At 40.7% G+C, this 140,360-nt stretch overlaps 12 protein-coding genes across 18 annotated transcripts; 3 read left to right on the top strand and 9 right to left on the bottom strand.

Moving 5' to 3' along the window:
- Positions 1–3,268: 3,268 nt before the first annotated feature.
- Positions 3,269–4,654, bottom strand: LOC115045277 (mucosal pentraxin-like). Its single transcript, XM_029504883.1, has 4 exons — positions 4,600–4,654; positions 4,393–4,495; positions 3,960–4,254; positions 3,269–3,490 (listed from the first exon to the last, which is right to left on the bottom strand). Exons 1-4 carry the CDS (start codon positions 4,652–4,654, stop codon positions 3,269–3,271), a joined length of 675 nt encoding a protein of 224 aa, XP_029360743.1.
- Positions 4,655–9,083: 4,429 nt separating this feature from the next.
- LOC115045154 (serum amyloid P-component-like) lies at positions 9,084–11,277 on the bottom strand. Of its 2 annotated transcripts, none has more exons than XM_029504689.1 (5): positions 10,827–11,277; positions 10,622–10,676; positions 9,965–10,067; positions 9,580–9,874; positions 9,084–9,437 (listed from the first exon to the last, which is right to left on the bottom strand). In XM_029504689.1, the coding sequence occupies exons 2-5, from the start codon at positions 10,674–10,676 to the stop codon at positions 9,219–9,221; spliced, it is 672 nt and encodes a 223-aa protein (XP_029360549.1). In that variant the 5' UTR covers positions 10,827–11,277; the 3' UTR covers positions 9,084–9,218. The 2 variants fall into 2 exon arrangements, with proteins under 2 accessions (XP_029360549.1, XP_029360548.1); XM_029504688.1 differs by having other exon boundaries at positions 10,882–11,277.
- A 963-nt stretch (positions 11,278–12,240) lies between these two features.
- LOC115045152 (metalloreductase STEAP4-like) lies at positions 12,241–19,723 on the bottom strand. 2 transcript variants are annotated; one of them, XM_029504687.1, is made up of 11 exons: positions 19,606–19,723; positions 19,226–19,476; positions 18,723–18,830; positions 18,557–18,627; positions 18,375–18,462; positions 17,082–17,360; positions 16,829–16,923; positions 16,632–16,742; positions 15,372–15,414; positions 15,031–15,195; positions 12,241–13,046 (listed from the first exon to the last, which is right to left on the bottom strand). In XM_029504687.1, the coding sequence occupies exons 2-11, from the start codon at positions 19,424–19,426 to the stop codon at positions 12,789–12,791; spliced, it is 1,419 nt and encodes a 472-aa protein (XP_029360547.1). In that variant the 5' UTR covers positions 19,427–19,476; positions 19,606–19,723; the 3' UTR covers positions 12,241–12,788. The 2 variants fall into 2 exon arrangements, with proteins under 2 accessions (XP_029360547.1, XP_029360546.1); XM_029504686.1 differs by having other exon boundaries at positions 19,226–19,683.
- A 3,781-nt stretch (positions 19,724–23,504) lies between these two features.
- Positions 23,505–25,638, top strand: LOC115044643 (uncharacterized). Its single transcript, XM_029503777.1, has 3 exons — positions 23,505–23,532; positions 23,739–24,278; positions 24,443–25,638. Exons 1-3 carry the CDS (start codon positions 23,505–23,507, stop codon positions 25,636–25,638), a joined length of 1,764 nt encoding a protein of 587 aa, XP_029359637.1.
- An 11,919-nt stretch (positions 25,639–37,557) lies between these two features.
- glipr2l (GLI pathogenesis-related 2, like) lies at positions 37,558–42,921 on the top strand. 2 transcript variants are annotated; one of them, XM_029504717.1, is made up of 5 exons: positions 37,558–37,929; positions 38,512–38,620; positions 40,004–40,107; positions 40,500–40,577; positions 42,107–42,921. In XM_029504717.1, exons 1-5 carry the CDS (start codon positions 37,917–37,919, stop codon positions 42,271–42,273), a joined length of 471 nt encoding a protein of 156 aa, XP_029360577.1. In that variant the 5' UTR covers positions 37,558–37,916; the 3' UTR covers positions 42,274–42,921. The 2 variants fall into 2 exon arrangements, with proteins under 2 accessions (XP_029360577.1, XP_029360578.1); XM_029504718.1 differs by lacking the exon at positions 40,500–40,577.
- An 878-nt stretch (positions 42,922–43,799) lies between these two features.
- Positions 43,800–55,989, bottom strand: nacad (NAC alpha domain containing). The gene is made up of 10 exons (XM_029503876.1): positions 55,771–55,989; positions 52,048–52,328; positions 46,458–51,948; positions 45,917–46,165; positions 45,539–45,630; positions 45,152–45,220; positions 44,854–45,000; positions 44,627–44,761; positions 44,400–44,522; positions 43,800–43,935 (listed from the first exon to the last, which is right to left on the bottom strand). Exons 1-10 carry the CDS (start codon positions 55,853–55,855, stop codon positions 43,921–43,923), a joined length of 6,687 nt encoding a protein of 2,228 aa, XP_029359736.1. The 5' UTR covers positions 55,856–55,989; the 3' UTR covers positions 43,800–43,920.
- A 2,116-nt stretch (positions 55,990–58,105) lies between these two features.
- Positions 58,106–63,308, bottom strand: tbrg4 (transforming growth factor beta regulator 4). Its single transcript, XM_029504576.1, has 13 exons — positions 63,251–63,308; positions 63,093–63,158; positions 62,867–62,945; positions 62,248–62,750; positions 61,809–62,129; positions 61,229–61,403; positions 60,685–60,842; positions 60,469–60,579; positions 60,232–60,376; positions 59,642–59,881; positions 59,374–59,485; positions 59,144–59,258; positions 58,106–58,664 (listed from the first exon to the last, which is right to left on the bottom strand). Exons 4-13 carry the CDS (start codon positions 62,650–62,652, stop codon positions 58,563–58,565), a joined length of 1,884 nt encoding a protein of 627 aa, XP_029360436.1. The 5' UTR covers positions 62,653–62,750; positions 62,867–62,945; positions 63,093–63,158; positions 63,251–63,308; the 3' UTR covers positions 58,106–58,562.
- Positions 63,309–66,736: 3,428 nt separating this feature from the next.
- Positions 66,737–73,425, top strand: LOC115045084 (potassium-transporting ATPase alpha chain 1). Its single transcript, XM_029504575.1, has 23 exons — positions 66,737–66,772; positions 67,014–67,073; positions 67,197–67,400; positions 67,593–67,706; positions 67,896–68,030; positions 68,270–68,387; positions 68,509–68,822; positions 68,906–68,984; positions 69,104–69,223; positions 69,361–69,470; positions 69,688–69,822; positions 69,919–70,111; positions 70,320–70,495; positions 70,653–70,789; positions 70,893–71,043; positions 71,299–71,467; positions 71,582–71,736; positions 71,844–71,967; positions 72,202–72,347; positions 72,449–72,582; positions 72,725–72,826; positions 72,953–73,044; positions 73,154–73,425. Exons 1-23 carry the CDS (start codon positions 66,752–66,754, stop codon positions 73,180–73,182), a joined length of 3,018 nt encoding a protein of 1,005 aa, XP_029360435.1. The 5' UTR covers positions 66,737–66,751; the 3' UTR covers positions 73,183–73,425.
- Positions 73,426–73,577: 152 nt separating this feature from the next.
- Positions 73,578–86,834, bottom strand: LOC115044722 (DENN domain-containing protein 3-like). Of its 2 annotated transcripts, XM_029503899.1 has the most exons (29): positions 86,607–86,834; positions 84,876–84,906; positions 84,647–84,771; positions 84,021–84,210; positions 83,751–83,840; positions 83,433–83,572; positions 83,190–83,314; positions 82,892–83,003; positions 82,580–82,699; positions 82,376–82,474; positions 81,969–82,088; positions 81,772–81,887; positions 81,528–81,683; positions 81,296–81,392; positions 81,108–81,211; positions 80,671–80,858; positions 80,398–80,557; positions 80,047–80,242; positions 79,791–79,959; positions 78,491–78,750; positions 78,219–78,389; positions 77,868–77,997; positions 77,639–77,746; positions 77,081–77,220; positions 76,359–76,519; positions 76,097–76,233; positions 75,621–75,739; positions 74,971–75,108; positions 73,578–74,519 (listed from the first exon to the last, which is right to left on the bottom strand). In XM_029503899.1, exons 3-29 carry the CDS (start codon positions 84,728–84,730, stop codon positions 74,301–74,303), a joined length of 3,849 nt encoding a protein of 1,282 aa, XP_029359759.1. In that variant the 5' UTR covers positions 84,731–84,771; positions 84,876–84,906; positions 86,607–86,834; the 3' UTR covers positions 73,578–74,300. The 2 variants fall into 2 exon arrangements, with proteins under 2 accessions (XP_029359759.1, XP_029359761.1); XM_029503901.1 differs by lacking the exons at positions 82,892–83,003; positions 83,190–83,314; positions 83,433–83,572; ... (3 more) ...; positions 84,876–84,906; positions 86,607–86,834 and adding an exon at positions 82,813–82,831.
- An 866-nt stretch (positions 86,835–87,700) lies between these two features.
- LOC115044723 (solute carrier family 45 member 4-like) lies at positions 87,701–99,131 on the bottom strand. 3 transcript variants are annotated; one of them, XM_029503904.1, is made up of 15 exons: positions 99,000–99,131; positions 97,399–97,786; positions 97,261–97,317; positions 96,880–97,143; positions 93,835–94,023; positions 93,555–93,734; positions 92,548–93,218; positions 92,273–92,413; positions 91,902–92,150; positions 91,657–91,776; positions 91,358–91,457; positions 91,182–91,262; positions 90,901–91,031; positions 90,628–90,696; positions 87,701–90,428 (listed from the first exon to the last, which is right to left on the bottom strand). In XM_029503904.1, the coding sequence occupies exons 4-15, from the start codon at positions 97,121–97,123 to the stop codon at positions 90,135–90,137; spliced, it is 2,469 nt and encodes an 822-aa protein (XP_029359764.1). In that variant the 5' UTR covers positions 97,124–97,143; positions 97,261–97,317; positions 97,399–97,786; positions 99,000–99,131; the 3' UTR covers positions 87,701–90,134. The 3 variants fall into 3 exon arrangements, with proteins under 3 accessions (XP_029359764.1, XP_029359763.1, XP_029359762.1); XM_029503903.1 differs by having other exon boundaries at positions 97,261–97,786; XM_029503902.1 differs by having other exon boundaries at positions 96,880–97,786.
- An 886-nt stretch (positions 99,132–100,017) lies between these two features.
- Positions 100,018–101,733, bottom strand: gpr20 (G protein-coupled receptor 20). The gene is made up of 6 exons (XM_029503775.1): positions 101,629–101,733; positions 101,230–101,496; positions 100,876–101,120; positions 100,569–100,653; positions 100,313–100,438; positions 100,018–100,167 (listed from the first exon to the last, which is right to left on the bottom strand). Exons 1-6 carry the CDS (start codon positions 101,731–101,733, stop codon positions 100,018–100,020), a joined length of 978 nt encoding a protein of 325 aa, XP_029359635.1.
- A 5,595-nt stretch (positions 101,734–107,328) lies between these two features.
- On the bottom strand, positions 107,329–121,907 carry dgat1b (diacylglycerol O-acyltransferase 1b). The gene is made up of 17 exons (XM_029505274.1): positions 121,510–121,907; positions 120,490–120,577; positions 119,258–119,298; positions 118,755–118,840; positions 116,197–116,249; positions 115,595–115,700; positions 113,181–113,309; positions 112,219–112,287; positions 112,000–112,103; positions 111,534–111,572; positions 111,365–111,406; positions 111,190–111,234; positions 110,563–110,675; positions 110,028–110,093; positions 109,474–109,561; positions 109,249–109,311; positions 107,329–108,762 (listed from the first exon to the last, which is right to left on the bottom strand). The coding sequence occupies exons 1-17, from the start codon at positions 121,752–121,754 to the stop codon at positions 108,613–108,615; spliced, it is 1,527 nt and encodes a 508-aa protein (XP_029361134.1). The 5' UTR covers positions 121,755–121,907; the 3' UTR covers positions 107,329–108,612.
- Positions 121,908–140,360: the final 18,453 nt, after the last annotated feature.

Raw genomic sequence — 140,360 nt, 5'->3', positions numbered from 1 at the left:
GAGAACATGTAAACTCCACACAGAAAGGCCCCAGTCCAGGAGCCGAACTCATGACCTTCTTACTGTGAAGCAATAGCTCCAAACACTATGCCAGCATGTAGCATTTTAAAGATAGACAGTTTTTTGTACACAGGGTAACCATGACCAAGTCTAGTGTGAAATCCACTTAAACACCCCTTGAACTGATACTTCACTCTAAAATGTGTTAGATAATATATGTCTATTACCTGCTCATGAACAATATTTTTAATAACATTTTAGTGGAATAAACAATCCTGCACATAAACCTCCATAATATTATGTTTTCACATTGCTTTTTTTTTCTTTTTTTCTTTTTTTGCATTCATTAAAAAATGGATTGATTTGATAGGCTAACTGAGTGCAGCTGGGCCTGTTTTTAACGAGAAAAACATTAGAGGAATAGACATCTCCTGGCGAGAATACATTATATAACAGGGGTCATCTTTCACTGAAGCTGACTTCACAGGAAAGCTTCTGCTTTCTGCAGCAATAAGTTCAGCAATTCAGCTCCACTCAATCAAACCATCAGATCATGATTATGGAGATTATGTAGCCTGGTTTGACCCTTTTTGTTGATGTAACAGTTTTATATATTGTACATTTCGCAGCTATTGTATTTTGTTGGATTGTCCAAATTGCAAAAAGGACAATAATTACTACTACAACTCAGCGGAACATTAGGTTAGCGGTAGTTTTCTAGGTATTAAGTTGATTCACATACACCATGTGGGCCTCCTACACATTACATCTACTGGAGCTTTTATGGCATCCTAAATCTCTGGGCATTCATTTGGAGCTGGTCCCCCTACTTGTACAGGACTTTCCTCGCCCTGTGGGATCTTTTTACGCCAATTTGTCCATTTGTGAATTCAGATTCTGATGTTGGACAAGAGAGCCTGGGTCACACTTTCTGACCTAGTTCATCCCAGAGATATTGGATGTGGTTGAGGTCAGCCCTCTCTGTGGGCAAGTCAAGTTCTTCTACACCACGCTCCCCCAGGCATGCCTTTCTGGACTTTGTTTTGTGGGCCCAGTCGTGCTAGAACAGAGAGGACCGTCCCCAAATTGTTCCCACAAGCATGGAAGCATAGAATTGTCCGAAGTGTTTCAGTAAACTGAAGCAGTAAGATTTTCCTAGTGGCCTCAGCTAACTCCAGAAAAACAACCCCTATCAATACAACTCCTCAACCAAATGTTACAGTTGGCACAATTAAGTCAAGCAGGTGACGTTTTCCTGCCATTTTCCATTTTCCGTCCATCTGACTGTCAGACAGAGAAACGGGATTTGTCACTCAACTGATGTTTCCAGTGCTTGACACCACTCAGTTGGTCTTGTGCTTGGTGAGAGTTTTGGTGTTATTGTGAACTCCAGAGGAGTTTTGGAGCTCTGCAGGTCTTTAGTCAGCAGAAAACTGGTGACTTTTACACAGGAAGCGCCTCGACACTTGGCGACCCCTCTCTGTAAGTTTATATTGATGTGGTTCCTAAATGCTTCCACTTTGCAGCAATACCACTTAGAGCTGAACTTACACGAGAACTTTTTTATTTGTTTTACAAATTGACTTCCTATCCTGTTACAGTAACATGCTTGAGTTAAGTGAGCTCCTCAGAACGATCCATTCACATAAGATTGTCAAGGCAGACTGTGTGTCTAAGTGCTTGATTTTATGGGCACGTGGCTACGGGACTGAATAAAACACCTGAAGCACCTTGTGCGGCTCAATATGTTTATCTATATAGTGTACTTCTGGATCTGACTGGGGACGAGAATGAATCCACATGAGGTCACCAGACATCATGCTGATGTAAGAATGGTTACCATCAAATCTGCAGCATGCAAATCCTGGTCTTGAAAATTTGGTAACATTAATGATTTTTTTTTTTTTCTGATATTTTGTACATCCTTTGAGCATACGTTCAATAAAATAGTAATTTCCAGAAATTATGAACAATTTGATTTTTCTTTTCCAGAAAAAATACAATATATGCTGAAGTTATACTTGAGAAGATATTTTATGTGTTTCCAGTCTGCCTGCTGAGCTCATGTCTTACATTATGGAAATGTGTTTTCCATAATGTCAAACCATTCCATCAAATGTAATGTTTAAACATGATAGCCGGCCTAAAACTGTCATGGGTGCATCGATTTTGGATCGAGTGCTAATGAATATCCTACTCAAGGGCTTGCCATCCAACATCAGCTGTCCTAGTCCAGATGCTACAGGGTCCCATGTGGAATAAATAGAGTGACACACATTCATCTTGCAGTCCTGCCCTAAAAAAACACTCTGCTCATTATGTCACAGCGCATTTACAGAGTTGGATAGCAGTATTTATAAGAGAGGGTGTGGCCAAAGAGAGAGGAATATGGCCTATTTTGAGGTCTTGAACAGACCTGTTAGTGTAAAAACATTGTCTCATTGTAAGAGAAGTAATGTTTTTCAGACAGACAGTTATAGCATTGAAAACCTGCCTTGATATAGTTAGCCTTACATTAGCTGTGCGGGTCGCTTGTGTAAAGGTGAAAACTTCCCTTAACAATGTCTTAAAAAAAGGAAAGAAATTGAAAATTGGATGACGAAATGTGAACTTTATAATAAACAGTTAATCATATATTTCAACTCAATAAATCAAAAAATTAGTTTGGAATCAAAAACACATTTTTAAGGTTTGTTTATAATGTTGTTCTATGACTAATAAATTAATAAATATAATATGATGAATTAATTAATTGTATGTGACACTTAACGATCAAAATTAATATTATGAACATTTGGTGTGTCAAGTTTTATCACTTACCATGTCAACAGTTTCACACTTCAAGTATAATACAAGCAGTAATATATAAAATTAGGACGAGTAAAATATAATGAATAAAAGGCAATTATCAACAAAATGGTAATTTAGTAATTTATTCAACAGGTCTGGACCAGTTCATGCAATTAATGTAAGACTGAAAATGATGTGTTGATTTACTGAAGTTGATCTGTCAGCTCAATCAAAAAAATCTAAAATGATTTATCAGTAAGACACACAAGGCTGGAGACGGACAAAGTCGTTTGGTCGATAGATAGCTTTAAATGGATTAATGGCTAATAACACTGAGAATACGAGGGAACCCTACACAGTTCATTTTAGGCAGCATGTGGTGATACAGTCAGAGCAACAGTCATTGGTTAAGTATGAAGGAAAAGGATTTTTTCTTCGATCAAATCTCAGATTGTTTTATTTTGACGTTGCATGACATTCAGTTGTAACAGATCCTTTGTCTTTCCTCTATCAGAACTCTGCCTTTAATCTCAAAATCCAGAGCACTCCAACTGAGCACATTTCCTGGAGTGTAGTTTAATTCATCTGTGTACCGATGGATGGCACAAGGGGAAAGGACGTGGTCCCACATGTGCACATCAGTCAACATGCCAACCAAAGACTGCTCACTGTCGAAACCCCCGCCAAAGGCATCCTGGTCCTGAGAATTGGAAAAAAAAAATAATAATAATAATAATAAAAAAAATATAATATATAATATTCATTACAAAAACAAATAAATTGAATTACAGTTACATTTGACAGCTAGATTGTTCTGGTATATATCATATATCAACCTTCACTAAAATAATGGTCTTTTACAGAACTTTTTTCGACTATTAAAGGAATAGATTGACTTTTGAGGAAACATGCGTCAGAGTTACGTCAGAGAACATGGCCACCCACCCGAGGTTTCTGGCTCTTTCAAGCAAGTTTATCCTTGCCACTCTCACCAAGCGCTCGCTCAACATGGGACATGCTGGGTCTGGAAATAATTATACCTCCAGTTTGGTGTAGACCTGCTCTATATGTCAAGTACCTTGAAGTAACTTTGCTTGACTGATGATATATCTCAGTAATAAATAAAGAAAGTGTAGCTTCTGCAGTGTCCAGCTGCGTAAAATCCATACCTGTCCTAGGACAATTTTCACAGGTCCATTGATATCGACTCCAGAGCTGATGAATTTCCTATTTGAGGGATTTCCATTCAGCCACAGCTGACCAATTCCAGATGTGGAGTTCCAAGTGGAACAAATAGAGTGCCACATATTTATCTTGTAGTCCAGTACGTTAAACTTTTTAAAATTCCCTTTGACATGTAAATTAAGCTCTTCATTTAATGATTTGAAAACCAGAAATTCATTAAAAGAGGATGCTGTGGACAAAGAAAATAGGGAATGCTCTCTGTGGAGGTCTGTGAAGGACCTAAGGACATGAGAAAAACATTATTATAGATGTTGATAGTTAAGCTAACAATATTTAACATATTAACATATAACATATTGTTAACAACAATAGTTAACAATATGTTTTTTTCTCACATCCTTGCACAATTAACACTACCTGAAACAGACAGTTACAGCCTTAAATTCCTGTCTCGATGGAAGCAGGATCACGTGAGCTGTGTCGGTTTCTTCTGGAAAGGTGAACACCTTACCAGACAGATCTTTTGAAAACAAGATGTTGGATAATTACGCTTAACATTGAAGGCTGTGGTGACAATTTTATTTTTATTATTTCCAGTGTTGAATTAAGAAAGGCTTCGTTTACCTTGAGGAATGGCAGCACATGCTGTCAACATTAGTCCGAGAAGCAACAGTGCCATCTAATATGAAGACAATTGAACACCATTCACAATGAAAAATTAAATACAGGAAGAAAAGGTAAAATAATAATAATAATAATAATAATAATAATAATAATAATAATAATAATAATAAAGCTTTTTAATATCGTCATCAAATTCTAAAAACCATGAGGAATAGCTTATTTTACCTTGATCTTACCCAGCTCCTGTATCAACATGTGGCGTGTAAGTATATAAAGGGGGGTTTTGTTTTTTCTTTTTTGAGCTTTGTACCTTGTCCTGGTCTTGGCCTGGTCTTGGCCATGTTTGTTCCCTTCCTATAAATATTTGGTTAGGCCCACAACAAATCACTCATGTTAGGAAACTGTTTACACATACTAACATAAACCTTCACCTGCTTATAATTAGTTTGGTGTATCACTGCTTATTGGGCTCCAGGTTGCAGAATAATTGGAGATTAAAATATAAAAATAAGCAGAAACCTCTTCTGTATAACAATTCCTCACTTTTGCATTTTGAAACGGGAGTGATGTGCAGCTTTATGTTGCTGTGTCTGTCTCAAACTGTTGTGTGAGTTCAACTATCAAAGGACTGGATTCCACAGGACTCCACATTTACTGAGCATACAGGCAAATGGAAAAAGACTCTTCGAAGCTTGGATGAAGTTCTTAAGCACATTTCTCTCTCTTTGGGCACAGTCACAATGGTGATGATGGTGTCGGGACCAGTTAGCTTTGTTGTCTGTTTGTTAGGGGGTTTTAGTTTAGTTTTGGAAATGTCAACATAGTGGTTAGTGCTGTTGTCCCACAACAAGAAGGTCACTGGTTGTTGCAAACGTGGAGTTTGCATGTTCTCCCCGTGCCTGTGTGGGTTAACTGGTCACTCTAAATTGTCCGTAGGTCTGAGTGTGACTGTGAGGGGTTGTTGGTCTCTGTGTTTAGGCCCTGTGATGGACCAGCGACCTGCCCACGGGGAAACCCGCCCCTGGCCCCATGTGAGCTGGCATAAATGGTAGAAGAAGAGTGAATAGTTTACTTTTTCTATGTTTTATTTTGAAGTCCCACGTCTGAACCCTGTCTTCCTGTCATGTCCTTTCCTGCCTGTGTGATTGTGATCCCATCCTGATGTGTGTCACTTCTGTCTCATTTTCCTCTTGTGTGTGTGTGTGTGTGTGTGTGTTAAAGCAGCGCTCCCCATTCCTCCAGTGCCAGATCACCTTATTATTATCGGCGTTTCAGTGTTATCGTTCCAAGCGTCTGCCTTGTGATTGACCTGTTTCTGTCCAACAGTTGTGCCTGTCTGGATTTTGACCCTCTGACTAAACAAATGGGCTGTGAGTTGAACTCACAGTCAGGCGACATGGTACCACACGGGCTGCAGAAGGAATATATTTAAAGCACAACACAACCATTATACAACCATTCATGACAAATGCAGTACTGTTGTCGCCAAAACATGTTCACCAATGTTTAAAATCACACCGTAATGTCTCTTTTCCCGTTTCTGGCTATTCAGGTTCATGAGTGATCAGAAGAAAGCTTGTTTCATTGGCCTCCTACTTCACCAATAACACAAACACACTAGGAATAACACTCTTCACATCAACTCAACTGCAAATTAGCAATAATAAAACAAAACAAATCAAAACAAAAAAAAAAAAAAACAGATTGTGAAAAACGTGTTGGAACAACTTGTCTGACCTGACGCAGAATTTGTTTATGGCTGCAAAGTCATATTGCTGCTTCTAGCCTTAATAACATAAATCATTTAATTAATAATATAAAGATTCAGAACAACTGCCATAATTACAAAAGAACGTTTGAAACATTTTTTTTTTTGCTAAGATAACACTGACATTAGAACTACAAGTTTAATGTTTAACAAAAATGCAATATAAAAGTGTGACTCAGTTGCTTCAAATTCTCAGTTACTTCTTATTTTGTCATTATGCTTCATCAATTCGTCCCTCACCTTGACTCTGCTGGTTCTCCCAGGGGTTTCCAGCATTAGCACTTTGTCTTGTTGAAGTTGGAATATTCATTCCAACATGCTAACAGTAAAACCGCTGACAGCAGTAGCCACCTTGCTGAGGCATAGCAAATTATGATTTTCCTTTGCCTCTTTGGTGAACATGTTTCTATTTTCCCTCTTATTTCAAAAAACATTTCAATACCTACCTACTTCAATAACCAGAGGGGAAAGCAAAACAATTTAGTTTTCATGACAGCAGTGGCACCATTAATACCACTTAGAAATTCTGTTTTGTAAATGAAATAAAAAAAAAAAAAAGAAAATAAATCTCACATCATGTCTATGTCTATGAGCAAAATGGCAATTTAGTAAATTAGTGTTATTCACATGATATTCAGGTTTACCTTTGGCCCACCATTTCATCTTAAAAAAAGAGAGAGAAGAACAGGTATGTTCCAAATATATAAATTTGTTACAAAACAGAATTCTTTTACATTTTCTCCTCAACCTGAGGCACCTTCCTCTCAGCCAAATCCTTCCCTTTTATGCTGATAATACTCAGCTCTGTGTGCCCACAAAAGCAAATGGTGACAAGGTTGAAGGCCTGTCTATCTACTCTGATGCTCCTAAACGCTGATAAGCGTTAGAAGCTGGCCGTTGGACTGACCCAACTCTGAAACCAGTTTGATTATGTTAAAGTAACTCTTCTCAACTGTGCCATTTCTCATAGTTTGGGAGTCAAAAACTCTAGGAATACTTAGGAGCACTAAATCCAGTTAAATGAAGATATTGTTTATTCCAATATATAAAAGAATCATAGAGAAGGTCAGAAGGTCACATAAATATGAAAACTAAGTTTAAGCTGCTGCTTTGCATTTTTGTCAGTGTGGGGCAGTGTAGCAATAAGCTGTAAGAGCCACAGCCCAGCTAATATTCCTGTAAAGCAAATAAATTAATTAGGCTATCCGTTTAAATAATAGGCTGCATTACAGTTTAGTTTTAATAAAAAGTATTCCTAAAAATATCAGGCTGTACTACATAGATGAAAAATCACTGCAGCAAAGTGGGAACTTGTGGTAAGTGGTTAGCCAAACTTATCATCAACCAACCCTTCAGTGTTACAAAACATTAATAGTGCTTTAAATGTTACTCAGAAAAAGGAACCATTTCCTTTTTGATGATGAGATGAATGCAGAAGTAAAGGGACCTGCACAATTTTCACGCCTTCGTCCACAGGTGTATATTTCTGGCTGTGTGTGTGTGTGTGTGTGTGTGAGTGTTTTGAGTGCATCCATGTGTTTGATGACATACTACACGCATGTGTGCCTCCTCGTGTTTGTTCATTAATGCCTGACAATGTGCTGCTCACTGACTGACAACGCATGGTGGGATTCAGCCGTCACACTGACGACGAGGCATCTTGAAAATTCATGTTGCCCTCTGTTACACCAGGAATCTGCTCACTTGATGCAAGAGACTCTTTAATTTTCAACGGGAATATCAGATGTGTCTTGCTGCTGCTCAGACTGCTATCAGGCAGTCTAATTTACTGCGGAAGTATCCTGCAGCATCGGGGCCACATCCAGAGCAAACATTTTAGGTCTTTAACGGAAGGGTGACACAAGTGTTTGCTGTTTCCCCCGATAGCGCACGTCTTCAGAGCTATTCACACAAACTTAGAATCACAGGAAGTTAATGTCATGTCATGAAGTTCATGACCCAGGGTTTTTACTGTTGGACAAGTGTTTTCACAGACAACATGTAAGATGATTTAATGATAGTCTGGTTACATCTTTGAGCAAAATCAAGCAATTCATAGTCCATGCATGTTTGACTGGTTGGCCTCTGCAGCTCGGGCTTGCTTCCTTTTCCCAGCCGTTGTTTAACACAAGGCTGTAAATAGTAAATAGTAATAGTAAATAGTCATTTTCTTAATTGATACATTTTGATAAATAGATCTTTTTCTGCATTAAAATTTTCCAAAATTGCGAAACAAGCTTCCTATGGACAAATTGGTCATTCATAAATTTTATATTATTATAAAATTATTATTATTGTATTTGATTCCTGACATCAAATCAGGGGAATAATGTCCACATACATGGCTTCGCTAATCACCAGCCATAAAGACTGTCCATCTCATTATGAAGAAAAGGTTTGAGGACCAGTCATCTTACTGATTGAGAGATTGGCAGCATCTGTCAGCACAGGATGACTTGGATGAATAATCAAAAGTTAATGTGCCGGTGTATGTGATTTATTATCAACGAAGTGAGTGAAGTGATGAAACATGGAGCAACTTAAGCCCTCTGCCAAGTATAAGGCCATTCCCATAGAGGGGAGTAATGTACTGCTGTCCAAGGTATTGTTTATTTCAGTGTCTAGAAAGATGCAAGACCTAGATCTGATCAGTTAATGTCAACAAAAGTAAGTGAAAGAAAGACGCAGTTTTAACCTTGATGATATATATGCTGGAATTAATTTATTGAAAACCAGAGCTTGAACTTTAACGTGATTACCATATTGAGATTGTCTCCCTTCCTCAACCAACAATGATTTAACATAAGAAACTAACATTCTAACTTTCTTCTTTATTGAGAGTTTTAAAAATTCAGTGACATGTCTGCATTTTTTCGTCGATCAGCACCTTGCCTACAATGTTGAAGTCCAGTGCACTCCAGCTGAGCACATTCCCTGGACTGAAGTTTAATTCATCCACATATTTGTGGATCTCACAAGGAGAGAGGATGTAGTCCCACATATGGACATCGGACATCACACCGACGAAAGACTGCTTGGCGTTAAACCCCCCACCGTGGGAATCCTGCTCCTGCAGAGATCACAAAGGTTTGAAATACAGTAAGTCAAAAAATGATTGTTTACTCATTGCTCTGAACTAATCACCTGAGAGTCGCACAATACATCATATGTTAGCAGGTTATTAACTATGAGGCTGATGGAAGAAGCAGTACCTGGCCTAAAACAATTATATTATCTCCTGTGATGGGCGCAGTAGTGACAAATTTCTTAAGTGACAGTTGTCCATCCAACCACAGCTGCACCAATCCGGAGTCAGAGTCCCAAGTGGTGCAAACAGCGTGCCATGTGTTTAGCTTGTAGTCAAGCCCTCCATATTCTGCCTTCCTGTCCCTGATATGGGCCTCCAATTCCTTATTTGTTGCATCCCAAAAAATCAGAAAGTCGTTGGAAAAAGAGGGCGTGGCCAAAGAGAAAAGGGCATAGTCTCTCTTGAGGTCTGAGAAGGATCTGTAGGCATTATAAATAAATTAGCATGCATGATACTTCACACAATCAGAGATACACACTTTGTTTATGTATTTTCATATTCAGCTCTACCTGTGACAGATGGTTATAGTCTTGAAAAGCTGTTTTGTTGTTATCAGCTTCACATAATGTGAATTGCTTTCTTGTGGGAAGATGAACATTTTACCTGACAAGTCTGAAAAAAGATAAAAATCCACTGTTATTATGTATTTGTTACTTTTTTTGTTATTTTAACATAGACCAAATTGAAGGTCTATTTCTGTATGCAATGCATAATTTATGAAAAATTATTACTTAATACCTTTGTGAGTCTCCACTTTTTAGCTTGTTTTGCTAATTTTTGCATTAGCACATGATGTAAGTCACTTTCAAATAGCGGAAATAATCCTTGGATGAAAGTGAGCAAAATCTGTTTTGTCAGGTCTGAATAGTTCCTTTAAATAATTCAAGAGTCAGTCACTTAGTTGCAACGAACTGGTGATTGCATTGTATTCGGTGACGTGGTCATTTAAATATAGACTCCAGATTTCATTTTCCAAATGAAACGTCTGTGAAACGTGAAAACCTCAATAGATTTTTTTTTTTTTTTTCTTAAGAGTATTGAGTCATCTTAAAAATAAATACCAAATGGAACAATTTTTCTTTAAAATGTATTGTAAGTGATATTACATGTGCCTTTTCTTTATGGTGTTCTCTCCGTGAGATGAAGAATTGCTTTTCTTCTTTTACCTTGTGGACTAGCAGCACACCCTCCCAGCATCACCAACACAATCAGAAGCAACATCTGAGATAAAGACAAAAGTCGCCATGGAAGACGTTGAAATGTGATTCAGTTAATCCAGTGTGTTTGAGCTGCTATTCATTACTTTTTCTGATTTGCCTTGGACTTCTACAGGACAGGTGGAAAAGGTTTAAAAATAGAAAGTTCACTTACAATATAAGTCCTTCAAATTCCTTTATTTGCAGTTGTGCATGTGCACAGATCTTACCTTGAAATCTGTGCCAGGATTATGCATGCAGTGAATATCAACTGAGTTTGGAGCACTCACGGCTTCTTTATTTCTGCGTTTCCTTCCTTTTTCTACTTTTTCCTGACTTGAGATTTTTGTCACAGAAAAGTGTTATACCACCCATTGCTTTCTGCTGATTCAGTCCGATTTCCCTCATGTCGAAATACTTAATGCCCCATGTTGCAAAACCAGCAACAGTTTTAACTGCAATTTTAGTTTTCAATTTTGACTAAAATTTCTGATTGTAAGCTATCATGATTGCTGTATGTGGCAATGCCAAGGTTGGCTGAACCCATCCCATAAGCCATAATCCGTGAATGAATAACAGAAAAATGTAATAATCAGTCAAAATGTATCAAAGATATGTGTATAACAAATTTCTTTTGGGAAAACACATTTCACATCACTCGGTCTGTAAGCGGAAAATAAAAAAGCTGTTTCGTAGGAACATACAGATAATATTGATTCTGGATGAAGAACAGCATACACAGAAGCTGTGCTTCACATGTGTCCATCCCATCATTCATGATTTATGACAAAAGACTTTGAAGATGTGAGGAAGCTTAGGAAATAATTCTTCCATCTGTTTTAGTTACATCACAACAAGTAAATGTATGTCCTGAAAAGAAGCAAAAAATACAAGACGTATGACAAATTTACTTTCAGTTACTCTCAGTTAATCATCATATGCATTAAATGACATTGTAATAAAAGTAATTATTTATCCTATTCTCATCTTTCCCCCCAAGTTTTGACAAAGACTATATGAATCCTCATATGAACATCAGTGTTTCACGTCAAACTGTTGTCATTGGTAGCCTCTTGTCATGAGAACCAAAGTCATCTCTAGCATACAGCACTCCCCTATATACCATAAAGACTGGTCAAAAACCGTTGAGCTCCTGGTTCCCTTTTCCCTGTGATCAGATGTTGCGCAATCATTCTTAATGTGTTATTTATTAATATTTCACATTCATATTTCTTCTTCCTTGTTGACAAGTGTGTGTATTTGTGTCTATGCTGTGAATGCATGCGAGTGTGTGTCTTGTCATTGTTAATAGGTTAAAGCTCGATCTTTTTTCGCTAACAAGAAACAGTTACCATGCTTTCACTGATGTGATGAGACCCAGTAGAGACTGGAGGAGAAACAGCTCAGAGCAAATGTTTCCTTGAGAACAGTGTCAGATCAAGCAGCAGGATGAACCCTGGAGGGGGATCAGACCGAGACGACAAGACTGAGCACACTCAACTCAGCAGGGAGAAACTCTTGAGTTTGACTGAGTTTCCAGACAGGATGAGGTATATACGGCATGAAGAAAGAGAGACAAGACAATTCTGTTTTCTTGCAATGTAGTTTACTCAACATTGTAGTGAGAATACAAAAATGTAAAAAAAAAAAAGATATTAGGTTATTGATAAGGTATATGGAGTATATGAACAAATCTGAGATTGTCAGAAGTCTCTGTTGATGTTGAAAAAACAGAAACCAAAGTCCATCTGAGTTAGAGGCTGCACTAATGTTGAATATATATGCATATAGCATTGCAGCGGAGAAATGAAACGGAGCTGTTTTTACTTTTCTGTGATTCTTTATATTGGTTTATAAAAGTATTTGGAAAACCTACACAGTGCTGTTGTATCATATAGTATGTTTACAGAGTAGAACTTGATAGATGCTAACATGATGAGCCCACGTGAGACTGGTTGACTTTCTTCGGTTGAATTGGTAAATAAAAGAAAGCAGAACAATGGCAGCCTTGAGTATTGGATCAGTGCAGGCTACAGAGATGGGATTACCTGATGATAGTGCTTATAGATCACTCTGGTGTTTTTCAGCCTCCAATCTCTGCGCGTTCCGACGTTTTGTGTCTGGAACTGCGACAGCCCTATGTCAACAGAGGCTTCTTGCTGGGGCACTGTGGATCCGTCCTCTCCCAGCCCTGTCGAAGGCGGGTTAGTGTACGGTCCACGCAGGGCAGGAGGAGCAGCAGCTTGAGCACAAGAACTATGGAAGGCACCACCAGACTGAGCATGTAGGCCGAAGGAGTGCACCATTTGTAGTAAGAAGGAAAGAGGAACTTGTCCCAGCCGTACAGGTAGACGTGAAAGGTACAGAGAAACAATGTGATGTAGCCCAGCTTGGACTGGTAGAGAGAAAAAGATTTATATCATAAATAAATAATAAAACTTTACCATCAGTGTGTGCTCTTTCACAGATTGGCATGGTTTCACTGACAACAAAGGTCAAATCATTGTGTAAAAGCACTTAATAAGATGAATTGTATGCACTCATACTCCAACCATTTATAATTCAGATAGCAAAGACACAGAATTTACATGCACATTCACACATGCACATTTACTGGCCCATAAACCCGCTCCATACAACACACAAATTAGACCTAAAGACTGTGGCCAAGGATAATGTATGCCCCTCAAACTACATTTGATGAATAACTTAACATTTAAAGCACTGCTCTAATTTGGGCGAGAGTAAAGGGGAGGGGTATGGAATGAGAAAATGAGCTTGACACGACCCAGTTACATTTATGAATGCATTTGCTCCCTGTGGTGAGTCTGATTTCGTTTTTGATTGGTCAAAATGTGAAGAAAAAGAAAACATTTGTGTCAAATGAGGGGAAAACAATCAGTGAAGGATTTAGCAAGGGAATGAAATATTGTAGACATACTTTGAAATAGTCAGATGGGAGTCTCTCCAACTCTTCCTGTTGGAGAGACTCCCATCTGACTGTTCTCCTTCCAGGCTGAACACACAATCGTCTCCATCTATAGCGTTAATCTTGGCTTAATGGACATGATGTGAAAATTGTAGCAAACAGTTTTTTTTACACCAAGCACCCCCATCCCTACAAGGTTCCTTCGCCTCTCTGTAACTGTCCATACTAACCCAACCTCAGCAGCCTAGAGCATAATCATGTGCAGTGAAGGACGTGAACTATTTCAAATTTCATGATGCACTGTAAAATATTTCCAGTGGGCACAATGTAAACGGATACCTCGTGGACATATTTAATAGTGCGAGAATGTGTTTCTATTAGCTGCATGATCAATCAATGCTTTTTAAAGCCACACTATAGAGGTTAGATAATCAACTGTGTCAAGTGGAATTTTCCGATGAGTTAGTTTGTCTTAATTTTACCCAGAAATATCAGGACTTGCTGTAAAACTGACAATGTGCTTGTCTGAAATCCAGTTTTCTATTTTAGGTAAAAAGAGCCAAACTGTTGGCTACAAAGGGTGTGATAGCTTTTGCAATAGCTCTTGCATTAAAGATGTTTGTAGTTAGGAAATATAAATACGAATGTCTCCGACAAAAAGCACAGTCTGCAGTAAAGCTTAGTAATACGATAGCACCAGTGGTTGCTTGTACACTGCAGTGTATTGTATTCAATACAAGAAGAAGGTGGCTGTGGGACAACAAGCTGCACTTGGAGCAGATGACAGCATAAAGAAACCCATGGCCAGCTGATGTCGGCTTGTTGTGTTATTTGAAACTTTGGCCAAATATAATATGTATGGCAGGAAATTAGGAAAAGCATGCTAGGTTGCCTTTGCATTTTTAAGCCTCTTAGCATCCTGCAAACGGACTGTTTGTGCTGTCCTCATCGAACAATAGATATTCCATACTCCATATTACTTGATATTAGGAGACTTGGTACTAATCCATCCTATTTGATACTCTGTCAAACTTAAGACAGCCAGCATGTGCAACAGTTTGTTTTGCACAAGCCATACGACTCATAAACAGCCCAGCACCATGCAGATTAATCTACCTTCTTGCCCTGTTACACAATGTGCGATCAAATAATACTTGGAAAAACTGACAAGCACAGACGCGGAAATGTGGAAAGGACAAATATTTTGGAGAGACTGAAAAGACAGAAATAAAATTTCCACAGTTTCATTCTTCCAGTTGTGACTGCCAATGATTCACCATGTAACCAGGATAAAGAGATTTGGACAAATGCTAATTTGCAGCAAAGGTTTGTTCTGTATCCATAAAGTGTTATTGTAAATATTGTGTTATGTGTTAATGTGTTAATCACACATTACATTAAAGCTCACACAGTCAGACGCCAGCATATACACCCGCGTGTCTGTACCCACCTGAATAAAGTTGAACTCTCTCCAGCTGAGAGCATTGCTGACAGAGGGCAGAGAAGTTATTCCCAACAGGACGAACCCAGCAAATCCCAGAATCCCCATGGCATAGTAAGAGTCCGTATACCAGGCAATGGTGGTGTCTAAATCTGCTGTTTTGTTCTCTTTGAACTTAAAATGACATTGACACAAAACATTTCTCAAACATTCAGTGTACTGATGGAAAAAGATAACTATTATTCGAAATAATCCGACCTAATGAATAAACAAGTATGTTTATGCATAACAAAAAATCTTTGAGTGTATGAAAGGTTTGGTTTTTTTTTCTGGCTGTGCAGGTGCCTCACCTTTGAGATGGTACTGGCAGAGATTTTGTATCTCACATAATATCTGGGGATGAAAATGACAAGACAGAAAAATCATCATTAGAAATCGCCCTAGATATGTTTTTGAACAATGAAAAACTCACCAACCCTGCAACAGTTTTCCAGTTATCACAGTTAATCGTCATGGAAACCGCCTCAATCTGTACCAATCATCTGCAGCATAGTAACCACCAGTTCATGTAAAAAGGAATGACGTTCAGTTGAGAGCTGAATAAAAGTGAGTAAAATGACCTTGTGTAAAAATACTTAATTTGACTTCTTTCCAAAGTCAAAATTAAACTCCAATATTCAATCTTACCACCTGCAGCTAAAATCCCATAACAAACATTGGACCTCAGCAAATGCCTAGGTGCCAGATTTCTTTAATTTGATCAGTACATCTTATTTTTAAGCTCATCTTCATTATTCTTCTGTTTTTTATTATGCTTTATAATTACAATTAATATATTATATTATATATTATATTATATATCTTATAATTACAAAAACCTGCTCGTCACCCCCATTCATACCAGTCAGGCACTTTCTTTGAATTCAGATTTCAACCCAGGATAATGCTGTCAGGCAGCATCCACTTCCTCCCCCTGTTTTAATTTTGGATCAACATCCCCGAGTTGGTGGGTCAGCAGGGATGGCTTGTCATGGCGCATCTTCTCCTGGCTTTTGGGACATCTCCTAGCTGTTCAGGAGCCAAGAAAGGCCTCTTTGAATTCCCCAGCTTGTAAGAGGCAGTCAGCCTTTCCCTTCCTGCTAATCCCAGATTTAAGAGCATCTACACACACTGTGTCAGGAAGCCCCCTTGGGCCATTTCCAACTCAAAATAGGCAGACTTTCCACTCTTTGTCACAACATTGTCAGACCAGGTCCTGTTCAAGGACCCTTCACATCCGTCTTCCCATGGTATCGTGAATTCAATTCAAGGATAAACCTCTTCAACTCAGACTATACAACAATATCAGGTCTCTTGGTCTTCCTGGAAGAAGGTTGCTGTCGCTCTACCTGACAGACAGGATGCCTGGTCTTGTCCTACGTGGGTGTGGTGCATTTTCTGCCTCTGCTCCGTCACCAAATGGTAAGAGGAAATTGTTCTGGCCCTATCTGATCGCACTCTGCCAGTATATGCACCAATCGGGAATGTATGTAAGAATTAAATCAACAAGAAAACCTTAATATGACAAATCAGATGAGGGCAAAATGATGATGTGTACAGCTATCACAAACCTTATGGGGATGATGAGGGTATAGATCACGTGCAGGAAAGCAAAGCCAAGTGCGACAAGTCCGATCTGTTTCCTGCACAGCATCCAGCGATCCAGCCAGTTAGGAAAACGCCTGCAAAAATAAATAAATAAATATTTTGAGTTTTTCGAAAGCAAAATTGAATTGCATTGCTAAATTCACAACTGTGTGTGTCTGACTTGTATTTAGTTCCTCTGTAGAGTTGAACGATGGCAGCTATGATTCCAGGCAAGTAGCATAGAGACAACATGATCAGCGACACAGTGGGAAATACCTGAAACATTAACCGTATGCACAAGAGAGTTTATTGGCTATTGTGAGTATCACATGCACCAGTTTTGAATTAAATGGTTGTTAGGAAAATATTTTCATGTTTGTCTTTCAAGAATAGCAAATATTTGTTTGCTAGACACCTAAAAGCCTTGATTGTACCTTGTTCGGCAGGGACACCATCATTCTGAAGGAGACATCTTTCCCCTGGTCAACATACTTATAGATGACATCTCTAATGACCACATAGATGAAGAAGCAGGTGGTAAGACCAAAGGCCAGGCGTAGTGGCAGCCTCCACTCTGGGAACAGCTGCAGGGGGAAGTCCTCCAGTTCTTTGGCGACAGACAAAGACCCCCTGTCCAGAACAGTGAAGCCCAGTTGGACGGCTATCTTTCCCACTGCCTGCTTTGCCTCAGCACTGTTTCCACACAGGTACACCTGGAGCAGGAAAGCATCCATAGCTTTTCAAGCACTCAAAATGCCAGAGTATGTGTCTTCATTATTTTATATTTGTGCATTTGTACACACAAAGATGAAAGGAGGGTTTTGACTCAAGAGAATTGAACATAAAAGTATTGGAGATACAGTGGCTTCCTGTAAGAAACGCTAAATTTAGGCCAATAAAGCAGGTAAAAACTAACAGCAACCTCAAGTAAACACATGTAATGCTGGTTCTCCAAATACACCAATACAAGCCAGTGCATAAGCATCAACCCTCCACAACACACATGCACACCATCCTGTGTGGTTTGAGAGTCCTTTGGGACTGTACAACTAAATCAAAATGAAAAACCCACATATGCTACAGCTTTGCAGTACAGACTGTGAAAAGCAAAGCATGCAACAAGAAGCTTAGATCTGAGACACAGTGTGGAGTTAATTGATTCAAGGATACATGAGAGATGGCATCAGAGCAAAGACATAAGGCTTCCTTTTACTTGGACTGGGTCTGATCAAAACTTCAAATGAGTTTATTATATGATTTGGACCGAAATTTTTCTCCAGAGACCATTACATTTTAAACTTGGTGGTCAACCCCCTACTGAAGAATCAGACAAGCACAGGTGACTAGTTAAGTTTCAAAATGCCCACAAGAAAACAGGAGGTATTCATTAACAGCAAAAGAGGATTACATTTTCTGCAATTATAAACTAACTGTAAATGGACTGCTGTGATTCTGGTGCGTTTCTATCAGCCACTCTCAGTGCTTTACGTTAGAAACCACACTCACCCATTCTCCCTCTCGCGCTCTTTCTCTCTCACACACACACAAACACCAATTGATGGAACAACTATCATAGGCAATTTGTGGTTCCTTTGCTTACACAAACTTGAGTCTGTGGTGATTGAACAACCGAATTTTTAAGATAATTGCACAACCCACTCTACAGCTGGACCACAAAATAATTTTTTTGCTATTTGGAAGCAGTTTTACACAGACAGATGCAGTACCTGTCTATTGGCATCTGAAGGTCCATTCTGCAGGGTCCAAGCAGATAAAGTGTTAAGACCTTTCACCACATGAGCTTCAGGGATCAACCTGGACATCAGACAACAAACATCAAACTTTTGCCACGTTTCACCACTTGATTTTAATTGGAACCACATTGAATCTGAATGCAGCTTTCTCTCACCTCTGCAGATACTCAGCATTGGCCTCTGAATAGAGATTCTTCTTCAGGTTGTTGCTGACATCCACTAGCACCTTTCAATCAATGAAATCATCAGAGTAGATGGAAGATTAGAAATGAACCAACTACAATGTTACAAAACACAGCCTCTCACTGTGCAACAACATACCTTCCCCTTGAGTTGTGGTGCAAGTGTTTCGAGGAAGCCGTAGTTTTCTCTGTGAACACAAATAAACACCAAGCTGCTTGACTGGGCTGCCGTAGCATGGCTCATCACCTACAGCAACAACAAACACAGCATCTGCGGCCATTACACATGAAAAACACTTATTACTAACTAGCTCAGCATGTATTACCACTTCAGCTCGTTTAACAAGAAAGATGAGAAAAAAACATTCAGTTGTGTAGCATGTAGTACACAAACTGCAGAAAGCAACATCTGCAAACACAAATTGAGAAACAGACATAGACCATTGAAATGTTGTTGAGTTCAGTCTGATAAGGGCTGCTTCTTTTCCTTAGCACTGTCTGTGCACTTTAACCTTTCATCAGTACAAATATTTGATTTGGTTCTGAGCCTTCTTGCAGCAGAGATTAGCTCCAACCTTTGATTCTAACAAGAGAAATAATCAATAATGATATTTTTAAAAAATGCCATGCAATACGTCATACCTGAGCTCCCTGTGGCAATGGGCCACAGCTGTGAGGTCTGCGGCTGCCATACACCACCCTGTAGCCAGATTGAAGCAGATGCTGGCCCAGAGAGCGCCCAAAGTCCCCCGTCCCAAAAATGCACAACAGCTCTGGCTCAGGGGCAGCTGCTGTGTCAAGAGGACACAGCAACACACTCTCTGGCTTCATCTCCTCCGACATGCTGTTCAGTCTTTCAGCCGACCGTCTGACACAAACAGTGCTGATACTTCCTATGGTTGGGAGAGAACAAAAAAACTCCTCTAGGATTCCTGTCAACGCCAGACAGCTGTACTGGTGACTAATATGTTCAGATACAAAGCAGATGCAACAAAACAAAAACAGTTTTCTATGTCACAAACCTCCTGGTCGGTTGTAAAAAATCAACTCTTTATCCTTCAAGTCTCCGTACTTCTAATTCATTACTGTCTGCTACGAAGGAGTTTTTCACTTGCATTTTGATCTAGCCCCTCCCATTTTAGGGTGGACTGAATGAAGTCTGTAAACACTGGGAAACTCCACAGGAAAAGGTATGCGTCTCTGGCAACAGAGCGCTGCTATATTTTGATTCGAACAAGCAGTGCCTGTCCTGGTCTGTGTGTGTTTATTGGGCTGGAAAATATTGTGGCATAGTTCCAATGATGGCCAAGTTCAGGGAAACCAATGTATTTTCATATTAGGCAACACTGGAAATTTGTATTTTGATTCATTAGGTCTGGAAAAAGTGTTATTTTTCTACTTTTACAATACCAAACATTAAGACACAGAGTGAGCCATTAAAGTAAGTCCCAGTTAATTTAAGGAAGTGAAGACAAAGCATATCTATAAACTGACAGTGAGGGGAAGGGTCCTTAATTGTAGCTTATTTTATGTCAGCTGCCCAAAGACACAAACACTATAAGGATTGAGGCATTTACACTGAATGAAACCAAAGTTAACTCTTTAACTAGCATCCTATATTCAGGGGAACTCTGACAGTTTAGACAAAAATTTGATTAGCTTTACACTTTACTTAATATTATTTGAGCAGAGTAACACTGAGTCCTTTGCATGAATCCTATCTGGGCAAAGCACTCACAGCACACAAGCACAATATGCTGGTCTGTACCTAACCCCCGCTCTCTTTCCAAATACCATATCTGACTGTAAAATTCACATGACCTACCAAGTGTATAATTAGTGTGTAGTGTGTGCAAAACAAAAGCTCATGCTTTATTAGCAAGGGGTTATTTGCTGTGCGCTTAGTTTGAAAAGAGCGCAATCCTTATTACCAGTCACTGATGCCGTGGTCAGTGGAGGCACTACTGATTCATGTTATTTGCAGGCAAAGCAACCAACTACAGTCTAATCTACACTTTTGTGCTGCCTTGTGAGTAATTAATGTTCTTTAGCCTCTGAGTGCAGCCCCTCTTATTTTGCCAGAGCTCCAGAATAGCTCCAGTGTCCAGGGTTGAGGTGAACCACAGGTCTACTGCCCTGTCCTACATTGTAATTACTCCCTTGGCGCTGCTGCTTCACTAAGTGGCCAGTGTGTGTTCGTGCTTGTGCGTGTCTGTGTGTGTTCCTACACGTGACATAATCTAAACATATATCTGTATTTTACTGTATTTTACACTTATACACATGAGATAATGTAATGAAATTTGTTGCTGATCTGGATTTTGAGGAAGTAATTAGCCCAAAACCTTATCTGCTGTTTGGTAAACAATTACGGGCTTATCCTTCCTCCTAGGATTGCAACACCCATGAAGAGTGGTGCACATTGGATGTGGGGACAGGCTGGAAAACCAAAGGGGGAAAAAAATCATGTTAGGTCATGTCATGTTGTGTCAGTAAATAAGAAAAGAGGGGAATAAAAGCAAGGCTGATGATTAAAAAAGTGTTTGATTTTGTTGTAGGTCAAAGTCATTTGCTGAGGTAGTGTTGTTTTGTTTCCCATATGGAGCGGTCAGTAATAGGTGACCCAAAGTTCTTTACCCCCTGACGGCAAGCTCAGAGACCAGCCAGAAACAGCTCAGGCACTAAAGAACAGAGCTCAGCCTCGATGAGCAGAAGTGTGGCAGTCAAGTTCTCGTGAGCTGCACAGCAATCAGTCTGGCCTTGAGAGAGAGTGGGCGGTTTTCTGATGATCAAAACATGGAATGGAAGCAGCAATCACATATTAAATGTCAGGTCTAGAAAAAGGCGCTCTCAGGCAAGGGTGATGATTGGACTGTCCAGTATTCCCAGGCTGCCGCCATTACAAAGATTGGCTTTGCACTTCGCAATATCTGACCCTCTAAGCAAAATGCAAGATGCATTAGAGCCACAGGTCTATGCTAATGAAGTCTGCTGCATGAAATGAGGCATCCTGCTTAGATCATTGTACTATATAATCAAAATGATTGATTCCAAGTTGGCATTTCTCAAAATTTCAATGCAGTGTTCGTTCTGTGCTATTTTTTAAAGAAGCACTAATAAATTAATAAATGTGTGATGTGATCATGGTGGAAGTCAGACTGAGAGCCGAGAAGGAAAGAAAGTGAATTGGGTTTTCCACAGCTATTGGCCTATCAGCGCAGATGCTCCCCAGGTAATGGATTATCAGATACATTAATAACTGTGGCAATTATTCAGTGGACAGCATGGTCCAGTAGTGGGTGAATTATTAATAATCTACAGTGGGAACATTTCTTGCAGAGTGTGATTTGATGTCAGAAAGAAAGAGAGCAAAGGTATAGAGCAAGGACGGATATGTTTAATAACAGTTATACAGAGGTGCTTCTGAGGTTTGACCAGCCTGGTCTGAGGCCCAGGAACAGTACAATGATGTTGTGCACTTCCATTGCTCAACACATCTGCTGTTTGTTTTCCTTGAGACACAGCCTATCCCCATATGAGCCCACTGAGCTTGTTGAAGTCGTGTTTTGTTTTGCTGGCCATGACCCAACACATCAGTGGTCACACACAAAGGTCACATCTAAAAATAGCTTTTCTTAAGACAAAAATATGAGCAAGGCATGCTGAGAAAACAACCACATACTCTCATAATTCTCTCAAAAAATGGCTGAGCTGTGAAAGCCTCCTTTTTTGTTGAGTGTTTAAATGACTAACAGAAAAAAAATACAGTCCAGCTGGCTGGTTGGCAGCAGATGATATCCTCAGTGAAACTTTGCTGGGCTTTGGACAGTGTCAGGAGCTCAGTTGCAAGCTGTGTCCCTCCCCACCCCACCCCTCTCTTTTGCTCACTCATTGCGATCGTTGTAGAGATTTACAGTGAAATCTCCCTGCTGACCCCTGCTGCTCTGGTGCTCAATGAGTGGCCTGTAAAGTTAATGGGTCAGATCCAATCTTTCCTTGTAACACACTTCAGCCCACATGCACGTACATGCACGCACAAACACACAAACACGCACACCTCTTTCACAGGCTCAGACACACACACACACACACACACAATCCCGACTCTCTTTCTGCCTCTTACAATGCAGAGCAGAATCATGACATGGTCTCAGCTTTATATGGGCCTTAATCACAGTGGTTATAAAACCTGACTGAATGACTGAGTAGCAGTCCTCTAGTAACACTCATATATGCCATATTACAGAGATTCTAGGCCATCTAAAATAGTCAGTCTTAAACCTTGTTGGCTGACAAGAACTTTCTTAGGTCTGAGAGGGCTTGCACAGTTAATGTGTGGTGGGTCAGTATGCCTTTTTCTTTTTAGCATTTGTACTATCAAAAATATTTTTGGCAACATCACGTCATTCCATTTTGCTATTCGAGCTGAATGACAGTCTCCTAAGATACTGTGTGTATGTCTGGTTGGAAAGGGGAGAGCAGTGGTTGTAGTGGGTGTAGCATGCCACTTGGACACAGGCCGAGATTTGATCACCTCGGTCGGGTCACCTTGATGAAGGTGTCTGTTGCAAGACCCGAAATACCCACTGAGTCAGGATACAACACTGATGATGTGTCCAAGTCTGTGCATCAGTAGATGTATTGTGAACTGAAACCTCGAGGAGCACCAGTGACAACCAGGAACAGACTGGTGACAACCACGAAAAGGGTGGTGATATCTGGAGAGACAGAGGACAGCCGGAGAGACAGCAACCCGGGTTGGGGAGGGTTGGCAGCCCAAACCACTTCTTCTGAGAGGAAGAACCCAAAGCAAGCTACAGACACGAAAAAGGGAAAATACCCCCAGGGGTTTCAGAGAGGGGGGGAGGATGACCACCCCAACAGGACAGATCTTAGGACGACGACCCAGGACAACGGAATAATGACGATGACAATACAGTGCATCTGCGGTAAAACCTGCAAGAATCAGAAGGGTTTAAGAATACATCAAGGCAGAATGAAATGTTTGGCAGCGGCAATGATGACACAACACACAGAAGTCACTTCTGGTCAGACGCAGGAAGAGCAGAGGCCCAGAGGCAACCCACAGTGCCCAGAGCCTCCTTGTGTCGCCTACACCTGATGCCAACAGTTCACATGACACTTTAAGCCTAAGTTGAGAGAGCTGGCCAAGCGGATCTGAAAGCGATTCTAAGAAAACAACTCTTGACCTTGTGGAGGGCAGAGCTCCACAGGAGGAGGCGGAAAGATAGGGCCAGGAAGAGAACCGCTTTCCTGGCCTTCAAGTTGACCAAGCAGCTTCTTTGTCAAAAGAGGACTGGCCGCCTTACCTGCTCCAAGGATGCCAACAACAACCACCTCAAGGCCACATACAGTGACCCAACCAGAGAACAGCTGCTGGATCCATGTGATGCACTGAAAACACCATCAGAGCCTACATTTGAGCCCTGCCCTAGTGAAGTGGAAGAAGTAGTGCGGAGAGCACAGTCAAGCTCAGCACCAGGCCCAAGTGGAGTGCCGTATAAGGTCTATAAGAACTGCCCAAAGCTACGACATCGGCTTTGGAGGGCTCTGAAGGTGATCTGGAGGAGAGGAAAGATCACCCAGTCATGGAGGTATGCTGAAGCAGTGTGCATACCGAAAGATGAGAAGTCATCCAGGCAACCAGGAGTTCCTGGTTGCCTGTTGTTCTCTGGTTGGGTCGCTGTATGTGGCCTTGAGGTGGTTGTTGTTGGCATCCTTGGAGCAGGTAAGGCGGCCAGTCCTCTTTTGACAAAGAAGCTGCTTGGTCAACTTGAAGGGATTGGCCAGGAAAGCAGTTCTCTTCCTGGCCCTATCTTTCCGCCTCCTCCTGTGGAGCTCTGCCCTCCACAAGGTCAAGAGTTGTTTTACAACCAGGAGTTCCTGGTTGCCTGGAACACACAGGTGTGGTAACCAAACTCATCAGGGAGACAAGAGAAGGCAGAGGGGATCTGGCAGTGCTATGGCTGGATCTCAATAACGCCTATGGCTTGATACCACACAAGCTGGTGGAAGTCGCACTGGAGAAACACCATGTTCCCCAGAAGGTGAAACACCTCATTCTGGACTACTACAGCGAGTTCAGCTTGAGAGTCTCCTCTGGCGAGATGACATCTGACTGGCACCAGCTGGAAGTTGGTATAATCACTGGGTGCACAATCTCAGTGACCCTTTTTGCGCTGGAAATGAACATGCTGGTAAAGGCAGCTGAACCACAGTGCAGAGGTCCCCTCAGCAAATCTGGAGTAAGGCAACCTCCCATCAGCGCCTTCATGGATGACCTCACGGTGACAACAACAGCTGTATCAGGAGCCAGGTGGATTCTCCAGGGGTTGGAGCGCATCATGGCGTGGGTTCGCATGAGTTTCAATCCGGCAAAGTCCCGGTCTTTGGTTCTGAAGAAGGGGAAGGTCACAGACAGATTCCGCTTCAGCCTGGGAGTACATCAGATCCCTTCAGTCACTGAGAGGCCAGTGAAGAGCCTTGTAAAGGTCTTCAACTGCAGTCTGAAGGATGCAGATTCCATCAAGGCAACCAGTGCTGACCTGGAGGGCTGGTTAAGGACAGTGGACAAGTCTGGGCTCCCTGGAGGATTCAAGGCATGGGTCTACCAACATGGGATCCTCCCAAGAATTCTCTGGCCTCTCCTCATCTACGAGGTTTCCATGACTGTGATGGAAGGCTTCGAGCAAAAGGTGAGCAGTTATCTGAGAAGATGGCTGGGATTGCCATACAGCCTCAGCAGCATCGGGCTGTATGGGAACACCAACAAGCTCAGGCTCCCCTTCAGTTCAGTCAGAGAGGAGTTCATAGTGGCACGGGCACGGGAACACCTGCGGTACTCTGGATCCAGAGATGCCAAAGTGTCCGGGGCAGGGATTGTTATGAGGACAGGGAGAAAGTGGAGGGCAGCCAATGCGGTCCAGCAGGCAGAGTTGCGACTGAAGCACAAGGCCATCCGGGGAACAGTAGGACAAGGCAGAGCTGGACTGGGGAGCCAACCAGTCTGTGCATATGGGGCTGTAAAGCCGTAGAACAGGCTGACCTTCAAAAGTGCCAACAATGGACATGGGAAGATCAGAACTGGACCACAGAGCACCTGTCCTGATGAGTTTTCTTTTACATCACGTGGAAGGCAGAGTGTGTGCGGAGGCAATGTGTTGCTTTGGGCTATGCTCTGCCATGAAACCCAAGGTCCTGATATTACTTTGATACAGAGCACCTACCTAAGCATTGCTGCAGACCATGTACACCTTTCAATGGAAACAGCTTCATTCAGCAGGATAACCTGCTGGGCCACAAAGCTAAAATGGTTCAGGAAAAGTTTGAGGGGCAAAAAAACAAGTTTGAAGTGTTGACTTGACCTCCAAATTCTCCTCTAGGCAGCAAACGGAGCATCAACGCAACATTAGGCAAGTGGTTAATGTTATGTCTGATCGGTGTACCTTATACTCGAATCAGCTAAAGCCAAAGAGAACACAGAGAGTCCGGATGAAACAGATCTCCATACTTGTTTATTGCTAATGATATTTTTGATGGTATGGATGAATTTTAAAAAAGAAGTTATTTACCTTTAAAATTGAAAAAAATGAGACACAGAGCATGACATCAGCTGTATTACATGTGATCCTTTGTGTGATCGCGACCATATTGCCATTAGCCACCTTGTATCTACCACCAGTGGTTCATGAGTGCAGCTGAGTCATTGGGCAGCTTCACTCTCAAATGAGGACACTGTGGCTTTTGACATGTCAAAAATTCCTCCTTATTACAAAGGCATCGCTGGATTTTACAGTAAGTAGAGTGTGTCAAGAGTGAGTGTAGCAGCTCCAACAGTGTGTCTGAATGAACTCTACAGGTTTTGCACCATGCTTTCCATTTATGATTTACACAATGACAGACCTACTTCCAAATTATCAGCATGTTACTATTTTGTATAGCTCAAAAAGTCATGTCTTGCCAAACACATTAAAACAAGAAGTGAAACAAAACAAAATAGGAGCACGTTCTGTTCAGCACTTGCTCTGTTCAGAACTTGCAGACACTGAAATGTGTTGATTATTGTGTGGGATACACAGTAATCAGCACATTTCGTTAGTCATCTGAAACCTTAAAATATCAACTAAAAAATATTGAATGAATGCTGAAAACTAAAATTTACAATGAAAAATAAAGTCATGAAATATGTAATAAAAAAACACCCTTTGCTGCGAGGCAGAAGTGCAATGCCATGCAACTGGGGACATTACAGCAGTGCGTCAGAGCGAACTCGCCAACTCACTCTAATCTAATTTGCCTTCCCTCCTCAGCTCTAATTATTCCATTCACCCCCTTTTGTGTGTGTGTTTTTTTTTTCACTCTATTTTTCTCCAGATCTCACTCTTTCACAGACCCCACAACATCAAATCCCACTCTGGTACAGAACTCCTGACTGTAGTGAATATATAATTCATCCCCATGACCACACATTGCTGAATATTTCACTCTGGCGGTCATGTATAATCATATTTGACTATATGTCAAACTGTCACACTAGTGCCCCCCTCTCTGGTAGTTTTTTCAGCAGAGGCCTTCAGGCCTCAGTATACTCTTTTCTTGTCAGTGTGGGCTGCCTTTTCGTCTTTCGGAGTCAGTGGAATTGCTCAATTACTGTCAATCGTTCAGTCGCAAACAATTCACAACTGGTCCCACTTCCAATGATACACATAATGACTCACAATTATGAGCAAAAATTGTGTTGCACCAGGCAGACATCCACTGAATGCAAACTGTGGTGTTTAGGAAATGAGATAAAGCAAGTGTTAACGATCCTCATGAGGGTGGTAATGAGACTTAATGGGAGTTAATGGGGTTACAGTAATCGGAAGAGCAGAGAGACCTCGGGTTAATACAGCTACTAACAGGACAGAGATGGAGCGGGCGGGTATCTATATATATACCCACACACACACACACACACACATGCATACACACCTAGACACACAGCCAATATAAAGGCATATCTCAGCGCTTGTGCTATAGCCTGAAATCATTAGATCCTTCTAACGCTCCTCAGTTTAAGAATTATACATGAGCCTTCTCAAAGGTTCCTGTCTTTGATTCTCTTGTCCTATGCTACTATACAAGCTGTGGCTGAGTGTGTGTGTGTGTGCCCACGTGTTTGAGACAGTGTGTTCTTTCAAGTCTTCTGCGCTTAGCAGCAGTTAATGAGATCAGGGTGAGTGTTACCTGTGAGGAGGCCTTTGATGATATATGTTCAGAAAGAGAGGGGGGTCTCAAAGAATGAGATGAAAAATGAGAGAGAGAGAGAGCCAGGAGGAGAGAAAGTCAGGGTGTGTGTGTTTGTGGGGGGGGGCACTGAGGAGCAGAACCAAGGAACCACAGCAAAGAGAAAAGCTGATATATCCTCTTATAGCCGCCTACTCAACACAACACAGACACACCTGTACAGCTCCAACAACACTGAAAAGAAGCTCACATGCATGTTCACAACTTCAGTCGGTCAACAGCAAATAATATTTGTTCTATTTAGCTGTATGCATTTGAAAAAAAAAATGGATTGCTAACTGAAATTTAATGAAACCCACAAGGGAGTATTTGGATTATAGTTTCCCTTCATCATAATCAGACTGAAATCCTCCTTTTTAACTCTAATACTTTAATACTAATTACTCCACACAGGCTTCAGTGAGCGGAAGGCTGGGGGGTGATGGTTAGTAGGAGACAAAGGCAGGGAGACAGAAGCAGAAAGACTTGAAAAGGCAGAAAGACAAAATGTTAAAAATAGTTTAAAACACAAAAGAAGAAGGAAGAATGAAGAAAGAATAAGAGGGCAAGGCTTGGCCGATGTTAATTTACTGATGGCAAAATTCTTTAATTGCTCAATAACCGGACAGACAAACACAGAAATGCCACCAAGCGGGTGAACGCTAATTTTTCTCTGCCGCAGCTTGAAACCAGCAGATCACATCTCAAGTCAAGCCAGTCAAGTCCCAAGTCCCTTCATGTCCCAAACAAGTTATACATATATAAGTAACTGTAAACCATAAGTAGTGTAATTTTAACAGAACATGTTTATTCAATTTAAATAAATTACAAATTCTGCAGACACTTTTCAAATAGTAATCATAAATATCAAACAATGCCTCAAATGGAGTGCGATGAATAAAACTATTCCATCACTCATATTATTAATTTAATTATTAACTTCATAGCAAAATGTGATCAGGTAGCTATAAATGTAATACTAGCATTTTGAGTCTGTTACATAATTACTCTGAGCTCAAAATAAATTGTCTCTTGGGAGGGGAAAAAAAAAAGATCAATACATTGTCTTCCCACACAAAAACTGTTCATTTGCACTCAGCCTGCCCAACACAGCTCATTAAAGCATGGCTCCATTTTGTCCCCCCCCCCCCAACCACCTACTGTTACAAACCAACTCTTTCACTTTCGTAATCATACCTCATACACACACACACACACACACACACACACACACACACACACACACACACACACACACACACACACACACACACACACACACACACCTCTGTCTAACAGCAGAAAGCTCATTATCGGTTGACTTCACAGCAAAGGTTTATCATTAGGCTAGTTACAATGATCAATGGTAGTCAATGCTAAGTGCTAATGTTGTATGCTCTGTTATAATGTTATCTACCTAGCTAACATAGCTGTTAGCTTTTGTTGACTTGTTTGCTTGCTAACTTGCTAGCTCCCTGTTTTATTAAGTCTGGTTTCCCGCTCTTTGTGCAGCTTCAGGCGCTGAACGAAGTTGATACTCTTTATGTGTGAAGGCTTTAACTCTCTGAGTGATCTTCCCGCTCACCGATCAGGTCAGGGTGGATCTGGGATTTCCAGATGTCAATCAAGGTCACGTTTGCTACTGAAAGCCAGACTGCATATCCTAACACCTGGGTGGCTTTCACAATTCAAGTCTGCAGTCATAAAACTTCTGGCTCGAGTTTAAGTCAACTCATGTAATTTGACTCCACACCTCTGTTAGGTCTGGCAGTTGCTGTGGTGAAAACGAAATAGGGCTCTGCACTTCCACCACTGATTTGTGTACCTTGCTGTTTATGAAGCCCCAAAGTTAAAATATGCAGAGCAGAATGATCCTATATTCTTTCCCAAAGGAGTGCCTAAAGTCCAGTTTAGTTTAGTTTTTTTCTACTCCTGCAGGGTTTTGGCCTTTTTTTTTCTCAGCTTTTCGCTGCCCTGTTTCAGATTTTTCTACCACACTGATGGCACTTTTTGGAATGGCCAAACAGAAATGGCATCCAAAAAGATAGAAAGAATGGTCGAGGGTGTAAATCTTGCTATATGCTGTCTGATTTTGAAATGATATGTGTAATGAGTATTGGTGTAACATAACACTGAGCTGAACTAAATGTATGCTTTATGGTCATTGTTAAAGAGCAGCAGAAGGTAGATTTGCATTTATGTGCTGAAAGAGCCTCCACTGCAACATTATCTTACAGCCAAAGGATGTTATCTTTGTTTTTCTTTCTGCTCCATTCTTTATAAAGATACCATTTGGATGACCCAAACACATCCCACTAGAGACAGATATGGGAACACGCGCAAAATACTACAAACATTTATAGTTATTTTGCTTGTATCTTTGGTGGCAAGAGCATTTAAGTGATTACCCCCAGGTATTGCCAACCTGTGCTGAACACACACAGCTGCGATGCAAGATATAATAACACTTTACTGACCACCAGTGGGATTCCCGTTCAAACCATGTCTGTACATAAAAAGGATACAGGGAAGATGCTTCATTTTCCCAGAGGGCCCCTTTTCTTTCCCTTTTTTTCTTTCCCTTTCACTCATTCCCGACCATTATCTCTATCTTTCACCACACTGGCCGTTTTCATCCAGCCTCCAGAGCTGTGGAGATACACAACACACAGAGGAAGAGGCACACTCAGATAGACACACAAAAGTTTAAACAAAAAACAGAGCGGGCAAGACAGAGAAAAGCGGGGAGCATATAGAAAAAGAGACCTGAGCTGTTTCTCTCTCTCTCTCACACACACGCACACACACACACACACACACACATTGAGGTATATATACAGACACAGTGGGCCCTATTTCAGGATGCTGTCAGCAGGGGGACAGAGGCTAGAGGAAACACAGGATGAATTCTCCGCTGCCTCATTCCATCACACTGTCATGACACCCCTATTTACCTTCCCCATCTATCTCCACGCTGACTGTCTACCACCTTGCCTTGCCCGTGTGTGGAGCTGTTAATGTGTGTGCGTGTGTGTGCAAGCATAAGTGTGTGTGTGTGTGTGTGTGTGCTGTGTGGGTATGTCTGCACATGAGCAAGTTTAAGTGTAGCAGATTCACAGTGATAGAGTGGGGTGAGGTGGATAATCTGCGCTGTGCTCCATGGTGTTAAAACATGTTATACAGCCCATCAGCGTTTGACAGAATCACTAGGTTTTTGTTAAGATGGTTGAAACTGGCACTCACTCCCATCGGAGGGACACAGGCAGTTTCTTTTTTAAAGTTTACATTGGTGCCAGTCCCACGGCATCCCAAGCAATCTCTATGAATGATTCCCCATTAACTTGTTTTCAGGGTTGTTGTTTTTTTTCCTTTTCCTTGATATCTCTCTTCGTTCTCACGTGCATTCCTCTCTTCCTGTTGCCATCCGATGGCTTTGCTCCACACCACATATGTCCCTCTCTGACGATGAGAGAGCCACTTTCATCGAAGGGAACACAAGTGTTCTGTCCAATTCCCCAACCTCATTTTGGCTCTGAGAGAAATGGTCCCTTTCTTTATGTCTCCCACACATATACAGATGCAATAGTCCCTGCTCTGCTGTCCCTGTATTCCCCAAGGCTTTACTCATGCATTTTAACTTCATATTACATTTTTTTGGTTCGCTCTCAATGGCCTTGTATGATCCATGACCACAGAAAGGGAAAGAATACACGGGGAATGCAAATTAAATCCATATTAGCAGCACAGACATGCAGTACTGTGCTGCCCGGTGGCTTTATCCCTCACTAAAATGCTAGCAGGCACTTCTCAAAGCCAACAAAAGAATGCTCAATTTCTGCCACAATCGTACTATTGAATAGAAATTCTTCCATACAGATTGATAAGGATGTAAATCTGCATTGGGATTACAGAGGGCACGCATCTCTATAGGAAATCCCTTGATGAAAAATGAATGATAAATTATAATAACCAGATTTTATGAAGTTCTCGGAACTCGAAACTCGGAGCCCCCTGAACACCCCTGCACTCAATCACATTACAACTTAGCATTTAGCTGGGAGTGGAAACGCTTCGTAAGTGTCCACAAACTCTGCACATACCACATGAATTGGATGACATTTCTCTGTGACGTCCTCTTTCCAGGGGCCAGCACTCTGAGTCGCTTACAAATAATGCACAGACGTATTTAGAGTCTTAGCGTGTCCTCAAAATTTGGGCCACATTGGCCGATATAAGCTGGAGATTTTAAGGGTGGCGACACTGAGCCATTTTGTGTAGTACATTTTTGTGACGGACAAATTATTGAATTTTCATCAGACCTGATGTGTTGACTGAGTGCTGTGAGTTTTGGAGTATGTTAAGCTACCAAAAACGCATTTGTTTAGGCAGAAAATAATAGCAAAAAGAAGAACTCTGACAGATGCAATAGGGCTCCTGCACTCTCGAGTGCCTGGGACTCAATTAGACTTCTCTCTGATCGACAAGCAGACAAGTCTCTATATCTATTGGGCAGTAGCAGTGTCAAAGCTCACATCCTCCCAGATAAAACTGCAAATCCTGTACAAATAAAATCAGCGAGCTATTAAAGCAATGTTCACTTTCTCTTCTACTTAATTCTCCTCAGTGGCAGGAAGAAGCTGTCAGTTTAATATGCGCAGCAGAGTGAGGTATAGAAACAGTTCCACATCTGCAGATTAATGCTATCATTTTCTTCCAGCTAATACACTGCGATAGGGCCTAAACGTGATGTGATCCATGTTGTTAAATCAAATGTGCTTGCAGGTTACTATTTTCATCATTAAATATTCATTAACACGTGATATTCAAATACCTGAAGGACATACTGTATGTATGAATTTGAAAAAGTGCTTACCTGCGGTAATGTGGTTTAAGCGGTAATTCTTGCTGGCTTTGCAGCTGTTGATCTGATAAAATTCAGGGCACAAACTCACAGTTTATAATACTCTCGCTCTGTTCATCACGGAAGCTTAACCACTGCAGGGTGACAGATTGTTGCTCTTATGAGCTACATGAGACTATAATCATGTGTTTATTGTATATGTGGATATATGAGCAAGCACAGGAGTGCAGCAGCTAATACGTTTCCTATCCTGATCTCTGCAAGTGCCAGTAGCTGATGGCTGTGTTTTACTTTTTGAGTGTGGCTGACAGTCTGCTGATGGGCCAACACTTTTTTTCCAGACAGCCCAGCCTATTGTATCGTCTCGCCAGAGTCCTCCTCAGCATTGTTAACAACTCAAACCTAGAAAAAGGCAGCCGCACACCTCCACACATATCTTTGTTTTCCTATATTCATGGGGACGCATCATTGGAGCACTGTATTGCCTTGCCTTGTCCTAACGTTAATAATCGTAACTGAATGTGTCTCAAACACTAACCCTTACAGCCATTTAAGTATGCATTTAAAGTGTTTTGATTTTCCCCTTGCAACTATAGTATTTGTATTATAGTGCCATTAATGTACTAAAACAAAGCCCAAACTCTCTTTTTCTCACAAACACACACACACACACCAGATAGAGTCATCATACAATTCTTATTTAACTAATAGCTTTGTTCTATGTTGCCCAAAGGCAGTAGCTCCCAAGACAAGGTAAAAAAAAAAGAAAAAAAGTCAAACACAACTGTCTTTGGTTGTAGAAAGTTAAATACAAACCACCCAAAAATACTAAATTAGCTTGCTGCCCAGTCCAACCACAACAGCGGTCCCAGATGCTGAACAAAGCCCCACCAGGGGTCCGTGTATGATGCTTAAGGGTGGTCAGTTATTTTCAGAAACAATAATTAGCATCCATTGTGTCAAGATTTTTCTCTGGTGCTGCAAATGTTGCATGACAATTATTAAACAACATTAAATCAGCTTGAAGAGCTTATTCGTTATACCATTTGGACTATTTAAATGAGAATATCCATGATGCTGACTGAAAGAAAGAAAGAAAGAAGAAACAGGCAGCAAATCTAAATGTTAGCTGTAACATGTGCACAGTGAAAGTAGAAAAGAGTGTAGGGATATTTGGTAAGTTCAATTCCATATCATTTCCAAGTAAATAATCAAGTATAAATTAGATGTTTCTGGGACGGATGAAATGAAGATTTCTCTGTGAAGACTGCCCACTTTTAACCCAAAAAGGAAAACATTCATCACACATTTGCGATTGGAAACACAATCATATGCATCAATGTTGACTTATTTTTTATGTCATTTTCCATGCAGGCACTTCCCTGTATTTACAGTACGTTTCATTTCAATCAATTATTTTCCACAAAGCTGTATGACCCTTGAAATAAATTGTTTTTAAAATTGTTTATAGAGAGGCAACTCCATTCACTCTGTCAGAGATTTTTCATTTGTTGATGCATTTAAACCTACATAGTGCTGCAAGACAGTTTTTGAAAAGCCACCACAACCTCACATGTCAATCAAAGTCAAGGTCAAACAATACTGTTACCCATGCTGACATCAACCTTTTCCATTCGCTTCCACTCATGTTTTCTCTTCTCTACTTTCCCAGCCTAGGATATCAGTAGGCATGCATTTCAACACACACTTCGTGTAAGCATGCATAAATGCAGGCTTGCATTAATGTGTGTGTGTTTGGTTGTGTGCATGTGTGTCTGTATGAGAATGAGGATGTGAGGATAATTTAATTATGGACCAGATAGAGCAGGTTACTGAGGTTAATATCCTGCATGCACTCTGCTCCTCTCCGGACACAGTAATTGCTTTAAGCACATTAGGAACTTTATTGACTGCGATGGCCTTTTAAGACATTACATTTCTTCTGCTTAGTGTCAGACAGGAGTCATCTAGCCCTGCTTAGTGTCTCTGTCTCCCCCTGTCCCTGTCTTTCTTCCATTCCTTCCCTCCCAGCTGGCCCTCAGCCCATGCTGTCACTCTTTCTTCCTTGCACATGTCCCCCTTGCCTGTATCTGCTTAATTGAAGACTCCCTAAATCTGATGAGATTTGTATAGTGCCTCATCCGTAGAGGCAGCTTGATGAGACGTGATTGGCAGGTTATTAACTCCTCTTAACCCACAGAATCATCTGTCCTCGGTGGAACAGTTGCACTAATGACACCATAAAAGGCTTCTTGATGTGTCAAATTCTGGAGAGTGAGCTTGCAACAACTCCTTCGAAAAAGTGTAGCCCCCTCACTTCTTTTTCTCTCTGCTGAGATCAATCCTCTCAACACTCTCTCGGTAGATCTCTGCATTTTCACTCAACTAGACCTCTTAATGAGGATGGAGGTGAGTGGAAGGAGTTATTAAAAAGTCCTCACCTTCCTCCTGGGAACGCTTAAAAGGAATTATATGCAACTAAGTGCACTTACAGCCTTAGTTGTTTCACATTTCTGTTGCCATAAATCCACATCCACTGCAATCACGATGGCGATGAAAAATTATTGAGGTATTTGGTGTTTCGTTCTTTTTTTGCAGGGATCTGGTGCAGGATTTTTAGTACAGGCTTCAGGTGAGGGAAAACATTAAAATTATGGATTGGAGAGAAGACAAGTCGGGTTGCGAGACAGGGGGAAAAGTGATGGGGTAGAAAGGAGCAGCGAAGTAACGATGTCACAGCTGACAGGGAGGGGAGCCAAGCAATAAGCACAACAGATATAGCCAGTGTGCAGAGATAAATGAAGTAATACCTGCATGGATCAATGTCTGTACTGTCCCTCTAAAAGTGGCTTTCTTTATAAATCATACCTATTATCCCTCTCAGTGCATGAGCAGGCACGCACACAAATACACACATTTGCACTGCATATAAACCCAAATGCACATGCAGCTAGCTCAATTAGTATGAATCAGGATGTGTGGCTGTCCCAGTGTCTCCAAACCAATATGCAAATGTCTTCTTTTGGCTGCCCAGTCTCCTCACTCAGCAAATGGTAGGAGGGAATCAGTTTGTTAAAATCACACTATCCGGCTGATGAGAAATCAAGTGGCTTGACTTTTCACACAAATCCCATCATGTCCATTTAAATTATGAAACCTAGATGTCATTAGTTGCATTTAGAGTGGCCAATACTCCCTTGTTCTGTGTCTTTGCTGATAGACCCACCTTGTGGTAAATGAAATAATTACATCTAAAGGAAGGGGGGTTTGCAAATTAACAGTAAGTAACAGTGCCGCAACTTTGACGTGAACCCTAATTTAAAAACTCGTAATGTGTATTTCCTTTATTCAGACTCACAGGTTAAGTCCACAGGGGACATTTTAGTTTACGTTCTTTTCCTGCAAAAAAGAAGTATGGGTTATTTGAGTAATTTATATTGTCTGTGTATATTCGCATTCATCCACATCATAGTCATATTCGGGCAACAAATTGAATCGAAAGCAGCTGGACTGGGCGTTGAGAACTGATGACCCTTGGATGAGAGGCGAAATATCTCCTTAGACAAATCTAAGTCCAGTTGCTTTCGATTCAAATTGTCGCCTGGAGTAATGTCTATTGGCATTTAAAGTGGCCTATTTACAGTAAATGTGGGACTAAATGGGCTGATGATGACATGAGGTCGCAAAATCTATGCATTCATTTGGTTTTCCACTGTGGATGAACGACTGTATATGACACCATGATCATTTGGCCTGCTTGTCGGTTTTCACAGTTGCTCTATGAGATGAGGATGCCATTCATTTTTCCAGTTATTGGACAAACTGAAATTTGAATCCAATGATGATACATGTGGAAAAGTCAAGTAATCGGCCAACGGCATTAAGCATGCCTGTAAAGGATTTCATAAAAATCCAATTCGGTATCAGTTCTAACCTGTAGTATAAAAAACCTACATTCAAAGCTACAGTGCTCTTCCCACTTTTGCCTTACTGTGTGTGTTAACTGACCTTCTTTCAGTCCTTAGAACAACGGGGTCGGCCTGCTGAGTCTCAGCATTTTGCTGGTGTACATCAAGTTGTTTTATCACAGCACTTTGCTGCTGATACACTGAAGTCCTATTGATTTAGACGGTGTAAGAAAAGAGTATTCATTCTTTATACAAGCTTAAGCCTGCGCAAGAGCTGGACAGGTGATTTGAAAAGCAGAGCTATGAGATGTGCAATAAAATATGAGACAATCCATTGTGAGGTTCTGCTGCATTTCTGCTTTTGTTAAACCAGCTGTCACGTGTGACTTCAGTGATAGATACCTCAGTTACGAAACAGCTCAGGCAAAATAAATAGTAGAAACCTATTCTTTAGCATGATGAATGGTCATTCTGTCTCTCCCTGCGTCATCTGCAGTCAGCACGCATACTAATCTTTTTTTTTTTTTTTTAATTAAGAACTAGGTTAAAGGATAAGTGGGTGTAACGGGATAACTTATCAATCCAGAAGTTCCTGCAGGAACTAAAAGACAAATAGAAAGTGTAATAAGCTTTTTTTTTTATGACAGGAGCACTTTATAAATATCTGCCTTAGCAAAAGTAAAAGTATCTTCTGAAAGGCAAGAGGTGTCATTTCAAATATAACATGTAGTCATGTTCAGTGGCACAGATAATGTATCATGATCCTGTGGACTGTGAGAAACACACACCCATGTGCCATATATAGGCATGTGTCCAAATGCCATATATGGAAATGTGTCTCATAGAGATGATGTCACCAACAACTGCAGGGGCTCCCCTTTCATTTGTTGGAAAGTAAAGACCGTCAGTGGGTGTGCTCTCCTCTGAGCGATAAGATAGATGAGGGATATGTAGATAGCAGGGTGTGTGGCTGCAGGAGAGAGGGGAGGTTATGTTTCATTAGACAAGGTTTGAGTGGGTTCTAAAAGGATCACTAGGTGCACTGCTGCTTGAAGTTCAGTTGAAGGGATTGAAGGAAAAGGCCCAAAATAAAAGCATTACCAGCAGTTTCAGAGAATCAGACAGACAGCACTAACAAGAGAAGAAGGAAAGAGGGAGCAAGCCGCAGAGAAAGAAGCTGAGGGAGAGACAGACAAACAGAAAACAAGACAAGGCAGAGGCTGATTTTGTTGAGGCTTCTTACTAATCTCCCCGAAAGGCTTCCTGTGTCAGCACCATGGGAAAGTCAGGTAAGTGAAACAGCACCCAGAGAATGCTAACTTGGATTGCGTCAGCTTGGCCTGAGGAGGAACTTTTTACCTCCTCGGTTAAACTCCATGTGTGTTAAATTGTCCATTGCTGCTTGTTTATTGCACATTTGAAATATACTTTCAAAAACACAGAACTGCAAAACACTTCTCTTTTTCTTCTTTTCTTACTACCGGTGTGGCCAGTGAGATTTCAAACACTTTTCTTAAGAATCATCTTGCAACATGTCAAGCAAATGCTGGCAGCATTGGTGTTTGTATTTGTTTTTGTGTGACTGTTTGAATGTGCCTATTGTGTCCAAGCTCTTGAGAGATTCGAGTGCTTATGAAAAGACCAGTGAGTGATAGGCACCAGGCGGGGGGGGGGGGGGTCAACATAGATGACGTTGTCTACTCTGCATCTGTCATGGTTGGCGCTCACTGTCTGAGGTCAGTCAGCCTGCAGGTGGTGAGATCAAGATTTCAGCTCAAGTTCGTACTGTCTGGTCATGTATGAGTCTACATGTTGCGTCATCACGTCTCCTTTGTCAGTTTGCTTCTGTATCCGTCCTCTTTGTCTCTCAGCCTCAAAGCAGTTTGCTGAGGAGGTGCTGCAGTGCCATAACGAGTACAGGAAGAAGCACCAGGCGTCTCCTCTGAAGCTGAGCAGCAAGCTGAGCAGAGAAGCTGCCCGGTTGGTTAATGCACACACATTAAATTAGCAACTTAATTAACAAGGAGCCATTCTGCTCTAGATAACCTTGGTGGCGCCAGTCGACCCCTTTGAGTGCAATAACTAGAATATATAATACAACATCCAAGATCTTTGGTGTGTTTATGTGCTACTAGTAATTGAAGTTTTGCTTCGTGTTTTTTTAATGAGGTTCTAATGAAAGGAAATTGAATCCCCAGACTTCTTGGATCGTTAAACCACAAAAGAAGTTCCTGAAAAACCAAATATGTTTGAGCATCAGTTGGATGTATGGTGGCGACAGTCTGGCATCATACTCTGAATTTACAGTTCATTTCTTCAGGCGTAGGTGATGTTTTACTGGCAGCACTAACAAGGAGGCACTAAGCAAATTTTGGTTGTACCATACCTGACTTAAAAAAAAAAAAACATTGATATTTAAAGCACAATAACATCCATATAGGGGGGAAAAGAATATTTATTCTTTCTGTTTTTTAAGCGGAAACCTTAAGCTACATGATAAAAACCTACACCTCTTTAATTTCTTTTTAATTAGTATTTTATGCATGTTCTGTTTATATCTATGATGGTAAATATTTGTGTTTGGAGATTATCTGCAGTTTAAAGTGTTGGAATGTAATATTTACCTCTCCTGCTGTGTCAACCGGCTTGCACTGACTTGATTAGTACAGCTACATGCCGAGGTTTTTATCACACTTGGAACTGTTCCACACCTACGTAGGAACAGAAAGGAGGTTTAGGCGTCATTTACAGATTTGTATAATTAGAGTGTAAACAACTTGTAGATTATAAATAACATAATCCACCATAATTGGCAACACTTCCTCTAGTGTTTGTAGAGTTGAAGACATTTGCTCTTTCATCCAAAAACTTTAATGAGGGTTAGGGCTGCCTGGAAATTAAGGTCTGTGTTAAATCCACACTGAGATCATATGGAGGTCAATACAGTGAATTAAGTAGAGACATGAGATGTGAGTGAGTGAGATGTAGCACCTACTACAGAGTGTAAAATGGAAAATGAAAAGTTCTGAACTTCAGAACCTTTCAACATTAAAGTAGTCAAATAAAAATATCATATAAATATTTTTAACCAGTCCAGTACAATTAGATTTTTCAAAATAGGCCATGAAAAGAACTGGTTTCTGTGCTTGCATTACTTTTTTTTTTTTTTTTCTCTCCAAACTAAATTATACTCACAAGGTGAGCATGTTTCCATGCTTATCTTGTGGGTGGAGGACAGCAAAGTGCAGAGGGCTTGTAAAAACTCAAAGATCAGCATATAACCGGTAATCTGTCCAGCCAGGAAACAACTCTGAGTTGGATTCATGGTCAAAGCATGCCAACTATCTTTATTTCTCACCACAGTTATGCTGAAAGTTTGGCCAGTACAAGGATCCTGAAACACAGTGTGGAGTCCAGTGGGGGGCGCTGTGGAGAGAACCTGGCATGGGCGTCCTATGACCAATCTGGTACTTGTACCAATGACCTACTATGGAGGATATTCAAGCATAAGACACATCCTAGAATACATGCAATAGTTCAGACTAATCCTTAAACAGATGCCTGTGCTGACTTTCCCACCCTACGACTGCACAGCTGGAATTTATTTCCCGTCTAGTTAATAATGTGTTTTGGACTAAAACCTCAGACACCATGACTCAGTGCAGAAATATGTCAGCTAAAGACGTTGATTAATAAAAGGTCTCCTAGAGAGCTGCGTCAGGAAAGCATAAGCATGATGCCTCCAAATGGAATTCTGCAGGGTGCATTCCTCTTATATTGCTGTCATTCTGAGTAACATATACAACAAGATTGTCCTTTAAGTTCAATTCTACTTCTAAAATGAACTCTGCTCATGTAGGGAAGGAAGTGGCGGACCGCTGGTACGATGAAGTGAAACAATACAATTTCAATCGTCCTGGATTCTCCCACAACACTGGTAAGATTCATCTTTGTGTGTCTGTCCATCATCAACTTTTTTTTTTTTTTTACATTTTAGCAAGTGACTTTAACAACTTGCTAACAAATAGTATAATCATTAAATTTAATAGCAGGATTATCCTGATTATCCAAATCTAATGAATAGTGTATAACAATATGCCACATTTAGGTAAATTCACGTTGAATAATTATGAAGTAAAACAATTATTTGATAAATTGACTTGTTCATCAGATGAAACTTAGTCAGCAACTGATAATTTATCAATCCATTTGAGTCATTTCGAGGAAAATCACTGGTATTGACTTCTAAAAAGTCCAAAGGTGCTGTTTTAAAAGAAAACCTTTTTTATGGTAAAAAGCCGTAGTGGATATTGTTGGACTTAAATAACCATTTAAAATTTCCAATCATTCATCTTTTCATTTCATCAGCACAATTAATCACACTGATCCTCGTATAATCATATAGCTGGTGTATTTTTTGTGTACATGTACATAGATATTTAAAAAGTCACATAAATTTCAACATCAGAATTGCGTTAGAAAAAAAACTTGCACTTCTCTCTCAGATGATGCCATCTCTTCCTGTCCTCCCAAATCTCAGTTTTTCCAGTTCCTTTGTATGTGTGTTTATCTCTACGCATCTATTTCTTGTTTCTATTCATCATTTTCTGGTTATTTGATGTCAGTTTTTCTGTCTCAGTGTCACATTTACCAAAATGCTTGGGATGTGGTTATTGCGCTGGTGTTGCATTTCAGTCAGTGTGTGACTGATGCTGTGACCAGCCAAAGGGGGAAGTGAGGGGAAACCAGACTCCTCCATATCACTCCTAAGCCCACATGTCATTTCTCATAGCCTCAGACTGCAGTGCGAGTCTGTTTAACTGCACACATGAAGAAGATCACACTAAACAGCACATTAGAGTCATTCACAGTGATTCATTCATTCATCTTCTACCGCTTATCTGTGTCCGGATCATGGGGGGTGCTGGAGCCAATCACAGCTCACACTGGGCGAGGGCGGGGTCACCCTGGACGGGTTGCCAGTCCATCACAGGACCAACACACAGAGACAGACAGAGACCAACAACCACTCACACTCAGACATACAGACAATTTAGAGTCACCAGTTAACCCAAACATGATGTGTTTGGATGGAGGGAGGAAACCCACACAGGCACAGGGAGAACATACACACTCTGTACGGAAAGACCTCAGGCCAGGGAAATGAACCTGTGATCTTCTTGTTGTGAGGCAACAGTGCTAACCACTATTCTGTTGTGCTGCGCACAGTGATTCATATAAAGTTCAAAATGAATAAATAAATCAGTGAACAAGGAGAAGGAAGAGTTTTAAGACTGGTGAGAGAGGAATTAAAATTCCTTCTTCTATAAATATTTACAGGAAGTTTACGGCTCTCAGCTTCATCTAAGTCCTAACAGTCTGTTTTATTCCCCCTCACTCCATCTTCCCTGCCTTTCCTGTCTAATTTCCTTCCATTTATTATTTCTCTTTTTACTCTCCTCCTAGGCCATTTCACAGCAATGGTGTGGAAGAGCACTAAAGAGCTGGGTGTCGGTAAGGCCACTGCATCAGATGGTTCTTCCTTCGTGGTGGCAAGATACTTCCCTGCTGGGAATATCACCAACCAGGGACACTTTGAGAACAATGTTCTCCCAGCTAAATCCACTTCCTAACACTGTCTAGAGCTTCAAGACTTAACTCAACCCCCAGGTATTTATTCCTCTCCCCAAGAGGACATTTTTCTGTCTTCATCGCTATGATGAATACTCCGGATAGCAACACTCCCTGCGTAGTAAAGACCCCTACGGCAGTGTTGCATGGACTGCAAAAGAAGAAATGCCTTTGGACTCTAAGTCCTATGCTCATTTAGAAATGGATGTGTATGATATCGTGTTTAAAATGGAAAAAGCACGACTGTTTGACAGATCTAACGGCATACGTCCACAGACAATACGAAGTATAATCCCAGTTTTCAGTTAAATTGCTTGTGGAAGTATTGCTTTAACTCCTTCCAGTAATTTATATTTTTCCTCACTGAAATCAAATGCCAAAATCGCTAAATTATTTGTGCAAAAATGGGAACTAATTTAGCCAGGGAATAGGATACAAATTTATATGTAGAATCTAAGTTTAGGCTTATGTCTCAACAGGGTTGATATCGGTTTGTGTTATTGCAACTACTTTTTTAAGCAGAACTTTGTCATCTTGTATTTGTGTTTCAGAGTCTAATCAGTTTTGTACAATAAAGTTGAGACTGTCAGAAATTTGGCATCTGCCGTTGTCCACGCATGCTTGTCTTATCTCTGTTGCATGATATTTTAGACAGACAAATGAAAGACAGAGTTAATCACGACGCATCTATTTTAAATTTTTATATATTTATTTTTCTTAAATGTGGCATCTGAGTCACTGTTTGCTCGACAAATATAACCATGTCACATAATTTAATAAAACAGGAGGTTTTTTTTTTGTTAGTTTTTTTTTCCAAAGCTGGTTTATAAAGGTCTGAATAATTTTAAAACAGAAACTTTCTATGAGTAAATGTTGTTTAAGTGCAAAGTATTTCTTTAAAGGTTGTGTAAACAAGAACAAATGAGATTATAACCAGTAAGAGCTGATACGAGTTTGCTGACAGGACTGGATGTTTTTAAATAGTTTTTTGTTGGCTCACAGGCAGGAGGGGTGTCTGTCAAAGCTTTTGGGTTTAAGATGCAGGTGGTCTAGCGTGATATCTAGTGGCAGTGACAAACACCTGCAGAGCCTTAAATACCTGCAGACGACAGCAAAACTATAAAGCGAATATGAGAAATGGTAACCTGACATTTCAGCCAACTAGCCTTGTTTCATAAAAAACTGGTTTGAGAGTGATGCCATGATTTTATCATTTTAGATGAAGAAGAGACACGATAGAGAAAAGGGTCATTGTTAACATTGGTCTCCACCCCTGGAGACAGTTCTTGGCAAGTAAAAGAATGAATTTTGATACTTAGCTTGAAGACTGGTAAGTTAAAAAAGGTTCTAACACTGGCTCCATGGAGGTCAAATATATTTAAATGCTAAGTAGATTTAGTTAGGATCATTTGTTTCTGCATTTTGGGCAAGAGAATGTTTTTAAAAATTTTGGTAGAGGGATTTTTAAAAATTAAATCTCAGCCCTGTGCAGTGAAATCAGTGTCATGGTGCAGTCAGAGCCCATGTTGGAACAGACTTTATTTGGCAGATATTGGGGATGCAACATACAGCAGCAGCGATACAGAAGTCAGTGGCGTTTCGGCTATATAGGCTGGGAGATTGGGATCAGGATTTCAATTGTCCTCCACTCACATGGTCAGCTCCTGCACAGAAAAGAAACAGGGTGATAAAGGAAATGATATATCTTCACTACTTTGGAACAAACAACATGAACCAGTCCAGAAATCACAATAGTTAAATAAACACAATTATCTGGGATACTCAGGAGGAGAGTCTGTTTACACTCCGCTAACTTTTGCCAGCGATCATTGTTGCCCACCCCTCCCCATCCTTCCACACCACATCTCGTAAAAAAAATTCCTCAGTCATCTGGAGCACTTATCCCAGTGTTGGTTGTTGCTGCCACCTAGTGGAGCATCACTTATGACCTCCAGGATCGTAGAGGTTGCTCAGTTACTGGGGAGAGAAAGTCTACTTGCCATTTGTTCTCTGCTCATTATTCCCCCCTCCCCCGGCCCACCCCAACGGGCTATGACTCATTATTTTGTTCACCAGCTGTCCTAACTCTACCCTCCTCCTTCCCTCCGCCCTCTCCTTGTTTCCTTACCATGATAGCATTCACAATGTCATTCTTGTTGTGTTTCAGTGCACGGATGGCCTTGGCTCGTGACACATTGGCCTGAGCCATCACCAGATCAATGTCTCTTTGCTCAAGACCTCCCTCATCCACCTGAAGTAGACAGAGAAAGGCAGAAAAAGATTTTATAAAAGGTTACAGCAACAGAATACAAGATTTTAGAGAAAACGTAATACAAAGGTGTTCAGAAACAATACCTCCTCTTCCTCCTCTTCGCTCTCTTCTTTGATGGTGAGGCTGGGAGGGACAGGTGGGGCCAGAGGAGAGGAGGTCACGGGCACCTTGAATTTCTCTGCAGCTGCCTTATGAGCCTGCTGTGACAGATCCTCAATCTGAGAGGAGAGGAGAGGAGGGGAGGGGAGGGGAGGATATAAAATACATGTATGGATGGAAGAAAGAAAGAAAGAAAGAAGAAAACACTTACCTTTGCCTCTCCAAATACAATGTAAATGTCTGATGCAGGGCTTTTGAAGACATCAGGTCTGCTGATGACAAATAAGATACTCTTGGACTTCCTAATGGTGATTCTGGTCACACCATGGACCGGCTTTAGGCCCAGTTTAGACATGGCCTGCATACAAATACAGCAGCAAGAAGAGTGGCACAAATTAAACACAGGTATATACACTTAGGCAACAATAGGAACATATTAGAATGATTGTCATCTTAAGCATAATCTTTGAATACTTAATTTATGTATTTTTAACAGGCTGTACTCTGACCTTGCGAGCCTTCTTCTCACTGCGGCTCTGTTTTGGTCTGTTAAGCCCTTCATCTGCAGAGGACAGAGACTATGGAGGGTGGGGGGTACAAAACGTTAGTTACTTCACAATAGTGATAGCAACGAAAGTAACATGAAAGGAAGAAACTCCAGTCAGGTTTTTCCGAAGAGAATAGAAGTACAAACTGTTATGCTTGTAAGGCAACATTGCAAATAAAAAAAAGAGAAACAAAAAATTCTTAAGCTTCGTAAACAAAAAAAATTAAATGTTCCATACTTTCAATAATTGTTAAAGCATAGTCGATATTGTGATGCTATGACGTATAACATGATTAGATAGATTTTCTTTTAATGTTTCGCTCCTAAAAAAGAGCATGAGTCGACCCACCTGAGGCTCTGATGGTCTCAGTGGTTCTGGTTCCTCTAGCTCAGGTACTGAGCCCTCACTCTCAGACTCATTACAGGAAGCCAACATGGAGCCTACACAGGCACAAATTCAACACAAATTAGAAACATGCAAGTACAAACGTTATGAACACTAATACCAGGGAATTGAATTAAAATAATCCAAATGTCACTTTGTATGCGATGACATTAATAAGTCAAAGCCAGAAAACAGAGGCCCATTCGGATGCTATCCACTGTAACTCATACAGCGTTACAGTGATGTGAGTGGCAGATGGAAACAGGGTGGAGTGTAGAACAGAAAGCAAAACAGTTTTAGGGGATTTCTCTTTATTCCCCACATGAGCCAGAGAAAACTCACAATTGTTTTTGAACGATAAGTCGATCTCTTCTGAAATCTTGTGGGAGTGGTTGATTGGACAGCCTGACTTAGTGTCGTTTATCTGGTGAGCAGAAAAAGGCTGTATCTCCTGTTTGCTTGATGGACCAGAGTCATTCTGGAGTGGCCCATTTCTGCCTCCTGTGACTCCTCTGGGCTGAGATCTGTGGCCACGTCTGGGCAGTCCACCATTATCCTCACTGTCTGTGTCCTCCTCCGCCACGCTGGGACCTTACATATCAGTCATGTTTGGATTAGGAACCACACATGTGAAATTGTTTTAACAGGTTTTAATAGGATAAGAAATATATTGAATATACAGTACCAGTCAAACCTTTGGACACTCTTTCTCATTGAAATTAATAGGAAATTGTGTCCAAACTTTAGACTGGTAGTGCATATTCAATAAATTCCTGATCTGTATATATTTTTTCTTTTTGATAACTATTTCAACTTGCAAATCGATCTTTCACTCTTGCCAGAGCTGACAGTGACATAAAGGAAAAGCCCTTTCTGTACTCACCTCTGCACCGGTCTTTCGTGCTCCATGTTTGGCCTTGCTTGGTTTGTTTGTGAGACTGTGAAACTGTCTGTATGTTGAGATTAGGCTGAGACTGTGAATAGCACGGAGACCGGGGACAGGGAATAGAGTCTGGGACACATGCTGAATCTTGAGTCCCTGACTCAGGTGAAGATGATTCCTGGGTAGGCTGAGACAGGCTTAATGGCATGACAGTAGAGAATGAGGGTGATGAGACACTTGTGGCAGATGGAGTTGATGGAGTTGATGGAGAGACGACAACTGTGACCTCCTGGATGTTTTTGTCAGGAGGAATTTGGGAATCTGGGGCTTGTGTTGTGGGGGTGGGACGGGTGTGGTACATTGAAGATTGTTTCTGGGCTGATGGGACAGGTTGGGATTCCTGCACGGGTGTGGGAAGATTTTCCTCTGGTTCAGCTGGGGCACAAGGTAGAGGAGGGGAGGAGGATTCAGAAGATGGTGAGGAAGGAAGCGGAGTCAGAGAGCTTGATAAGGTATCCTGGGCAAGTGTGCTGTGGTCAGTTTCAATGTTGTTGTCATTAATGTCCAGTGTCATTCCTCTCCGATTATCAGAAAGTGGTCTGTTATCAAGCACTTCCTGTTCCTTTTGTAACTCTTGGTTCAATGCCACCGCAGCATTGAGATTGTCTGGGATATTCATGGTTGAAGGGAGATCTCCATGGTTAGAATTACTGAAATCAAAACTGGGATTGTTATCTGGCTCCATCTGCAAACTAGACTCTGCTTTTTCCATTCCAGGTGTCCTCTGTTGACAGACCACTGACGAAGCTTTGTTGTTTGCCTTTCGACCTGTCTTGGTTTTAAAATTGTCTGCATTCCCCTTTGACCATCCATCCACTGTGGCATTTAATGGATAATCATTCTTTGGATCATCAGTCGATTCAGGGCTAGAGTCAGCATGACTGCTTCTTTGGGACGCCCTGTGTTTGTTCTGCCTCCCCCTCCTTCCTTTCTTACTGGCAGTTGGCTTAACTGTGCAAAATTCCCCTTTCGGGGTGTGACACTCAAAGTGCTCTGGGTTATTCTGAAGAGAGTCTTTTCCTTCCTGTTTGCTCTCCTGATCTTTTTCTTCATGTCTCTCTCTTCCTTTCACTTTTTGTACATCCTCTTCTTCCCCTGAGTTACAAACAACACACTGCTGTTCTCTGAAGGTATCCTTAGTCTTTGGTTCATCGGCAAGTCTGTCAGTCACATCACCTTTTTCATCGCCTTCAGTCTGAGGCTTCACAAGCTCTGGTTCTGACAGAAAACCAGTATTTTCCCCCTTTTCTTTACAAGCTTCTCTTTGCCTGGTTTCATTAGATTTACATTTAGGAGTAAAGGAACCAAATGATCCATGTAGCAGAGAAAATGTATTACTCTCTGGAGTGATTGTCTGGCACTCTGGACGAGGATGACATCTTGATTTACCCAGCGAACCGTAATGTTTGTTTGTTGCAGCTGGATCAATTTGACTTTCAACTAATGGCACTGAAATGCTACAGACATCTTCATTTGAGGATAGTATCTGTGTTGTGTTTGATTTCTGGTTTCTGGAGACGTTTGTTGATTCATGCTCATCCTCAGTAATTGTGTCTGAAAGCTGAGATGGCATCTCTTCTAATGGAATATTAGACACAGACTCTCTTGCACTGACACTCGTGCTTTGTGGTCTCATATCCTCTGATAGAGCATTCAGACTTCCAAACATATCCTCTTCCAAGGAATTAAAGGCTGAGTCGTTGTTATTGTTCGAATTCTTCCAAGGGTGTTGTATTTTTGTGTCTGTGTTGTCTCTGTCATTGTCTGGATTTAGATTGCTGACGTCATCTTCTGGAAATCTGGAGCTTCCATCCTCTCCTCCTCCTGCTTCTGAGATCTCCTCAATCGACCTCCAACAAGCCAAGTTGGACTCTGACGCTCCCTCTTCGACCAGTTCTTCATCTGCCATCCGGTCCCTCCTTCCACACAGACTATTGTTATCGTCTTCATCCAGAACAGAACCCAAGTCATTGTCCAAATTTCTGCACTCATCATTGCTGATGTCAGGACCCACAGCTGTCTGTGTGCTTTGGCCCGTTGTGTCGCACATGAGTAGACTCTCTGCTTCTAACTCGTACCTCTTCCCCAGAGACAGGGAGAGAGACTCTCCTGCTCCCCACACACCAAAGTCAGTCCCTGAACCTAGTCCTAAACCTAATCCTACTCCAGCCCTGTCATCGCACCATGCCTCAGCACCAGGATCCGACTCCCTGCTCTTTTCTGTTTCTGAGTTTTCCCTTTTGGGTGAAATTGCAAGGGGGGAATGTGGAGATCCAACGGCTCCAAGTGCTCCCTCATCAGCAGTCAGGGTGTTTTCCCGCAGGTTGTCCTGGGCAGAGTCACCAAGGCAGTGTTCAGGAGTTAGGGCCAGATTGTCAGCAAGCTCTGAGATGATCTCTGGAGAGACAGAAACAGGGATGTTACTTGGGTTGGGACTAGGGTCCTTAGGGCAGGAAAGGAGGAGGACACCTTTATTCAAGTCATTGGTGGCAGTGGCCATGTTAGAAAAAGGATTCGTAGCTCTGCACTCCAAACTGATCAAATCCATTGTGGTGTTTCCATTCTTCTGGTCAAGCTCAATGTCAGTTTCCCTGTGAATGCTGGGCCTACACATGGCCTCGGCCCCTCTAGGGACATCAGCTCTATTGGAGAAAGATTTTGATAATACAAGTCTAGTTGCTCCAACAGTTCTCTGGCTCTCTGGCTGATGATTACGAGGCTTAATGAGCAATTTAAAGGAGTCTCTTTCCGGTTCTTTGGTGGATCCTTCCTCAGAGGAGTCATTGCTCTGTTTCAAATCACTGGATGTCACCTCTGGAATTTCCTCAACCTGTTCTTCCAGTGGATGCGAACTGTTTATGTCTGTTGTCTCGTGTGTGGAAGGGGCAGAAAGAGAAGCTGCAGGGAGATCATCAGCAACGTCTGGAGGAGCATGAATGACAACGGGAGTACTGGATGAGTTGACAAGAGGAACGTCTTTAGGTTCCTCAAGAGTCTTGAAAGAAGCAGAGATATTTATCATCTCACTCTCGTTCAAGCTGCTGGAGGACTCTAGCTGACAAGACATTTCCTCTGAGGGACAGGGGGTTTGCTGGAGATCTACGGTTTCATCTGTGCTCATTTGGGAAGATTTTGTCTGACCCATTCCACTGGTCGATTCTGTTTCAGGCTCTGACTGAGGCTCACTGGGTTTAGGTTTGAATTTTATATTGTTATCTATGGGGTGGGAATCTGAGGGCTCAGCAAGACACGCTGGTTGGGAATGAGCCTCTGCTTTATCTGTGCTCAGTTGTTCGCATAAAGGTTCAGCTTGATCTGCTCCGGCTGCGGTCGGCTCCTGTTCAGGTTCTGTTTGGACGTCAGTCAGGTCAGGTGCATCTACCGGTGTAGGTTCTAGTGATTGTGCATGCCTCTCAGTGCTGTATAGACGTTCATCCTCCTCTCCATTATAGGAGGCAGAATCTAATGAGTCATCTGTATCATCTTGAAAACAGAAAGATTCATCCAACCCCTCATTCATAGATGTGTCTGAGAGTGAATGAAGGAAAGAAGCTGAGCTGTCCTCGTCTGTTTGATCGTCCGCTGCTTTGCTATCACACTCATCATCATCGTCATCATCATCATCATCATCTTCCTGCTCTTCCTCCTCCTCTTCCACCACTTTCACCTCCACTTTGGCTTCTTCATCTGCTTCATCCTTCTCACCATTATTTATATCATTGTCATCACCATCAGCAGCACAGTTAGCATTGCCACCAACATCATTCTCATAATCGTAATCATTCTCCTCCTCATCATCATCATCATCGTCGTCGTCCTCCTCGTCATCGTCGTCATCATCATCCTCAACATCTGCCTCCTCCTCTCCTGCTGCATATGCGTCAACATCCTTTCCTTCATTTCTGTCATGAACTTCAATTTCATTCTCTTCCTCTGTGGGGAAGAGGGTGATTTCCATCGAATCAGCCTTGAAGATAACACTGGTGTGGAGGGGGAGGGAGATGAGGGAGGCGGGGATCATCCTCTCCTCATCTGGTATATCATCCACACAGGTTGCCTGTGAGAGCATGAATGAACTAGAGCCAAGCCTATCAAAGACTCCAGGACAGAAAACATCCAGTGGGGTAAGAGGTGAGTCAGGGCTGAGGCTAGATGAAGCCATGGTCATGTTCTCTGTGTCAGGAGTTAACGCAGTGGAAGCAAGCTGTGGGTGGTCCTCAATCTGTCCATAGTGCTCCTCTGATATACATGATTCCAGCTGTAACTTCAGGCCTGTTTGCATCGGTCCAGAGTATTCTATCCTTCCTGAAGCAGCTTCTTCTAGTGGGCAGAGCGAACTTTCAGACTCTCCTCCATCCTCCTGAGAGTCACTGCTTCGGCTGTAACTGCTCCTTAGAGGAAATGTATCCTCAGTCACCCAGCATGGACGACAACTTTCTCTGGAAATCTTGACCTCCTCTCCTTTTACGGTCTCTTCCTCCTCGGGGATTACTGTCCCCGTTACACCTATCCGTGAGTTCCTCACAAGATCCTCAGGGTGGTACAGGCGGAGGTCCGCTGGCCTTTCCTCCTCTCGCTCTGGTCCAACCTGTCCCTTTTCCTCTCCAGCCTCATCTCCAATTTCTGATAAGGAGCTCACAAAGCAAGCAGGTGCCTCCTGTGCTTCCTCTGTAAGGAGCAGATTGGGAGATGTGCAGGGGGAGGTGGAGGATGTGTACGAGGAAGTCCAACTGCCTCCTTCTGCTGTGATGTACGAGCCAGAGGGGGAGGTGAGAGGGGAACAGAGCTCTTCACTGTCTGATGGAGAACCAGGGGAGAGTGGGCAGGCTGGAGAGCCAGGATATGAATGATGTTTTAGATGTGAAGAGCGGGAAGCCATTTTGATTGGGGTAGAAGGGGCAGTATAATACAGGTCAGGGTCAAGAGAGGTGGGCACACCCACCCGTAGAGGGTCAACAGTGTAAGCTGGCTCCGAGAACGACAAAGCAACTGGACATGGGAGCTCAGAAAAAGAGAGGGAAGGCACTTCGTTTTCAGAGAGGGCTTGAACCTCTTCCTGGTTGTCTATCAATCTGTCATCGGTTGTGACAGGTTCTTGGGGGGATGATGAAGCGGTGAGCGCGTTGTGAAAAGGGGAGGGTGGTGTGGTTGCTGGCTGCACTGGGTCTTGTTGTTGATCCAGCTGTTTTTGAGGGCTTTGGTCCTGACTTTCCTCTTTGCTGGGTTCCAGCTGAGTTTCTTCTGCTTGTGCCGGAGGATCTGAAAAGCTTGGGATACCTGGCAAAGGGATAGCCTGACCACTTAGCTCAACTATGGGTGACCCTTTTTGGATCTCTCTTGTTTTGAGCAGTGTCTCTTGACCCATCACCACCCTGGTGTCAATGGTTTGTGGTTCCTGGTAGTCACTCTCCACCTCAGAACCAGTTAGGACCTGGGAACAGTATATTATACATACATATAGTTATACATAAAGAATGGTGGCATGTCTTCTGTAAAATTGCAAATATGATCATACACAAATAACACACACCTTGATTCTCTCCATTTTAACGGGGACAAGGCGCCCGCATGGTCCATGACCACCTAACTTTCCAGACAATTTTGGAGTATTGCGATGGTCAGAACCTTCAGGTTGGGGCCTTGGAGAACCGGTGGAATTTGGCTTTGCATGAAATACTCGCGGTCCAAATGGAGAGGTGTATGCTGGAAGTAGCTTCTGAGGGGTACTGGGAGACGGGCTAGAACCGCAATCACTGGGGGAGGAGCCACTGTCACTCGGGGTGGAGTCAGTAGATGGGTGTCTGGTCATGTCTGAAAAACAGAGAAAGCAAAGTCATGCAGATTGTATAGAGGGGAAGAGTAGCTGCATTGAATTCTTGAAAAACATGATGAAATGGTTACGGTTTAGATTTTTTGTTTTGTTTGTTTTTTGCAGCTGACTATTTCTGCCTCCAGTGGCTCAGTAACGGGAATAACTCAATATAGCACAGTAATAATAAACAGTAGTGGAAAATTATGCTTCTCTATTAACAGAAACTTTCAGTAACCTGAAAATAACTTATCTGTATGCAATATTCTAATCAGTGAGACATTCATCTTTTTTTACCTGCACATTATTATTTTATTCCTAGTGCATGTCTATATAATACATATATGTATGCATTGCCTTGCATGTAAAAATGGGAGTAAATATGTCTGTATGTAAACGTGTTCTTTTAGATGTTGCTGAGAGAGCCCCCACAATTTCACTATGTCATCTGCCTATAATGGCAATAAAGACATCTTAAGGAAAGTAAGAAAGAAACACGACTGTATCTTTCACTACCTCTCAGACTTTCTCTGTCTGTCTCTATGTTTGTGTCAACCTGAACAATTATACAATTAGCCATAATCTAAAGGAACTCTTATTAAATTTTAGTTTCCTTTTGTCCTTCAAGTCATCGGGATCAGAGAAGTCACTGAGATAAAATGACAGGCTGATGAATGAAATTGGGTCATGGGTGCTTTGAGGGAGTCTCATGTATGAGCAGTGAAGGGGATGAAAATGGACGGAGAAGCTGGCATGAAAGATTGAGTTCTTTATTAGTTTCAGTTCTACTGACGTTTTATGTGAGTCGGATTGATGACCTTTAACACAATGCATTCACTGACATAGCCCTGGAGGACGTGGCGTCAGCCTCTTCCTCTGTAATGCACAAAGAGAGAACATGGATTTGCTCTATGTACTGGGCCATTGCCACTGTGACCTCATGTCACATGCTGATTGGCCATTATACACGCAAGTAGCTCAGCTTGGTGCCAGCCACAAACACGCACACTCTCTCTCACACACACACACACACACACACACACACAGACATTTGCTCTGCCAGGAACCCAGATATCACTTAGTGATTCACTCTCTCCTGTGCAGTCATTCATTTGCTCTTCAAAATGTCTCTCAACCTTTCCTCAGATAGGATTGAGTGGTCCATTTAATGCTCTCCTTGATCCCGCTTTGTACATGAAAACTTAAAAAACTAACTTCTGCTTTATTGTTTTACTTTATTGTTTCACTTTTATCTGTGCTTCCTTCTATCGCCTCCATGTTCTTGTATTCCCTGTAGGAGAGCTCCTTCACTTCTCCGCCATTGCTGCTCTCTTGTCCTGCCAGTACTGATGGCAGATGCAAGCATCAGCACTTAGCAGCCCCGCCTGATCACTGCCCAAAGAATAAGCTCTAGGTGTGTTTGTGTGTGCTGAGTCATGGCTCGGAGATTAAAACCTTAACCCTAACCCTAACCCTAACACTAATCAGAAGAGAGACATACAAAATGTCAAACTTTTGCACTGCCTTATATGTATAGCACAGTCCAATGTGGGTATTGAGAATGTGATAGTTTCCTCCTGCAGGACCTGATTAAAAAAAAAAATAAATAAATAAAAAAAAAGCATTCAACTCATATAGACTATAAAATGAAGCAAAACAAAACATACAACAAACACATTTTAAAATACTGTATCTTCTTCCTTTACACGCAACAAACTGGAATCAAATGTGAGGATTGTTTAATGTGGAAAATGTTGTGTTGGTTGCTAGATGGGTCACAAACATGTATTATGTGTGTTAGCATTCAGTAAATATCAGCATCCAACTCTTAGCTGTAGGCTCAGTGCTGCAAATAATCAATGCGCGTCAGTCTCTCCCTCGCTCTGGGGCCCAGCTTTGGAGTTCCCACTTGGGGAAAGGCAGTGAAACTGAGCGCCAGGCTTGCTTGTATGAGGAGTAGGCCTTAGCAACCTGAGCAGAGTGGAGCTGCGTCACAGAGGCTGCAGCACTGTCAGCCCCAACAGGAAGCCTCTTTTTCAAGCCACTGCTCAGACTGAGCCATGAAGATAAGACACCCCGACAATCTGATATGCTATTTTGTCTTTCTCCTTCTCCACCTCTCATCAAATTAGTCACAATCACTTCTCTCGCCTCTCCTTTTTCATCCCTGATGTGCTCAAATACCAGTTGTTTCCAGAGCATCCTATACTTCTGCCTCCTCCCTCTGACAGGATTTAGGCCAAGAGAGCTTAAAATAATTTCAAGCCTTGGAACAGATCAGGGCAAGGATGAAGTGAAAGCTATATCTAAAATAGCATTTCGCTGTGAACAATGAGAGATGAAGCAGCTTTGTACTGAGGCGTGTTACATCAACAGTGTGTTGGCTACAGTAGGATACCAAATAACTCTGAGCTATATTATAAAGTAACAGTCAGATACACTTGTGAATACTGAGTCTCTGACAGTTTTAGTTTCCTCCAATTAGGTCATTTTGCACTCTGGCCATAATTGCTAAAATAACTAAGGGGACATTAATGAGATCATAAAATATAATGAAGGTGATTAATACAAATCTCAACCCTCCCCATCTCTCGTCTCCCAATTTTGCATGATTTCGCAACTTCAGAGAAATGGTAGCATTACTAGCGATGATTGAAAATATTTCGGCACAGTTGGAAATATAAGCGAGCAAAGCTCTTGTTGTTGAGTGGTTGTGTTTGCGTGTTCCTACAGAGTGCTCGCTCTGCCATGCTGCTGTGTCATGTTCCTGCTAAGGTTCGGGGGGAAGGGAGGAGCCAACATACACTGTCCTTCAAGCCTGTGAAACTGATGGAGAGACGTGGATTTGGGTGCGGGTAGGAGATGGGGCAGCAAGGGGAGGGATGCGGGGTAAAGAGAGCAGGACTAGTGTTGGGGAAGGTAATGCTGGGAGGCTGGTGACCATGTGGGCCAGACAGTTCACACAAAGGCTTTGGAAGTCAGGGGTGGATTTTAGAAGGGAGATAGTTCATTAATTGGGATTTCACTATTGAGATGCACATAAAGGTGGAGTGGGAGATGTCAGCTTTTTTTTTTTTTCCCCTTCTTCTTCTGTCCGTGGGGGTGGGGGGTTGCTAATAGTCAGGAGCTACAGGGGGAAACAACATACAGCTGCATCACAGCTTACTCGGTGCACATGTCAACAGATGTACAGACGTGCCTCAGGTTTCAACACTTTAAGCAGATTGTATTCTTCTGACAGATTCTTACACCCACTGGACCGGGAGAAGCTTTCTGTCCTGCTAACTCTCCCCTCCTACTCCAAACGTTTTAACACCCTCTCTTTGCTCTGTGCTATCTTTACTCCCTAGTCACAATTATGCCATAGTTTCTAGCTTCAATCATATCGGTTTGCTTGTTTAACTCATCCTCCTGTCTCTATCCCCACTGCCAAGATGTACTTACCTGGTCCAGGGAGCCCTGTTTCCTCAGCCCCCTGCTCTGGATGCTTGTCGGCAGGGACAGATCTCTGCATGCTCTCCCCGGGCATGCTCCTCGCTGGCTCTGACGCAACAATAAACCAAGACAGACAAGGTGAACAGGGCTAGGGGGTGAGAGTGAGAAGGCGAAAGCAAAGGAAGAGGGGAGGAGGGGTGGCTGAATGCTCAGCGACCCAGCACTCAGATCTTCCCAGCAGCACGTGTCTGTCTATGTGTGTGTTCGTATGTATGAGTGAGGCAGAATGAGACAGACAGAGATAGAAAGATGGAGAGTGAGAGAAGGGAGTATATGCTGGTCTCTCTCTCTCTCTGGTGCAGCACAGTGATGCTGCTGTTGTGGGCGTGTATTTCAGAGCCTCATGATCCAGTTCATCTGAATGTGTGTGTGCGTGTCTGTGTGTGTGACTAAAATCTGAGAGGGAGCTGCAGTATTCTCTCCTGATGCCCAATTCCTGCTCCCCCTCCCTCCCCCCTGTGTGTATGTGTGTGTGTGTGTGTGTGTTTGTCTCTCCCTTTTCTGCCCGACCTCTTTCTCTCCCAGCTAAGCGATGACTGGATCTTGGGAGATGATGTCAGCAGATTTCAACTGCTCTCACTGCTGCCCTCAACTCAGAAGGAAAGCAAAGGTACTGCAAAAACAAGAGGAGGATGGAAAAATCGGACTATTTCAAGTAAAATAAATTAGTAAAAATACAGCAAGGATAAATTGGGGGTCAAAGGGGCAGAGGCAAGATCTAACAGCACTCAGCAAATTATAACTGCTGCCTCCCCCAAGGGACCAACAGGGACACATTTCCCCCAGGGGCAGCTTGGGCATCTGTTTGTGCTCTCCATCTGAGACACCTCCCAGGACGTCCTGCATCTCCTTTCTTTCTGCTCAACTTTAATATACAGTGAGAATAAAACAGATAGAAATAGAAAGAGATCAAGAGGGGCAGCAGTACTGAGCTAAATGGGCAGAAATGGTAGTTTCCATGACAACCCAAACTTCCCATTATAGTGCCAGCTCAGCAGAGGTGATTGCTGCTTTACAGAAAATGGTCTAATAGCTTCCGTGTAATCCAGTTGACGTCAGCAGCTACAGCTGCTCATTAGCTCACTGCTATTACAGCATTTCATGATTCTAACATAAAACATATTTTTTGATACCTTCCATGCTTTTTGCAAAAGTGCAAACACAATACTCAGATGATAGACTGCTTTCACCAAACTGCTGACTCTACAATCGATTGCCTCAAAACAGTAAAAACAACACTGAAAATTGATTACACACTACCTCAGAAAACAGCATTTAGAGCATGTAGCTCTATGTTCAATGTTTCCTTTTTGTTACATCGCGAAGGCTTATTTCCCAAATGAGAATGTACTTCCCAGTGTAAGAACTGTAGGCAATTGAGTAATGAATATCTAGATTCCCGAAATCGCAAACAGTAAAACTTATGCACAGTAAAAGGCAGAAGGGACAAAGATGAATAAAAAGTACATTACACTGTAAATGTATCTGCAGAATCAAACCAAAAGAAGTGAATCATTCATAAAGTAAGACTCATCTCTAAACCTTTGCTCAGGGTCACGACACAAGAACATTGCAGGTGCAGGTTGCAGGTACACCTCGACCCTGAGTCGTTATTGTGTGGAGTTTTCCAAGTCCCCAAACCTCCTCACAAAGATAAGCATGTTTAGGTAAATTGTTGGCCCTAAGTGTGTGAGCGTGAAAGGTAATTGGGCTGCATGTAACAGTCCTGTAATAAACTAACGACCTGCTTATGGATGAAAGAAAGATTTATAAAACTTATAAAAAACAAAAGAGTGCTTGACTTAATAAATTCGCTCAGGCCACTGAACTTAGTACAGAGGATGGATTGTGGTTCAGCAATCAGGAAAGTCTGAGATGTTTTATAAGCAGTTTCAAATCAATTAATAGCTCACCTGAGAATCTCACAGGTAAACACTGTCTTTTACTCAAACTCACTGGATTTATTTATTGGAGTTTGTCAAATTTAGTTTGGCGGCTAAAAATTAGTAATAAGTAATAAGTTTGCCTTCTGCCCGTCCAGCAAATGACACAAGTACACTTTCCAGACATGAGTACATCCAGTACACCAGAAAGATGTGAAAAATAGCTATTGGGTGTGAAATGAAGCATTGTCGGTCTGAATACCACACCCAATCCAATCTGATGCACAATGTACAACCGCTTTGAAGATGTAATGCACACTCATAGCCCGACATCCACAATCTGATCCCTACAGGGGATATAGCGGTATAATGAGAATTAAAAATAAAAATGGGAATAAAAGCAGCAATAAAACCCATTTATTCAATCACAAGTTGACCCCAAACACATTCACAGACATAATTAAGTTATTCCATCCACTACCATGCTGTTTTTTAGCAAGACATTTCACCAAGACTGGCCCAGGTGCTCCGGATTAGGGGGGTCACATACTAGATCATATGCCTTCCACTGAAAATTGTTGTGTTTATTTCGGTCTTTCTCTGGCTCTAAAACTCTTGCTCATCATCACCATGGAAACAGGGAAAGCCCCACACGTTGCCAAGGGAACCAAAATGAAAATATCTTCTTTTTTTTCCTGATAAAGAATGGGAAAGCTTTTCTGCAGTGCTGCTCCATTCTTCGCGTGAATGTGGGTGTTTGTGCATTCCCTGTGCTGCCATTAGATTGGGGAAGCTCTGATTTAGCTGAGCCTGCAACACTTCGATCAACACTTTCAGATCATCACTTTCACATTCAGTTCACTTAGCCATGTCCTCAGCCACAGCTTTCCCCATTTTATCCTTCAAGTATGCCAGTTTCTTCCAGTCTGTCTTCAACTCCAGCCACTCGAAATACGGCACCTGAAAGAAGACAAAATCTTTCTTTAAAAGGTTGATGAGCAGATACTTCCTCATATCCAATGATCTATATTTCATTGTACTACTTTTAATACAGCACTGCAAACCTGTGAGGAGCATGATGCTACTGGCTCGGGAGATTGTCCTAGAGGAGGCCGAGAGTGCCTGGATTGGCCTACATGAGCCAGAACTGCTGCTGGAGCTCTATTTATACCACTGACTCCAGTGGGGCGCAACTGACTCTCAGCTTTACCAAAGTATTAGGTCCATTGTGTGCAAGGACTGAGCCTGTCAGAAACAGCTGTAGCAGCAGCAAAGCCTCTCTTCACTTGCTCACAGAAAACATAACACATTTAACAAATTCTTTTTTTAATGGCTTTCATGACTGTGTAGCAAAAACACATCTGGAAGTCAATCAGCTCCGTTTATACTATTTTGAGGGGTTTGAGGGCAGGGTAATCCTACCTCCTGCATCTACCTACCTCTACTGTGATGAAGCCAGCCAACTGAAGATGTCGCTTCATCATGGCAAACCGCCCCAGAAGGTCTTTACTCTTTGAACAAAAGTTGGGATATTCCCATGCCAGAAAAGCAATCCTAAAAAAAAAAAAAAAAAAACAGATGCAGATGAGTGGTACATAGAGCAAAATAGCATTAGACACCAATATATATATGTTCTCCTAAGCATACGTAATGCTGTTCTATGACTGACCGGCGTGAGCCTACAGGTAAAGCCTGGTCTCCTCCTCCACTGGGTAGATGAGGGGCTTTCAGCTTCGTCATGTCAAGTGGCGTGCTGTCACAATCAACTAATAGTTCACCATCTGATTGGAGGGTGGCAAGTCAGTTGAGAAAACAAACAAACAAAACAAAAAAAAAAACAACCTGTGATAAATAGTATTTTTGGAGGTTATGTCTTATCAAACTCTAGCAATGACATGATTTAACAGCATTTTTATGATCTAGCTTGGTCTCCTTACCAATTGTCCATCCATACACAGTGTCAACCCCAGTGCGAAGGGCCTCAGTCCTCCCACCCACCAAAGACTGCAGTGCCTCTCTTATACTACTCTGGAGGGGAGAGATGCTGGCCTGAACGGACGAGGGAGTCAGGGGCAATGGGGTATCTAAATCTGAGCATTCTGGATGCTCTAAGTGAAGAGTGGCAGCAATATGGAGGAGTTTCAATCGATAGCTCTGCATTCGAGTTGCACTGCCCTCTGTTGAGACAGAAAAAAAATGTTTTAGTAACCATTGCCATGCTGAATGTATGCAGGAATAATAAAATTGAGAGAATGGAAATAATATGCCCTTTTAACCATAAATCAACCGGTTGCTGTGCTGCCATCTGCTGATATACAGTAGTAATTAGGCCTTGCAGAATCCTTAGAAGGATCATAGTATTTTAGAAGAATGCATTTATGAGGCATATAATTTAAAAACCCTTATTTATATTCAAAGACTGTTTCTGCACATGTACCTGTTATTTCACTGCAAATGTGCACATAGAGAAAATGAATAATTACCAGTGGGTATTTACCCTTTACATTTTTTAAAGGCTGATTCTTACCTGATAGTTTGGTGATATGATTTTGCTGTATGAGAGGGATAAGGTAGTGGGGCTTGGCCTGCTGCAGCACACACAGTGACCAAACCACATCTGTCTGAAGGAAGGGCTCAAGGCCAGAGAGCGATTTCTCCAGCTCAGAGTGAGCCTGCACACAAAATGGTACATGCAGAGAGTACATTAGGGTGATAAAAAGTCGAAGCAACTGCCAAAACCAACAGCTTTTAATGTCATTAGTACCGTGCTAAAGAACTCCTCTCCTCTGCTGGGCTGGAAACCCAGTCTGGCAAAAGTCATGAGCAGATTACAGAGCTGAAGTAGTCTGTAGTTCTCACTGTTTTCTAAGTAGTGCTGGGGAAAAACATACAAGCAGAAAGTCACAAAGTGAGTGGGAAAAAAATATCTATTAGAATTTTAAGATCAAGCACACAAATCAGAATCAGATATCAGACTGACCACAGCGAAGGCCTCAAAGAGAGGAATATGGAGCCATTTAAGGAAGCCAAAGGATTTAGCACAGCGTGTGACATCGAAAGAGGCCAGTTCAGGGACTCTAGGCAACAGTTCTGAAGCTATCCGTTGAAATACTTGAGAATGATTGAAATTCAGCTTCCCTACAGAAGGACAAGACCAAGATGATACTGTTAGCATTGTACAAAGCGGACAGTTCCTCTGATTTGCACTAAACATCGAGCCTCAAATGAGTTTTTTCCCCACTAGCTGTGCATAACATTCCATCATTCTGGTTTAACATAATATTTTTATGATGCTGCACAAATAAAGACTAATTATTACTAAAGTAAAACCAAAACATTAGTTAATTAGTACTGAGGAAACAAATTATTACCTGCAAAAACAATTTCCATAAAAAAAATAGCAAGTTAAATAGACAGAAAGCCACAGAAAAACTCAAATCTAGCGCCATAAAGTGTTTATGTACAGTAACAGTTAAAACTTGCCACTACCATGTTGGAAGTCCTTAACCTCATAACATCATTACCATAAGCAAACGCCATGTCCATTATGAGAGGAGTAGTGAACTCTGACGAAGGTTTCTGGAGGACATGATAGGACAGAGCTCGAAGCAGAGGAACAGATCTTCGCCCCTGAGCTGCCAAGGACACACAGATTTTGCGGATCTCTTCTGAGGAGAAGCTTTCTGCAAGCTCCAGTGCCTGCCACAGACACAAGTAGAAGGTTATGACTGTGGTTAAGGATTATGGACCAATTACAGAAACATCTGCTGGAACTATTAGGTTAAAAAAAACATGACATTTATGTTATGTACCACAGATTTTTTTACTTTCTCATACCTTTGACCATTTTGAATTGGCAGACATAATTATTTGGACTTATTTTGGTTTGCACATTAGTGAGTGATTGCTTTGTTATAATTACTATATTATTACATGCAAATATGAAATCTCCTTTCAATAATATTTCGACATTACATGTAAATGTAACTGTGTCAAGCTTTGCATAACACTAATTCATATTTTGCTGCCAAATACAGTAATTTTGAGATCAACACTAGGACATTAGCCTTGTTCAATGGGAGTGAAAGTTTTTAACTCTAATACCTTGTCCTCTAATTTGTCAATTAAAGTAGGTGTCATGTGTTGTCCTTTGGTAATCAATGCAGTAACGGTTTTAGGGTCAGCAATTTCAGTCCAGCGCAGCTCCAGTTGTTTTAATGCAGCGTTCACCACTGCCACATCCTGCGGCCCCTTCTTGTTTACTCCCCAGTCGACAAGGTAGCCCAACTGTTTGTAGCTTAACCTGCGCACTCGCCATAGAACCTCTGTCTGAACAGAAGTGAGTACTGAATTGGAAGAGGGCACATCCATGACCCAGAGAGCTCGCAAAACAGACACAAGATTGCCGTTCCAGACAGAAGATACCTGGAAACAAATACGCACAATACTGAATAATCAACAGGCAGAAAGTAGGCCTTTGGTAAGGTGTTAATGATATGGCATGATGATAGCACGAGTGCACCTCTCTCTACTGTTTGCTTACCTTCTGAGATAAGGTATTCATCATATTCTGTAGCCTTGGATCCACCATCTGGTCCTTAAATTTGCCCTTTGTCTGTATCATCAGCACTGTCCACTTCTTCAGGGCAATAGCAGCTTGATTACTATTTTGTCCATACTTTTCCCAGGCCAGCAGGATGTCCTCAGGTTCCTCCGCCTTTTCAACCAACTCATCCAGCTGGGTGAGACTAGGTACAGTGGGATAGTTCTCATCCTTGGACAGTGTCTTTCCCTCACTCATGAACCTGTCTGTGGCCCACAGCCAGCCCTGAGCCCTCTGTATCTCTGCAGGTAATGACACAGTTGGAGGGAAGCGAGTGACAGCAACTGCTTGAGAGGGAGCCCTGCAAAGCAGACGGGCATATCTGCCCAAAAGGCGGCCTGCCATTTTGTCTGAGAGACAAGACAGTGACCAAAGGTCTCACAGAGGAGGAGAGAAAAGCTTTCTCACAATTCAGCAGCCAACATCACCAAATCACGTTCAATCTAAAGGAAAGAAACATGTGAGCAATTAGACAAACGTTCACTCGAAACCATCAGTATTATCTATTTACTTGCAAAAATTAACACACAGTTGCAGATTCTAATTCATGTCTACCTACGTCTGTCTCTGGTGATAGACCATGGCCTCTTATGCAGTGCAATGGTGCTTGTTGTGTAACCCATGTGGCAGGAACTTATCTAAGACACACAATGACAATAATATAACGACGGTAGAGCCGGCTCTATATTTATTTGATTAAAACGACCCTTCTCCTGATGTAAAGGCGATGTTACGTGACCCGGCAGAGAGGATCTTCCTCCCAACACGGATGGTTAAATCCTGACCTTGTCACAAGAAGGAAGCCTCCGTGAAACGACCAGCGACTCCTCGCCTCTTCTGCCAAAACTGAGCTTTATTTGCAAAAAACAGACAAAACATTGGTTTCACCGTTGCTTTGATACGTTATTTACTTGTAATTAAATAAATAAACGGATAACTATACCGATAACTTCGGTGAACGCCGTTCACATGCACCCATCCATCTGTCAGACGGTCGCAAGCAGATGACGTCACGGTACAGTATCACATGTTCGGTAGACGCAGTTGTAATTGGTTCATCTTATTATTGAATGTATTATGTATTATATCCTGATCATACATTTATTATAAATAATGTTTTGGGAATGGAAGGGTAATATTTTTTTTGTTTGTTTTATCAGCTCTGTAGCTTCAGGGTAATTCTACCAGGGTGCTTAGTTAATTTCACAACTCCGGTTACTACGGAAGCCCCAAGTGGTCATGCGCGAAAGAGAGAAAATGAATTACGAAATTACACGACGTATGTATTGCTAAAACTTGATGAATAACAGAGGTGGACAGAGTACACAACTTCACTACTTTCCTTAAGTAAAACTACAGATACTCTTTGTCAAATATTACTAGTAGAGGTTTAACTGCGCTGAGGGCTGCAGCAAGGGAAGAGGGAAGAGACCAGACAGACAGACAGACTCGGGTCGATTTCCGGTGCGGCAGCCGAACACTGCTAGGCTAATTGGGTAATTGGTTATCAGTAATGGGCTGGGCCAATGCAAGATGCGGCTGACTCACTAATTTCTGCCGTTCGGTTAGATTAGCAGAGCAGCAGAGTCGTCTGAACAGTTTAGGCAAAGAGACCAGACCCCCCCAGAGACTAGAGACCGGACCAGAGGCCATAGATTTGACTTTAGATTTAGATTACTCCATTCCTGATGCCATGTGCTCCTAATTCTACAGTTCAGTAGCAAATGAAATATTGTTAAATACTGTGTCTGTTGCAGGCACAGGAACCTGCAGAAAGTTCCCTCTCATCATCCCCTCTACTCTGTCACTCCTTGACTGCTCCCAGATAAAATACAGCTGATAACATCTCTTTGATTACACTGTCATTCTCCAATATGCAGTACAACACAATATTGACTCTAAAACAGAACTTATCTCACTTGGCTGTTATTTACCAAGCATGCAAATGGTCCTGAGCAGAAACTGTAAAAGGGACAGGGTGACCTTGGCTCAATTTTAGTCATTAAGCCAACTCTGATACAGGATTTATGCAAGTTATCAGAATCATGCTTTTTTTAAATAATTTTGTTCCCTCATGGTAATGTGTCAGTTTCTGTAGTGTTTAAATTAGTAAGTTTCATATGTGTGTTTGTGTGGCTTTCTCTACCGGGAGGCAATAATGAGTCCTGAGTTTGTAAGATGGTGATGCTAATCAAAACTCAAATTTCTCAGCTTACTTTTCATCCTTGTTTTTATATTTAATCTTATAGTTTCCTCATTTAATTAGTCACTGAACTTCTGAAAAGCATAGTACTGTTTTGTTGTTGTCATGGTGGGAACATGAGCTGGAATGAGCAGTCAGACAAGATGACAAATGAGGAGCGTCTCAATACCTGCTGAGTGTATTAATCATGGTGGAAGTGAGGGCTAGAAACTGTGGAGAGAGGAGGGTTTAGTTTCAGACAGAGGGAGGGTCTGGTCACCAGAGTATTCGTACAGTCAGTTAACTTGCAGGAAGGGCCAACACAACCTTAATGAGAATGCTGACACCATTAACCTGCCTCTTTGGCTGAGCCTGTCTTACAGATGTGCTGATGAGATAGGATTAACTTCAGCTTCTGGCAATTCTCTCCCTGACATCATCTCCCCTCGTATTTGGTTTAATGATGCTGCAGGGCTCTACTGACAGTCTGATTTAGTGGCACAGCTGTCCGGCTGGGAATTATGCATGCTAGCTTGAGTTCCTCTGTCTTCTTTCCTGCGGATGCATTTGGACAGCATTCATTCATCTTCTACTGATTTTCCGTTTCCGGGTCATGGTGGGTGCTGAAGCCGATCCCAGCTCACATTGGGTGAGGGCGGGGTCACTCTGGACAGGTCACCAGTCCATCACAGGGCCAACACACAGAGACAGACAGAGACCAACAACCATTCAGACTCATACTCAGACATACGGACAATTCAGAGTCACCAGTTAACCTAAACATGCATGTCTGTGGATGGTGGGGAGGGGGACCAGAGTACCTGGAGGAAACAATGATGTGGGAGAATACTCCACACAGAAAGGCCCCAGGTGGAACTGAACCTACAACCTACTTGTTGTGGGCTAACCACTATTCCAGCGTGCTGCCCATCATTTGGACAGCAGCTCAAATTTATGTAGCTGCAGTAAAAGATGGCTTATTTCCCCCAAACTAATAAGGCCTCTTTGTCTCAGTTTTCTGTAGGGCTGGCAATCCCATTTGAAGTACTCACCAATAGTAGAATGTAGTTCTGCGGTGCAGCAGGGCAATGTCAAGTAGACTCGTAGGACTGACATTGGCCTTTATTAACCTTCACTGCTCCTTTGTCCAATCAGTTTATCAGGAAAAGAAACGTGCTGTAAGAGATAAGAGATACAGAGAAACACCAGCCTACGCACAGCTTGTGATATGAGTGGATGTGTATGTACGTGTGTGTTGTATGTGACCTGGCTAGGGGTGACATTGTTACTGCTGGAGGTACCATTTTATACAGATCATTACTTGTTTGTGTACGCATGTGTGTAGAAAAAGGGGAGTTCCAGGTATAAAAAGGTTTTTCCAGGGAAATTTGCCTAGTTGCTTAGCATTGCACATGCTTGTGTTTGTGTTTGTGTGAACTAGAGTGAGAGTGGGGGAAACAGGGTGTATGACTGGGACTGGACTGGACTGTAGCCGACTGCCAAAATTTCGGGGACAAAAAAAGATCGAGTGGTCTGGACCTCCATTGATTTGGGAGAGCAGTCCCCTATCACATCAGCAACCATGAGTAAAACGGTAGGAGACAAGCAGATTAGGAGAGACTTGTGATGTTTGTGTAAAAAAAAGAAAAGAAAAGTGGTTTAATTATGTCATTTATTATATTATATATTTATTATTATTTATTATTATTATTATATAAAAATAAAGCCACTATCAGATATCAGAATTTTAATGTGTACTGCATACAGAGTGTATTAGAAATAATCTACATTCACCTGTTACACATTTCTTCTTCTTTTTTTTGACTTTGATATCAACTGTGATACTGGAATGGAGTTATTCAATTAATGTCAGTGTTAAACAGTGATAGTGTTTTTCTCACAATGTTTGTTTTCTCTGATTTGAATCAACGCAATATGCTTCAGTATATGAAGAGTCAGCATTTGTTTCATTACTGAAAACCAAAGGATTTGGAAGTCTAAGGTGCTCCACACTGACATATTGGGCAGTAAATAAGAGGTTAATTTGAACGACGTGATTTATATAGAGAGAAAAATGTTCATAAATAATCACTTCATTAAAGATGTCAAGAAATTTGGGCAGTTGGGAAGATCTTGTATAAAAATATATGCTTAATATTTTCCTAATTCGCTTGTGTTTAGGATGCATACAATATGTTTGAGATGGATGGAGAGATGGATAAGAAGAAGAAAAAGATGAAGAAAAAGGATAAACTGGAAGGCATGAAAAAAGAAATGGATATAGTAAGTATTGAAAGTCGTCTGGCAGTAATATGTAATGATGATTATAGATGACGCTGTTTGCGATTTGTAGGCAATACTGAAGAAGTGTTAGTTTGCACAGCTGTGAGAAGTTTAATCTCAGCATGGGATAAAAAGTAACTGAGCCCACTCTAAAGTTCTAAAAAAGTAAAACCAACCAGCTCAGTATGAATAACCTTCAGAAGTTTTCTGACTCATTGTCGTTCTCTGTCTCCCCCTTCAGGATGATCATGAGATTACAATTGAGGAACTGGAAATGAGATATAACACGAGTGTAACCAAGGTATAAAAAAAAAGAAGAGGAAGAAGAGAAGGAAATCATGACATTCTGGCAACTAAGTTTTAGAGCTAATTATCTTTAAAACTACTCACTGAGTAAATTAGTTTTTCTGTCCTCCATCCACAGGGGCTGACCTCCACCTTTGCCCAGCAAATATTGGAGAGGGATGGTCCAAATGAACTGAAGCCTCCCAAAGGAACTCCGGAGTATGTAAAGTTTGCCAGGCAGCTGGCTGGAGGGCTGCAGTGTCTGATGTGGGTCGCAGCTGTCATCTGCTTCATCGCCTTTGGAATTGAACTTGGGAGAGGGAACCTCACCAGCTTTGACAATGTGAGCTATATTACCATTTAGACTGTTTCCCCTTTAATGCACCTACAAAATAACTGATGGAATGTATCAATAGATTGTGTGAATTGCTTTGAGAAGGACAGCTCACAGGCAGCGAAAAAGAAACACAAAGAAGAACACAATATGAACCTCTAGCTGTCTGTTTTCATGGTTACGTCTTCCTTCCAAAATCAGCTTTATCTGGCCATCACCCTGATTTCTGTTGTTGTGGTGACTGGGTGCTTTGGTTACTACCAAGAATTCAAAAGTACCAACATCATCGCCAGCTTCAAGAACCTGGTGCCACAGGTAAGTGCATTGTTGGTCCTAAATATTAGTATTAATATTAATATCAATATTAATATAAGGCTTATCTATGATTACATCACTTTTGACCTTTTTTCCTCCGACACATTCATGTTTTCGTCTGCCCCTCTGTGTCGTCTCCTCCTTTCTTCTTTCATCTTTGCTAATCCTATCCTCAATCTCCTAAAACAGCAAGCCATTGTGATCCGCGATGGCAAGAAAAACCAGATCAATGCCAACCAGTTGGTGGTGGGAGATTTGGTGGAAATCAAAGGAGGAGACAGAGTCCCTGCTGACATTCGTGTCATCACAGGACATGGTTGCAAGGTAAAACACACACTTCCTACATATGCACGAAGACATGGGAAAAATATGCTGTTTGTTAACAGCAGTTTCCTCCAATAACCTCCTAATATTTATGTTACATTATTTTAATGTCATTGATTTTAATAAAAGCAATGATAAAACGTTTTCATCCAATCCCAGTAAGAGATGGTAGAGGAATTTTCCAGCCCATCGTTACTGCAACATCATTATTTATATTAACATTGTGTGGTGTGTGACAGGTTGACAACTCATCTTTGACAGGCGAGTCCGAACCTCAAACCAGGAGTCCAGAATGTACTCATGAAAATCCACTGGAGACCAGAAACATAGCTTTCTTCTCCACCACCTGTCTGGAAGGTACAGCGCATGCACAGAAGCTATTTTGTCATTTATATAAGTATTATTGGTTATTGGTTTTGTATAAATCCTTCTACTACCTTGCTCAGGGGCACCATGGCAGTAAACAGTGCGGGATGAGGGAACACAAGCATGAATCTCACCTCTCCTCTCATCTCCCCTCCAGGTGTAGCCACTGGTGTGATCATAAACACAGGCGATCGTACCATCATAGGCCGGATTGCCAGTTTGGCAAGTGGTGTGGGCAATGAGAAGACGCCCATTGCCATTGAAATCGAGCATTTTGTGGACATCATTGCTGGTCTTGCCATCTTTTTTGGGTTCACCTTCTTTGTAGTTGCCATGTTCATTGGATACGCCTTCTTGGAAGCCATGATCTTCTTCATGGCTATCGTGGTGGCCTACGTGCCCGAGGGGCTACTTGCTACAGTGACTGTAAGATGGTGGATTTCTGTCTTTGAAACACTGATCCAGTTTAAAGCTGGTGGTCTGTAACTGGCCGGTGTCTTTGTGAACAGGTATGCCTCTCTCTGACTGCTAAACGACTTGCAAGGAAGAACTGTGTTGTGAAGAACCTGGAGGCTGTGGAGACATTAGGTACAGGACATGCCCTCTTCCTGTCTGTGATAACACAATGAATCAGTTTTGGCGTATAATGAACAAGGTCAGTGTACATGCATGTAGACGAGTGTAACCTTTAACCTGTGTATGTTTAGGGTCCACTTCAGTGATCTGCTCTGATAAGACGGGTACTCTGACTCAGAACAGAATGACTGTAGCTCATCTTTGGTTTGACAACCAGATCCACGCTGCTGATACCACTGAAGATCAGTCAGGTAAACAAAAGGGATAAAAGTCTATTCTTGTCCAAAGCACTTTTCAAAATCGATCATTGGTAGCAGTGTCATATAGAAGCTATAATGATCTATTGTGGTTGTATTTATTAGTAACCAGGTGATTGTGCGGTTTTCAGGCCAGAGTTTTGACCAGTCATCAGAGACGTGGCGTTTACTGGCAAGGGTGGCCTCCTTGTGTAACAGAGCTACATTCAAACCTGATCAAGAAGGAATCCCTATTCCTAAGGTACAAATGAAACATTCAAGACATCCATGTGGTCTATTCTGAACAGACAGAAAGTTACATTTTGCTCTGGCCTGAATCAGGTTACATTTTTGTAGTTTTGTATCTTCACCATTTTGTTTGTTTGTTTGACTAGAAAATAATAGTTCCTCCTTGTCTTTTTTAAGAACATATTTGTTATCATTGTCTCTTTGAATTTTCCTTTTTCTATCTCACACAGAGGCTTGTGGTGGGAGATGCGTCAGAAACAGCTCTGCTGAAGTTCACTGAGCTAACTGTAGGAAACATCATGGACTACCGTAATCGCTTCAAGAAGGTGGTGGAAGTTCCCTTTAACTCCACCAATAAGTTCCAGGTGATGATGCTCATACTGTGATTCTACTGTAATTCCCTGACTGGTGGTGAATCAAAGAGCACAGGTCAATTTCCTGTTTTACTCACCCCTCTCCAGCTGTCTATCCATGAACTGGAGGATCCACTGGACCTGCGTTACCTGTTGGTCATGAAGGGGGCGCCGGAGCGAATCTTAGAGCGCTGTTCAACCATTTTGATAAAAGGCCAGGAGCTGCCTCTGGATGAGCAGTGGCAAGAAGCTTTTCAGACAGCTTACATGGACCTGGGAGGGCTGGGAGAGAGAGTTCTGGGTTGGTAACACTGCTTTGGCTCAATCCTGTGGCTTGCTGTTATTTCCCCATACACTGAATACTAAGGGAAGTGACACTATTGACAAAATCTCACAAATGCTGCCGTTCAGCTTTGCAGCTAAAAAGAAACTGAGAGCTATGTAGTGAAATTGAGTATGATGTACAATGAAGAATTATTAGTAGTTTTTTTTTTCTTTCACCCACTCAGGTTTCTGCCACATCTATCTTAATGAGAAAGAATTTCCTCGTGGCTATCGATTTGACCCTGACGAGATGAATTTCACCACATCAGGACTGTGCTTTGCTGGTCTTATCTCTATGATCGACCCCCCGAGAGCCACTGTTCCAGACGCAGTGATGAAATGTCGGACTGCTGGGATCAGGGTTTGTTCATGGTGCATTAAAAGTAGCTTGTTAATGCAGGTTTGGAATCCCAAAAAAATCTCATCGCCTTGGCAGTGCTGAGATGCTGTTTTCACTTCTGTAGTTGGTGTATGTTTATTTACCCGTCTCATAATAGTTAAATATGTTGAATCCTTAGGTTGTCATGGTGACTGGAGACCATCCAATTACAGCAAGGGCAATAGCAGCTAATGTTGGCATCATCTCAGAAGGCAGTGAAACGGTGGAAGATATCGCCCAGAGGAAGCGTATTCCTGTCGAGCAGGTCAACAAGAGGTATTGGAGCATTTCCAACAGTTCATTTTCGGGACGATTCAGGAACCTGACTGTCTGTCTGCCTGCTCCACATACAGTGTGTAACTCTGTCATCCATGTGCAGGGACGCACGTGCTTGTGTGATCAGCGGTGGTCAACTCAAAGACATGACTACTGAAGAGTTAGATGATGCACTGCGTAACCATCCTGAGATGGTGTTTGCAAGAACATCCCCCCAGCAGAAACTGATTATTGTGGAGAGTTGTCAACGTCTGGTAAGTACAAGCAGGAACACCAATACACACACCAATGCATTTGATAGGACACAACAAGCTTCCTGTAGACATAATGTAACAAAAAAAAAGAAAAGATAGACACTGTAAAGCAAATATCTTACTTTAGTGAGATCTCCTGGGAGGATTGTGAACAAATAAGTAGCAGAGGAAGAGATTTGTTTGACTGCCATCACGTATCCCGTGCATTTTCAGGCAGACATGGTTTGTTTGTTTGTTTTATCCTTCTTTCCCCAGGGCTCTATTGTTGCTGTAACAGGTGATGGTGTGAACGACTCGCCAGCTCTTAAGAAGGCTGATATTGGTGTTGCCATGGGGATTGCTGGGTCTGATGCTGCCAAGAATGCAGCAGACATGATCCTGTTGGACGATAACTTTGCTTCCATTGTCACTGGAGTGGAGCAAGGTGAGGCTTAGTGGGACAAAAAATGAATCCTAGAGTCTAAAATGCAGCTGCATTAGAGGGAATTAGACAAACTGTCCACTGGCCCATGTATGAATTGTCTGTGTGTGTCTTCAGGCCGTCTTATCTTTGACAACCTGAAGAAGTCTATCGCCTACACACTAACCAAAAATATCCCTGAGCTGACTCCATATTTGATCTACATCACCGTCAGCGTGCCTCTCCCTCTGGGCTGCATCACCATCCTCTTCATCGAACTGGCCACCGACATTGTGAGTTAGTCCTGCTCTCTGTACTAGTTCAGACAGAAGCCATAATGTTTCTCACTCCCCCCTCCGCTGTATAGTGATCCTGTTTTGTTTATGCCTGTCTCCTGTAGTTCCCATCTGTCTCTCTGGCTTATGAGAAAGCAGAGAGTGACATCATGCACCTGAAACCGAGGAACCCTCGGCGTGATCGCCTGGTGAACGAAGCGCTGGCTGTGTACTCGTACTTCCAGATAGGTGAGACTGGTGTGGCTGTGTCTGTACTGGTCAACAGACTCTTTCGAACTAATTGTGCAGTTAACATGGACGTGAAACAGACTGACATGACAGTCACCTGAACGCATCTGCATTCATGCCAACAGACTTCGACAGTCACCGATTTTCAAAGTGGAGTAAAGCAGACCTACCACAGCCTGAGCTCGATTCATACATCCTTACAATAGCATTGGCTCCCCTCTCCTTCTGCTTTAGGGGCCATCCAGTCCTTCGCCGGTTTTACAGATTATTTCACAGCCATGGCCCAGGAAGGATGGTTTCCTCTCTTGTGCGTCGGTCTGCGTTCTCAGTGGGAGGATGTTCACCTTCAAGACTTACAGGACAGCTATGGACAGGAATGGGTTAGTTCTGACTGATATATATGCGTGCATTTTCTTTTTTCTATGTTGATGTATTTTCAGCAGAGTAGAAACCAAAGAACTCCTTCCTTGCCTGCTCATAGACATTCAGCCAGAGGTTGTACCAGGAGTATACGTGCTACACTGTGTTTTTTGTCAGTATAGAGATCTGTCAGATCTCTGATGTGCTCATCAGAAAAACTCGACGTCTGTCTGTGTTCCAGCAAGGCTTCTTCAGGTCAGTGTAGGCCCAGCCCTCACATGGTTTCCCCCCAATACGATACTCTTTATTGTATACGAGACTAATACATATACGACAACGTATACAGTTCATTTTATTTGCACCTCTACTAACTGGCTGGTTGGTCATTTATGTCCAGGAACCGGGTTCTGGTTACTGCCATAGTCTTCCAGCTCTGCCTTGGTAATTTACTTTGTTACTGCCCTGGGATGCCCAATATCTTCAATTTCATGCCTATCAGGTAAAAGCAAGGCTCAGATTGGATTACGACATCTACTATATCATTTCTTTCTGTACTCATTGCCTTTTGCCCAAATTGGATATAAAAAAAGATTGTTAAATTTTACATTCTGTGTTTTTGCTTTAGGGTACAGTGGTGGTTTGTTCCTCTTCCATATGGTATTTTAATCTTTGTCTACGACGAGATCAGAAAGTTAGGAGTCAGAAGATATCCAGGAAGTAAGCCAATATTAGTCAAACTCCACAAACATTAAGACACCCCTAACTATCCATTCATCTGTCATCACTTTAAAAACATTCTTCATATCTGTTTCTTGTCCTCTCACAGGTTGGTGGGATCAAGAGTTATACTACTGAGACCAGAGAGGCTCTTTCAATCACCCAAATATCCATATGGATGAAAGCTTACTCTGTAATCTGTGTGTTTATAACCAGTCCTTCCTTTATGAATATTCAAGTGTGCCTGAATCCCTTTAAATATAATCTGAATCATAGCTGAAAGTCAGCAGTGAATAATTCACACAGATTAGTTGCATTCCATCTCTGTGGCTGACCTGAAATCAAATGCAAAAGCAGCAACGTGGTTGGACTCCATATACTCCCTCATGTGTGTGTTTTTTTTTTTTTGTTTTTTTTTTCTTCTTCTTCTTGTAGTTGATGTTATCGAATTTGGTACCTTTGCTCAACTTTTCGTTTGCATTTGAATGGTACAGGATTCACAAATGCACACCCACTCAAAATTTCACTTATGATCTGTTTTAATGCTAAAGGCTCAATGTGCCAGATTGAGCCTCATGTTTAAGAATATACAATGTGCACAACAATGTTTCAAAGTGGAATTTGATTTTGATTGTTTTCATAGAAATCAATACATCATTGACATGTTTATAACAACTCAATGTACTCACACAGTCAATAATAATTAAACATTAAAATGGTGACTGAATAAGTATCCAGACAATATGCAAGGCAAGAACAGCCAAAAAGTAAGCAACCTGTAATGATAATACCTGAAAATGTAATTTATTATCAATGTTTAGCAATAAAATGTGAATGACAATTTCATTGTGACATTTAAATATCTGACTTACTCAAATTTTTAAGACACAACAAACAGAATGTGGGAAGGTTTGTTTCCAAGCAGTCATCAACCACATCGTCATTACCTTCAGTGAACTGCACCTTGTTCCACAGCTCATTTCTTTCTTAGAAGTCCACAAATGTCATTTTAAGTGCTGCTTTCATTTTGTGTCTCTTTATAACTCCCAGCTGAAAACTTTTAAAAACTGTTTAAAAAGTGAGCGAAGAGGTCTCCGTTTTGTTTAATAGTATCTTTATCTCCACATTCATTTATGCCATGTTTTTCTTTTACCTCCCTTCAAGTGCGTTCTGCGTTTCCTCTTTTCTTTGCTTATGCTTTGTCGTCTCCTCACTTGTACCCACCTCATTCTGTTCAGTTGCTTTCTGTTTCTCATCTACTCCACTTTCCAGATGGCGATTTTGCCATCAAGGCGTGCAGAGCCACTCAGGACATAGCGATCCTCAGCTGAGCAGAGTGTCTGGATGCTGTCTGAATGAGCTTGCAATTCCTTTGACACAGTGTGACTCTCTGGGTCCACAACCAACACCTGACTCCTCCGCTGGCCATCGGAATGACCTCCGACACCACTCCATCCACGACAGCCCACCCAGATCTGAGGAGAGGACATCGAGGCAAAGGAGCAGTTAGTAAGTGACGACTGACAGATGAAGAAAGGAAAATAAATGATGAGGGCGATGAGATAAGAGTCAGCAAACAATCACACTTTCTGAGAAAGACACGGCGTTGTCATTGGCCTTATTTATGCTGCATAATTTACAGCATCTGCACCATATTTTCAAACTGCTGTAGTTATAAAACTGTTTATTGTTATAAAATTTCCAATTGCCAATGATAATGATTTGTGTTGTGATTTGATTTTCAAAATATGAGCAAATTACTTTTTTCGATATATTGCTTAATCATTGCCCAGCTGGCACATCTTAAAATACTATCAACTTTATTTGTACGTGCAACAGTGAAACACAAAAAACAGAAGCTACAGTAGTTACAGGATAACTTTGTGATCAGACCTGTTGTACTATCATGTCTGATGTGTAGCTCACCTGGTCCTTGACACAAATCATACAGGTGACTCCTGAACTGCCTGGCAGGGAGATCTTTTTGAATGGATGCCTGTGGTTGTTAATGTGCCACAGACACAGCTCCCCTGAGTCTGCAGAGCCTGCCCACAACTGACCTCGCTGAAACACAAACACACAGTTACATCTCTAACAGGAACACAATAGTTATACAATGTCTTTATCTGCATATCCCTATATTGGGAAATTCAAGTCACACTTTCAGTTTCACGCTCAGTTGAAATGACTACTGCTTCCAATTATGATAAAGCTAGCTAGCTACCAAACTAATCAGTCATATGGTGATTTATTGTAAAACTGCTTCACTTGTAAATTATAAAAAGAAGAAGTGTGAGGGGTTACTGGAGGGTTATTTGCCATTTGTACAGCTGCACACAGTGTGGACACAAGCTCTCAGTAAGGCAAGAAAAAAGAAAAAGACATACAGACAAGCGAAAATATAAAGAATAGTAGAAAATCAAATGTAAAAAAGGTATAATAAATCCAAAGAAATAAAAAAAAAAAGACTTCAGCTACAGGGCTTTGAGAATGATATTGTTGCACAATTACAGTTTTACAGTTGAAGGCTTGACATGCAGTTGAACAGTTGGCTGGATGGCTGATGAGCAAATCACCTCTGGCATTACAATGAAGCTGCTGAAGCTACTGGGCATGCCCTCTAGGTCATCAGGAAGCGGCATCCGACGTTGTGGTATCCCGTTCTTCTTCATTTCCACAATGCCATTGCCACAGCCTGCACATACACAAACACATTTGTTCAACAAACTGTGATCAGGGTCCTTTTGCAGAAGTGCAGTGCAATCCGAAGCTGTGTGTTCAGTAAAGACCTTGTCACACAGGTCTACCACTTGGCACGTATACAACTCCATGATTAGTAATGCCATTGTAGCAGGAATATAAAAACCACATTAATGGAATTTCAGTTAAAGGTGGGTGAATTTAACGGTGGACGGTTGGTGGAGAACAGTGTTTTTATGAGAAGGATTTTCATGGATAAGTTCAAGTGAATGGAGGCAGAAGTAATTATGCAGATAAAAATGAAACATGAATAAAAAGTTTGACAGTAGTCTGGAAGTAAGTCTGTACTCACAGCACCACAAGGTGCCATCATGGATCTGTATGGAGGAGAGATGGTCACAGCTCAGGTGGAGGTGCCGCTTCACTTTCAGACTGGCCGAGTCCCACTGCAGGATTGTCCCATCGCTGCTGCACGAGTACACGTGCTGACTTTGAGACAGACAAAAAGAAACAACTGATGGTTCTCTATGTTGTGTTTCAAAAACACATCTACAGTTTACTAACAAATTTGGACTAATATCGAATGTGATGGCCAGAGTACAGTTAGGCTCTACCTGTTGTGTTGATCCCTAGTGTCCACTGTGAGGCTGGTCACTTCATGTCTGTGCTCCGTCAGCTGTTTGTTGCAGCACATGCTGTGATTATCAATGATGTAGATTACAGAGTCCTGGGAGCCAATCCACACCTGCTCCTGGACCAATCCCAGCATGCAGTTCTGTACAGAAGATGTGATACGTAATATCCGTTCCAATAATTAATAGTATAATTTGTTTCCTATCCTATTCCTATAGATGTGCAGTATATTAAAGAGGATTAAAGTGTAGAAATGTGGTTGAACGTTTTAATCAAGACAGCGTGGTCGATCGGAACCAAAGACATTTTTCATTCTTCTACAAAAAAAAACTTATGCTTTTGGAAACCATTTAAGTGGAATCGTTAATTTAACTTTTTCTGAAGTAGACATTGTGCTCCCTCAGGCTCAATGCACTTCAAATGAATCTAAAATTGAACTTCATAAAGGCATTTTCTTTGATTTCCAATCAAGATCCATTGAGAAAATAAATGATATTTATACATATACATCATTTCTTTTATTCTGTGCATTGCTCAGCATTTTTAAAGCTGCCTATATGCCCACAATCCCTGTGACCGCTAAAAGCTCTACTAGAGATGGAGGAGTCATTTGTGTGTAAACAGACTCCGATGTGTAAACCCGGTGAAATTCTCAGTTAAATAGACATCACTACAAGCAAATGAGTAACAAGTCTGCTCTCACCAGCTGTGCCTCTCCGACCTGGATGGAGTCCTGCAGAATGGACCAGCTAGCTGCATCAAATACAACCACTTTGCCCCCAGTGAGAGCCACCCACAGCTTTGGGTTCATCTCATCCTCTGAGCCATTGCATGTTAACTGACCTGGAGAGGGAGAAGGAGACGGAGGGTCAGAGTAAATTGTGAAAGCTCTTTGCAGTAAAAAAAAGCACGTTGCTGAGCAGGGTGAAAATGGGACTCTTCGCTCTCTCTTCTCTATTTGTTCTATTTTATTTCTATTTTAAAATGTGCACTCAAAGGCTAAATAGCTGACATTGGCTCTGGTTGACATATCTGGCATGGCTGATGCGTTTGTTCACTGTCACAGTGTAAACAGGCGAGATACTAACAACACCAAAATTGTCCTGTCTGTGAATAAACAACACAGCAAGGGTTGTTAATCATATTATGTTAATCATATTGCCGTAAAACCATTTAAAATGACCATATGCACACACATGTGCAGACACTCACTCCAAGATTCGTGACATACAAGTTCAAATAATTCCTTGTCAAACAGCACCTGGTGTGTACAGCAGCACATGTACAGTCTGAGGTTCAGCCAGGTCCAGTGAAGGGTTGATCTTGTGTTTTAGAAACTCGGAGGTAGTTTTCGGTACCATCATGGGCACTGCGTGATCATAAACATGATGAATAGACATCAGAGGGACAGCAAACAAAAACCCATTTTACAAATTTGTGTGGAATGAAAAAAAGACAAGGCAGAAAGTGCATAGAAACAGAGCCCAGACCTTCATGTTTAATCTTATCAAAGTAAGCCAGTTTTGAGGCAGCGATGATCGACCTCTGGGTCTGCAGACAGCCCATGACGGCATCCATTAACAGCACATTGGTCAGAGCCTGAGTCATGTACTGAGGGTCCTAGAGACAGAAAATGAGTTCACTAAACAGAAATCAGCGTGCAGTGTGGGCAATCACAATGACGGTAAAATTAAAGTTAAATTAAAGTTAAATTAAAAAGTCTAAAAATGTGGTCATATAAGCATTTGCAACCAACTCAAGTCTGAAATATCCACAACTGAGTTTATTGGTCCTAGGCACAGGTCACTACCGCTGCGTTTTTCTGTTTGGCCAGGTGTTACCTTATGTTGATCAGCCATCTTGCGTCCCGTCCACATTTCTTTGACTATGAGGTTCCAGAGTTCAGTCTCTGTCTTCAGGTTGGCCTCAAAAACCTCAGTCCTGCCAGAGGTCTGGATACGCAGAGAAGGAATACGAACAAGAAGGAAGGGAGCTGAGGCAATCTTCACATCCTACAGGGAGATGGAGAAATCACTGATAAATATAAGAGAGGGGATTATGTTAGATCCCAGTGAAAATAGGATTCAGAGAAAAGGGATTAAAGACACTTAACCTGTATATCTCTAAACTTTGTGATTTCCAAGTAGCCTGGTTGTCCTTCGGTAAGCAAGAACAGACGTTTCTGAGTCATGGCGATCTTGCCAACTCCGTGCGAGGTTTTGACACAGGATGATAACTTGTAGACACACTCGCTATTGTTAAGGTGGTCAATGACCTCAGTGGGCAAATTAACATGTTGTGCCTCATCCTCGGACTCCTTCCAGAAAGTGTAAAAGTCTCTAAAGAGGCCCGGATCCACCTGGTTTGACTTGCCTAGGGCACATGTAGAGTTTCATCAGTGCCAGTAAACGGACAAATATAGTGAGATAAATATGGAAAGACATGAGCAATGTATGCACATAAAGTGATGTTGGAGGACCAAAAAACATTATGCTGAAGCGACCTCCAAGACTTTGGGTGTTATGGGTCAGCAGTCAGTGGAGTAAATCAGGTGCTTCTAATTCTAAGTCTAGATTCATTTCATGACTTTTGCTACACGATACGTCCTTTGTGCTGAAATGACTTCAAATTCAACACTGATGATGACTTCTCTTCCTTCCTCTGACTGTCTGTTGCTGCTCTCGTATTATAGCAGTTGATCACATATATATATGTGATCAACTGCTCATTCTGAAGTGTTGATTGTGATTAGACGTGTGGCGGCTGATAACAATGTACTGGGGTAGAGACATGCTAGGTATATTTTTTTAAACTGTTCCACCATACCAGCTTGCCTGTTAGATGGTGCATAAATGTACTCATTAAATTTTGATAAGGGTAGAGTAAAGAAAATGAAAATTGGGCCATCTTGTGTGACTTTTTTAAACACTAAAAGATTCACACTGAAGAAGTCCTACCTCAGACAAACTCAACCCGAAAAAATGCAAAATAAATAAATCTAAAAACCAATCGTGAGACTTCTCTGAAGGGACAGTGTCTGTACTTCTTCTCAGTTGGACTTGTTTTGCAGCCGCTCTTAAAATGGTTAATTTTAGCAACTAAGCAAGTGTATGTGTGCGTGTCTGCATGTCGATGCAAAACAGGACATGTTACACAAGCTGTACTTCACACTCACAGAGCATTAAAGGAGCATAATAGATCATTTGATGGCTGCTTGATTCCACCATGTCGGCAGCATTTGGTGTCACTGATTCGAAATGATTCTTTGTAATGCTGGTAAATAATATAATGTCTGGCCTCTTCTGCGTCCATCATGTTAGTCCAAAGCATTTGTGGCACTCACTGCACATTTGTGACAAACAGCAAAAGTTTTGTGTAAACTATACACATCAGCCCCCCTCCTCAACACTTACCATCAGTGAGTGCATCAAATAAACGGTGTATAGTTGCTATGTCCTTAACAATCCCACATTCCTGGACACACTGCACAAACTCATCCTGATGCAGATGCTTTCGAGGAAGTTTAAACTTCTTAACATGGTTGTCCGGCTGCACATATGGCTTCTCATTCTCTGTTTTAACCTAACCGGTAAGAAGAGAAAAAAGTTTCAGCATAGAGAAAGATGGACCCGGCAAACATAATGGTGAAAATGAAGATGTCAAACTGACCTTGGTGATGAGTCTCTTGAGCTCAGGTCGTTTGTCAGCTTGCTGTCTCTCATCTTGGTGCAGTGAATCCACCAGCCATGTGGCCAAATGTGTGGGAAAGATGGTGGTGTCCGTCTTATAGAGGTTCTGGAAATCACTCAGAGCCTCCAGCCTCCGGGAACACAACGTGTTGATGAAACCACGCAGGTAGTAGAATCTGAGGATGGAAATTTTTTTAATTCAAGATTCAAGAGATGTACAAAATGTGCAATATACACCACAGGAAAGAAATGGTTGTTCTTGAAACCACCACAGGAAGAGAAAATATGCACGCATGACTGACTGTATGGATAGGAAATGGTAACGGAGTACCTGGCAAGCATAGCAGAGTTCTCGTTTTGGATGGAGAAGATGGCCTTGCTTAGCTGCTGGATGAGCTCGCTGTAATAGCTTTGGACAGAGTGGAAGGACAGAGATGCTGGGAAATCTGGGAGTTTAAAAACCTTTACAGGCTTAGGAGGTGTTCTCAGAGCTAGGGGACAAAGACAGAGTGGAAGATGTGGAAATGTTCAGTCATTATTGCCACGCCTCTATCAGGACAGCCAGTACCTCTGTATGTAACTAAAGCAATAACGGTGTAATCACCAGGGTCAGACACGATGAGCCGAGGCACTAATGCATTTCTTTGGAAGTTGATAGTTTGGGCATCTCCCAAGTTAGGAAGGCTCATCCCCAGTCTTTTATTCAGCTGAGTCTCTGTGATGGAGCTCTTTCTTCGGGCTTGGATCTCCTGCATGGTGGGTCTGCGTGTGACTTCAACCATTGCCTTCATCCTAGAGGACACATGATAAACGAGTCACATTGCATTTAAACTGTTTCAGCGCAAAAAGGAGATAAAGGAACTAAATTTAAAAAAGGAGAATTTGGAAAAAAGGAAACGTTTAATAAAACAATAGTAAATTGTGCCTGTGTACTGTGTCACACTGTGTGTTTCTGGGATTATACAATCCAATTTAAATCAGTAGACACACGCAAATGTTACCGGTCAGTTTAAAGATTATTACGTAGGTGTAATGTCTCACTTCTGCATCTCTGAGCGAGTGCTATGTTCCATGCGGGCATAGTTGTCTATTTTCCTGTTGAGACGATCCTTGAGGAAGGAATGGAAGATGTACGTGTCCAACACCTGCAAGGTACAACAGCATCCCATTACAGCTCAGAGGTGAGGTTTCTTAGAAATATCTTGCTTTTGTACCTAGTAAGTATTTACCTTCTTGTAAAAAAGTTGTTCAGCTGGTTCTCTGGACTTCAGGAATTCTTCAGTGTTAAAAACTCGATGTTCATAGTTAAGATGACTACTTACATCCCTTTAAAATGCACATGCATATATATTAACAAGACGCGTTGAATTCATTTAAATAACCGTCCAACCACGCATATGTCCAAAGAATACACACGCACACACACACACACACACACACACACACACACACACAGTCAACCTGAATATGTTGACAATCAGCTCCAGTGTGATCCGCTGGATGTCATGGTTGAGGTTTTGCTGCCATGCTCTTCTTTGTGCCCGCTGTTCGTTAATGTTGGTGCAGCTCATGTGATGGCACTGAGCCAAGTCAAAGTGTATCTTCAGAGACTGACTCCTGAAAAAGGAAAAGGAAAAAAAAAAAAACAGACCGTAACGCTGCTACACATGCTTTATTTCACTACTGTTGGTAGCTCCTCAGGTACCTCTGTGTGAAGCAGTCAGCAGCAGCTGGAGGAACGTGAGGAAGGTCAATGGTATCAGAGCAGGAAGTGGAGACACTTCCATTGTCAATGTTGATTAAGATGAGATCATTTGTTTCCTGGATAAATGAGCGTCAAATACAATTAATGTCTCATTTTATCTGTATTGCTTTGTAAGTTTCAGTTAGCAAGGTACTTACAGCAGCAACCTCTTCAAAATGACTGAGATGGCAGCCCATAAGAAAGGCAGTCGGAGCCATGAGAAAGTCCAGCATGCCTCTGGCCAGGATAGGAACATAAGGCTGCTGCCATGATAAAGGCTATAAAGGAATGGATGAACAAACTGACGGGCCAGAAACAAAAGAATGGCAATGTAAACTGCATAAAACTATGTCTTTTTGATGCCCAAAATAAATTATCACAATGAAATCTTGGTACTATGATTTTAAATTTCATTGCAAAGATGTTTTCATTGTCAGCAGTCTAAAAAACAGGAAGTCTCAATTCCAAGACATCAAACTGTTACATAACCTTCAAGTTAAGTAACACTTCCTAACACTGCTTTGCCTTTTTTAAATGTTCACATATACAGTAGATTTGAACTTACTTGCAGAAAGAGCAGCAAACTCTCCGCTGTCAGAGTGAGCCTGGCCCAGTCAGAAGAAAATAAAACCACTCGCTGTTCCTGCAGGAGACAAGATATCACCTGCAGACACATCGACGGAAAGATGGACAGGCAGATAAAGAGGGGTGAGGGTTAACAAGAGCTTCTTCCTGCTTCACTACCAAATGCAACAGGGTTGTGTAACACCTGAAGTAGCTGCTGTGGCCTGAAGCAGAGGAAAGGTAGATGGAGGTCTAAATCTATAGCTGGCTGGTCTTTGTCTTCACTGGACGGTAAAACAATGGTCAGAGGACGCAAAGTAAACATCTGGGGGGGTAAAAAAACAAAAACCAAACACAGCTAAATCTCAATTAAAGACTAAATGAATGAACTGTACGTGTGCACGTTTATTCTCTCTGCAGAGGTCAGAGTAGGCTCACCTACTCAGGCCAAGTGAATACAGAGTAAACAGATTTTCACATCACTGCCGCACAAACCCACACACAGTCAGACACGCACCATGTGCAGCTGTCCAGGAGGAGGGACAGGCACAAGTGTCAGTTTGGCTGCAAAGTCCTTCACTCTCTCCTCCATGTCTGAGAAACGACAAGTTCTGAGCTGGACTAACAGGCTAACAAAGACAGAGAGACAAAGACACATGAATTTTGTCTCAACAACGCTGAACGCTGCAAATGAATAACGCCTTAAGAAGATTATCTTAACGTTACAGGTCAAATATATTACTCATACACTGTTGGCCTGTTGACCCCCTCAGAAACATTTCTTTGTTCTATATGTTCTATTTTTGGTCTCTCACCAGGACAGACAGTCTTTGAGCGCAGTGAAGTACGGATACTTGGATATGGCACAAACACTGAACACAGAGAAAAGTGTTGAATACTTTGAGGACACGGCTCCATTGTGGAGGAAAGATGTCCCGTCCTGTAAAAACAAACAAAAGACTGTCACAAAGTGATCAACGTATGCACTTTAAACATTTTGGAGCAAACTGCATGTTACAAATCAGTTTGTCTTGCAACAAAACACAGTTGTAAGTTACCAGGTACTGTGGAGTGCTGTGTACCAGTATCGGACGGTACCATTGCATTACTACTCCATGGGTCTTGTTGCCAAAGACATCAGTGAATACCAGAAAGTGAAATCGTTCATCTCTCTGTTCATTAGTTACTTGGAGCCCATCTGGTAAAAAGAAATATAAACATTCATTAACACCTTTGACTGATGTGGCATAACTGTATGGTGTCACTTTTATGCTGCTCTACAGCTAAACAGCAAGTTCCTCAGTGAAGACAGTGATAAGGAATTCCTGTCAGCGCTTTCAATCAGAACACAAACTTAAAACCAGGAGAGCAAATACCAGGGAAGCAAAGCTGAGGTAAAGCCATCAGGTCAATATCATTTGGAACACGAGCATCTTCACTTCCTCTTCTTCCTTCTGCGGCTCCAGCTAGAAACGTAAACAGATAAAACAATCACAGATGACAATATTAAAAACGACTTGCCCAAGGAACAAAAAGGCTCCACATGTTTTTAATCCTTGAACAATATTTTCAAAAACTAACATCTGTTAGGTAGGTATAGATATTTGACCAAATGGTGGACCACACCAAACAAGCAGGTGCCAAACCTTGGCTCTGGGTTGCAGCAGCTGAGGGAGATTGTTCCCTCTTCCTCCTGAGAAAGGAGCGTTGCATCTTTCCGCGTAGCCTCAGCACTTCGCTATCATTTTGTGGTCTGCTAACAAAGGGAGGTGCCAGGACGTGCAGAACCTCTGGCTCCAACAGCAGACTCTCTGGACCTTCATTATTGTTGACAGCCTAAGTGGGAGATAGGTAGAGGACGGTAAGGTGGTGGGCTCCATTCTTATGTATATGACAATTGTCATGTAGTAGAAAACAAGTTGGATTATTAAAATCTAGATGTTATCAACACGGTTAGCGTGGCTTTTTAGCATCATTATCATCAGGACATTATTTTTCGTCATAGTTCATCTTATTAATCTGCAAATATTTAGCTTGTTTCGATTTATTTTGTCTTTATTAGACTCTGGAAGTTGAGCAGAGAGTTGACAGAGAGTTGACCTGATCACAATCAAACTGGGTTTGTTTTTATCACTGCTGACCAGTTTAAAGGTTTTACTGATGCTGCTGCTGTGGCCAGATGTCCATGAACCAGGTTAATGAAAGGTTAAGGTGACAAAATGTTAGGTTTACAGGTATTCTCTGCATTTGTGGCACATTTGAAGGCAAATACCTGGTAGACATCCCTAAGTTTATCACTAGATGCTCCTACGACCACACAGGCTTCCAGCAGAGCAGGAAGCTGATGGTCCGACATCACTGAAACCAGGCTGCCTTAGAGTGGCTGGATCACAACCACTGAGAGGACCAGAGGAGACACAAAGATGGGTTTAAAAAGGAACCAGAGTGACAAAGATGAAGAGATAGGGAATAAAATTATGTGTTTTTTATTTTATTTTTACCATGATGGCAGTTTCTCTCATCTTCATGTTCCTGCGTGAGAACAACACTGATAAGTTATATAAAGCTTTATTATATGACAGAGTGGTTGCTAGGGTTATTTTCCTTTATGCTCTTATCATCAACACCCTCCTAAGCTCTGAAAGCTGCAAAGTGTAAACATAGTATCCTTGCTATCATCTCACTGTAAACAAATAAAGCTGTAAATTCAACATGTCGAGGAAAATTCTCCATCAGTCCATGCATAAAGCCATCACTTCACTGACACATGAGTACAGAGAACAGACACACTGTGCTGCAGCGGATCTACATTTACGGAACTAATGCTCTGTGTTATTGATTACCGTCGCATGAATCCATCTGTGGAAGTACACGTTATTGCCAGCAGATTATCAGCTTGTGATTTTTCAAAAGTAGCAGCTTGTGATTTTTGAAAAGTAGCAGCAGACGCAGCAAATAGGTGTTGAATATAAGTTCGTAAAACAACTGAATCTGTTAAGCGACATTAAGCACTAAACCCTCCAATCATTGGTCATGCCTCCCTCTTTTGCTTGACAGTTATGAAAACCACACACTCTGATCTAATCTAATCTAATGCTAAGACAGACAATGACCAACAGACCTTGGAACCAACTCACGCTGAATGGCCTACGCAGATGAAAGACTAAAAGAAAGGGTTCCCTGTGGAACATACATGAAATGATGACTAATTCTCAGCAGGAAGAATTTTCAGAACGAAACTAATTTCCCATTACAGATCGTGTCACATGAACAGCTCCTGGCCCTCCATTATTAGTGTGAGGACACTTTTATCAGTACGTATTAGTGTGACAAAATCATCACAATCTATAGCACAAGCATGGACCACCTGAAATAAAGTGGGGAAATGCATCAACACAATCATTTTAGATTAGTGTTACACTTTCTGCTTATATCACAGCACCATAAGTGACAGAACACACAACAATTTCACAATTCTGTCAGTAGGATCAGAGCTCAGGCAAGCTCGACTGGGAACGAGTAATAAAGGAGAGTCATTTAAAGGGTGAGCACTGCAGAGTGGAAAAAACCACCACAATGAAGCATTTATGGGAATACAAGCCGAGTGAACATGCAAAATAGAAACACAACCGACCTAGAAATAAAAGCTGGTCTATCGGTTAATCACAGTCTTGAAGATCAAACAAACTGATACTTGTCCACCCCTTTGATTCGCATTCATGCAGATCCAGATGCAAACAGGGCAGTTTGTTAGTTAGTCCTCAAACTTTCTGTCACTCGTCTTTCATTTAAATCATTCTCTGGAGCTTATAATACACCTGTAGAAGAAGGAAAGGCAGATATGCCAGGCATTAAATAGAAATGAAGCTGAAAATGGTCACACAAACAAAAGCAAAACAAAAATCATTGAATTTGTGACCTATTGCTTGGATAGAAGGTTAGGCACACTGTTAAGATCCAAAGTAAAACTGCATGCACATGCTGGAACCCACAAAGGATATTCAATTCAAAAGTTTAGTTAACTTTAGTTTAACTTTCAGAGCGTCACTCATTGACTGTTTGGAGTTGAGCTGTAGCGGTTTTATTGCTGATGTGACATGTGATCCGGCGTCAGGTGAGAGGATGCTTCTTGCCAGTTTCTTCTTAGATTGTCAAAGTTCGCGCTGAAACTCCAACAAGCCGCTAAAAAAAAAAAAAAAAAAGAAAAAAAAAAGTGATGGTAAATAACTGACCTGCTCAGAGAGGGCAGTGATCCGACACACTCACATCCGCAGCAGACTGCAGAATGAAACCGAACTGATCACGTTCACAGTCAGTCCTCTTCCTGTTCCTGTGAGCGGAGACAAACCGAGGTCCTGTCCGGTAACACGGACACGACCGGCTTCACGCATCCAAACACGTAAAGAGACACCGGTGAGTTCACTCTGCTGGACTTCCTGTCAGACCTGTTACAGTGGTCAGTGATTTCAGAGGAAACTCGAACTGAATCCTGCATCAGTGTTTGTGTCATTGTTGTCGTTCTCAGCCTGAGCTGAAGGTGGCAGTGCTGCACTGGAGAGAGAGCCAGTCCTACACTATTTTTCCACAATATGTGGGTTGTGAAAAACATTAACTTCACTGTGCTGAGAGACCTTTTACGTGTTTGTGATAACTTTTTATCCTCAAATGTTCACACTGTTTTTATTTCGATATATATATATATATATATTCGTTATACAATAAATGACTTCATTAATCTGTTGTCTATGGTGGCCGAGGAAGCTCATCAAACTGCAAACACCATAACGCCAATAGAAAAGGTGCGATACAAGTATATTTATTCTTTATATAAGCCACTCAGTGTCAGGTTCAATGAGAAACTAATCGAAACGAATCACTCATTCCTGCACTGTGCCTGCACAGCGGCCATGACACAAGTGAACGACGGACTCAGGATCCGAAGACCCGTAATTCTGAGTCATGAACGACTCAGCCATTCCTATACAGAGCATATGTGGCAGAAAGACCCGTTTGTGAGCGAATCTGAGCCTGCTGCGAGCATGACCAGGGAAAAAGAACGAGAGATGACTTATTACTCCCGAGTCATACAAAAGATTAGTTCAAAATGAACGAATCGTTCACGAACGACATATCACTAATAAGTGATGGGGATCTCGATAAGACAGTCAGAGGCAGAGAATTAACCGAAATCAATAATTCATTTCTTGTAGGTTGTTGCTTTATGTTTTCTTTTGAAACATTTATGAAATTCCTCTCAAATATCTTTAATAGGAAGAATAAAAAAAAGAAGAAACTTGAAGGATTAGCAATAAAACACAAAAACTCCTGACAGTGCATTTTTGTTTATTTTTTCTTTCAAATAATTGGTATAAAAATACCATTTTTATTGTACAAAAGTCTGTACATAAGCAAAAAGAACCCAGCAGTGATAGAGTTTCAAAGTAAAACAAAGACTCTCATTGAAAAGGCTTTAACATTTGTATAAAATCACAATCACAACAAAAATTTTAATGAGCCCAGGTTCATCTAGTTCCAAAAAATATTGTTTTTATAAGTGTGAGTGGAAGCTTAAGTTTGTGTAATTTGCAGTCACCTTACTATCATGATATTGGATATTTTTTTCCCAGATTAGTGGGTCATATCAGTTGCAAATCATAATGTTAGCAAGAAATGCATTTCTACCACTAACAAAGCTATAACTGTCCTAAAACAATTCCTTAGAAATCCATATTATTTCCAAAAAGAAAATATTAATTATATTATTTTGCATTCTTATATCTGGTGCAAAAATGCAGACAATAATGTTCTCTCCTTTTAGCAATTGTAAATCAGGTTGTGTAAATCTTGAGGCCTTAAACCCTGAAAAAAAAAAATAATAAAAAAAAACAAACAAACTGTAAAAACCACAAAAGACCAATTTCTATTATGGCTGGTAAAACCACATACTTGGCAGGATACAAAGACCAGCAAACACTGTCGACATTGCCCAAAAACTCATTGACAAGAGTGAAGAAGATTCTTGAGGGTAACATCAGTCAAGTCAGAAGTGTTTGTTTTTTTTTTTTTAAAGGCTCGTTTGGCTGTAATACTCCCAATCAAAGGAAATTCAACTTTGCATAGATCAGTCATTGGTCTTGAATAGAAGTAGCCCTCTACCATGTGAGACACAGCATTAGAGGTCTCTGGAATCGTTTCAGATCATGTCAAATTAAAACAAAATTAAATGAATAGCACTTTCATCAACGGGTTTAAGGCTGCTCTGGGCATTTACATCTACTCTCATCTGGTTCCACACAAAATGAGATTCAGAGACTGGAAGCTATTCAGTTCATGCTGGGCCGAACTCTAGCCTATTATACTAAGGTTTGGCAGACTATGCTAAACATAAAATAAGCCTCAGTGGACTTTCTGCTACCTGTCATGTTTGTTATTATGGGAGCTATTTATCTGATTATTTATCCTTTCTGTACAGCAGCGCAGATTCACAGCTCTCATATGATCAATGTTAAAAAAAAAAAAAAAAAAAAATCCAATCCCTTTTACAACATGTGTAGAGTGTAAATGAGCATTTATATCCAATTATTTTTCAAAGGCAGCATTACAAATTTGTCATGATGAACATATTGTCTTCATAAATGACCATTTCAACTGTATTCGGAATGTATATTTCAAAATCAAATCACACTGATACCCCAAACCAGAGATTGAATATGAGAGGTTACAATAAACTGCCTTTTACAGTAATGGTTGTAAAATATTCCTCTTACCCAATTTAAGGTTAGAGTTTAGTCTCCTAACTATAATGTGATAGTATGTTGCTTGTGTATGATGGCATAAAAGACAAATATGGCATTCAGGTGCTTCTAGGCAATCTTAAAGTAATCACAAAACAGCACCCTCCACTGCACACAAGCTTTCTATGTCAACTATTTCCAAGCTCATATAGTGTGATTAAAAAGCAGATGAAACATTACAAAAATTTTTATATGTCTTGAACAGTTGCAGAAGGTCATAAGTGTAGTTTAGAGTGTGTGACTTAAATAACGATTTAATCTCAAGGTATTTCCAGAAACAATAAAAACAAAAATTTCCTTATATTGCATCTAAAAACAGACTTACATTTTTACAGCATCACGATTGTCCGCTAAGCAATTACAGAGCAGCTTCCAAAAAGTAAAATGTCAAATATTCTGAAGCATCAGTGGGATGTAGCTTTCCTGAAGTGAGTCGGAAAGTGCTCTGTGTGCTGTTTCAATAAAGGTGTTTGCTTCAGTAGTCAACAGGCCAAGTCTCTGTAACGTGGCCCTCTGTGCTTTAGTGGCTTGCAAATATCCACCTAAACAGCTATTTGGATTTAATACAGGTTTTGATGAGCTGAACTTAAGACTCTTTAAGACCATCATGCAAGCTAAGACTTTGATTTCCATTCTGGCAGTCCCAGCCCAATCAATTTTCAAAGCTTGTCAAAATCATATTTAAAACAAAGACATTTTAAGGTGGAGGTAGCAACAGGACAAGTGGAGTAGCCCAAAACTGAGCCTTTTTCTTCTCAGCCCCTACACCAGGAAGACATCTAGTTAAATCCATCCTACCAGATTTCTGTAAATAAATCATCAACTTCCTGCAGTGTTTTCACTCTTATTATTCTTCTTTCAGCACAAATTGTCAAACATGTATGTCAGATGAATTTGGTATAATCCTCATATGCTGTAGCTTACACTTGGTGAAGAGAAACCTTACAGTTATTTCTGTGTTCACGGTTATGCAATAGAGTGATTCTCTGTCACTTTTAAACTGTCTCTGTCATTCAGCAGAGTCATTCTCTGGTCTTTGGTCCTTTTTCCATTCTGGTCTGGATCTCCAAATGAATCCACCAAGTCCTGGTCCTGTTCTGAGCTGCTGGGCTCCAAATCAGGATAAATGACAAGGAAACAGGCAGTAAGGAAGCCAAGGAAGGAGCCTCCAGAGGCCACAATGGGAATGACAAGCACGCTGCCAACTGCATCGACAACAGCTCCTAGGGCTGACGCAACTAAAATCTGGCTGATATAAACCTGGAAATGGAGAAAGATACCCAGAATAAACTGTAAAAAAAATTGCCAGCTTCCTGTCTGTGGATTAATTACAAATAAACCGACAGTCTCTCCATGTTTGGTTGTTGGTGGTTCTAAATTACTGAATGGCTCCTGGGAATTTCTGCTGTGTCAGTTTAAATAGAGAGCAAACATGAGACATAAAAGAGTGAATACACACCTGGCAAGATAAGATAGCGCAGTCAATACCAAAACCTCTCTGAGTATTTGCTGGACTGTGGTGGACGTACTGAGGAAAGGAAAATGAGAGACTATAATTTGAGCAGCGAAAACTGTTCTGATGTCACAGAGACATCAGATGACACTTGTGATTAAGGCTACAGACAACAGTTAAACGTGTCAAGACAAAGAAACTCCCATCCATGGTCTGATCTCAAGAATCTTATTGTGTGTGTGTGTGTGTGTGTGTGTGTGTGTTTCTGAGATTGCATACCTCTTTAATTTCATGGTACTGCCCAAGTAATGCATATGGACAGTAGGAGATACTCATTGAGATGACACCCATGCTACTGATCATCACCATGGCGACATAAACGTTAGGAAAGATCGCCATGACTGCAGTTCCTAAGATTAGAAACAATATAATATTGAAGTAGATTGTTTCCTTCTATCTACATGTCCAATGAGACAATGTGCTTCTGCTCCTGTGTATTGTGATACACTATAACTAATACACAATAACTGACATTTATTAATTGAAAATTATTAACAGACCTATTGAGAATCCCAGAGTTCCAACGATGTAGACGACTTTAATGCTCAGCTCAAAATTATCCAGGTACTTCTGAAGTATGGCTGAGTGAAGAGAAATAATTGTCAGAAAGTTTGATTGTTAACGCCTCATTTGGATTGTGCTGGAGTTAAAAATGGAAGCACTGTTAGTGTTTTACCAGAGCAGACAGCAGCAGTAACTGCGTAGACAACTAGTCCCCAACAGCCCATCTGTACTCCTTTGTTATAATTCTGTAGCCCTGTGGAATTGGATGCAGCCTGAAAAATGGGGAATAATTGCAGCAATTACATTGTAAGGATGTTCCCTTCATAAGAAGACTGCAAAACTGACACTGCAGTTATTGATATCATATGATATTGACATGAAATTGGCATAAATAGCTCTGTGTGTTATGTTAGTTAGTACAACTGTCTTTAAGAAAAACAATGTGGGCATGACTGTAGTGTGCCTGTGTACCGTAGGGTCTCCCTGGAAAATGACTTGACCCATAAAATCAGTGTAGAAAACAGCTTCAGCTATGATAGAGAACCACGTGAGGAGGTGACAGATGCACAGTCTCCACAGTTGCTTCGGCATCTGCAAATGCCGAAAAAAAAAAAGGTTTGGATTTGCTTATCTGCAATAGTAGATATGTTACTTCCCAAATGTAAAATTAGTGCAACCGTAAAAAAGAAGGAAAAGAAGTTTCCAAATGATATCACCTTTAACATAGACAACCACAGCAATCGCACAGTTGTAGCCAGGTCTGCTTCTCCCTCACTGCTTGAACCCTCAGAGGACAGACTGCTAGCTGACATCTGCAGCTCTCGCCTGTTTGTGCTCCGTTGGAGGTCACTAAGATCATTCAGACTGCGAGAAGTGGTGATTCGCCAGGGGCTTGAAGGGTTTTTCCGTCGCAGTCGATAACGCTGCGACCCCACTCTTCCATAGTACGAGAAAGTAAAAGAAGGCTGAGAGAATAAAAATAAATAAATAAATAAATAAACATCTTAACACATCTACAAACTCAACTACTGTGTCTATTTATGACAATTACATACATTAATTCAAAAGATTATAAATGTAACTATACTTGTCTGTAGAAGATGTGTGGGTGATGCTGGGATGAAACGGAGGAGGGTCTATGTCCAGGCTTTGTGGAAGCATGGCTTTTCATTGCATTGGGGTTATCAGAGGAGGACGTGTGGGAATTGACACCATTGGAAACCTTGACCTGAAGGGAACACAGTGAAGAAGTTTTGCACTTTCTTATTGACAATTGGTGACACTTGTTTCTGTACAAGCAGGCAGGCTTAGTTATATTAAGCTGATACAAACAGCATCTGCATGTGCAGTAGCTAATTTCACCTGTCTCAAACGTGGGTCCTTTGAACCAGAACTGATATGAAGGAGAGAACTAGGAGACGCTGTCGCATCCTTATCTTCATAAAAAACTGGATCGTTAGGTTTTAAGACCATCAGGTCAGGGGGTCCACCAGGTAGAGATGAGGACGCAATACTAGAGTCTGATGGCTTGAAAGCATCTTCAAGCAGCTCTCCCTGAGTCTCTGGTAGAAATTGATGGACCTGTGGCAGGAAAAGCTGTGCATCTGGGGCGAGGTCAGAATCCAATTTGATTGTTGCATCTGGCATGGCTAGGACTGAATCACTTTTACTCCGCACTCGTTCCACTGCAAGAAAATCAGTCTCCCTGTCTTCAGCATCAGATTCGTCATCCTCCCGGAACGGGGCTTGAGCAGAAGTATCCTCCTCTGCAATCACATCAAGTAAAGGTGGTATGTGGCCATTGGGCCTAAGAGACAACTGGCTGTTGTACTCTCCACGTCTTGTTCCTTTAAGCTGGTTGAACGGGGCGAAAGGTCGCTCAGGGATACTGAACATGTGCAGAGTCACAGAGATAATGAAGATGATACCAGCAAACAGAAAAAGAATCTGTTCCTGGGCTTTAAATGCTTTGCCCAGAGCTGTGCCAGTCCAGTCTAGACCACCTAACATGTAGCCCACTGCTCCACCAAGCCCTGAAACAGCATGGATAGACACATTATCAGTGACCGGGGTGGACAGTAACAAAGTACTTTTTGAGTATCTGTCCTTTACTTGAGTATTATTTTTGGGGGATAGTTTTACTTTCACTTCTCCACATTTGATGGATAAATTTTGTACTTTTTACTCCACTACATTTCATTGTTTTTAATTGTAATTGTTTTGTAACATGCACACCTCTGTGCATGTTCCAGGTAAGAATATAGCTACGATATATAATACCACATAATAATATTTTAGCTCACATCTCATGGATTTTTTTTTTTTTTTTTTTTTTACAGCTAATAGTTTCACAGGTCCACATTTCTTACCAGCAGAAAAAGCATGAATATTCAGGGCCATGTCTTGCTCCTCAGAGTCGGCAACATCCAGAAGGTAAGCTCGGATTGGTCCCTCAGAGGCATCAGCACAGAAGTCCAATACCACCACACCTAATACAGTAAGGACAATACCGATTGGCTGACTGCCGGGGCTATCGCCAATGGAGAGCCCTAAAAGGAAACAGCAACAAGTACACCGATGGGGTAAAACATCTACCATAACAAATTTGAATTAAAATGACCGGACATTTTATTTGAAACCATGACTCACCTATTAATGAACCATTTAAAAACAGAGCCACTCCAAACAGCACGCCCACACACAGGGCAAGGATAAACGGTCTTCTCCGGCCCCATCGCAAAGTACATCGGTCACTGGCTGAGCCGATCAAAGGGGTGAAGATGAGGCCAAGAATAGGACTGAGGAACCACGTTAAACTGTAATATTGCTCAGGAAGGCCTGGAAACAATCAACAACATAACAGTAGTTGTGTTAAGATTAAAAAAGTAGAATCAGATTATAGCAAAGAGTAGGTTGTTTTTTTTTTTTGTTTTGTTTGCCTCAACAGTAGGCTGATTTAGGTGCATCACTTCAGCTAATGCCCCTTTAAACCTTTGTTTTTATATTTAACCACACTGTTGGTAAGTTCATATGATAAATTACAAAATTATAGTTGCTGTTTATTTGCTAATTTTGCACTTTAACACCAACGTCAGTCTTATAATACCACAATGTCTTATTTGTATTTCTATCACGAACATTATCTTTAACTCAGACTACGTAACAACCAGCTTGTAGTGTCACAAGCACAGAACAGGAAAACACATGAAAGCACTAACATACTAATGTAGAGCTGAGGAACTGGTGCTCAACAGCTAAAATGTAGAACAGTTCAGATAATGAGATGGCATGTTACAACACAGACAGACTTATGCACCAACCAGAGCACCACCAAAGTGATGAAATTACCCCCAGTTGGCCCTGTTTTAAGACAGGACTAGGCTAACCTTCATCATGTTTTGAGCTGAAATCAGGGAGCGCATTTTTCCTTAAACCCAGTTTTATACCAGTGCGGATTTCATGCACATTTGTATGCATGTGTATGTATGGACAGCTGTTACAGTATAACCAAAAAAAAAAAAAACCTCCTAATTTTCCATCCCATATAAAGACATGGGCTTTTAGTTCCAGCATTAAAATCACATGCATTCGAATCTAGTAGCTGGCTGAGTGAGCCTACTGGTTCTCATGGGAACAACTTGTTATCCTTGCGGCTTTGCTCTGCTCCTGTCTTCCCTCTCCCTTAAGACAACAAAACATCAGACAATATTGCAATAGAAAAACATTTCTTGTCTTTAGGTTATATTTCCCCATTGCTCCACACTCTCTTTGCCAATAGGCTTACAGGAACATTTAAAAAGGTACTCTGAGGAGTTTTGGATTGACACTAAGAAAGAGAATTTTATGAAAGTGAGTATCCACAAGTAGAATATGTGGAACATGATGCATACTTCTGGTAATGTGAGAGAACTACTCAATAAAGGAAGTGGATGAAAAAAAAAAAAAAGTTTTGCAAATACCAAATGAGTATGGAAATGCATTCAACACCTGTCCAGACCTAAGGGTTACACACAACATGTGTCAGCAACTTTTATTTGTTTAAAAGACAGTTCCAAAGGGTAGTTTTAAGCCAACTATGACACACTCACTGGGTGGGTTTTTGTTGCAAGAAGCTGAACATACATGCTGTTTCAGTCTCGTACAAAGCTAAAGCACTTTACAGTTAAGAATAGAGAGCCACCAGTTCAATCAGTGTTAAATATGTTAAAATTTAACATTTGGTTTTTCAGAATGATGAGACATTCAACAGTGTTTTACTTTATGGGCACTGCTGGGAGAATAAGGAGTGCAATAATTGCATGATGTGTCATGAGATTTTGTAAGGAATAAAAGATAATGCAGTTCTCTGGTCCTGTGTTATTTTGATACAGACATTCACATTCACTGTTCTAAATGTATTGATAAAATATAAACCACATGAGACTGATAATAAATATATGATCACGCTCACGAAATTCTGAAAAATATTTGAATGATAATGATTTTACGATGTTGACAACAGCAACATCAACAGTGTGAAAGCACAGATATAATGTTTCACCTTCTTATATTCGTAGTAGCTCATCCAGGTTTAACATGCCAATGTTCGTGAAAGTGGTGTTGTCACACTGTTGCAACCTTCAATGGACAGAGCGAGCACACCAAGATGTTTTACACAATACTTTTTTTCCTGACATGTCTTGTTGGGTTACCAGAAGTGGTCTGTGTCCACCTCTGATAGTTTATTTTAGACCAGAAAGGTTCCAAATGCCAATAGTCAACTATCAACTATAACCCACATAATCTGGCATTAATTTACAAAAACCTATTCTCTGTGAGGGTTGACCTTTGACTGGAAAAAGACAACATAAAGGATAAATTAAACTGCATTTTAACTGCCACAGAGATTACTTTCAAAGTACAAAGAGAAACTGGACCTTGATGGGGTAACATTATGGTTTGTTTTTTTTATATAGATTTTCTTTCTCATAAAATTGTTAACACAGAGGAAAACAGTGAGACTGAAATGTGCTGTGTTTGACATTCTTGTAATAGCTAACTGAGAGAAAATGCCTTTGTTCTGTTTCTGCTATGGTGGCAAACCTGACATCTAACTGCATAGTTCTTGTTGGCTATTGCTGGGCACACAGGTGGTGCAGCTGGGTTGATCAATTGATCCAGTGTGGCTAACGCTATTCCACAATGTTGATGCTGTCACCCAAGTTCAGCTATTACATTGATGGAACTTTTTTGAGATAGCTGGACAGTCTTTATCACATAAAACCCTACAATTGTTTTCACAATTTCACAAGGATATTCATCTGGGCAAACTGCCATTCCCATTTTCCTGATACTAAGCAGAGGAACGCAGCCACAAATGCACTGGATAACCAAGATACTTAAGACCTAGTGTAAACACAAACTTTGAAACAATATAAGCCTAAACAAACTACTTACTTATCCTTATCCTATCACAGTGTACTTTAAAGGTGAAGGGTTTCTCTGACTGAGTCAGTAGTGTATTTAGACACTGATTTGCATTTGTTGTTAGAACTGGCCCACCTGTTAAGTACAAGTTGTTTGAATACCGGTTTTTTAAAAGATTAACACAAAAATGGAAATTCTAGTGTGGTCAATATTGTCCATTTTTACCTTTAGATATGTATGACATTGTCAAAAAATGTGCCTGATTGAGAAAGGAGTTTGTCTTCTTACCTATCTGCAGCAATACTGGTGTCACCAGAGCTGTTTCCATGGCGTAGCAGAACTCACGTCCAAACATCACTGCTCCATGCATAACCCAGCGGTGCAGCGGGATCTGGACAGCTCTTCCATCCTCCTCCAACTCTTTTTCACTTTCATTCTCCTCCATTTCTTCCTTATTTTTCAGAAGGCATGAAGCTTCCCTTTCCTCTGTTTCTCTTTCCTTTTCAACATGGTTTGACTTCAGAGGAACCATTTATTTTCGCTTGATGGATGCTATAAATTAGTGCATACCTCTTATTACTATTTCCCTTTATATATCTATTTGCTGTACTGTACTATAATAAGCTAATAGATCATCTGTTTGCCATGGTTTTCATCTTGATCACTCACTTTTTCAGAGAAGGCCAAGACATCCAGAGTCATCCAGAGTCAGCTAGTCAGCTTGTTCTGGGTTTCAAATCAAAGGAATCCTCATTATAATGAGGTTACCTCCTGAAAAATGTGCTATTGTAAAACTATGTTGCATACATTTTACCCTGTGGCTATTATTGACCAGTGTGCCAACTCAGCAGGAGGGTGGTACTGTTCTTCACTGTGGCTTGCACAAATTCAAAATACAGGAAGAGCAGATATCTGCACAGCTCTAGAGGTATGCAGAGGGGAGGAGCAGAAGAGGTGGGAGTAGACGGAGGCAATATGTTGAGCCTCTAGCAGCTGTGTTTGTGGTAACTTGGAAGGTAGGTCTACAACTGTGTTTGCTGTTGCTGGTCAGTTTGTGTCAGAAATTGTGTGCATGCAGTATTTGAATAGTGGCCAGTTAGAGTGTGGGTCAGCAGAGGTCAGTGCATGTGGGTTTAAGTGTACTTGAGGGCAAATCCAAGTCTCAGTGTGTAAACACCCAGAGTCACACAGCAACCTACCGAGAAAGAGAAACCAGTTGGACAATAACCTGGAGGTATAAAATTTTACAATAGTACATGCCAAATCGTTCAGTATTTTCTTAATTAATGTTCAATTGTTACAGCTACTGATAGAAAAGATGAAAACAATAAATATCTTTACGATTTTTCATAAATATTCTATATACTACTAAAACAACAACAACAACAACAACACAAAAAACATCTCAGCCCAGTTAGGTCCCATAAGGTAACACCAAAAATCCCTTGACTTCAGAAAAAGGTTCTCTTGACCCAGGTTTTTGCTCAATATAAAAGGGTTAGGATATCATGGATAAGAGATCAAGATTATACAGCCCTGACATTTTACTGGAAGGAAAGGCTCACCATATAAATCAGTTAAAGTAAAATCAGACCAAAGTACATGAAATTGTTATAAATTGATTATCTTGAATCAGTCAGACTCAGCTCCAGCGCCCTAAACCTTAAACTTTTGACTTCATAAGCCGCATGTTATTAAGGAGTCAGAGGCATGGACAAAAGCCACATTAAGAAATCAACCCTCATTACAACACCAAAGCTTTTGCATACTGACGAGAGTTAAAACGAGTAAATCTGAAGAGTTCTTATCTAGAGGACCAATTTCCTTCACCTCTCTTTGCTTTGCCACAGCATAAATGTCTTTTCTGAGGTCAGCTGCGGACATGTGTGTTACAGAAAGGTTAGGTCACGTATGGGTTAATGTTTAAGCAGAATAACCAGGCAGCCCTGCGCATTATTCAGTGATGGAGCAACCTGTTCCTGTGGGCTGTAGTAACTGTATCCACCTTTTCAACCTTCCTTAAGGCCAAGACTTTCAGCGGTTCTCACAGGAATGTGTGTTCTTTGGGCGGATAGTCCGGGGGGGTTGGACCAGCCAGGACATGTTATGCTGAATAACACTTCATCCTAACGCTGATCTACCTGAGCCTCTTCCTGCGTGCTCCACAGCATACACGGTAAAGGCATTATCAGCATGTTCGGATGGGTGGGTGACAAACACACCCACAGATCCGTGTGTTTCCATCGGGCTGGAAGGAAACACCTGACAGAGTCCCTAACTTCTCTGGATGAACCACGTTCCCTCTGCGAGCTAGGTCCGCTAATACATCTGACCGCTAACATTAGCGACTTCCGACTCGTGGTGCCGCTGAAAAAAAAAGCGGGGGGAGAAAGAAAGATGTAACGTACCTCAGGTTGGACTCACGGTTGGGTTAAGTTCTGAGCTTGCTCCGCATGGTGTGTATGTTTGCGCTAACGGTGTGGTAAGGCTCTACATTTGGGTTAGCAGTGTGGCTAACCTTTCCCAGCTAACCGACTGACTCTCTGATTTATTACTCATTGGTCTCTTTGGTTTCCACAGTAACAAAGCGGGGCGTGGTCAAGCGGGAACGCCTATGACGCAAGGAAGAGCAACTTACCTACAGAGCGAGAAGGTGGTGTTATGATGCTTTACTGACACGGTCAATAATACCATGGACAATCATGTTTGGAAAATGACATCGATCATTTGAAAAGAGATCAAATGTTTTAAATTGATGAATCATTTATTAATTTGGTTTTTTTTTTAATCAAACGCGAAATTCAAATACTTTAGATGCTCCATTTACATTTGAAAACCAGGCGGACAAGCCCAGAACAATATTGTGTAATATAATAAAACAATGTCATTAAAACCAGCCCTTGTTCAAACATTCACAATATAGGCAGTCCCAGTCATCCCAAACCATTTCCTCTGAGTGATTATATGAATATATGTCCATTTGTATAGTATACTGTTACTGTCTTTGAATGAAAATGCAACGTTGCCCTCTGCTGCACAAAAGTGGTTCATTCCCAAATAAGTTTTTGTAGAAATCAACACAAAGCCCAAAGTACAAAGCATTTCACTATCTTCCAGCATGGTAAATAAACAACTGTGGTCAGTTTTCATTATTCCCATTTCTAACAGTTTGTTGTTAAAATGCCACATGTAGTTGTAGATAAAGCTGTCCAAAGCAGGTACAAGGTGGGTTTCACTTTTGCAGCATTTTCATCATGGCAGCTCCTAAGATTTTTTACATAGAAGGTTGCATATGATGATGTTAGGATGCAGACAAAATTAGTCTATTGTCAGTCTTGTAATTTTTTCAAATAGCCACACATAGCTACACTGTCATATTGGCAGCTCTGCAACTTTCAGTCTTTCTCACCCCACATAAAAGGGGATTTACACTGTATGGCTCTTGGTCATCATGATCACATTATTAGTGACTGCATTAGCTGTTGCTCCTGAGGCCTTGGAGCTGTGCTGCATGCTCACAATGTCTCCACTGGTTTGTTCTGGTTCTGCACGGCGGAAAAAATTTCTCATTGTGGCCTGGGAAAGGAAATTCAGTGAACTGATAAGTGCATAAACAAGTGGTGGATGGCATTGGCAAGGATGGATAGAGAGTAAGGAGGTTGAGATGAATGGAATGAAAAAAGATGAGAGAGAGAGAGGGAAGAAGAGACCAAAGTCTTACCTGGAAATTATTTGTAACAAAGCAATAGACGACAGGATCCATACAGCTGTTTAAACTGCTGAGAGTAACGGTTAGGTGGTAGACAATCACATGATGAGGCATTTCAGGATAGAAATACACAACCACCTACAACACAAAATGATGACAATGTGTCATAAGAAACACAAAGACATTTATATCTACTTCAGCAGTAAAAGGTCACAGAAGCATTGTGGTGACTTTATATTTAAGTGTGTTACATTTGTCGGTCACTCACCTGTCTGATATGGAAGGGCGTGAAGCACACTGTAAAGATGATGAGCACCGTGGTCAGCAGCTGGACAGCCCTCCGTCTCCTCTCCCTGAGTGTACAGTTAAAGTCATCACTGGTATCCCATTAACTGTATGCCATCAGCGTTTACAGAGCTGCAAGTCTGAGTGTTTTAGTACGATATATTTTCGTATCATAAGCTTCATTTGGAGTTCTGAGATTTAGCACCCAAAACAGGCAAATAAAAGGGTAAAGCAATGCCACAGTATTCTATATTCTTTCCTTCCATCCACCAATCTGCTGGGGTTTATACCTGCTCTGCTGCATCAGCCGGCGGTCAGCAAGGGCCCACATAATCCTCAAGGTGAAGACCACAATGATGATGAGGGGCAGAAAGAACTCAGTGATTGTAAGAAAGAGGAGCTTTGAGATGCAGCAGCCTGTATGCTGGAAAGCAGTGGAGAGGAAGGAGTAGGTGACCACGATGGCAAACAGCCACACAGAGACACACACACATTTGGCCACGCTAGAGTTCCTCCAACGACGGGACGCTTCAACCTTTAAGGGCACAAGAGATCATGTTTTACATCCATTAGGTTTCAGCACAGACAGTTTCACAGAACATAGTTAAGACTAAGTTTGTCACCCACTGAAATAAAACACTCACTTGCACAATGGCAAGATAACGGTCGACACAAATGCATGTCAGAAACAAGATGCTGCAGTACATGTTGACAAAGTAGCTGAAGATGTGCAGGTAGGAGCAGGTGAGACATGCTCCTCCACTGTAGTAGAGCAGGATGCGAGTTGGCAGGGAGAGATTAACCAAGAGGTCCGTCACTGCCAGGTTGATGGTGTAGATCACTGAGGTGGTCTTCTGCTTTGTGCGGAAACAGAAAACATAAAGTGCAACTGTGTTGAGCACCATGCCCACCTGGAACAATGAGAGACACGAAGCAAAAGAGAGGAGAAATGGAGTTTGAGGTTGCTCAAGTGCATCAAAATCTAGAACACCAAAACAAACAAACAAATAAACAAAAAAAAAAAAAAAAAAACACCCTCCTACCAGAAATATGAGCGAGTTAATGATCATCAGTGTGATCCAGAACCCATAGAAGTCGTTGTAGAGACCTTCATCTAAATGAGCCAGCCTTTGAAGATATGCTTCCATGCCACTCTTGTTAGAGGAACTGGCTATTACAGGCAGGATGGGGAACGAAGTATGAAGAAAAAGCCAAGACTCAGTACTGTTGAAGTTCATTGTAATGATGATTCAGGGGCGGTGCAGAAACTGAAAGACAAAATGACACAGTGTTTTGATCCAGTAATGTTTACTCCTGAGGTTTTGGTCTGCACACAAGCTCCCATAATGAAGGATTATATGTCTGTACTATTCATTAAAAGTTCAAGCTGTTCTGACCTTGATTTAGTTGATTTTGATAACAACATTGCAGTGAGACCATGATTTACTTTTTGCCATTTTCTGTCCTGTTCTTCTGTTTGTCCAATTATTCACACTAAGACATTCACAAACATCCACTTCCCTGCCCTGACGTCCACTTGCCCTCTGTCTCCAACCTCGCTGTGGTTGTTGCTGTTGGCATAGTCACACTGACAAAGCCACTTTTTTCCAATATCAGATTTACTTATGATATAATTATTTATCCATGCCTAAAATGTGTGTGAGTCAATCATTATCTCAGAGATTTGCTGTTTGTGTTTGTTTACCTCTAACAAAGATGGTGAATTCTTCTCGTAATTGGTATAAACACAGTGGAACTGGCTAAATTGGAAGAACTGTGTGAAGACAGGCTTCTTTTCAGGATGTTTACAAATTCATGTTTTAAGCCATTTCATACAATGGATTACTCTTTTTTATTTTGATAGCCCTGGAAAATACTCAAAAACCTATCATACCTTTTAATACAGACTATAAATTGGTTTTCAAATGTATGATTCAAAACATTTCTGAACTGTTTGAAATGAAATGCATACTAATATAGACTACTACAGGGAATTTTTGGCACGTTGCACTTTTTAATTTCGATCATTATGTCTCACGGTGCACATTTGAAACCCTGTTGTTATGAGACTTCTTAAAATGAGTCCCTTTTCACCTGTGAGGAGATAAATGTGCAAATATTTATTAAATTTTAAAGACAGCAAAGGGCAGTCAGTGACTGCACTCTACACATCTCTTAGACTTGCTGTCCTTTGACGTGTTTCTTCGTCAGTTGACGTGGTTCATAAAGTGATCAATGGCCTTATTAGGATGGAGTCTATATGGCCCATGAAGGACAATTACAACAAGAGGAGCATTAAATTTGGTGTGAAGTTATACGAAGAGAAGAGAAAGAAAAAGGTGGAAAGCGTCATCCATCTAGAGTTTTGTTTTTAAGTAACTGCACAGTTTTGGTTCACAGCTTTAAAATGATGTCAATGTTCTGTGATTAGATTGAACAAAACTCATGAATAATTCATCAGCATTTTAAACATAAAAAGAAAGGCGTAATGTGAGGTTGAATATCACAATTTGCTCATAGGATGCAAATTAGTGTGAGGCCAAATTGGCTAGCAGCAATCATGCTGCTGCATTCTTCTATGATGTAGTGTAATTGCTCATGTGAGTCCCAGACTGGAAAGGTTTAAGAAGCCCAGCATACTGTGCTCCGTATGGTCATGATTCACAGCTAATCTCTCACAGCAAAAATCATTATCCATCTGATGAAAAATGCGGTCTATTCACGCTAATGAGGATAACATGCAGAACCGAGGGCAAGGCATGAATAATACGATTCATCTGCATTACAGAAGACCAGGCTGGCCATCGAACATTAAGACCAGTGAAGGAAATAAATGGGCGTTTTCACAGTAATGTTCCCTGATATTATTCAGTGTACTAGAGCTAGTTCATCATCATTAATTATGTATTAAACCGCTTCATGTGTTTAGAAACAAATGACAAGGACAAGTATTTCAGTGGTTTTCACTGATACGTTGTCAAAGCAGAGCTAACAACGCAAAGCTACACATACTTTGTTCTTTTTAGCTATGCGACTACACAATAAAGGAGGATGTATCCCAGTATCCCAGCATCTTTATTGATCCTTGACCTTTCCAGTTTCATGCAGGCATTCATGCCCACATTTCCTCTGGGCCATTTCCTCTCTGTTTTATGACCAAACATTGGCAAAACAAAGCTACAGGTCAACTGCAGTCTGTGCTGGTAATGAGTGAATGTTAGGGTGGTAGCCTGCTGAACTGATGAAGTATTACCATTTGCTAATTACACAACTACCACAATAATTATATTACTTTATAATAATTTTAAACAGATGCATAACTACTGACCTCTAATGGAAATTGTTACCTGTGCTTAATCTTTTTTTGGTAATGCAATAAAATCACACACATTACCTGCAGATTTCAAATGCCAATTGTTCACATCATTCGACATGACTGATGTTGGTTTTCACATGTGCAAAATGATTGAATTTGTTTTAATCCCAGAAACAAATTGTGCAGATTGACAATTATTGAAAACGGACATGAAGAATACAGGAATAAGTTTGTGTCTTTCTCCAATTTGAGTCAGTCCAGGCTGTTTGATAATGCGTCACTGTTACTATCCACTTGCTTTTCCTGCATCAAAGTGGTGGTGGCGATGTAATCAGCGTAAAGTGATACTAAAAGGAGTGCAGAGGGCCTCAAGGCAGATCACACATAACACTGTCCAAATAAATTAGCGCAGCGTGGGAGTCCCATTTCGGCGTGTTTGTATGTGTTTGCCAAGGATTGTATGGAAAAAAGAAATATACAAAAAAGAAGCGAGACAAAATGAAATACTACAAATCTCACGCTGTCCTGCATGAAATTATGACTCTACAGCGAACCCCTGGAGGCAAATGGAAAATTTACTTGCTGCTGTAACTCTAAATTTAGTAATTGTTGTTGTCCTTCAACTACAGTTCAGAGGGGTCTGACCATGTACTCTGATTGTGTAATTGTGTGGAGCATTTTTGTAACTAATTTTAACAATCTACTTAGTTTGCAAGTAACTATGAATACTCGTACTAGACATGGCCTTATTTTTTGACTTTTGGCATAAATATGTGCATGCACCTTATGATCAGTGTGATTTTCGGCATGGAACAAAATTTTTTGTTTATTCCTTTTAATTTCACGCACAATTTATCCACTTCTGACGACAACTTACCTGTGAAAAATTAGTGTCGTCACAGCCGTAGATACTCTGAATTTCAAATCCGTGTCCTCATGTGAGTCCTAATCCATAGATCCTTGGCCAGTTTCTAACCAGATGATGCTCGGTGTTTTCCAAGATTGGATGTTTTTTCCCTCAGTGACCTTTGCTCTCTCGTATCATATCTGAAAATCCACACAGGTCAGATGCTTGTCTGTCTGGAGTGGTTCAACGTTTGACTGAGAGTTTCCTTTCCCTTGTCAGCTGAGTCTGTCTTTTCAGGTTCTTCAGATGGAAGTATGCATCAAGAGGTCTTCCAGTCATTTCTGTCACGTTATCAGTCTGTCTGCTGTCAGTGTATTATTTTCAAACGAGATCTCTCAAACATCCTCAGATCTTTCTGTCTCTATTGTTGTATGTCTCACTCCTTTCGCTGATTTTCTTATTCATCTCATAATTTAAAGTCTCGCTCTTTCCCTTCAATGACGCTGTCTTTCTGCCTCCCTCCCTCTCTCTCTAAATCCCTCAGTTTGGGCTTCAGACAGGAAGTCTTAGTATGTGTTTACATTCTGCTGTGACACATTCATGCGTACTCATGTCCAGTATGCACACAAACCGAACTCAAAGCAGGCATGCACGAATACATCACGTTCATAACTTTTACATATCCTCTTTGATTTACAATGTGGGTGCATAAAGTCCTTCACCAAGCCATTTAATATTGTTTTATATAAGGCTTACACTAAAAGGACCACAAATAATGGAGGCTCTACATGTCCAATTCCATGTCTGTGAACTCAAACACATTATGGTTTTCCAAAAAACATAAGAAACTCTCCAAATACAACAATTTTTAAAAGGGTTCATAGCAAAATATGGGCGTGATGCAATACCTGCTGTCTGTCATGACAGTGACATATATCTATATATAGACACACACAATCAAAAAACCTGATCATCTCTCTCTCTGCCGAGCTTTGGATGTTTGGATGTACTTTTCCCCATCTCACTTATTTTTACTAAAATGGCAAAATAAATGAAGACAGGCAATATCTTCTAAATGGTGGTAATCACTTCTCTCCAGATGATTAAAATTGTTTCAGTCAGTTGCTTTAAACCTCCACAGGCAGTAAGAAATATGCACAAAAAATTGATATTGGAAAATACTGGGAATGAAACAGAGACTGAGAATAAAAGATGAGGAGGTTTACAAGTGAAAATAAAACTCTCAGTTGATAGCATATACAAATTTAATCCCACCTCTACAAACTTTATCTTGTAAAATGGATGAATATAATGTCCAGGAGGTTTGTTTCAGATTAATTGCTTTAAACAAAAACTGAGGTCCCATTTATTTCCTGATGCCACAGCCTCAGGCACACAGAGGAATTATTTGGTGTGATATTAAATGTTACCTATATGGTTCCTTTAAACCTTAGCAGCAAAACACATATATTCCTGACTAAAAGTTAGAGTCGACTGTAAGGCTGAGTCTGTCCTTTTGTAATGTGTCTCTGGACCAAAGCTCCATCCATCTTGCAGAATGGGACAGGTCTGTCCCCCTCAGTTTCCTGTCAAGAGGATCATCATCACTCACAGCCCTCCAGCCCTCCTCAGAAATATCCGGAATAACGGATGTAAGGAGAGGAGCCATGGATAAACTTGTTACTCAGGACAACGAGCACAGAGAAAAGGTGCAGGATGGGGACAGAAAGCGAAGGAGAAAGGGAGCGAGAGAATGGAGGAGTTGTATGAGCAACAACCGGACTCAGCAAAGATAGGATGACAAAAACAGACATGTGTATGCACTATATGTGTTCAAGTGCAAAAATAGTTCATCTTTGTGCCAATTCAGCCAGGGAGACGGGAAATCTTTGTTTGTGTCAGGAACAGTCTGCATATTGATGATGAAAAGGTTTCTGCCTCCTTGACTGCCACACACACAAATATATATATATATATATATATACATATATATACTACTTGTTTATATTTTAAAGTTATGTTCAGGACAGTGAAGCTGTAACTATACACCTTTCAGTTAAAGAAGAACATTACTTTGAATGATTTTCCCAATGTGATGCTGAGTTCAGGCTTTGTGCCACACACAAGATAAATCACCTCATTATGGCGCACTAGCTTAGCATTTTCTACACCAATAAACAGTCATTGTTGTTTCCTGTAGGTCTCTATATGAGTGGTATCATGCTCTCAGATAGCTCCCTAACTATACATCCCACAGCCTTTATTGAATTAGTGGGTTAAGAAATTGGGAAAAAAAATTATGTAAGTTAGGGCTGATTCTGTCAACAACACATCACGCAACTTAAAAGCTACATCTGAACTTATTCCCTAATGATTGCTTAACCAAATGCCCCACTTGCAGAGCATGCACACACAAGGCCACAGACTTTGTGATTTGCCTCAGACTCTGTTTAATTCACTGTCAGACTGACAAGACACAGGTTAACAGTTCTGTCTAAATGACAAATCTATGTGCACATGCACAGAATCACGTAATCACGTTGTCACACAGATACATTTGTGACACAGTTTTATGACTCCCAGTAGCAAGGTAGTAGTGGTGAGTTTGATGTTCAGCCTGGTCTGTAAACTAACTGTGATGAATCTTGCAGACTTATGATGATGCTAAATCATTTAATGTGTAATGTGCTGAATGCCTGACTGAACACTGGAGAGTCAGTACACGTGTGTGGTTAGCACACAAACATGGGAAATGTCATTTACATTATGTGTTTAGGGACAACATGGCGGTGTAATGGTTAGCGCTGTCGTCCCGACAAGAAACAGAAAAAGCAGCAGGAGATGCATAGATTATGTGTTTACAATTTTGACTTGGCAGAGTATTAATGTGAACTCATCAGATGCAGAAGAATGAAAAAAAATATATGTAAAAACCCAGACTCACACTCACCAATTAACCTAAACATGCGTGTTTTTCTTTTGACAATGAATCGCTTCGTACAGATAAATTATGAAAATATGATTCATCTGGCTCTCTGAGTCTTTCATTTTCATCACGATACAGATTCACATACAGGAAGGACTCACTAAAAAGATTCCAGTTTGACTTCAAATGTTTATTTTTAGACAAGTGAGTAGATGCTATGATAGTACAGACTGGAAAAACCATTAGAGGGGATTTTACATACTGTGCACTGATTTGTAACATGTGTGTGTGTAATGTGTAAATATATACACACACACACACAATCATAAACACACACATACACAGTCAAATTGAAATTTTATCAAAAATAAAGTTCATATATAATAAAATCCTGGCTGTTTACATTCATTGTTCCTTGCAATCTTTCCATCTCGCAGTAAAAACAGAAGTATAAAGAGCCCTTTGGTTCTCACAAAGTAAGGAAATTAACACAGTGGGCCATAAACAGGCACTTGAATCCTACCTTAGTATTTTATAAAATTCAGCTACAGTCACAATACAGTCCACAAGTGAAGAGGAAAAACTTAATGGTACTTTTTGTTTAAAACAAAAGTGTAGTTACCTGCGTGTTGCTGTTTTTGTACCAATTACAATAAATAATTCGTTCAACTCACATTTTAAGAAAAATCTGAACTCCCCTGAGTTGTAACAAGCTGTATTGCTATGACACCTTAATCACTTAGTTACTGCCCACTAGTTTATGGTATTTTTCCGCACTGTTCACTTTAAATATCAAAATATTTTGCTGCCTTAAGTTTAGCCTTCACAGTTGATAGATACAATGTTGATAGATGTTTTCAGTTCACCCTGACACTTAGAGGATAACAGCTGTCTTGCACTTAAAGTTGCGTCTATGTGCATATATAATTGTGTCCACATCAGCCTATCTCCTCGTTGTAGTGCAAGACGTAATAGTCGTGGACATACATTAAGATGGCGAATGGCTGACCAATGATGATGGATATCCACACTGCAGCATTGCCATAGTTACCACGCAGAAAGCGACCGACAAACCAGGCTAATGGAAGCTGATGAGTGGGAAAAAAAAAGGTAATTAAATAAACACAGGCAATATTTTTTTTTAGTACTAATTGCAGTCTAAAACGTTATTGTGTATTTGGGGGGATTCTATTGTTTTTGCTTTATGAAAAAGCAAACTATTATGAATGATGAATGAACATTCAACAAAGAACAAATGGCATTTTTGTCATTGTCTATTGTCCCGCCATATTTCCCATGATACACAAAACATGCATGGTAATGCAAATAAGGTAATCAACTAAGTAAATGATGTTGGGACCAAGGCCAAACATTGAGATGACATTTTAACATATCCTGTAAGAGTCAAAGGGAAAATCAGCACTTGCCTTTATTCAGACTTTTTGTGTGATCACCTTTAACCTCACTATGGTCATTATTCGGTTTACTCTGATTGTAATTCATACAACTTTAGAGGAAATCATGAATTTCAGTGCAGAGTTTGTATAAACTTTGTTGTCAGTGCTAGGTCTTACCTGCGCCATCATGCCCAAGAAGGCCCAGAATCTGAACATCCTAAGAGGAACACTCACCAGGTACTGAAACGATGATGGACAAGTAATTTCATTACAATCTGTTCGGGAACATTTGCTTGGTTGAGGATTTATAGTTTTGATGATATAGACGGGGAAGCACACGAGCTGGAGACTAGTCTGCAGTATGTAGATAACATCACAGGTGGCTAAGCCCTCAGCTCTTACCTCATGGAAGAAAGCTGACAAGAAAAACACAGCTGATTGGCTGACCATTTTACTGAATCCTCTCCTCAGCAGAGGTTTGTAAAAGTGGCTGGAAGGCAAACAGAGGTAGAGCTAATCAATCCATATACACACATCAGTGCTGAAATACTTATTCACCATTTTTGAGCTTCTTAAATGTAAGAATTTGTTGTTTGACGAAACACAAGGAGCATGATTAATGTAATTTCCTACACTCCAATATGTCTAAGTGTTAAATGATAGAAAGTTGGCTGTCTTTTATGCCTCTAATACCCTTTTATTTGGTTCAAATTGTTTAAATATAATTTTATTGCACTTTCTCCTGCTGCTCTGTACAGCATACATACACCTGGTTTGAGGCACTGTTGTGTATCATTACAGCTTACTCTCACATCTGGAGGAATGAGTCTCCCATTGCATCAATGTCTCCTCTTTGTCTTTCTCACTGAATCAAATATGCTGCCATCCCTCGCGGCCCACTACTATAAACTTTATTGCTCCCTCACACAGTAACAGTTAGTGTGTGAGTCACTCACCGTAGACACCACTTGTGTGTGGGGATGTTCCAGTTCTGCCAGAAATATTTCACTGTCTCAGAGTTCCTGAAAAAGGAGTCAGGAAAGTGTTGAAGCCTTTCAGAGTCTGAATACAGGTTCAATGGGCAGTTTAATTAATTTAGACAAGACATAAAAACTACATTATCAAGTGGAAAAAGGGGGGGGGAAAAAAAAAAAACAACCCCATAACAATTATCCACCAGTGATGAAAATGAGATTCTATCATCAGCAAAGGTACAATAAACCAAAACAATGTGTTAAAAATGTAACTGAGTCTAGAAATCAAAAAAGTCACAATGGTTGTAAAACTCTATGAAAATATACTCTCAAGGTGCTTTACCCCAAAGAACTTAAATCGTCCACATTTTTACACAGCATACATTTTTCTGTTTTCTTCGATCGTCTGCATACATATGCAAGAACCAGGGCTTGCAGAAACTTCAAGCTTCAAGTCCTTCAGCACAATACAGCACACCTCATAAAATTCAAAAACAGCACAGACGCACAAACCTACCACCAGTCACTGTAAAACTGTCTGTCGCCAAAGCGCAGCAGCTCAGCAGTGAAATTCATTGATGAGTGGAAGAACCAGTAGAAAAACATCAGCCACAGGAGGTGATTGGGAACCTAGAGATGAGCCAGAGGAAAGGAACATTAATGTGAACAAGAATTAAGTACACAAGCAGCAAAAGTAATTACAAGACAGATTCTGATATAAAACTCAAGCATCTTCTTGATCAACAATAGTCATGATAAGATATAGTACGTTTTCACGTATAGCGAGTTGAGTGCTACATTACTGCAGACATGAAATTCTCAATTTGTGTAGCAGGAATATTTTTAAAATGTACTAATAAAATGGAAATATTCCAGTGATTCAGACTTTAATGTGTTTATTTGCCATAACTCTGACTTTGGAGAGGTGTTATAATTTTACTGATGTCCTACTGGAAATAAACATGAGTTACCTTTTTAATGCAAAACAGAATAGCAGAAATCATCTTCACGACTGTTACTTATAGTGATTATTGACATAGATATACAGATATTCTAACCCCGTGTGAGGCTGTGTGTAAAACCACTGAAGACTAGAGACTAGACTGAAGGCTAGAAAGACTCCATGTGGTTGGTTTTAACTCACAGCTAATCGTAAGAGTCTCTCAGTCATTCTGGACAGATCCATTTCCTACAGAGGAAAACAGAAGCAGAGACCAATAGGTTAAAAAATACACAGCTGCATTTATCAGAATACAGCATGACGGAGAACATGTTGCTCTGTGCTGTTCTAAGGTCTACTGTAATACAGTTTTTGTCACCTTTAGTGGTTTCATCGAGCTTTGAATGATGGGAATCATCCACTGAAAAAGCAAAAAAATGTGTTTTAAAGAACTGTTAATTCGTCTCTTTCTGATAGTCAGAGGCATTTCATTTAAATGTAGACAATGACGTTGACGTTATTAAAATTTGTTTATCACAAGATAGTACCTGCTGAGTGAGACCGACTGACAGCTGGGTGAAGAACAGCTGCGGAGAAAGACAAACATTTATAAAGTGAGTGACGTGCTAATAAAATGTTCTTAGACAAACACAGAAGAAAAGTGTTTTACATTAACACATGAGACAAATGCTGCTAATATTCAGCTACGGTCTTCGATCCCTTAGCTCTCAGCTCTCAGCAATTTAGTTGTGTATTATAATTAATTATAATATGTTATAATCAAACACTGCAAAAATAAGAGCGAGTACCTTACTTGAAATTACAACGTACTTCAAAATAAATTGATCCCCCTCGTTATAGTGACTTGCGAAAAATGTTACACTCTTTAAAGTGGTGTAGGGAAAGTTGCCCTTTGGTAATGCTTCACAGAAATGCTTTTAGTAAACACCATTATCATGAAAAGGGGCCCCTTTTTCACTTTTTCACTTTCACCGATGTAAGACATTTCCTCACCATTTCGAACAACCTCCTCAGCAGGAAACTCATGCGAATTTTAGAAGAACGAGGGAAGTTGAGCTCGTAGCACAAAGTCGGTGCAAAGACAAAGTAGTACATGTCTGCAGAGACACACAGTGGAAGTTCATTTGTAATTTTATCCTAAATGCCTAAATGAGACATGAAACAAACACCAATTCATTTTCATAGAAACAACAGCCAGGTGCATTCAACTACCTCTGATGGTGAGGTTCCCTGGATAACACACCTTATGGTCACCTCCACTGAAATGTTGTGCTGAGGGACCTGAAGGAACAGTAATAATGATAAATGAGCACTAATACCGATCCACCGTAACATTAAGACCACCTTCTTAATAATACTGTGACTGTCCTTACCGGTAAATAAGTACGGCTTATCGGTAAGGTCATTCTCACACATTTTTATCAGAAGCAGCTTTATCTTTTATATATACTCTTTGAGCTACACTGGCTGCTGTTATATCAGCAGCGTGCCATCACTCCTCAGTGACCTTTGACTAAACACTATCGCCGGTTAATCAGATACTGACCACTATAGACGGGAAAGACCCAAGGTTCATTGTTGCCCTGATCCAGCTCTCTATACATAATAGTTTGGCCTTCATTAAAGTCACTTACATCCTCACTGTTGGCCATTTTTCATACTTCCAACAAATCCACTTTGAAGACAGTGTGTTCACTTGCTGCTTATATATCCCACCCACTGACAGGTGCCATGGTAACCAGGCAATCACCGTTATTATTATATACTTTTCCTGGCAGTGTCATAAAGACATATAAAATCATGTAATCTGTTCAAAGTTATGGATCATAGAAACATAATGTTGCAGCAATAAAAAACAAATGAACAATTAAGTATTGTTTGCTTCACAGCCAGAATTTGCAGTTTGTGATAGTTTAGTTAGGGAAATATACATAAAACATTACTTTTAAACTGAGGAATGTAATATCACAAGTATGTCATTAGATGTCACTGTAACAGCATGAGCAAGCTCTTGTAGGGGCCTGGGTGTTGGGGTCACATCTAAACAAATTTGGGTATTCATAGAAAACCAACTAAAATGTGCAATGTATTCATTTAAAGTTATGTCCTAAATAGAGTAAGCAATCCCTCATCAGAAACATTTGTGTGTGTGTGTGTGTTTGTTTGTGACTTACATGACAGTGACCTGACTAGTTTCTTAGCCTTTGCAGTGCTTAGCTCTCTGCACCACATGTTGACATCTTTATAGGAGTACAGCTTCAGGAAGAGAATGGTATAAGTGCCAAGTGCAACTGCACCACCAACTAAGATGGAGAGAGACAGACAGACAGACAGAGAGAGAGAGAGAGAGAGAGAGAGAGAGAGAGAGAGAGAGAGAGAGAGAGAGAGAGAGAGAGAGAGAGAGAGAGAGAGAGAGAGAGAGATCATAGTTGATATTGGATCAGGCTGTTGGGCTGTTGTGCAAGAATATGGATTGATATATACTGATACACTGTGTGGATGTACACACATGAGACGGAGAAACAAGGGAGAGCCACTAGAGGGCAGAAAATAATGAGGAAGAATGGAGGAGGGGGCAGAGAGGAAAAGAAGTCACGCAATCTGTGTGATGAAAGACAGAGGCACAAGTGGGAGCAGAATGAGAAAGAGAAAAACAAAGAGAGCAGAGGGAGGATTTAGAGAACGAAGATAGAAGGGAAAGAAAGAAAAGAAAGAGATGTTGTCATTTCATCATGAACAAACAAAAAACCATGCCCAGAAAAATAAATCACCTCTACATAAAATGACAGGAGTGTAATAATGCCAACGTTTTGTGTGTGTGTGTGAATGCCTGCACACTCATGCTGTACATACAGCTGCTGTCTCAAACTAATGTGGACAAAAACACTGACACAACTGCACAGACAAATAAAAATTTGCCTGTTGTGTCTCCAGGGTGAGGTGGAAGTCAAAACACAGCAGATTTCTCCTTTGACCAACTCTCTGTCTCTTTATTTATTGCACAAAAAATTATTTGGCTACCTGCATACAAAAACGCAAAAAAAATATAAAATAAATAAAACTACACTTGTAAGTTGCTTGGTGGGAGCTCATCGTGTTTTAAAATGAACAGTGACAGTGAACTTTACAGGTATTTATTATTTTTAAGCACATGGCTTAATGTATAATGGTTGAATACTGATTGCATAAGGGCAGTGTTACTTGTAAAATACAGTCATCGCACTAGACTTGGCACTTTAAAAGACAGGAGGAGGAGAAGAAGGAGGGGGGAGGAGGAGAGAAGAGGAGGGGAGGGGAGAAGGAGTGGAAAAGCTTCTCTTGGATTAAATCCTCACCATAGTCTGTGCCAAATCACACATTAAACTCACTATGATGACCACAGAAAAGGAAGAGATCTAAGTCTTGCAGAATAAGATAATGGTTGTTATGCCAGAAATCTGTGTGAAATGCTGATGAGCATGAAAAATATGGGTGGGATCTTTTACTATCTTATGATTCGATTCAATCCCAATTTTCGGGGCTACGATTCCATTCAAAGTCGATTTTCGATTCAAAACAATGTGATTCATAATGACTTCTGCTTCAATCTGTAGGTGTGAATAAAAAGGAACGTATCTGTTGGGAAAATTATCCGAAGGGACACTAATAATGCACGTCCTCCGCAAGTGAAGCTACCATCTGAGTGCTAAGGAGGCAGACAGCCTGCTGATGTGTTCTATCTTTTAATCAATTTTGGAAAATTTTAAATCAATTCTGAATTGTAGTAAATGAGAATCACGATTCTTATATGAATCGATTTTTTGGCACACCCCTAATGAAAAAGGTGTAGGGAAGGGTTTTTGCTGTGGAATCATTTAAACAGCGTTGGTAGAGGATCCGTATTTTACCAAATTACATCACACCAAGAACGTGTACATTTTTTTTCCTTGTGTCATGTCTTAGGAAATGTGGTTTTTGTGGTGAAGAAATAGCTCTTTATGTGACATTGGGATTTTTTTGATGAATGTTACTGTTACAGAACCTGCCTTGAGTCATTTACCAACCACAAAACAGCATCATTTAAGAGGGAATATCTGTATTTGTTAAACACAGTCATATTACGTACCACAGAGTGTACAGTATTGTGAATGTTTTGGGGAATTGCATGGTTTTGATCTGTGGCCATGGTTTCTGCCTTTTAGCCTGATTAAGAACTGGAAAACTGACCCTTAGATGACCCTGTACTGGAAGATTCCCCTTCTCTCCCCTCCCCTCCTCCTTTGAGCCAACTGGAAATAATCCAATCACGGCCAACTGGTCCATTACCACTAACCGACTCCAATTATGACTTTATATAAGACATGTCTCTTTACTGCACAATCAAACTGGTCAACTGTTTCTCTGAAGGGCAAGGATGTGAAAGTCCTCCTGATCTCTCATTACAATCATATTATTTTCAGTTTTATACACATGGCTACATTGCAAACCACCGATGAATGGATAACAATTTGGCTGCATAAGGCGCTACCATTTTCCAACTATTTGTCTCAGTGATGTAGTTTGCACCAAGGTTGTTGAGGTATTCAAATAGCAGAGTGAAACATCTTACCTGGGGTCACAGAGGGAACCAGCAGAACCACTGCAGCAGGAAATGTTAGCAAGATTGCCATGTTAATGTAATGTACCAGGATTCCCACAAGCTCACTGAATGAACCCTGAATAGAGAGAAACAGAAGGGTACGGGAATTTTTAGAAGACATCTTTACAACATGAACTTGTTAGTGTTTTACATCACTCTTCCCTGACTCATTAGCTGTCTTTTGCGTACAAAATTTTAACTCCTTTCTTTGTCGTTGAATTCATGGCTGAACATTAAGCTCTTTCTGCATTTGTTTACTCTGCTTTTAAAGACACGAGTAAAGCAGAGCTACATTTTCAGTTATGATGGCTTGGTAAAGTTTTGAAAGGCTTACAAGCTTCCATATTTGGACAAAGCCAAACAGACCAAAATGTCCTACATGCAGATGGTGAAACTAATTTTCCCATTTAGCATATGCAGAGTTAAGGAGGGTCAGCTAGTCAGTTGGTGTTAGAGAACAGTTTTAGAAAAATAATCCTTCTTGGGGGTTGCAAAAGTGCTCTGAATTTAGCAGTTCAGTTTAAATCCACAGTACTCTGATGTTTGAGCCTAAGTAGAATTTCTCCACTCACCTTCGACAGCTGCCGTTCCGTGTAGAGAGCCACCATAATAAATACATTGGACACTGTAAAAACACAATAAGAGACTCATGTCAGTTTCTTTAAAACAGTCCAGATTTCTTCTTCCCCCTTTCAGATCCACATCCCTCATGTTAACTAATGTTTTAACATGAGTGTAAAACTTTGATTCACTGAATCATATAATTAAATTTGTGGTTTAAAGACTGCATTTCATAGCTGTTTAAGCTTTTCAACTTTCCGAGCAGAGGGATGAAATAGAAACAACTTTGTATCTAATAGCTAAAATACTCATTAGATTTTAGAAAAGCAGGGCTAATTTCAGGACCTATTTCAGCCAAAAATAGCTATAGTGCTTTTGTTGCCACTGACAGACTCTCTGAGGTGCAAATTTGGTGAAACTGTGTGTTGATTTTCCCTTTTTCTCCTGCAGCAGTATCAGGTTAAACTGCAGTGTAACTCACTGCTGAATGAATATGGGGATACCACTGATATGTAGATTGCTCATTATCCTGACTAGACAAGGCTGAGTCACACTGATGGCACATAATTGCAGAATTTTAAGAGCCTAACCAGAGCGTTAGCGTGTCAATCTATCTTATCTCGTGGGAACAGATATGTAAACTGAATTGTAAACAGACATTTTGTGTCGTGGGCCTTATCCTCCTGTAATCAGTGCAACTATCCATTGACAATGACATACCAAGTCAATTTGTATATTGGTTTGGTGAGATGCTTGCTTTTCCTGATATTACAAGATGATTTTAGGAAAGATCAGATCACTTAGACACAGTTCTTTTTCCATTGTTAATAGGTAATGATAACCTATTATTTGTGCTGAACAACCTGGCTTTATTCAATCTTATCATATTTCTGTATGATAAATGCCAATGTTACATCTGTAAATTACAGATGTACAAGTTTCAGAATTTTCTGAATTCTCATATTATCAAACACAAATCACAGTCAGAGGACCAACTATTTGATTTCCTTACACTCACTGTTTTAACAAAAAAAAAAAAGAAAAACAGAATGGCTTTTAACACAGGGACAACTGATTTTCAGAGAATATGCTAATGTCATTATCATGAAACACCATTACAATATAACATTCTGACATTGTTAAGGTAATTTGCTCCACTGAAAGAAGCTTTGAAAGTGTATAATATGATAAAGAATGTGCTTGTTTTTACAACAGAGCTAACCAAATAAGATTTGGATCATATCTTTTTTTTTTTTAATCTTTAATACAGTAAGCACATTTGCCTCATACTGAAATGGGCAACAGGAGAAATACAGTCAAATCTTGTAATTTTGGACAAATTATGGGAAGGGATGAACTTGTTTATCAAACATAAGGCTGAGCTTTATGAGATGCTAAGAAATTTACTGTATTCTATTACTGATTAGTTATTTTCATCACTTTGGATACAGGCCTGTTCAGTATCTTTGACAAACAGTGACTATTATATTCACTCGTGCATGAAACTGAGACAAACAGCACCGTTTAGCACCTGTTCGATGCACATAAACCTTTCATCAGGTACCTCTAGAGCAGCATTTCAAAGACATTTAGAAAGCAACACACTTATAAGGGAGTTAAGTATCACATTAGCTTACATTAGAGTAAAATTCATTTGAGTTTGGTCACTCACAGGTCAGCTGGCTTAATGTAAAACTTCCTAGACTGGGTTTCCTGGATGTACCTACTTTGCAGGTAGATTACCATGAAGCATAGACTACGGCTTGACTCTGTGCAAGGGTGTTAGTGTATGGATGCTGCTGCAGTAAAGTATGGATTCCCTCTGGGAATGAGCTGATTTACTGTCCATGCTGTTGTAAACAGATCCAGTTCCACCTGTTTTGTTTTGGTTTTTTTTAACTGATTGTCATTTCCCTTAACTCCACCTATCTCTCCCACTCTCTGCTCTTCCCTTGAATTGATGCTTCCATTTTGCATCACCCACTCCATTCAACTCTTCTCTCTTGCTCCCCATTTTTATCTCACCGCCTCTTTCTGCAGCATAATGCCATCAAACAGTATATAGGGCAGGTGATTGTCCCTCTAGAGACACCGTGAGCTGCAGATTTTTACTGCAATATACAATAAAAATAAATACTGAAATACTTTGACTATAGCATGTGCCCCCTTTGTGTCTCAAAATAAGGCATGCCTTGAAATAAGGCTGATCAAACCACATACACTACTGTAGGGAAAAAAGATTGAAACATCCTTACCATCTTAAACGTTTTTAATTATTTTGCACAATTATGTAGATACTATAGTTTATTTTTAGTTAAAATGTGCTTGTTCATGTTTTCAAACAGTTACCTTTTCATTCATATTTTTTTTTTCAACAATAAACTATATGCACTGAAATGTAAAATTTATTGAATTGGTTGAAAGGATTGATATCAAGTCATCATTTGCATCAATAATAGACAGAAATGTTAACAAGTGTTCGACAGTTTCACCATTAACACTTGAATGCACTGTGTTTGATTTTCATGATGTTGATATTTGGGGCGGATATATTTAAAAGTTGACCTACCAATCACCAAGCATGCAGCAGGCCAGCTGTAGGGATCATTGAGAAACAAAGAAACAACCTGAACAGGGTCCACCAGCACTCCGTATCTGATAAACAAAACAAAAAAAGGTAAGAAAAACATTACTCGACAGGTATGGATTTTCAGGACAGTAAACAGCAACAGACTGCATATCTACAATACAACGGAATCTAATAAAGGAAGCCAGGGATTGAACCATCACCCAACCTGTTCCACCGCCTGAGCTATAACTGTCTGCTGTAAATAAGTTCATTTTTAAAATAGAACAACAAAGATATGCTGAAACATTAATAAAAGCTCTCTCTGTGAGCAAATCATCAAAAACATTTTTTAAGAATTTTGTTCTTCTATCTGCTGGATTTCAAACATTGTAATTTCTGTGTGAATGTCACTGGGAAACAGCAGTGCAAGAACCTGTATGACTAACTAGTAATAATTTATGCGAAATAGCCAGGAAAAAATAACCATGCTGTTCAAAGCTCACCTTAACAGGTTCTCTAGGAAGAGGCGAGCATTACTTAGCACCTGTAAAAAAAAAAAAAAGTAAAAAGTTTGATACACAATTGCCTAGTTATGTGTTTCTGTCACATAAAAATAACTTCTTCTTTCTCCATACCAATATTTCTTTCATCACTTTCAGTCACTTATTGAATAAACTTATCCTTCAGGGTAATGCTTTTCTCTCTCCTTCTACTGCTCCCCCTTTAATATATATGTATATATGTATATATATATATATATATTTATTTATTTATTATTTTTTTCTCTCTGTAGATAGCCTTCTCTCTCATTTCCTCAGATAATTTCCCTTCCTCTTTCCTCATCTCCCACTGTTCTTATTATCGCTTCTCCTCACTCTCCTTCTTTCTAAATGGATTGTAATATGTCATTACCCAGCACAAAAGCTCAATGCTTGGGGATGGGACAGAAGTTCAGTGGGAATGAAGGAAAACCTCCTGCGATGAACATAAAAATCTGTGTTCAAAGCCTGGATTAACAAAAAGACTTTGCGAGCCTCCTCTTTTGTGCCATTCTTATATTCTGCCACTTCTCCCAGGCCCAAAGGAGCACTGGCAGCACAAGATGTTGAGTTTGACATGACCTTATTAATTTTTTTTCTGGAAAGTTCAGATTTTAAGGACAACGTGGTTTGCAAGGAATTCCTCACAAAAGACAAGCTTTGATCATGTCACAAATGTGACAATCTTACACCAAAACCCCTAAATATCTTTAAAGCGCCTCCACATGTTTGCACAGTAACGTGGTTGTTAACCAACAGAGAACAGGGTTTGCAAATCTTTATTTGAAAGACAACACCTTGAAAAAAGAAAGTAAAAAGAATGTGGTCAAACCTGCAGCAACTAGATAAGACACGAGGTCAGACAAAGCAAGCCCGTTTGATAACAAGTGGGTATATGCATTAAAACCTGGATTTATGCTCTTAAATGAAGAGCTAAATCATAAACACTATATGTCACCTGCTGCAGTAGATAGTTGGACTTGGATGCCTTCTTCATACTGTGAACTGGGGGCACATACAAATCTTATGTCCCAAACACTCATACAGGTACTTTCTTATCCATACTATACATACAACTTACTCATGTATTCACTTTTATGTCTTTCCTACATTTATATTGCTAACACGCATTGTTTTGGTTAGGCTGGTTAACCAAAATGTGCAGTTCTTTGCGTGTGTGTTCGCTCATGACTTACCAGCATCACCACACACCAATTGAGGATTCCTCTGTAGTTACTGAAACCGCTGGCTGAACTCAACAGGGACTCCTGTGTCTTGTGACAGCTACAGAAACAGATGGAGGTACAAGTCATTAAAGAATAATACGATTTTAAAATTAGGCCCATTTATATTTGACACCCGGAGTATAGTCATAGCAGAAGAAACAATAGATACAATTAAACAATATGAAACTGTTGTCTTTCACAGATGGACAGAGATCTGTTTCAGTAAGAAGTAGTGAAGAAGAGGAAGAGAAGGCTTTTCCAGCATTGTTCATTGCAGGGCATTTTCTGATTGCTTTTCGTCCCTTTATGGTTTTAGTAAAGGGCAAGTAATTTTCTCCACCTCAAGACAGAGCTTTGTAGAAAATGACCTTACTGCCTTGGCCAAAACTCAAATATGCAAAATATATGCTTTGAGTTGCACTATGTGACTTGAAGGTTAATCAAGAGATTATACTGAGTAAACAATGGATTTTAGTTGTGGTTGAATTAAGTTCTACTGTTGTTAATTTCTTATTTATTTATTTTTAACTATCACTCACAGTTGTTACCCCTTTTATATATACATTTATAAAGAGCACATACTTCAACACTAGGTAGTTGTAAATCTGCTTCTTTTTATTTTAATTTTTTGATTGTATTTTTATTTTTTACAGGGGGATATTATAGTCTTATGTAAGTGGAACAAACAGATTAGTCCACATTCATTCATGTGGGCCCCGTTAGATACAGCCCTGATGGGTTTATCTTTGAGGTGAAGGGCCGATCTTTGGTTTCATTTTCTCCAGGGTGTACTTGGAACCCAACTTTCACCCCCCCCCAAAAAAAAAATCTCCCATTTTAGTTGGACCTCTTTTAGGGGAGGTGAAGTCGCAGTTGCTGAGCAGCTAGTGGGGATAAATGAATGATCCTGGACTTGGCTGGTGTTAATTCAACTGGGCCAGCAGCTGGAAGTCCAAGTAGCAACACTTACACTAAAGTTTCTTTCCTCACCTCAGCCGTTTACTTATGTCACAGTTGCTGCGTTTCCTTTTCTCGCTCTTTGTCGACCGGCCGACCGCCTCCAGGGACCGCTCCCGTTTCTGCCCCGGGACTATGTCGGTGCTGACCTCCGGGGTATCCGAGCTCCCGCCGGCCGCCGCAGACGTCCCGTCAGCCGGCTGCACACTCGCCGCTCTTCCCGCCAGGAGAGTCGCCCTTCTCCTGCGAGTGGAGACGACCCCGTCCGAGTCCCCCATGACGGCAGAGACAGAGAGGACAAGCCAGCGACAACTCTGCAACGCGTTTGGTTTGGTTTTGGTTTAGTTTAGTTTAGTTTGGGGACATTCCTGCTGCTGCAGGGACATCCAGCCGAGTTTGGCCCGGAGGAAGAGGGAAGTGTCCGCTCTGAGTCCACACTTCCGTACAGTTGACGGGGAGGAGGGCGGGCACGGCAGGCCGCTGCAGGTACACCCACACTGGGACACCATGTCTGTGCCCACTGGGACTCCTCCTACAGCACACTGTGCTGTTTAGAGTAATACATGAACAACATCCGTGCCCATCAAACCCATTTTGATAGATTCGTTTCCCATTTAAAATCCCATTTAAATATCTGTCAGCTTGACTGTAAGTAAGACACAACAGCTGCAGATCGGAAGACAATAGTTGATAAAACTGTCCATCCAGTCCATTAATGTCATTTTTCAGTCATATGATCCCCAGTTGATTAGTTTTTTTTTTCCTGATTAGGGACAAGTTGTCCCTTAAAGTTTCAGATTCAAAGTAAGAATGGATGTAAAAACGGACGTCAAGTCAATCTGTGAGTGATCTATGATCATAATACACCTATACTATAACCTATATTATATAGGTGTAGTGTAATGCAGTTTGTTGATCCTTGAAAAAAAAAACAGTAAGTAAGATGGCCCTTCAGATGGACACTTCTTGTATTAAAAACTCTTGAAAACATAATAAAGCATTGTTTAAACTGATTATTTGTAGCTAACTGGACTTTAAGTAATTGAAATGGCACCACAGTCTGACAGAGTAGAGCTGAGTCAAATCTGATGAAATATCCGTAGTAGGGAGAAACATTTTGAAACAGGAAATGGCATACCCTGTTTCATCCAGTGACATTTTCAGTGTGTAACAGGTATTGCAACCTCACACACCCATGACGGTGACTAATGTGGACTGTAGGTCAGGCCCTCCAGGATCCGGCACTTTTCACAATTTAGTTTAATTTTGGTGTGCTTTATTTTTTATTTTCGGGGGGTCTAAGAAGGAACATACGAGATGAGACTCAGCTTACAATAAATAAACACAATACCAGACAATGCGAAGTGATAATCTGATCTAGACTCTGAATAAATAAAGTATCTATCTGTCTGTCTCCGGACCAACCGGTGGTGGTAATCTACCAATGTGTTGCCAACAGCCAATTAAAACCAAAGAAGAAGAAGTTGCGTCTTAATTGACGCGGTCGTGAAAGCGTAGAGGCCTCATGCTAATGTCTGACAGCCGTCGCTAGCTGTTTTTGTGTTCCCACGACACAGTTCATCTTTTTTTGCGTTGATTTGAAGAGACTTTGAAAAGTTTGGAACCGCCGGAATTATGCGTTCATTATTTCGATTGCATGGTCGGGTCCTGGAGAGACTGGTGAGTTTTTAAAGCCGGAGCGCTTAGGGATTATTAAAAACACTATAATGATTGGATTTATGGGTTTCCCCGTTGACTGGCTTTCTTTAAAAGACATTGTTTCACCCAGACACCTGGTGTATACGAGCTGCAAAGACCTGGAAAGCGTTGATTTAAAGAGAAAAGCCTTTTCGGTCTTTTCAACTTCTGTTTGCTTTTTCCTGCTACGGTGGGAACTGATCAGTTGTATTGATCGGCGTTATCAGGCCATTCAGTCGATAAGGTTGTCTTTCAGAATAATGAGCCTGCCTGCAGTAGTTGGGATAAAAGACCTTGGAGAGGAGACGAAACAGTTATAACCTAAACTTATAAAGTAATGGTTTGAACTTCCTGATTAACATTTGTGTATATTTCCCCCAAATCATTGAACTATATGAAACTCTACAACAAGTTGCTCTTGTGGTTGTCATCTTGCCTTTTTTTTGTCTGTGGGTGTAAGATAATGACAATGGAGAGTTGAAAACTGCTCTGTTGGTTAATTATGAGGAGTATAAAAAAAAAAAAAAAAAATGCCCGGAGGCTTTTCTAATAATTTGTAATTTCCTCAGGGAAGCCGTCCACTGGAGAAACAGCCTGCTGCCTTCCACTGCCTTTTTCTCATCAACCTGTTACTGAAACCAGTAGAGGGAGTCCGAGGCTCCATTTCTACCTTAAAGTGAGTCAGGCGTATGCCTGGAGCTTTATTTGAGGGTGTCAGTGTTTTTTGAGCTTACTGAAATCTTCAACAGATTATTAACACCTAACACCTGTTTTGTGTTTAATGTGTCAAAATACACATTTTTATTACAGTATCTGAATCAAGATGTAGCAAGAGGAAAACTTAGGAATTTACTCTCAGCAGGCACTGGACAAAGTGGAAAAAAGAGAATTGTAAATATTGGTTCAAGCTGAGCAGTTTCAACTCTTCTCCATAACATAGAGACCACTCTGTTGCGTGCAAGTCTCCAAATTTTCCAAAGGTCAGGTTATTTTTGATAAAAGCTAGCCATTTAAAATTTAGTGAATAAGAGGTTTTAGCTATGCATTATTCATGCTATCTGTAAGGCCCCAAACACAGAAGCTTTCTACATTCTCTCCTTTCTTCTCTCATATGTCTATTTCTCACTAGAGAAACAACATTTTGAAAATAATATTTTCCTTATCAAAACTTTTTTTAACCTCCTTTTTGAACCTTGTGTTCACAAATACCTTTTTATTTGTCAGGTGTTTTACACATTGACATTACACCTTTTAGTGTTATTCTCAAGGCATGGGCATCAGTGTGGCTAAAATAGCCTCCACTTTCCAGGGGGATGTGGCAGAATCCTGTGAAGACCAAGACCAAGTTCTTGTCGTCATATTTCTATCTCCACTGTTGCCTCTATATTGCTACATGTTTTTAGTGGGTTAAAAATGTTTACATTAGGTTGCTTAGCCATGCCGGCACCTGTTCAAAGCCTAGGTGGGTGAGGAAGAGAGAAAGATGGTGTGACTGAAAACATAGATGTAAAGCGATAGATATAGAGACCAAAGGTAAATATAGAAATGAAGGAACAGCAGAGAAAGAGCAAGTGGATGGAGGTGGTGAGAGAGTGATTTCCCTTTGCATCTACTGTATATATCTCTCTCTCTCTCTCTCTCTCTCTCTCTCTCCCTCCCTCCATCTGGAGAGGCAGAGGGAGTGAGAGATACTGTTTGCCCTTGCAGGTTGTAATGAAGCTGTGGAAGGATAGATGACTCACTTTAACACAAACAGGAGAAATACACACTCTACCACCACTCAGCTGACCCGAGTGAGTGTATATGTGTGGGTGTGTTTGTGGTGGAGCTGGTAGAAGTGTATGTGACAATAGAGATGGATGCTGATTACATTGGAGACTGGATAGAGTGATAAAGGGATCATGAGATAGACTTTGATTGAAAGAGTTTGTGTTCTGTAGCTAACATGGGAGCATGCATCCATGTGTGTTTGTGCACGTGCCTGTTTAGGTGCATTTGCACTTTTGTGTACATAAATCTGTGCGCGATATAATGTACACCAAGTTGGTTGATTTTGTGTATCTTCAATGACGCGTTTATTTATATATATATATACATATATAGCTAATATATATGTATATGTGTGTGCAAGTTTCTGTGAAGGTGTCTGTGTGTGTATGTGCGTGTTCAAGAGAGCGTGCATCATGGAGAGACAGATAGAGGCGTCATTGCACTGTTAGAGGGCTTGGCGCCACGTCAGCACTTCTGCAGTTCAGCCAAGGACTCCTGCAAACACTGTCCATCCATCTCCTCATGTCTGGGAGAGTAAAAAGGCTGAGAGAGAGGAGGAAAGAAAGAGAGGAAGAAGGAAAGTTTGAGGGGAATGTACTGCCTGCTAGATGAATGGAATCAGGACGAGATTGCGAAAAGATTGGATAAAAGAATGAATGATACCGAACTTCCTAATGTCAAGGACCTTGGAAAAGATTTGCTTGTACAGTTGTTAGAGGAGTTACACCCTGGTATGATCAGATTGTGCTCTGTCGCATAGTGTTCAGAGTAATGCAGCGTCCTCTGTTATTGGGCTCATCCAACCACTTTCCCTACAGAAAGATGACCTCCAGTTATCCACAGGCCTTTCTCCTCGAGGGTTTCTAATAGTGGAATAACCTTCCCATAATGATCAAAACTTCAGAGGAACTTTCAGATTTCTGATTTATCTGAAAGTCTTTTCTTTACTCATGCAACACCCTGGAAAACCTTCAATTATATAAAAAAAAAAACAAAACCCATTGCTAATGTACTGTACTTTTTTTCTTTTTTAATACACAACTATTGAAATAGCGGCGTTTTGTTAAGTCTATGATCATTTGGCTGTACATCATGCTCATGGGACTTCTCATCAGTTTTGTCTGACAGTCTCTGCCTAAAGTATACTTTTTTTTTTTTTTCTTACACAATATCTGAGATTAGAAAGATGCGTGTGTGTGTGATGATCAAATAACTGATCCTTATCATTTTATGAATGATTGAAAGTTCATCTCTATGTGCTCAATTTTAAGGTTTATGATATTATGGAAAAAATAGTTTTGACCAAAGACCGCAGAGTTTTGTCCAATGCAATTACTCAGGGCGAGTCTCTAATTTACATTAGTGCCTCACGCTACAGCCAGTCAATAGCAGTTTCTGCTTTCTTGTCAGCTTCAGCAGTTTGGGGTTTATTAGATTTAACTGCATTGCAAAAATACCTTTAACAGCATTTCAGGAGAAACAGTCTTATGCTCCATCATTATTTGTCTTCATGAAATCTATTTTAAAAATATCTACCAAGTGTTCAACAATATTTTGGTGAATGGAAGGTAAAAGATACAGCAGGTGCACTCCAGCTGGCCCTCACAAGCGTTGGTTTTCCTCTTCATGTTTATTATTTTCATTAACTGCTTACTCAGATTTCATCAGTGGATATGTGCATGGACCAAAGCATCATTTTATATCCCAACCCCAGACCTCTCATTGTTATCCACGGTCCCCTTTAATGGTAAAAGCCTGTGTCCTATTGGCTGGAAACTCATTCTTCTTATAACCCATTTGAGTATGAATCGCATCCTGCCAGATGTTGTATTTGCTCCACACACCTGACTCTTTTAGCCCCGTCATCATTCAGTATTGCAATTTATAGAGAAAATGAAAAAATATTGAACTTAAATTTGAAGTTAATTACCTCATGTAACAGGTTGTAATCAGGGCAGTTTACCCTTTTTGTCACATGCATTAGGAATATGCAAGCGGCAGGCTGAGTTTAAGGGACCCTAAAATAATTTGTCTTGCTTTAAGATAGTACAAGATAGTTTGTTTTTATATACATCCATTTTATCTGTGCATGCTTGGGTATGTGCGAGGCAGACCGTGTACAGCAGTTGGCCTGGGGAAATATCATTCACCACTTGCTACATGAGTGGTGATGTAGAAGGGAAATGATTTGTATGGAACTGAATGGAAAAGCATTTTATCTGTTTCATTTGGAGCCTTGGTGCTTCCCGTAGCGTGAAATAGGTGAGTTTGGTGTCCTCACTGAAAAGAATTTCATCAGATCTGGTTTCATTGCATGCTGTGTGAACTCTGGATGGTGCAGAAAAAATGCTAGAAGTTTAGTGAGGATATACTTTTCTTTTTTTTTTTTTTTTTTTTTTTTTTTTTTGGTATTAAATGTTTATTAAGTCCAGCACAAGGGAGTGACTAATGAAAGGTTAACAGCTGTTTGGCAGGGCTGCTTTTGGTTGACAGCACATTGACGGTGATTGATTTAGACTAACCTACACACATACACTCAGAAATGGGGAAGGAATTGATTAAAAACGCATCTTAAGCTTTTGCCTAAAACTATACATAGAGGTAGCATGGCAGCATAGCGGTTAGCACTGTTGCCTCATCACAAGAAGGTTGAGGGTTTGGTTCCTGGGCTTGGTCCCTTTCTGTGTGGCGTTTACTTGTTCTCCACATGCCCGTGGGTTTCCTCCCACCGCCCAAAGGAAATATACACTCACCGGCCACTTTATTAGGTACACCTGTCCAACTGCTTGTTAACACTTAATTTCTAATCGGCCAATCACATGGCGGCAACTCAGTGCATTTAGGCATGTAGATATGGTCAAGACAAGCTCCTGCAGTTCAAACCGAGCATCAGTATGGGGAAGAAAGGTGATTTGAGTGACTTTGAACGTGGCATGGTTGTTGGTGCCAGAAGGGCTGGTCTGAGTATTTCAGAAACTGCTGATCTACTGGGATTTTCACGCACAACCATCTCTAGGGTTTACAGAGAATGGTCCGAAAAAGAAAAAATATCCAGTGAGCGGCAGTTCTGTGGGCGGAAATGCCTTGTTGATGCCAGAGGTCAGAGGAGAATGGCCAGACTGGTTCGAGCTGATAGAAAGGCAACAGTGACTCAAATAACCACCCGTTACAACCAAGGTAGGCAGAAGAGCATCTCTGAACGCACAGTACGTCGAACTTTGAGGCAGATGGGCTGGAGCAGCAGAAGACCACACCGGGTGCCACTCCTTTCAGCTAAGAACAGGAAACTGAGGCTACAATTTGCACAAGCTCATGGAAATTGGACAATAGAAGATTGGAAAAACGTTGCCTGATCTGATGAGTCTCGATTTCTGCTGCGACATTCGGATGGTAGGGTCAGCATTTGGCGTCAACAACATGAAAGCATGGATCCATCCTGCCTTGTATCAATGGTTCAGGCTGGTGGTGGTGAGTTCACTGTACTCAAATGGCCTCCACAGTCACCAGATCTCAATCCAATAGAGCATCTTTGGGATGTGGTGGAACGGGAGATTCGCATCATGGATGTGCAGCCGACAAATCTGCGGCAACTGTGTGATGCCATCATTTCAATATGGACCAAACTCTCTGAGGAATGCTTCCAGCACCTTGTTGAATCTATGCCACGAAGAATTGAGGCAGTTCTGAAGGCAAAAGGGGGTCCAACCCGTTACTAGCATGGTGTATCTAATAAAGTGGCCGGTGAGTGTATGTTTGGGTTAATTGGTGACTCTCTGCGTGTGAGTGGTTGTTTCTCTGTATGTTGGCTCTGTGATGGACTGGTGACCTGTCCAAGGTGTTCCCCTGCCCTCACCCAATGTGAGCTGGGATTGGCTCCAGCACCCTCCACAACCCGGAAACGGAAAAGTTGTAGAAGATGGTTAAATGAATGAATATACATATATAATGACATATTTTTATAATGTTCATATGGTACTATGCATTGTATGGTCAACTTACTAGACAACTGCCTCTTTGCATATGAAGCAAATACTGAGCAGTATTATTATTCATTGGAGTGATGTTTCTGTTGAATGTAAATTTATGTTTGCTATCCTCTTAGGTCTGTTCTTGAGCTCCTAGAAAATCTGGCAGTTTTTCAGGAAAAGTAATCATTCAAATATATTTTTTTCATATTGTTTATCCAGTTGTGCCTTATTAATGTGTTGTGATGGTGAGATTCATTTCTTTTAAATTTAAATTTGGATTTTACAAAACCACTATGCACAGAAGCTTTCTGGTGTGTGGCAGCATTAGTCATTTTACTATTTCTAATGAGTGAATAATATTCCTGTCTGTCTGTGTTTCTCATTCTCTCTAATTATACCTGAAATATCAGTACTCATCGGTGAACACTGCAAAATCTGACACAAGATACTAATTTGCTATCTTGTGACGTCAGTGTAAATCTTTTACTTTAAAAGTAAACAGCTAAAACTGTGAGGCTGTGATGTTGGTGATAATCTCTCCTCCTTTATCTCCAACACACTCCAGTCTTGTGTGACTTTAAAATAGGATAGTAATACAAGTCTTTTCCCACCTTAGAAAGTAGCCATGTGGAAACAGTTTGAAATAGGATAGGGAAAGGTGGGGAAAGATGGAGATTTGGCAGGTTAGTAGATGAGAGGCGAGGTGTCCTTTAGTCATGGGGTTATGAAGCATTTTATCACAGCGTTTTTCTGAGTCTGCACCTCACACTTTATGCAAGCAAAACTTTGAAAACAACAAAAAAAAAAAAGCAACACTGCAGTCCTCAAACATTTGCACTAGGGGTGTGCCAAAAAAATCGATTCATATAAGAATTGCGATTCTCGATTTTAAAAAGTCCCAAAATTGACGATTAAAAATAAACAAAAAACAACAACAATAAATCTGCAGGCTGTCTGCCTCCATTTTGTATGTGAGATGTCCTGACATCACCACGGAGCAGGTTCTGGAACATGCACATGCCCGGTAAGCAGGAAACTACAATAATGGAGGAAAGAGAGATTCAGCCGGCCCCGTTGTCGTTGAAGGCAAAGATTTGGATTCCTTTTGGTTTTTACCTAGAGTCCTATAAAATCTGTCTCCCCCCCCCCCCCCCCCCCCCCTCCAAATTCTGCATACATTTTTCCCATATTCGTTTTTTTTTTTTTTTTTGGGGGGGGGGGAGTTAAAGTCCATTTTTAGCATTTTACACAAATTTAACCCTGAGACCATGTCTTCAGTTGCAAATATCAAATCCACTGTAAACTCTTTTATTTCTCCTATCCCCATGCTTTTTGGTTTCTCGGTTTTCTAACGAGACTGACATCTCCACTGAAGTACATGATAGTCAACCTCTTTGTGTTGAGCTCAGTGAGTGACTCTCATTTGACTTGGCACTTAGCACTCAGATGGCCGCTTCAGTGGTGGGGGGCGTGCATTATTAGTAACCCCCTCAGAGAATTTTCCCGACAGATACATTCCTTTTTATTCTGAAAGGGGAAGGGAAGGAAAAAAAAAAAAAAAGACTGGGGTCTGGTCCCCAATCACTGGCGGGGTCCAATCACTGGCGGGGTCCAATCACTGGCGGGGTCCAATCACTGGCGGGGTCCAGTCTCTGGCGGCGTAGACCAGATCTCTCCAGTGACTACATTCTAGTCAGTCCATTACTTGTCACCAATTAACTTACATATGTTCTGGGAATCGAACCCCACCCTTTACATTGCAGGTTGGCAGCGTTAACCACTCCACCACCGGGTCATGAAATGTTCAGGTGCTCTAACTGGGAATTGAACCACGGCCACTACGCTCAAGTCACCATTCATTCATTCATTCATTCATTCATTCATTCATTCATTTATTCATGCATGGGTAGGGGGTCGTGCGTCATTAGTTACACCCCCCCTCGGAGCGTTTTCCCGACAGATATGTTCCTTTTTATTACGGGAAAAAACAAAAAAACTTTTATGTAAAATGTCGGCCAGCTGTGTTACTTCGTGTTTATAATGAATTCCATTTTTTTTGTCATCGTGTATTTTACAGGCTATTTACTGAATGCCAGGGAAGACCGAGGTTGACATAAGCTTCAGTGTGCAAGGTTTGCAAAATGAGGAACCCATTTTTTCTTTTTTTTTTTTTTAAATAAAGAGACACTTTCCTTTTTGCTACTTAAGCAATGTTTATTTCTTTATACAACAATTCCATCTAAGCATGAATAAATGTTTCAAACTTCATAAATGTGAAAAAGACATTTTGTCTCCATTTATCATTCTGTCTTGCAAAGCAGACTTGAGTAGATCATGAGGATCCTGTGCACACCTTCAGACTGAAGCAGAAATCATTATGAATCGATTTAGAATCGAATCGTACCCCCGAAAATCTGAATCGAATCGAATTGTGTAATAGTAAAAGATTGCCACCAATAATTTGCATATTCCAAGCCTTTTGTAGCCAGATATCTCCATATGGAAATGTGGGATCAATTGTATTTTAATGAAAGTGAATGCACAAGTTCAGTCTGGCAGTCTGCTGTTTACATTGTGTGCCAGTTTTTAACAACTTTATAATCAAAGGCTTTTCTCTCTCTGCACTGTCTTGAACTCAGAACGGTAATTTGTGAGATTTTTGGTGTACAATTGTTTAATCTCCTCATTATTTCACACTAACTCACACATGAAGTATGAGTACAACTGTAGACAGGCATATGCAGTTTGTATACGCAGGTTTAAAGATGCATGTTTTGTCCTTAAAAGTCTTTGAAGAATATTTCTTGAACGTCTCTGCTGTAATTCACCCCAATTCAATGATTTGGCCGCACTCAGCTCTTTTGTAATTACATACTTGACTATAGACTCAAATTAATTAATTTAAACTGGAGCTTCATTTGCCGCCCTGCTGATAAATCACATCACCATCCAGTGGTCTTCACTCGCAGGTGTAGGTGGAGGTGGATTTACTGTGATCTTACTATTATTCATGCAATGAGTTTGTGGCCATGAAGTTAATATGTAGTGACAGCTTTATCCCCCGCTATAAGTCAGCAAAAGCCAATTATCATCTAAATCAAGATTATCTGAAAGAGAGATGCCAAACTGGGAGCTAAAGTTACACTTGAATAGTTTCTTTTTCCTCTTGTCTAACTGTGTTTCTTGGACAAAGAGCTAAATGGCATGAACATCATTTGGGAACCCTAAACCACACACACACACACACACAAACCAAGGAAGCACTAGCTAAAATGACATCAAAACTGAACACATTTTGCTGCAATGAAACATGTTCACATAAATTATGTAAATAATATTAATACACATTTTATGCTTGGGTTTCTTCAGGCGTCGAAAGCCCCCTTTTTGCAAGTCTGACGATTACCAAAAGACAATGGAAGAAACATGTGTCTTAATACAAGGTGAGACATGTTGGTCGACCATTCACTCATTTAACCACTTTGGTCCAGACTGAAATGTCTCTGTTCATGAACAAATTTCCAAATGATGATGATTTGTGAATATATTTGGGTTTCCAAGAGAATGACTAATTGATTTCGGAGATCGCAGAACTTTTCTCTTAGCTTATGGCATTGACTTAAATATTTCCGTGTTTGGATGGGTTGCCATAAAATTAGGCTCAGACATTTGTGCCACCCGCTGAATGAATTGTAACAGCTGGTTACTCTGACGCTCTTTTCGTCATAACAAATATGGATTTGTCTAACACATTTGCTTATGAACAAAAATCTGCAAATTCTCAACCACGAGTGACAGTGACATTTTGGGTGTAACTCACAATTGGGCACGTGTGCGAACAGGGCGTTTCGTCAGGACAGGGGTCAACTATGTTGCTCTTTAACACCACAAATGCCATAAATGCAGCAGTTTTTTTTTGTTGGGTCTCCATGAAGGAAGGACCAAGACTCTTCTGCTAATCTGCCTTCTGGAGCTCTTTAGAAAAGACTCTCTTCAGCCTGATAGTTGACAGACAGCTACTAGCATGGCTATAGATGCTGTTGTCTAAAAGAGTACGTAAAGGATTCATCATTTATAATAAATCATTAAATTGATTCATACCCAACCCGTAGTGATCAAGGCAATGGAAAAATGTGAATGTAAATGTGAACAGATGGGATATTAAATAGTAAACGCATCATATTGCATATCGTTAGTTTTCTACATTGTTAAAAACATAAAATGTATTTCAGTACTTTTCTACGCCGGCATCAACAACTTCATCAGGTTTAAGCATGTGATGATGATGCTGTGTTCATGTTAATGAAGGCAGAAGATGATGTTTATTTGGAGCTGCTTAATTAGCAGCAACAGTAATGAAGCCACATGGGACGCTGTGTTGGTATCTGGACGGCCAGGATAGGCTGATTATTTAGGCTGGATTTGTCCAAGAAGCTGTTCTTGTTACTTGCTACACAAACACAGACACAATGTACACATTACACAGATGAACTTGTGCACAAAAAGCTTTCTTCCCTTGATCTGCTGCCAGGAGAGGTATGTGTTTGTGTGTGTGTGTGTGTGTGTGTGTGTTTCATGCTCATTTGTTTATTCCTTTGTATTCAAATGATGTGATGGCATATCTGTGATTATGTGTGTGTGTGTGTGCGCACATGTTATTTGCTACCAGGGAATAGCAGGGATTATTTGTAATTTGTTTAGGAAGGCTGGGCTCATTGTAGTGGTTCTGTTGCTAACCACTTAAATTCAGCAGAAATTTAATTTCTTACTAACTTTCATTCACTTAAATATCTGATTAAATGTCATCCGACTGGGATTCACAAAAACTCTTAGAGTAAAACATAAACTGAACAAAGATAAAACATGATGATTCACAGAAAAGTGCAGTTAACATAGATAAACTTGGCTTTATAACACTGCATAAGACCTGAATAATTTATGTTGGATCTGGATGGGAATTATATTTATAAACAGCAGCATCTGACTCCAAGTTCATGTGGCTGGTCACAATAATGAGGGTTGTTGAATTTACATCAACTCATTTATTGCAGAAAGAAGAGCTTCTCTGTTAACTGTGAACAATGAGCGTTGTATTTTCAGCTTTTATTTTCTATTAAATGTAACATTATGAAACCTTGATCGTATTTGTTGAAGTATTAACTGTTGAAGTGACATGTGCAGCGATTTGGGGATAAACATTAGTGTGTTAGTTAGTATTTTGCTTTATTCTTAATATCTATGGGATTATTTTGTGATGGAGGGACACTGAAGTCTATATTTCCATTCAGTACTGCTTACCATTGAAACAGAATTACAGTCTGCAGAAATTTCCAGACTTTCGTGTGTGTGTGTGTGTGTGTGTGTTTTGTGGTTCAGGCCCCCTGTTCATTTTCTAAAGTCTCTCTGCTCATGAAGACACCAGACAGGAGGGAGTTGTTCAATCTGTGGATGAGTCTTTTTGTGCATTTCCATCTACCTGTATGTGGAGGTGTGTGTCCCAAGGAAAATGCCAATTTCAGCATTTTGGCTGACAGAGGCGAACAGTGAAGGAACAGAAACTGCAATGAGACTGACAACACACATTTTCTCCTGTTTCCTGCTTTTCCCTGGGCTTCTCCCTTCTTCACTTCATTCTCTTGTTGTCTCCCCTTCATCCACTTGCTGTCCCTTCCCATCATAATGTCTCATTCCAGCTCTCTCGCTTCTTCCTCCCTTCTTTTTCCATTACCATAGATGCCTATGCTGTCAGCCTATCCTCATTATGTAGCTCCTTGTGACACAATATCGATGGGACCATAGTCAGCAGTAATACTCATGAAATTCCATGAATCTCGATGCTACATATGAAACATACATGCACCCAAAGCCACACAGTCAATACACAAGCGGCTTGTGATTTGATAATGATAATGATAAATACAGTGACTGAGGTGTCAGACCAATCATGTAAAAATATTCCTCCATGATAATTATGTAACTTGTATATTTTGACAGGCTGAGCAACATTAAGGTCGGCCTGCTGATAACTGTGAGCACCCTAAATTGTTGCTTTGTTAGCCTAAACAAGTGTTGTGTTGTGTAGCGCCCCCCCCCCCCCCAACAAGTCACAGAGGACCTGTAGCTGAGCCAACATTTGTTGCCATTCCACATGTTGCTGTTACTGTAATTGCTCAAGTACCTGTGTTCTTCTCCTCTTTGGTTTGGTGTTGGACTTGGAGACTAGGGAGATTATACGACCTCTGGAAAAATCACCTCTCCATCAAGCTGTCCATTTCTTTCACTTGAATTCAAATGTAAAAAAAACAAAACAAAAAAACAAAGACGCGAGTTCTCAATCAAGATCTTAGATCATTTAAGATGACTTGTATATAGACTCACATTTAAGTCTTACTGTCTATATCTGTCTCTGCGTCTCTTTAAACTTAATTTAAATCTTTTTAAGTTCCCTTGAAAAACATTAGGTGAACGACAAAGCACCACCCATATGTTATACATCTCTGTCCACATAGGAGTGATGATTCTATGCCATTGTTGAAGAGAAAGATATCTTGAAGTGATTTACAGCTCTCTACAGCATGGATGTAAAAAAATCCATGAATCATCAAGGTTTGATTTATTTATTTTTATTTTTTTGTATTACAGTCGAGCTGAGATAGAAAAAAATTCACTTCATTACCTGAGGATGGTGGTATTGAGCTCTGCATTACCTCTCAGTTGCCAGCCTGAGAAATCTGCACTACAAGGTTAACATCTGTAGGAGTTAAGAGATGCATGCAAAGGGAGGAAAGCCAGCGTGAGGTGATGAATGGAAAGAGTGAAATAGAGGGAATTTGAAAAAAAATTACAGGACAGAAGGGAAAGACAGAAGACGATAGGAAGTAAAGTGAGTAAAAGGATTTGTTTAATTTTGTGTGAAACTAAGGAGAAGATGAAATTTAATATAATAAAAAAACATCAAATCCAGCATTGTGGCAAGGAAACGACTGTAAAGAGAGCGAGGGAGAAATGATAGACAGGAAGACAATGATGAGAGAGATGGGGGGAAAAAAGCGAGGGAGCTGCTGAAACAAGAGATCGATACTCTGCTGCTGGGTGCTGAAATGCTGGTGGCAACTGTCTCCCTGAGTTTCCTCCTTAGTTATACACACTTAGACACTGAAACACACTCACACATACTCGTTTTACTCCATTTGTGAGGACTCATTGGACACAATGCACTCCGTCACCCTTTACCTAATCCTAACAGTAACCTTAACCTGAAAAACAAATCTTATCCCTCAAATATGGTAAAACAAACCCACACACAGACACCTGCCGCTCACCAGCCAATGCAACTGCAACATTAAAAAATATACAGACAAACTTTAAACCTGACCATGAGACTGTAACTTTATAGATAAGCAAAACAAGTGTATATGAAAGCAGATAGACAGTAAATGTAGCAATACATACAGGTCATAAGAACCTCCTCCAGGAAAACTGGGTGGAGTTGTATGCTGGTGTAGGACCGATGTTGATCTTTGTGTGATGAGTTTTGTGTGAAATTGTTGTTTTCAAAATAGTTTGTCAGCTGGTTACAAAGAGTTAAAAAAATTTGTTGAGTTAGTAAATAACAGTAAGAAAACTGAGATTTCAAGCTATTAATTAGCCATAATACACGTGTGGCACATTATTTAGTGATTAGTAATAATAATTAGCAGGGGTGTGCCAAAAACTCTATTCATAATCGCGATTCTCATTTGCTTTGACTCAGAATCAATTTAAAATGTCCCAAAATCGATTTATTAAAAAGAAAAACAAAAAAAAAAAAAACGCAACAACAAATCCTCAGGCTGTCTGCCTCCATTTTGTATGTGGGACGTCCTGACGTCAGGTGTCCACACTGGGAATTGAACCGCACCCACTACGTTCAAGTCACCATATTTATTTATGGGTAGGGGGGGATTATTAGTAACCACCTCTGAGCATTTTCCTGACAGATGTTTCTTTTATTCCAGGGGAAAAAAAAACAAAAAAAAATGTATTTAAAATGTCGGCTAGTTCTGTGTTATTCTGTGTTTATAATGAATACAGTTTTTTGTGATTGCGGATTTTATAGGGCCCGAACACCCGGGAAGACAAACTTGACATGAGCTTCATAGTGTGCAAGGTTTGCAAAATGAGTATTAAGCACTTCAGGAACCCACGTTCAACTGCACTTTTTTTTTTTTTTTTAACTTTTCTTTTTGTTACTCCAGCAATTCCATCTAAGTATAGATAAATGTTTCAAACTTCATAAATGTGAAAAAGAGACTTTAATGTCTCCATTTGTCATTCTGTCTAGCAAAGCAGACTGGAGTAGATCATGAGGATCCTTTGCACACCTATAGATTGAAACAGAAATCATTATGAATCAATTTTGAATCGAATCGTAGCACCAAAAATTTGGATCAAATCGAATTATGAGATAGTAAAAGATTCCCACCCCTAATAATTAGTACTTTAAGTCATATAGTACACACTTAAGTTATGGATACCTATGGTACAATTTCCAACCAAGGCAAAGTGAAATTTCATTTCTTTTTAATACATTTGCTGTTCTTTTAGGTTGATGTAAGGACGTCTCTTCTGGATAACAGTTACAGAACTTCACAGAGACAAGCACGCTGATGATCTCAGCTCCACAGATCGCCCAATCCACATTTGCTGTCAGTATGAAGGCATTCTAGCCTTGTTAGTCAGTCCTGTCAGCTCATTGCAGCAAAGTACTGTAGCTATGGCTGCATTATTGATCTTAAACCGGATGTTATATCAGAGTTACCAGAGAACTCTGCCGCCTCAGTCCTTCTTTTGCATCTGAGTTTACAGTGTTTCTTTCTCATTTCTGCTTCAAAACATTACCCCCTATTTGAGTTGGTTACTTCCATATGACACCTGGACAGCATTTGTTAGATCCCTTACTCTTCCAACTCTGAAGATTGGTCAGCCGAAAGCAGCAAAGATCACAAGTGGCAGGTTCTTTAAAGAGTCACAGTAGAGCAACATAAGAGACTCTACACCCATATCCAAAACCTGGCTAACCTGAAATTAAACTAAGGGAAAGAGTTTAACCTCTACTCTCTAGAACAATGAGGCTGGAGGGCTCCATTTTTGGGAGATCACTTCTGTTAGTCAACCATCCAAAAGCACATCGGACACCACCTGTACCAAATCGCACAGGCATACACACAGATGGAAAAAAAGAGAGCTGTCAAGCACAAACTGAAAATAAACAAATGACCAAGAGTCATAGCATATTTCTGTTTTAGGCCTAACTGTACATCCCAGTCCAGACTGTGAACAGTGTGCTAAAATCCTCTCACTAGATTGAATGCATCAGATATAATCCTGCACACACAGGCCTTTGCAGTTATTATGCTCGACTGGACCTCTGCTCGGGCTGCAGGTAATCAGAGGTGATGTACCAATAAGAATAATAAGGGTGTAATATGTCCCACCTCAGCTGATCTGATTTTGATTGGAGAGTATTTTGGACATAGAAAAGGAAAAAAAAAGAAGGTACTGACAATGAGAGTCAGGGGAGATGTTAGCCAAGGACAGTTTGTTTACAACCACAGAGTCTGGAGAAGAGGTGTAATCAGTCAGAGGAAGCAAAATTACTTGTGGTGGAACTCATCTATAATCCTAACCTAATGATTTGACAGGCCAACAACAGTTGTATGCTGAACACAGAAGCTACACTCACTGCAGGTACTGTGATAATAACATTTGACAAAGACACAGATGAAAATGCCTGATTGCAAGAAAGCAATTAAAAAGCGAATACTGTATAAACAAAAGTTGCGTGAAATTAACAAAAGGGACAAATTGAGGATATGACCTGCACCGTCACTGAACCCTTCGGAATTCACCATTTTCATATTCAACACAACTGCATGATGCACTTGCAGAATGAGGGGGAAAACATACGTATTTGGAGTTGTTATCTCTAAGGTTGGCCAGCAGTGTGTGTCGATGCACCCTGCTGATGACGGATTTACCATTAAAGGTAAAGCAGGAGAAGGTTGTAAACAAAAACTGGTTTTGGGATGTCAAGGCTTTTAAATAGATTGTAACATAGAGGACACACAATGTCAAACATGACAATGTAAACAAATCCATCTTTGTTGTGGCTTTTATATATCTTGTTATAGACTTTAAGGAAAGCCACAGAGATATCACAATGTGACGGTATCAACGATAGCAAGATACTCTGGCTATGACATGTTGAACTGTCTTGTGAGAAACAGCAATGGCTTCCAATCAAAGATCCTTTAATTGGTGTAAAAGGTGTTAGATGTGGACAGTGAAAACTGTTGAATCCAGTCAGTTGCTGCACTGTTGGTCCATTTAAACTGCGCAAAGGTCATAAAATGCAGTTTTGAAGATGAAAGACATGAAGCAATGTGAAGATCTTGAGTGGTAATACAGACTGATGGATGGCCTTGTCTTTCAGCTCACATCCAAAGTGTCATGTGTACTTAAGAATGATTTTGCCTCCGAGGAGCTAATGAAGCAGTCAATGTGCACACCAAAGATACTGTTGCTGCCATGATAACACAAACTCTGGTGAGATTACACAGTTTAGAGAACATTTAACTTTCTGCAGGTGGTAAATGGAGGTGGAACACAAAGTTTACATCTTTTTAAGGGAGTACATTTTGTGTCGTAAACTTGAAAATGCTCCCACCTTGGATGTAAAATTTGACTGGCATGTCGATTAGAGCTTGTTTTTTTCTGTTCACCCAACAGTTCTGTCAGTAATAAACCCAACATTTATGAAGAAATGAGGAAAAACAACAGCTCGCTGTAGCTTGTCTTCTTTCCAAAGACACTAAAGTGTAAAAACACTTATCCACTACATCTCTTAGTATCCATCTTACATGCAGAGACACAGATAGTTAACTTTGGAGAGAACCACTGCTTCTGTGGCGAAAATGTTTAGACATCACTCTCCCAGGCCTGCGTGTGTGTCTATTTGTGTGTGCTGATTTGTCTCTTGACAGTAAATTTTCCTGTTCCTGCTGTGCCTTCTGGCTTTATGAGAACATCAAGGGGGCTTCTTGACTTTTGTTTGTTTGTTTGTGTGTGTGTGTGTGTGTGTGTTTTTCCATTTCAGTATCTGTCAATCTCTCCTAAGTGGATCTCATACAAATTCCAGATGCTTTTCTATAAATTAGTCCTTTGTGTCATATAGGGAAAATAATGTATCTGTGATTGCAGTCCTAAGTCAGATAAATCAATAATTTCATTTCTACCATTCTTTATCACTCAGGTGCTGTTAAAGTTGGTGTTGAATAAACTGTATTAGTCCATATTGCTGTCATGTAATAAATTATGGTGCTATTGCAATTCGAGGTTTAATGGAGGATGCAGAGCATGTAATGTGTATTTGAGTGTTGGTAGAGCTTTTTGATCAGACTGGGTGAG

This window comes from Echeneis naucrates, chromosome 6, assembly GCF_900963305.1.
Source record: "Echeneis naucrates chromosome 6, fEcheNa1.1, whole genome shotgun sequence".
NCBI classification, from domain to species: Eukaryota; Metazoa; Chordata; class Actinopteri; order Carangiformes; family Echeneidae; genus Echeneis; species Echeneis naucrates.
This window is presented reverse-complemented; position numbering and strand designations above follow the sequence as displayed.

Coding starts and splice junctions, on each gene's coding strand:
- LOC115045277 (XM_029504883.1), bottom strand. CDS start 4,654: ATGGCACTGTTGCTTCTCGGACTAATGTTGACAGCATGTGCTGCCATT. Junction 4,496..4,599: donor ATGTGCTGCCATTCCTCAAG/GTAAACGAAGCC, acceptor TGTTTTCAAAAG/ATCTGTCTGGTAAGGTGTTC. Junction 3,491..3,959: donor TGAAAATTGTCCTAGGACAG/GTATGGATTTTA, acceptor TCCAATTCTCAG/GACCAGGATGCCTTTGGCGG.
- LOC115045154 (XM_029504688.1), bottom strand. CDS start 10,908: ATGCATAATCCTGGCACAGATTTCAAG. Junction 9,875..9,964: donor ACTATAACCATCTGTCACAG/GTAGAGCTGAAT, acceptor TAATGCCTACAG/ATCCTTCTCAGACCTCAAGA. Junction 9,438..9,579: donor ATATAATTGTTTTAGGCCAG/GTACTGCTTCTT, acceptor TGATCTCTGCAG/GAGCAGGATTCCCACGGTGG.
- LOC115045152 (XM_029504687.1), bottom strand. CDS start 19,426: ATGTCGGAGGAGATGAAGCCAGAGAGTGTGTTGCTGTGTCCTCTTGAC. Junction 17,361..18,374: donor CTTCAGATGCCAATAGACAG/GTACTGCATCTG, acceptor TTCCTGCTCCAG/GTGTACCTGTGTGGAAACAG. Junction 16,743..16,828: donor TACAGAGGAACTAAATACAA/GTCAGACACACA, acceptor TTATTTTTGCAG/GCGTTTTCCTAACTGGCTGG.
- LOC115044643 (XM_029503777.1), top strand. CDS start 23,505: ATGACGATGACAATACAGTGCATCTGCG. Junction 23,533..23,738: donor GACAATACAGTGCATCTGCG/GTAAAACCTGCA, acceptor TTTAAGCCTAAG/TTGAGAGAGCTGGCCAAGCG. Junction 24,279..24,442: donor TGGTTGCCTGTTGTTCTCTG/GTTGGGTCGCTG, acceptor CCTCCTGTGGAG/CTCTGCCCTCCACAAGGTCA.
- glipr2l (XM_029504717.1), top strand. Junction 40,108..40,499: donor GGCGTCCTATGACCAATCTG/GTACTTGTACCA, acceptor CTGCTCATGTAG/GGAAGGAAGTGGCGGACCGC. Junction 40,578..42,106: donor TGGATTCTCCCACAACACTG/GTAAGATTCATC, acceptor CTCTCCTCCTAG/GCCATTTCACAGCAATGGTG.
- nacad (XM_029503876.1), bottom strand. CDS start 55,855: ATGCCCGGGGAGAGCATGCAGAGATCTGTCCCTGCCGACAAGCATCCA. Junction 45,631..45,916: donor CTTATCGTTCAAAAACAATT/GTGAGTTTTCTC, acceptor GTGCCTGTGTAG/GCTCCATGTTGGCTTCCTGT. Junction 45,001..45,151: donor GTGAGAAGAAGGCTCGCAAG/GTCAGAGTACAG, acceptor ATTTGTATGCAG/GCCATGTCTAAACTGGGCCT.
- tbrg4 (XM_029504576.1), bottom strand. CDS start 62,652: ATGGCAGGCCGCCTTTTGGGCAGATATGCCCGTCTGCTTTGCAGGGCT. Junction 61,404..61,808: donor TTGACAAATTAGAGGACAAG/GTATTAGAGTTA, acceptor TGTCTGTGGCAG/GCACTGGAGCTTGCAGAAAG. Junction 58,665..59,143: donor CTGGCTTCATCACAGTAGAG/GTAGGTAGATGC, acceptor GTCTTCTTTCAG/GTGCCGTATTTCGAGTGGCT.
- LOC115045084 (XM_029504575.1), top strand. CDS start 66,752: ATGAAAAAAGAAATGGATATA. Junction 67,074..67,196: donor ATAACACGAGTGTAACCAAG/GTATAAAAAAAA, acceptor CTCCATCCACAG/GGGCTGACCTCCACCTTTGC. Junction 68,388..68,508: donor CTCCACCACCTGTCTGGAAG/GTACAGCGCATG, acceptor GTGCGGGATGAG/GGAACACAAGCATGAATCTC.
- LOC115044722 (XM_029503899.1), bottom strand. CDS start 84,730: ATGTCGGACCATCAGCTTCCTGCTCTGCTGGAAGCCTGTGTGGTCGTA. Junction 83,315..83,432: donor ACAGCACTCCACAGTACCTG/GTAACTTACAAC, acceptor TTGTTTTTACAG/GACGGGACATCTTTCCTCCA. Junction 81,684..81,771: donor GCTGACTGCTTCACACAGAG/GTACCTGAGGAG, acceptor TTCCTTTTTCAG/GAGTCAGTCTCTGAAGATAC.
- LOC115044723 (XM_029503902.1), bottom strand. CDS start 97,123: ATGGTTCCTCTGAAGTCAAACCATGTTGAAAAGGAAAGAGAAACAGAG. Junction 93,735..93,834: donor TTTAAATGGTTCATTAATAG/GTGAGTCATGGT, acceptor GTTTCCTTTTAG/GGCTCTCCATTGGCGATAGC. Junction 91,458..91,656: donor TTTTCCAGGGAGACCCTACG/GTACACAGGCAC, acceptor CCCATTTTTCAG/GCTGCATCCAATTCCACAGG.
- gpr20 (XM_029503775.1), bottom strand. CDS start 101,733: ATGGAAGCATATCTTCAAAGGCTGGCTCATTTAGATGAAGGTCTCTAC. Junction 101,497..101,628: donor TTAACTCGCTCATATTTCTG/GTAGGAGGGTGT, acceptor TCATTGTTCCAG/GTGGGCATGGTGCTCAACAC. Junction 100,439..100,568: donor CGCCCTTCCATATCAGACAG/GTGAGTGACCGA, acceptor TTTGTGTTGTAG/GTGGTTGTGTATTTCTATCC.
- dgat1b (XM_029505274.1), bottom strand. CDS start 121,754: ATGGGGGACTCGGACGGGGTCGTCTCCACTCGCAGGAGAAGGGCGACT. Junction 120,578..121,509: donor GACATAAGTAAACGGCTGAG/GTGAGGAAAGAA, acceptor CTGTTTCTGTAG/CTGTCACAAGACACAGGAGT. Junction 111,407..111,533: donor CAGTCGGTCTCACTCAGCAG/GTACTATCTTGT, acceptor TTGCTTTTTCAG/TGGATGATTCCCATCATTCA.